This window comes from Gigantopelta aegis, chromosome 10, assembly GCF_016097555.1.
Source record: "Gigantopelta aegis isolate Gae_Host chromosome 10, Gae_host_genome, whole genome shotgun sequence".
Classification (NCBI taxonomy): Eukaryota; Metazoa; Mollusca; class Gastropoda; order Neomphalida; family Peltospiridae; genus Gigantopelta; species Gigantopelta aegis.
The window spans coordinates 10,209,371-10,353,549 of NC_054708.1; the positions used below are offsets into that span (position 1 = coordinate 10,209,371).

Sequence of the window (144,179 nt, forward strand, 5' to 3'; positions counted from 1 at the left end):
ATTTCACATAATTAGAATTGAATCATACCCATAACATGTTCATTAATATAGATATGGTTTTCCATCAAACTCCTGATGGACGTATCATGTACCTCACTGGTACTCTTGTTTTATTTGGCAGCTGGGGTCTTTGTGATAAATATATCTTGGTTATAACTATTAGTGTCACAACCTTGCCTTTAAATGTTATTTCGGGCAAGACACAGCCCAGTGGTAAAGCGCTCGCTTGATGTGTGGCAAGTTTGGGATCGATCCCTGTCAGTGGGCTCATTGGGTTTTTCTTGCTCTAGCCAGTGCACCACGACTCGTATATCAAAGGCTGTGGTATGTGCTATCCTGTCTATGGGATGCTGCATATAAAAGATCCATTGCGGCTAATCGAAACGAACAGCCCATGAAGTGGTGACATCAGGTTTCCTCCCTCAATATCTGTGTGGTCCTTAACCATATGTTCGACACCATATAACCGTAAATAAAATGTGTTGAGTGTGTCGCTAAATAAAACTTTTCCTTCCTTAAATGTTATTTGAATGTTTTCAAAAAGCTGCCCAGTAACAAATAGTTCTTTAAATCCATTTTTCCTGGGGAATTGAGAATAATACTAGTTCACACCCGTGAGATGTGAATGAATATTTTTGTCAAATGTCTTTGGAGAATGTACAAACAGATAGATTATGCGTCGAACAACATGCAGGTTCCAAACAGTACCTAAGCAGAAATATTATACACACTAGATGAAAAAGTTAAAGTTTGTTTTGTTTAATGACACCATTAGAGCACACTGATTTATTTATCATCGGCTGCTGGGTGTCAAACATTTAGTAATTTTGACACAGTCTTAGAGAAGAAAACCCAGGCCTTTGGATTTTGCATTAACAATAATTTCTGGTACTGTGTTGTTAAAATCAGGGAACCGATATTTCATTTCCCATGATTATTATATCGACTACGACTATTCAACAAAAATAATATAAACAGTTTCCGATGGATTCCTATGAGGCAAACAAATTTAAAAAATGTGTCTTTCAGGTTTCATCTCTGGAAAAAATAGGGTAGGTAGGTAGGAACTTTTTTTTTTTTTTTTTTTAAACCGAAGTGTTAAGAACCTAGTTACGGACTGCAAAAATCACGGTAGATGATGTTGTTGTTTTTTTTTTTTTTGTGTTTTTTTGGGGGGGGGGGTGTAGTCAAACTTTTTTATGGTCGAAGTGTAAAATTTGGGTCCGTCGGGAAACCGGAAACACACCTTTTTTTTTTTTTTTACAACTGATCACAAGGCATGTAATCAAAAAAGTATTTCCCATGAACTTTGAAACCCTATAGCCTGAAACCAGCTACACTTTTTCATAAGTAGCAAGAGATCGTTTGTATGTGCCATCCCACAAAGAGGATAGAACATACCACAACCTTACATACCAAGACGGATGGGGGTTGGGCGGGGGGGGGGGGGGAGGGCAGGATGTAGTCCAGTGGTAAAGTGATTGCCTGATGTGCGGTCTGTATTGGATCGATCCCAGTCGGTGGGCCCATTGGGCTATTTCTCATTCCATCTAGTGCACCATGACTGGTCTATCAAAGGCCATGGTATGTGTCTTCCTGTTGATGGGATGGTGCATATAAAAGATAATTTGCTGCTAATGGAAAAATCTAGCGGGTTTCCTCTAAGACTATATGTCAGAAAAACCAAATGTTTGACATTAGTCGATGATTGATAAATCAATGTGGTCTAGTTGTGTTGTTAAACAAAACAAAATTTAACATTTATACCAAGACAAGTCTTCCTAAAATGTTTTGCTGCAGGTCCTACATTACTGGGCATTCAAAAGCAGGAACCCGGGGGAGGATCTGTAACCCACCCCATTTGAGAATTTTATTTTTGTCTTGTATAAATAAGCTTTAAAATATGGCATGTGTCCCCCTCATCCTCCCAATATAGCCTGTGCCCCCTTCACTAGAGATTAGATTATCCCCCTCCACTCCAGAGCTTGACCATCATGGCATGTCATGTATAACTTCTGTCTTGTAACTAATTAATCCAACTGATTAAAGTGTGATTAATACACCGAGGAGAGTGAAGAACCTTCATATGCTATGGTCAAAGAGAAGGAAGAGCACTGAAGATGACCAGGGGTCAAAAACTTAATAGCGATAAACAGAATAGGAATTTATAATAAAAACGTCCAAAATATTTATGACTGGTACTTCCTGGTGGTTGATGTGTGGGTACATTAAATTAGTACTATATCGTTTTAGACATGAAAAAAAGTCAACTGGATGTTAACCTGATCTAAAAATGACAAAAATAACATTTAAACGCTTGGCGCAAGTCTTCAGTTTTGTTGTGGATTCTGGAGAAATACATTTAATCATCGATTACATTCTGGAAGGCACTATGGTGAATGGAACTATCTATGCAGATGAGATAAAAATGGTTTCGTAGTACGCATATAATTAAAAGAGTAAATGCAGAGTCATAATAAAGACGTAGGCATCACAATGTTCAATCTAATTAAAATTAGCTCCACTATTGCATGTAATGGAGCTAATTTTAATTAGATTACACAATGTTCTGAGTCGCATAGAATCTTTGGTAACATTTGGTAATTCTGAGATAGTCTAAGAGAGGAAACAAACAGGATAGCACATACCACGGTCTTTGATATACCAGTCGTGCATTGGTTAACCATGTCTAACGCCGTATAACCGTAAATAAAATGTGTTGAGTGCCTTGTTAAATAAAACATTTTTTTTCTTTTGGTGCATTGGCTGGAATGACAAATAGCCCAATGGACCCACCGATGAGGTACGATCCTAAACAAACCGCGCACAGGCGAGCGCTTTACCACTGAGGTACTTTCCGCCCTCGTAGCCATGTTGCATGAAAGGAAATGTTATTCAAATTGCTAAAAATAATTTACAAAAACCCCCAACAAAATGTGTATTAATGTATTGTTGTCCGAAGGGCCGTAGTAAGTGTGGTTGTTATGAAAAGTACTATAATTTTTGCATTAAAATTGCTCAATTGGGTAGACGGAATTAAGTAAGAACGCCAATCGAACAAAATTTAACAGAAGCTGTAAGTTTATCAAACATCTCGACGGTTGTTTTTAGAGCACTGGATACACCGGCATGCGTTAACATCCGCTATGAATGATTCTGCTCACACCACCTGTCTGAATGCAGATTGAACTATATTCTTCCGATTTCTAGAATTGCTAAACGAACGTGCCCATAAGGGAGATCATTATAGCACCGATTCATATTAAGGTCATATTTATCTCCCTTAAGAACTTCCGGGAAAAGAAACATGTGCTTGTGTTTTGGAATTTTGTTACAATATTTTTTTGCGTTTAGCTCATTTTAACTGACTGTATCAATAATGGCACATCGAAAGAAAAATTCCTTTCCAAAAGCTAATAAAGGAAAAGGTAGAAAATGGAAGAAAGGACAAAGCAGTAACAGCAATCCAGTAGAAAAACGTTTTAGGCAAGCAGCCAAAAACCGATTTTTTCATACTATTGAAGGTAAAGGAAATGAATTGACGTTCGGCAGGTCATTGTCATTCAATAATCATGATCGGCCAGACTGTTAATGTATCTGAATTTCCCCGAAGATAATGATTATGTTCAGGATTAGGATTAGCTAATAAGACGGGTACCAGACGTTTCGCACCCCTCCCCCCCCCCCCCCCCAGCCAGTTCGCCCCCAGTCAATTCGCCCCCAGTCAATTCGCCCCCAGGTCTGTTCGCCCCCAGTCAGTTCGCCCCCAAATAGGATGTCAGTTTGCCCCCACGTGCATAACCAGTTCGCCACTACAAAGGTACCAGTTCGCCCCCAGTTAGTTCGGGTCATGTTCCTGGCCTGGAAAGTCATGAAATTTTTATATTCATATAATATTGGTCATGGAATGGCCTGAGTGTAATAAAGTTCTGTTTTGATATATCCATACGTGTTTGTTCTCTGTTGAATATGAATGCCAGGCTAGGCAGGTCAGGTCAGGTCAAGTCATAGGGTTTTACGTGCACATTCAGAACAAGCTGTTGTAGCGCATGCCTGTCACGGGCACAAGAGCCGGCGTTGGCCGGCTCCTCCGTCCATGACAGGCCAGGCTAGTCTGGTCGTACGCGCTTTTATGGCCATTATCATGTGTTAACCATCTTTTTTGATGTTCATGGTTACTAATTAGTGGCCAAAAGAACCCCCGCAATAATCCCTATATTAGAATAATGCTCACCAGAAGAGGCCATATCGAATTGCTGTTCAAAGCCCTCTTAGGTGTTAGCCGAATATGCATAATCAGCATCACGGTTATGTAGCTGATTAACCATTGTTTTATTTCTTTCTTCTTAAAACAGATCATATCTGGCAGGAATGGATGTTTTAATAAATATTGATGATGTGGTTTGTGAATTTGTGAAAAAATGTCGGTGTCTGCGCTTATTCAGCACCCTACGTTTAATTACATCTGAAAAAAATATAACCCCGTATTACAATTCTCATGATTCATGATCAGTCCAAATTATGGAAGGACAACAACCCCTCCCCTCTAAGAAAAGAAACACACACAACACACACACACAAACAAACACACTTTAACATCCTCTAAAGAAACTACAATAATTGTTTTAAAGTAACAACTAATTGGGGGTGAACTGACAAATATTTGGGGGCGAACAGGCAAACAGTTGGAGGCGAACTAGTACATGGGGCGAACAGGTCAAACTGGGGGCGAACTGACCGGGGGCGAACTGGCTGGGGGTCGAAACGTCATGGATTCAATAAGACACACTACACCTAGTACAGGAAGAAACCCGACAGCATCCCCGTTCAATAATACATAGATGTTGACAGTTTTCTTCCTGTAGTGTGTATATTAGTGATTAATATGTAAAATATTTGTTATTGGTTAACTCTAAATTGATCGAAAGTAATGGTATTTAACAACAAACATATGGTTATTGTTGTATTTAGAGGCAACAATTCTGTGTTTTCGCTATGTCACTATGTGTTAACAATGGATGAGAGAGCGATCATAACCATCCAAATGTCGGTCTAGCTCCTTGACAGCAGAGTACTAGAGTTACGGGTTAGGGTGAAGATTTGATTAGAGTCGGGCATGGCATGGTAGATTAAACACTTGCTGGACCAAATGTCTGGAAAGAATTTCAGCAAATTTCAACCCTTGATAAATTTCCAAAACAGACAGAAGCACATATGCTTCTGATACCAATGGATATATATATATACACACACACCTTTTTGGGTGTTTTAGAATTAATAACTGAAAAAGGCTTGTTTAATCTCAGGGCAGCATGGCGCTGATTGAGGCAAGATGGTGCAAGACTGTTGAGGCATGGTGCTGCACCACTGCTAAAACAAGCTAGGGAAAACACGATATACATATACATGTATATATATATTTAAGTGTTTTGTTTTTGGTAATTATTAAAGGTCCCAGTAACCTAACTGTCGAAGCATTATCGCAGCACAATGAAGCTGAAGAGGAGAAACCCGAGGTGGTTGAGATGGACGTTCAGACGACGAGTGCGAAGACCTTCAACACGTGGGCCACCAACTGGACGGACTGCACCAACGCGACCTTCAGTCGGGTCCATCGCTACTGGAGATCTAATTCTGCCACACACAAGGAGGTGATTAAACCTGCTTTCATAGTCCATGTTAACAACATGTCAACTATATTTAATTTTTTTGTTTGTGTGTTTTGTTTAAAGACACCACTAGAGTAGAGCACATTGATTTATTAATCACCGGCTATTGGATGTCAAACATTTGATAATTTTGACGTGTAGTTTTAGGCAGGAAATCCAGGGCTAGCTCTGGGTAAGCAAAACCATTCACCAAATTATCTTTAAATATTCAAAATCCACCATTATTTTTCAACAAAATATCAATAAGTACATGAATTTTTTTCGCCAAATCAAAATAAAATTTGCAATTGGCAAATTTGGCGAGTGGCAGAGCTAGCCCTGGAAACCCACTATGTTTTCAGGGCTCAAACTTAACAATGGCACTGACAGCAATTGCTGTCATTGAGATATAAATTGCCATTGGTTTGGAGCATCACCAATGGCACAAAAACTCCTCAACGATTGCAGAATGTATATGCCTGGTGTTCATTATCTGCCAGTGTATAACATTTGTACATTTAAAGTTACATTCTCTGGTTACCATATTATAACATCATGTACAAATGTGAAATACAAGCTCAAATGCACTTTAAAAAAAGTCGTGTGTGTTTGCTATGAATGGATATTGTCAAACGTATACGCTTGATTCGTCGCCTGTGCTGCCATAGCTCGGCAAAGCACAAACGACAGCCTATTGTCAGTTTCAGTTAACACATGCGTTTGCCAATTTCAAATTGTAGGGTTTGTCTCAAAATATTAAAAGAGAAATCTTGCACTGTACGAAGAACGTTTGTTGAGGATACGGTACTAAAGTCTTTAGTTAAAACCGGTTTGATCTTGACAACGTATTATCGACAGTCGTACCTTCCTATTTCAGAATTGATATTTTATCAGGGATTTACCTTGTTTTTCTGAAATGGGGGTCCCTTGGACTCACCTCTTTCTTTTCTGGGGGTCCCAACCTGAAAACAAAGGGTCCCAAAACCACACAAATGACAGAGATCTGCAGACAACAAATCACGTGTACACTATATATGTTTCATTAAAGTAAATTTAACAAGCTGTGTTGTTGTTTTTCCTTTCGGGAAATCAATGTCGGTATTCATTATTTATTTTTCAAAATCAACATTTCACTTTGATCTGTATAATTATTTGAACCATTTCCTGCAAGCTAAATGACACTCACAATACCATGCGTTGTTTATGAATCGTGCTACTTGTTTGTTAATGCAAATCAGAACATTTAACCAATTTGTTTTATTCGCCCGGGAATTTCCGATTGTGTTCGGCCTGTTGACGAGAAGTTCCGAATGATCGCAAATCCGCGATCTCTTTCAGGAAATTACAACTTTACACAATTAAGCGCAGCAAAGGATAAAGACGCAGTGTTCCCAGAGATTAAAACTTTTTGTTTTCGATATGGGGAATCCCCATTTGAATACGCAGTTTATAGGTAGAAAAGAAATAGTATGTTACACAGAATGATCGATCTTTGATAGTGGACAGGGTTACTGAAAATGTCAGATATTTTATGCGTCCCACGGGACGCAGTAATTCTATTTTTGCGGGTCCAGTTAAGTTTTAGTGTGTCCTATACGCAAGTTTTTTGCGTCCGGTAAATCCCTGTTTTATAACGTGTTAGTAGAACTTTCAAAGTTTAGTTTGTATACTAGTAACACATTAATCATGTATATATTTTTAAAATAAAATATACTAAAGTAGACAATGAACGTTTTTACTTCTTAATTTTACATGTTAAAATCGACAAATTCAAATAAATATTATTTTGTTTGGAAAGGGTAAAGTTGGGGGGGGGGGGTTGTTTAACGACATCAAAAATAAAGCATATTGATTTAATAATCATCCAACCGTAAATAAAATGTGTTGAGTGCGTCGTTAAATAAAACATATCCTATCCTTCCTTCCATTTGACATATAATCTTAGAGAGGAATCGGGTGCATGTGCAGGGGGAGGGTATTGGAGGTCGAAACCCTTACTTGCCCAAGCTTTAAAAAAATTGAAATGTATTTTTTTGGGGAGCATGGCCCCATATAAACTTCACTCAACACAGTCTATAACCCCAACCCCGCTGAATTCCCTGCACACGCGCCTTGGAAACCCGCTACATTTTTTTTTAGCAAGGGATCGTTTATATGTACCATCCCACAGACAGAATTGCACATACCACAGCCTTTGATATACCAGTCATGGAGTACTGACAAGATGAGAAATAGGTCAGTGCTGCCCAATGAGAGAGTCTATCCTAAACTGACCGTGCATCAATTGAGCACTTTACCACTGGGCTAATTATATTTATATACATAATACAATAATTGGACTACTATAAACATTGGGCTATTTCATGTTCCAGCCAGTGCACCAGGACTGGTATATCTAATTATGTAGTATGTGCTATCCTATCTGTGGGATAGTGCATATAAAAGATCCCTTGCTACTAGTGGAAAAATGTAGCATGTTTCCTTCCTTAGACTATACGTCAAATTTACCTTTAGACTATACGTCAAATTTACCAAATCTACAATAGCCGATGATTAATAAATAGACGTGCTCTAGTGGTGTCGTTAAACAAAACAAACTTACCAAAACCACATTAATTATAAGGCATTAAATTGGAGCGAGCATTTTACCACTGTGCTATGTCCCATCACTACCAGTAAAGAAGGAAGGAAATGTTTTATTTAACGACGCACTCAACACATTTTATTTACGGTTATGTAGCCTAGGACATATGGTTAAGGACCACACAGATATTGAGAGAGGAAACCCGCTGTCACCACTTCATGGGCTACACTTTTTCGATTAACAGCAAAGGATCTTTTATATGCACCATCCCACAGACAAGATAACACATACCACGGCATTTGATATACCAGTCGTGGTGCACTGGCTAGAGCGAGAAATAGCCCAATGGGTCCACTGATGGGGATCGATCCCAGACCGACCGCACATCAAGCGAACGTTTTACCACTGGGCTACGTCCTGCCCCACTACCAATAAAGAAAGAAATGTTTTATTTAACGACGCACTCAACACATTTTATTTACGGTTATATGACGTCAGACATATGGTTAAGGACCACACAGATTTTTAGAGGAAACCCGCTGTCGCCACTACATGGTCTACCGGTACTCTTTCCGATTAGCAGCAAGGGATCTTTTATTTGCGCTTCCCACAGGCAGGATAGCACAAACCATGGCCTTTGTTGAACCAGTTATGGATCACTGGTCGGTGCACTGAGCCTTGCGGAGCACTCACTCAGGGTTTGGAGTCGGTATCTGGATTAAAAATCCCATGCCTCGACGGGGATCCGAACCCAGTACCTACCAGCCTGTAGACTGATGGCCTAACCACGACGCCACCAAGGCCGGTCCACTACTAGTACCAATAAGTACTTAATGCTAAACATAACTGTTATCCAATCATTTGAAATGACTACAATGTCCAAATGTACCTGTTGACGAGTAGCTGAGTTACAACAAACACATATTTGGATAAACATGACCTTCTTTTAGAAATTTATAGATATAATATTAGTTTATTTATATTGTTTTAAAGTGTAAAAATATTTTCTGGAGTAATGTTTTTAATATTTATATACTTTAGGTAAATTATTTTTGCTAAATTTATTTGTTTTAGATTTTGGCTGTGTTGGCAGCCATTACAGAGGTGATAAAGCAACAAGGAGGCAATGAAAATGAAACAGAATATTTTGCAGCATTGGTAATAGGAACTTTGTTTTGTCTGACATTCTTAATGATTTTATTTGCTTAATTAATGCCATCTAAATAGTTCCTTACTTGAGAAATACATTTTTGTAAAGAATTTATATCTAACATGCGACAAGCGTTAAGTGTGAACCATAGAGGTAATTTACTTTGTTTGTGATTTATGTAGTTAACTTATGACTACATGTTCATTCATTTTTGTATTATTAGCTTTGTTTTTGTTCCGATATTGTAAGTGTAAACTCTACCAAACTTCATGAAACCTTTATCATGTGTGCTTAACCTCCATAGTTCTTTGTTTCTCCATATAACAAAGGCCACGCTCATGTGATAAATATATGTGTAAACTAAGACGTATACAGAACTTCACATACATTGTTTTTGCTTCCTATTTATTGCACAAGTTTATAATTTTGTGCAAAATAAACGAATGTAATAAATAGGAAGTGAAAACAACGTATGTTGAAGTTCTGTATTATATAAATGCCTTCTTTTATGTTTTACAAAAACGGTTTTTAATTTAACGTCATAACAACACTTTGTTACGTCTATGATCAAAACTACTTTCATGGATTTGTTTAACATTAAGAATCATACTCTGCGGCAGCCTTGTGTAATGTTTCAAATATGATGTCAGTAACTAAAAGGCGCTAACTGCAGTAAACATAAAAAGGTACTTCCCCATTTAAAAATTCCGATACAAATTATCACACAGTTTCAAAATGTCTTTATCACTATAGTAAGATCGATAGGGATGTAATAAATAGTATACTAAATTATAAATGTCTTTAATTGTGCAAATTTGTAGTATATACATTTATTTAGAATGTCATTTACCAAATGATATAGTTTTTGGTTAAATACAGTGGTCCTTTTTTTTTTAATGTGTATATTGTTCATATTGACACATGAAGTAGGATATTTGTTTGTGGTGAATTTCAGATGACAGCCCTTGAAACAACAGAACCTGAAGAATCCTTGGCAGCGATTACTTACCTCCTGAGTCTAGTCATCAAAAGGTAAAATGAAGTATAATAATATACTGATGGAAAGAAATAAGGGAACACATCAAATTATAGACTAAATCAGGGCTTCTAGAATTTTTACAAAATCCACTAACCATGGGATCAGCGATTTTAACAATTTACTAGACACAATTAAATATTCACAAGCCCTACTTTACTTAATACAATCTTACTAATAGTAATAATCGGATATGCTACCTAAAGAGAAAGATAGAGATTAAAACACTAAGTTTGGGGGATGGGGGTGGAGGCAAGATATTCATACTTACAAAATACTTAAATGCAGCATTTGACTCAAAAAACAACTCCCTAGCCGTCGGGCATGACAATATTAGTTATTCACTAGCCCAACATTGAATATCACTAGCCATGGGAGTGGGGCTACCATAATCTAGAAGCCCGGACAAAATTTAATTCACAACTAGAGTAATAATGTCTGTATTTCATACCAAGTTGCAATGTGGGATTGAATGTCTGTAGTATTGAATGTGCTGCCTATATGTTCCCAGTCAACTTCTGACGATATCAATTGAATTTTGATGCAGTCATTATTTCTTGTTGCTATCTGTGTGATCCTTTATTTCTATCCATCTGTATATCTTATCACCTTCTCCAATTGGGCAAGGGTTTATAACATTGTAGAGTCTAGATTTGTTCTTAATCTTATTTGCTAAGCTCCCCTTCTCCAACACCTACTTTGTAATAGAAACACTTTCATGCCAGCAAACCCGTAACCACCATTGAAATCTTCTTACTTCCCACCCCACTCAGTTTAAACACAACAAAAGCATTTAATCTCACTTGAATGAAGTTTTTAAATTTGACTGTATAGTTTTAACACTCACCCCACCCCCCAAAACCCCCCCAACAACATGAAAGAAAAAAAAAAGCCCCAAATAAAACACCCCCCCCCCCCAAAAAAAACCCCCATTAAACCCCCAAAACAACACCCCCTGAACTAGATTGATAATTCCAAGCTTTTTATTTTTTTTTCAGAGTGCCAGCTCCTGTTCTGAAGAGTCGTTTTTCACAGGTTTCCAAGTTGTTTTTAGATATCCTCGCCAAACACAGTGATGGGAACTGCACCTCACTGCTGAAATCCGTAAGAGACCTTTGTTAAATCAAGACACACAGTTAAGATGGCATGTATTAATTTCTATGATCTTCTTGTGCTTCATGATTAGACAGTAACGGAAAACAGACACATATTGTATCCTCCACCCCACCCTCTAGAAAATATTTTTGCACAACTTAAGAGAAGGTAAGGGAAATAACTCTGCAGTTAGATATATTTGATGGGTTTCACTACTGTTTTATTTGTGATTACCACAGTGTTCAACATGGTTTCATCTGCTACTCTGCCATGCCTAAATTTTCTCACAACTTAGAAGGTAAGGTAGATAACTCTGCAATTAGAAATATTCGATGGGTCTCACTACTGTTTTATTTGTGATTACGACAATGTTCAACTTGGTTTCAGCTGCTGCTCTGTCTTGCCTCGGTACTGCGAGTACAGGAAGTTGCGGTTTGGAATAATTCATCAACACAGCAGATGTACAGTGGACTGCTAACCTTCGTAACACACAAAAAACCCAAGGTAGGACTACTTTAATAGGTAAAATCTTCAAGGTTTGGAACTTAGTAACTCAGAGTAGTTTTGAGGCTGCTAGTTCTGTTGATCCAGTATGGGGAAAACGCCCCACCTATACTGGTATATGGGCTATTTTATATTTTTTAAAATGCACTCCAATATAATATGTTTCCGTCAGGTGTTAATAATATATGCTACAATCCTTTGTGGGTTTTCTTACAAAGAAAACTAAGTGAGTGTGAAATTTCTGTTTGAGGTAATGATAATAACCACATATGATGATATTACTTGACTGCACATATGGTATACTGTAAACTCCTTTTTTGTGGGCTTCAATTTTCATGGTTTTACTGAACAAAATTCCACATTTTGTTGGATACTTAAATTCATGGATCAAGAAGGTAGTATCATAAATTTGTATTAAGTTACACATGTTATATTTTCATTGTGTTCTTAAATTCGTTGACTGCACTAGTCCATGACTTACACCATGAAGTGATTTTACAGTATGTTAAACTTGTTACAACCAAGCAAACGACTTACCTTTTGTAACCTTTACTTGACCAATGGGAAATTATGACATATTATTGTGATGACTTGCAGTTAAGTTGATTGTATCAAACATATAACATCCACACAAACTGTTATTAGCTAGAAACCAATGTTTGCATTTAATGTGTGATATCAATTATAGTACCTCTTGTTTCAACACAGGTTCGCAAAGCAGCCCATCAAGCTGTACAGATAATTCTGAAAGGAAGTTTGTTTATGTTGGAAGCTGATTCTCCGTTAAACCACCCAGCTGCCTCCCTGACGGCAAAATACTGTATCCAGCAGATAGAACAGTGTGGAGGTAAGTCTAGATTTTCCTGAGTTATCAAAATACTGTATCCAGCAGATAGAGCAGTCTGGAGGTAAGTCTAGATTTTCCTGAATTATCATACTACTATATCAGCAGATAGAACAGTCTGGAGGTAAGTCTAGATTTTCTATAGTTATCATAATACTGTATCCAGCAGATTGAACAGTCTAGAGGTAATTTTTTAAAAGTTAATAATAATTAGATTTTTAAAAATAAGCATTGATATGAACATATGGAACATATGTCTTTAATGCGTTGTTTTTGTTTTCAGGTACAGGAGAAGCTACAAACACATTATACTCGTTGGCCTTGCTGAGGGATGTGATGAGTTCCTTCTCTAAAAACAGCATCCAGTCGTGTTGTGAGACTGTCCTCCGTGTTATGACCATCAGTAACGTGGTGAGTAAAATACTCATGTCAGTACTGCTATTTCATATTAACAGTTATCATGAACAGTCAAGCCGTCTAGTGAGGGTGGGGGGCACAAGTTAGATTTTTATCTTTATATAGAGTAATACATTTTCATTCTCGAGTGTGGGGGATGGGGTATGGGGCACCTGCCCCATTTTGTCCTTAGTTCTGTCTGTTTTGGCCTTCAGTAATAATTTGCATTTCACTTTTTATTCTATGTTTTGATAATAAATTTAATTAATATGAAGTGTTCATACTGTGCTCCAAATTCATTCAGTGTACAGTTCTAGAACACAGATTTATGAATTATGTAACCATGCACCTTAAACAGCTTTATCCATCAATGATTGTATTCCTTCCACAGAAAGCTAATGTTGTACAAAGATGGAAAACCATCCTTCGTAATGACAAGTTGTCTTTTGTCTTTAAGAAATATGTATAATGTTTTTGTAGATAATAATCTGAAAGAAAAGAGAATTTTAAAATATATTTAATGGATCCTTAAGACATTAATTTCTGTTTTCCACCTTTAAACATTGTCAATTCTAGATTAAAATACAGAGCCAAATAGACAACACTGTTTGGTATTATCAGTGGGTATTATAAATCAGTATTATTTTGACATTATGACAATAATTTTATTTTTAATGCGATACATTATTTTCCTTTCAAATGTTTCCTAACTTCAGACCACTTTGTTTATCTTACAAATGTTTACTAACTTGAGAACACTGACATGTTGATTGTGTATTGTAAACAGATGGTCCGGGCCTGTGGAATGCAGACACTGCACGGTCTTTTCAGCTCAAAGCCCAAATCACAGAGCCTGCCAGCCGAACTTAATGCTCGGATTGTTGTGGTACGAGATTTGTTTGAAGTTTTAATGTAATTAGCTGTGATATTTATTTTTTTGCACTTTGTGTTGATGTTGATCGTAAGTTATTTTATATATTTATCATTGTTTGACACCCAATAACTGATATATCTTTGTTCTGAGGTGTCGTTATTCATTCATTCATTCATTCATTCATTCATTCATTCATTCATTCATTCATTCATTCATTCATATCTTGTATTTGCTGATTTTCATGTTAGTTTGTGGAGGACAAAACTGGTTGGTTAATACAGTTACCAATTTTAGCAGAATTTACCAAATTGCCAATGATATTTTTTTGTCCAACTTAAACTTCATTACTGATATTGCAGGCTCTGTATGACTACCAGCCATCAGAGAATGACAGCCAGCCCGTTCAGGCGTGGCTGGCAGTGATGGAGACTGCACACGTCACTCTGCACAGGTCAGTTCAGGGCTCACACTGGGGGAAAGCATGGTTATAACCAAATTTTGGTGCTATGTCTAGAGTATTTGTTTGAAAATTATTAAAAAGTTGCTAATTTAAACAAAATTTTATTATCCAAATACTAAATGATATAGCCACTTTGTATAAAAATTAGCAATTGGCTAATTTGGCAATGGACAGTGTGAATTTTGCAGTTTCGTTGAGTGCTTGTGAGTTATATCTTGAAAATAGGTTCTTTCAGTCTTTACTTAGACTTGGATTTAGTCATTAGCTTGTGCATGTATGTTGCATGTCAGAAAATGAATTTAAGTTGAAAAGAATATGGAAAGAAACGTTTATTAAATGACACCCCAAATTTTAGGTAACCGGAAATCAGTTCACGTGAGTTTTACTTAGGTAACCGATTGTTTGGTTATGTGAATATAGTTCTCGTGACCGATTAGTTAGGCCTACCTAATCCTAAAACACTTGAACTACGGTTAATTGTTACATAGTGGTTCAAATGTATTTAAAACAAACTAATTTTCACTTTCATGACTGATATATGGTACTTTTAATTTTAGAATGTAATCGTTCACCACATAACCGATTGGCGGTTCTTGTGATTTTAAGGTTGCGTAACCGACACACGAACAGAACAACGGTTCTCATGAAATATTGTGCCCTGAGTATGGTAATACTTAAATGGCTGTCCATAATCCACAAGTTACAGTCAAACCCGCTTATTTGCATACCCTCGGTGCTGCTCAATTTTGTGCAATTAACCGGGTTAGTCGATTAACCGATAGAGTACCGACTTTCACTTTGTAACAGCCATCCAACTACAAAGTGGCATGGGAGACAGTCTAGCATAATGCGGTACTTAATACCGGAACTATTACAGTTAACACATGTCACGTGCAGTTGGATATATATAAATGTAAAAAAATATATCGATCGATATATATATAATTAGCATGACGTTTTTGTTTTAATCTGCCAGACCAGGAATCATTTAAAAAAACAAAAAACAACAACGTCCGTCACTGGGCGTCGTTTTCTAAAAACACAAACTTTGTGCATTGAAAAAACCCCACTGACCATCCACTAGTGTACACAAAGTGTATTAGCCATGTAGTTAATGAGATAAACTTGAAACAACAGAATCATCAAAAAGTTCACGTTTCATCGGTGCACGTGTTTACAAAATGACGTCAGTTTCCGGAATTACCGGGCTGTTGATTGACCGAATGCACCTTACTATAGAATTACGTGAACTTGTATGAATTTGCTGGTATGGTGTTCTTTCCCTCCCAAAAGATATGGCAAGCTTTGGTATTATTTGTGATCCCCAAATAATGACTTTGCTATTGTTAAGCAATTAAAGTTAAGCTCGGCTAGTGAATCGTTATCAGTTCCAGCAGTCTGCATTGCATGCATGACCGGTCTAACACAATTGACTGACCTTCATGGTGCGGTCCGACTGATTGGTGTCTAACAATATAGCAGAAACTTAGGGACGATCCATAAATAACGGTCTTTGTTATGTTTGTTTTTTGACGACCTCCCCCACCAGTCTCTTTTTTTCCCGCCTTCATTTTCTGGGAAGCAAGTGATAAATCGTTTCTTTTGCATTTAACAGATATAGCGTACACTGCATCTAATGAATAAGTGAACAATAACCCTTTCTCGGTCACATTTATTAAAAACATAACCGCCTAGGACGATTGATCTGTAATCTTTTAATTACTAACGAGGCTTCTCAACATAACGTAACTGACACAGAACAATGATTGCACTGAACACGTCAATCGAATAGGGCCTAAATAGTTGAGTGCGCATGCGTACAAGCGCACAGGCGGTACTTCTAAAAATAATAGTCGGAGAGTTACCTGTTATTGAGATGGCCTCTGATTAACAGCAATATATTGCAAACAAAACATTAGGTCTTAGGTTTATTCAACTTATTTATGTCATTCTTAAATCTTGTAGTCGGGTATTGTGATTCACCAGTAGTAACGTGCACACCATCTCATTTGCATGTCACACGTCGACTCTGTAAACAGCGATTACAGTCGGCTTGCTACACAGTGAGCTCAAACAATCGGTGATTTATTTGAGTTTTTTTGCCAAAGTTTGATAGACTTTCTCAGTCATTTGTGACATTAATTTAGCACAAACAAAAAAAACAACGTTATTTATATGTGCAAATAACCGATATATAGCCTGTAGTTTGTGCAATTAACCGGATGTTTTGTAGTGTTATACGGGCAAATGGTTCCGTGTTGGGTGAAAATAGTCGATTAACCGAATTATGCTATAAACCGATGTGCAAATAAGTGGAGATGACTGTAATCACTCCCTCAATGTTTTCATCTTGAGGTCTATGTTTCAGATCTGATGCTAGACTGTGTACCAGTCATTTACCGAAACTCTTCTCTACAGCGATGACCTACTTACTATCAAGCAGACAGGAGGTGGCTCAAGCAGCCATCAAAACCATGAAGGTATGTTTAAGCTACAATAATTAAATTTCCCGTACAGTGTAAAGGCATCTTATTGCTTGGTCTGTAGCAACAGAGGTTTATTAATTTTTCTATCAATGTAAAAATTTTGTCAGTGAATGTCTCCTTAGATGACGGTATTTTATATTGGTAGTTTGTAGTGTTCGAGTGTTACTTTTTTAGAATCAAAAAAGAATTCAAAACGAAATCTTGTGACGAGAGACATAAACATGATGCAAAATAGAAGCTCATTTAATATCTTATAATATTTTAATTTCAATTAAATTTAAAGGGACAGACCCTAGTTTCAGCCCGTGAAAATGCACTCTAAGTTTAGTTAATCTACAAACCTTTAACACATTTGGATAAAGTTACAATTGAGTGAAACTTGAGTCTCTGACTTTGTAATGGTGAAATGCCCTCTAAAAATAGACTAAAAGTCAACTCCATAATTGTCTCAGATGCACATGCATTTTTAAAAATATGAGAAATGCATTTTGTGATATTGAAAACACCACGATGACCAAAAACACTTTGAATGTACGGAAATGGATAATCTAAACAATAAAATCTAAGTTAAGTATGATTTTAGTTAACATAAACGGCTCTAATAGTAAAAAAATATGCCTTAGTGTTTAAAACCTAGAGTATGTCCCTTTAATGCTAGTTTTCCCAGTACGGAAATTCACAAAGATATGACATTCTTGCACCGACCCATTGAGATGTCTGACTGTTGTGAGACAGCTGAACACTGTTGTTACTTGCAGGTGTTGCTCAGTGACTGTCTGACCCCCGATCTGGAGAGACTGACCTCTCTGCTGAGCTCGGCACCTGGAGGAACGCAGACTCCAGTACACAAGATCATCAAGGCTCTGGAGAGTGGGCTCAGCTACCAGTTCCACTCCTCCTGGGGTCTCGTGCTGCAACTCTGGGCAGCAGTCTTTCAGGTTAGAACTGAACTACATCGATCGTTTCTCAGGCATCCAAATAAACAAAGTGTGTGATAACCCGTGTACTGGTTACCAAAACTTATGGGACTGGTAAACCTATTGGTTACGACACATATATATATAAACTTTAAACATTATTTCTGTAAACTCCGTTCACAGACACAACTACATGTATTATTCATTTACATCAGTGTTCTTGCACTGATTCTTGTACATATATGTATATTTTATAGTTGAATAACACTCAAATATTTGTGATGTAGTTTTTGTTTAACAAGATTTTTTAAAGAATGAAATAACTTTCTTGACATGTGGCAACCTCAGGGCTTCAATAATTTTTATAAAATCCACTAGCCATGGGATCAGTGAATATTTTTTTTTACTAGCCACGATTAAAAATTCACTAGCCCTACTATTCTTTAAGTTAGTACAGTTTTACTAAATAATAGTAATAATCAGATATGTCACCTAAAGAGGGAGATAGAGATAGAACATTGGGGGGGGGGGGGGGGGGGTGGAGTGGGGGCAAGATATTCATATTTACAAAATAGACAACTGCAACATCTGACCAAAAATATTTCACTAGCTATCTGGCATGGCAATAGTAGTTATTTACTAGCCCAACATTGAATATCACTAGCCATGGGATTGGGACTACCATAATCTAGAAGCCCTGTCTGGCATGGCAATAGTAGTTATTTACTAGCCCTACACAGAATATCACAAGCCATGAGAGTGGTGCTACCATAATCTAGAAGCCCTGTCTGGCATGGCAATAGTAGATATTTACTAGCCCAACATTGAATATCACTAGCCATGAGAGTGGTGCTACCATAATCTAGAAGCCCTGTCTGGCATGGCAATAGTAGATATTTACTAGCCCAACACTGAATGTCACTAGCCATGAGAGTGGTGCTACCATAATCTAGAAGCCCTGTCTGGCATGGCAATAGTAGATATTTACTAGCCCAACATTGAATATCACTAGCCATGAGAGTGGTGCTACCATAATCTAGAAGCCCTGTCTGGCATGGCAATAGTAGATATTTACTAGCCCAACACTGAATATCACTAGCCATGAGAGTGGTGCTACCATAATCTAGAAGCCCTGTCTGGCATGGCAATAGTAGATATTTACTAGCCCAACACTGAATATCACTAGCCATGAGAGTGGTGCTACCATAATCTAGAAGCCCTGTCTGGCATGGCAATAGTAGATATTTACTAGCCCAACACTGAATATCACTAGCCATGAGAGTGGTGCTACCATAATCTAAAAGCCCTGTCTGGCATGGCAATAGTAGATATTTACTAGCCCAACACTGAATATCACAAGCCATGAGAGTGGTGCTACCATAATCTAGAAGCCCTGTCTGGCATGGCAATAGTAGATATTTACTAGCCCAACACTGAATATCACAAGCCATGAGAGTGGTGCTACCATAATCTAGAAGCCCTGTCTGGCATGGCAATAGTAGATATTTACTAGCCCAACACTGAATATCACTAGCCATGAGAGTGGTGCTACCATAATCTAGAAGCCCTGTCTGGCATGGCAATAGTAGATATTTACTAGCCCAACACTGAATATCACAAGCCATGAGAGTGGTGCTACCATAATCTAGAAGCCCTGTCTGGCATGGCAATAGTAGATATTTACTAGCCCAACACTGAATATCACAAGCCATGAGAGTGGTGCTACCATAATCTAGAAGCCCTGTCTGGCATGGCAATAGTAGATATTTACTAGCCCAACACTGAATGTCACTAGCCATGAGACTGGTGCTACCATAATCTAGAAGCCCTGTCTGGCATGGCAATAGTAGATATTTACTAGCCCAACACTGAATATCACAAGCCATGAGAGTGGTGCTACCATAATCTAGAAGCCCTGTAACCACCTGGTAACCTGAATGACCATTTTCCACTTATTTCGATGCCTGATTTCTTTTGATTCTGTAAGCTGACCTCAACCTATTTGCAAAGATGATGTGTAAAGAGTACAGAGGGATGGATGGCTTGGATTAAAGCAGAGCAAAAGAAAAGATTTCCAGACCTGAACCGTGTATCCGAAACTCTGTTGTGGGTCAGGAAATGTGTTCATAAATATTTTCAGAGGAGAGAACATGTTCATGAATGTGTTTCCACTCTCAAATCCCACACTACCTTGCAGTGTTATGATGAGAATGGGTTCTCAACTGTTTGCGAATACAGTTTCAAATACACAGTAAGAGGAAAAGAGAAAAAAAGAAAAGAGGTGATCGCATAACAGGAAACAGAATAACTCAGTCCTTGGTTTTTTGAAAATTATATGCGAGTGGAAAATCGCACACCTCAATATGCTAAGATCAGTGAGAAATAGCTCCAAAATAAATAAAATAGGCAGTGTAGCTCTGATTGGATTTTGACTGGTATGTCTACAAAATTGTCTATTAAACCAGTATTTCCCGATTTGTTCAACAAAGATAAATACCAGTTTAATGACTGCATGGAAGCTGCATGCCATGTTTTTAAGTTTTATTGTTTAATAAAAGGACCTTCCTATCAGCTAAATGAGCTATGAAAACTGTTGATATTTGTAAACAGTGGAAATAAATATACCCATCTGTTTTACCTGCGCCGTTTGTTGAGTGTAACTTGCACTGTTTTTCACACTCTTCAAATTGTAATTACGTGCGTTGTACGAGCGTGATCGCACCCGCACACCTTTAAAAGCAAGGTCTGATAACTAGGACGTGATTTTAGTCAATGGTTGGCTATTGGGGTATTGTAACTAATTTGTTGGAATGGGGGAAGTTCAAATTGAGAAAACACTTAACAGTTTTAGTTTTAAACTTATATTTCAGTGCCTTTTGGGATTAGAAAATGTTTTCCTGTAAAAGACTGTTGTCGTTCTGACAATGCAGATTTATTTATCTACAAATACACATAAAAAACCGGTTATAGTTTTAGAAATTTTATACTTTTTGTGGTTCTACCTAGTTATCTGTTTGTTAAGTATAGTTAAGCATTTCTGTATTTTATTTATCTGAGAGCTTTTTATCTCTAATTGTGTATTTCAGGTGTTTGGGAAATGTTGTCCAGGACTTCTAAAGAAGGTAGGTATATAGGCCATTATAAATGTCATACTAAATTTTTATCTCAGTTTATTTCATAACATAGACAGGAAGTGAAATTAAAAAATATGTATTACTTCAGCACACTGGAAATACCATGTATCGAGCAAAACTATATATTTGTTGGCCATTAAAAAATAATGGGCAGGCCTTTGTTCTCGGGGTGTGCATGAATGCAAATCTTTGGTATTATTTTATAATCACCATATGGTGAATATAGGGCAGGTGGTAATTGTGAACAGCAAAGAAGTAAAAATTACTGGTGCTATTGCAAACCTTTGTCATCTTTCTAACGAAGTTAAAAAACCAAAAATTCTTTGGCCATAATTTATTCCTGTTTCAAGAATTAATAATTAATTCATGCCTAGTAGTGAATTTATTGAGATATTCATGATTAATAGTAATTATTAATTTATTCAATATTGATGTTAGTAAATTTGTTTCTTATTTATGTGTCAAGTGTTAGTAATTCATTAATTTATACAATACTGATATTAGAAAAAAATTTGCTTATCTATTGATGTATCCTGAGTTAGTAATTTATGTAATGGTTTTTAATTCTAGTGCCTACTGTCCATGGCAGATTTACGAGAGACGCCACACTTCGCGTACCGCCGAGAACTGGACCAGGCGATTGGTTCAGCCATCCGATACATGGGCCCGAGACACGTACTGGATGCTGTCCCCTTGAACATGTCACCAGAGAGGTAAACTTTCACTGGATATAGAGAATAACAAATGAGCTATGAAGACTTATGAATTATCTGTAACTCATCGTAGCAAGTTGGTTATTGTCTTCCCTTTATGAAGTAAGACGGTGAAATATAGATATTACTTTTCCAGTGATGACGGTGTCAACTTTTGAGTTAAAGTTATAAGTTTCGATCCATTTCTCACAAACTATTAGTCTTAGATCAGTGAAACTTGGTTCATAGTTGCACCTGTGGATATTCACCACAGTGCACCAGGAAAGTTTGTGACATTTTATTCCACAGGATTTTTGTTATTACTCCTTGTCTCATTTAACTGTTTTTAATATAAAAATCTCTTTGCTGTCTAAAACAGTTCCATCAGCAATTAGATCATATATATTGATATGTGCACAGTTACTGTTGCATATCTGTATAACAGTTAAATAGTAAAAAAAGATTTGATTGACATGTAATATTTTCTACATTGTTTATTTTGGTGGCAAGTTCAGCTTTCTAAGAATTTTATTGGGACAATTTTTTTTACAAAAACAACATTGAAACAGAAAGCAAGACTTGATTAATGTGTAATATTTTAAAACATTTATTCCAGTGATGAGTTGGAGTTTCCAAGAAGTTGGTTGATTCCGGTTTTACGAGATAACATCAGAGAAACCGAACTTGGCTTCTTTACATCGTACTTCCTGCCACTTGCTGCAGCCTTCAGACAAAAAGGTTGGCATAAACAATGCTGTAGTTAACAAAGAAATGTGTTAACAGCAGTTGTATGTTATGCCATGATCAGATTTATTCTTTTTGTTTGCATCTGCACCCACTTCTACTCATTGTCTGTTGTCGATCAAGTTGTATTGTATTGAAATCAGTAGATGTGAACAGATCAGTCCACCCCCACAACCACACATTTACACCCAACTGCAGTGCAATCAAATTTGGTGGATGACAGATAACTTATGCAGAAGTGAGTGCAAATGAGAAAAAACATAAATCTGACCGCAGCCTAACAGATAATTCATTATGCTTTTTGTAAATTGGTTGACAACAGATATTGTTTACAATGTTAAATATCTTCAGGTACAAACACTAGAAACCAACCCCAACATACACCATCCTCAGGCATTTATGCACAGACACAGTACAAAATTATTATGAGGATTACATCTAATGAAGACAGTTTTCAAACTTATCCCAAGTCCGTAATGGTCCACTGCACTAATGTTTAGTCCACTATCAGTTTCATGACCTTATGCCTGAGTGTTTGTCCCACATACAGTTTTCCAGACATTTATTTCACAGTGCCTTCAGATACTGAGCTGAAATTTTGTATTCAGCTTTATCATGTACAGTTAGAAATGAGATTTGACTTTCATGGAGAGTTACCCATTTTGACAGAATATGGCCAGATCAAGTTTGAATCGGATGAGAATTTATTCAAGGGCCATAACTCAGTCAATAATGGAATTTATGACCTTTGGTCCTATGGAGTTATGACCTTTGATCCTATGGAGTTATGACCTTTGATCCTATGGAGTTATGGCCTTTGAACCTATGAATTTATTACTTTTGAACCTATGGGCTGAGTACATGTGTTGCTTTAGCAATACTCTCAGAATGATTGTTAATGGATTGTTTATTAGAACCATTATAATGAACAAATTTATATTTTAAAACTAAACTTTACAGAAATGTCACATCTGTCATGTTTATATGTTATGCAGCGCTGCAGTGTCCTGATGGTCAGAGTGTAGCGGCGAAGACATACGACACTTTACAACAGCAGATCTGGTCATTACTGTCAGGCTTCTGTCAGAACCCCACAGACATCACACAGGTAAGACATCACACTGGTAAGACATCACACAGGTAAGACATACGACATGTTGCAGCAGCAAATCTGGTCGTTACTGTCAGGTTTCTGTCAGAACCCCACAGACATCACACAGGTAAGACATCACACAGGTAAGACATCACACAGGTAAGACAAACGACACATTACAGCAGCAGATCTGGGGCCTAATTCACTAAACTTTCACAACTTTGCGATCTCGCAGTGCAATGCTAAAAGACTTGCAAAGAGGATGCTTTGTTGTCTAGAAGAGCCTAAGAGACCTTTGTGAAGTAGGCCCCAGGTCGTTACTGTCTGGTTTTTGTCAGAACCCCAATAGACATCACACAGGTAAGTTGTAGAACCACTGAGCCACATCCTGTTCCTGTCAAGAATGGACTCCATTTGAACACAATTTCAAATCTTTGATAAAAACAAAACATTGATAGAATTACGGCATGATATTCATAGAACATCATAGTTAACTCTTAATTGTACTAAAAAAATTGTCCCAACAGAAATTGGTCAGCACTGTATGTGGTACACCAGTGGTAACACAACATATATTACCTTTAAATATGAGTAGTCTCTAAAATTAAGTTTAATTTTATAATATAAAGAAAAACTAAGAGAGATTGTTGTTAAAATTGTATCACTTCTCTTTTGTATTTTCAGTCATTCAAAGGAATTGCTAAAATCCTTGGTTCTGCCATCACTGACCGGCCTGATTTACGCATGACTGTGATGTCGTCTCTCCGCGCTCTCATCAACAACAGCCTTTCAATCGGTACGGGTAAAGGCTTTGCTATTTTTACCAAATAATATAATTTAGTGATCACTAGGAGTTCAAGCTTATACTTGCCACCGAAACAAGTTTCTTTGCTTTTGGGGCAACATGAGACAAAAAGGAGACAAATGTATACACTTTCCTGTCCACTATCAATATCTAAATAACTTTACTAAACTAATATATTTTTCATTTTTTAATTAATTATATTTGTACATTGCTCCGAAAAATATAATACCATAATATTTTGTTTTAAAAATATTTAAAATCTGACCAATTTATTTTCAGAAAGTCACAGATCAGAGTTGTCAAGATTTAGTAAAAACTTTGTGCCGATTCTGCTAAACCTGTTTACCGCAGACCCAGAAAAGGAGCGTGACCCAACAAGACTTGCTGTTCTAGAAACATTGAAGACATACTTACAGATAGTAGACAAACAGGTTGTTATATCTATATTCTGAAACCAGTAATTTCCCTCTGTAGATAACATTGTTTTATAACCACAGTTAACTGTTTTACAAACATTGAAGACATACTTACAGATAGTAGACAAACAGGTTGTTATATCTATATTCTGAAACAGTAATTTCCCTCTGTAACTAACATCGTGTTTTATAGCTACAGTTAAGTGTGATACAAACAGGTTGTGGTTAAACTGGATAATCATTATTATGTTATTTAAGTCATGGAAAGTGATTGAAAAGTCAGGAGAAATCAACTTTTCAAAAGGTATTTGAACCCTGGAACAGATATATTCACAGAAATGAGTGCCTAGATGGGTAAGTAATGCTGGTGACATCAGTGGTGTAAAATATTGAGATTCCTAGTAGGCATGCTCTGGGTTTACATATGGAATTAAAACGAAAATAATAAGTGACTGTAATAAACTGAGAATTCATAAGCATTTACACTTTTGTTGTTTCATCTGCTACATGGTCCCATTGTATATTTATTTTTTGACACTGTAAACTTTTAGTCAGGGCTTCTGCCACAGCGTAAAACGGGTATGGTGCCATACCCAAATATTTTTGCAGATTTAATTTTTTAAAGTTAACTTTTTGTCAAAATTAATGACTCTTATCATTACTGTATGATTTTCTTAACCCTAACTCTAAACCTAACCCATTTTCTTTTTGGAGGAGGTCCCACATACCCTCTGTTGACTGTGATTGTATTTAATTCCATAGCGCCATACCCAAAAATTTCTTTCTAGCAGAAACAATGACAGTATATAAAAATTAACCACTTTATTATTGTACTGGGTGTCTCTACTTGCTGTGATAAACATGTACATAGGCATTGCAGTTTTTACATCAGTCAGTTGAATGCTCTCCTGAGGTGCTTGCGCCACAGGATCAAACCACCTCTGTGGATCCATTCAACTGATTGAGCTTTTTCATTCCAACCAGTGTGCCACAACTGGTGAAAGGCCATGGTATGTGCTTTCCTGTCTGTGGGAAATTGCATATAAAAGATCACTTGCTGTATTAGGAAACATGTAGCAGTTTTCCTCTGATGACTACCTGTCAGAATTACCAAATGTTTGACATCCAATAGCTGATGATTAATTAATTGATGTGCTCTAGTGGTGTCGTCAAACAAAACAAACTTTAACATTCGTTGGGTACAGAGAAATATGGAAGTATATACATGTATGTTTAAAAATATGTTTTGTTTACTTTGTATTTCTTTTTTGTTTCAGCTGGCATTATCCTTCTTTGATAAATGTGTTGAAAAAATGAATGCAAGTGATACAACACCTTTCAAAAGGTAAATATTATAATTATGATATTTAGTTTACGAACTTTAACTTCAGAGTATATTTAAAATGTATAACGATCTGTAATATACCAGGAACCATGTACTATGTTTTAACCTTAAGACTTGTGAAACATTTACCTTTAATAAGTTGAATATATGCTGTGGTGTGGTTTGTTTTTTGTCTAGTTTTTGTGAAGTAGGGAAAAAGTTTGTTTTGTTTAATGACAGCACTGGAGCACATTGATTAATTAATCACACTAGGCTATTAGATGTCAAATATTTGTTAATTCTGACTTGTAGTCATTAGAGGAAACCCGCTACATTTTTCCTAATGCAGCAAGTGATCTTTTATATGCACTTTCCCACAGACAGAATAACACATATCATGGCCTTTGTCCAGTTGTGGTGCACTGGTTGGAACGAGAAAAAACCCAATCAGCTGAATGGATCCACCTAGGTGGTTTGATCCTCAAGCGATTGTGAAGTAAGAAGATGAGATACAAGTATTACTTTACTCTCGGCGGTGGTGGCATCAACTTTTCATTAACGTTTAATGTTTAGATCAGTTTCTCACAAACTATAAGCCCTAGGTAAATGAAACGTGGTTTGTAGTTGCACCTATTGATGTTGGTCACAGTGCTCTGAAATTGTTTTTGGTTGGTGAGACATTTAATTCTGCAGAATGTTTTTTTTCCCCCCAAGTATCCACTATTTGTTTCTGACTGTCGCCAGTGCTTTATCTGCCAGATTTCATAGCCCTGTGCTTCTAAAAACTTTAGAGTCCCGACTCAATCTCTAATGACGTCACACACATACAGTTTGTATGGCGTTGTCATGATGTTCACATCTCAGACTCAATCTCTAATGACGTCACACACATACAGTTTGTATGGTGTTGTCATGATGTTCACATCTCAGACTCAATCTCTAATGACGTCACACACATACAGTTTGTATGGCATTGTCATGATGTTCACATCTCAGACTCAATCTCTAATGACGTCACACACATACAGTTTGTATGGCGTTGTCATGATGTTCACATCTCAGACTCTATTAGAGTCACGAGTCTAAAAGTTTTATAAGCACCAGGCTCCGTATTCATAAACGTACTTAAGTCAATGTATGATACCTAAATACATACTTAAAGTACATAAATAAGTATCATACACTGACTTAAGTATGTTTATGAATATGGAGCCTGGCCTGTAATGAGCTGCTTATTTTTCACAATTTAACATCTCTCTTGCATGTCTAACAGGTCATTAGGGTTTTTATAATGTTAACTTCAATGTTAACTGCTGTCGGTTCACAATCACCTGCTTTTATGTTTTCAAAACAAGAACCATTATGAAGCAGCCGTTCTAACCTTCATGTTCTCACCTTGTCAGTTAATCTCATTTTCATTTAAATTCAATGACTTGTTAATGAAAATGTAATTTTGAATTGCACACCACCTTCACCAAGTTCTGAAATGTGATGTATTTTATGTTTTATTAGTCGTCTGACCACAGCTTTTTATTTTCCAGGCATGCTCTAATAGATCTGAACATTGCGTTGTTGCCATACATAGATACAGATCGACTCAAGATCTCCTTCGATCTGGCTTCAGCAAACTTGTCAGTAAGTTCTTGATAGGGTCTTCTTTCCTGATCTCCATATTTATACATTTTTATGATTTTTTTTCCCTCAAGCCTAGCCTCTGTCAAGGAGAAACATTATTGCCATACAAAATATTTTAGCTTTTTACAAATTAAAGTTTCTCCATTAACTTAAGAGTTCTGCTAACTCTGCAATGTGTGAAACGACATCATCTAATTTGTTTTCTTGAAAAATAAAAAACAAAACAATGATTTTTTAAATGCAATATTAGCTGTTTATGATTTGCCTTTCAAGAAACTTATTACAGTGTCATATGAATCATGTGTTCTTCAAGTTTACATTATTTTGTAAAGATGCTGCTGGCACTAAGTCAGACTGGCATGGCTGAGTGCCAACCAGATTAAATTGAAGACCACTGCACTTGTATGATGTTGAAATGAAGATATTTTATATTATGTTATAAATAATCTAGGGCCTAATTCACGTAACGACTTTTGTGATCTCACAGTGTAATCCAAAATAGAGAATAACTCGTTAATGACGTCGGATATCTGCTTTATCCTGTGAAGGTAAGAATGGGCCTGAACAGGATAAAGCAGATATCCAATGTCATTAACTAGTTATTATCTTTATCCTACAGACCATAAAAATTAAGGGGAAAAGCTATTATTTCTGTTATTTCTGCCACATTGTAATATGACCTAGAGGTCAAATGATCAATTTTGTAATGTAGCTATGCGTGTGACGTCATATGAATGACGTCAAAAGTCATAATCTGCTAGTATATGTTTATGACTTTGCTTTAATTGGTCATCACAATCTGTCCGTAGAAACCGTGGTTGCAGGATAAAAGACTATATGATGTTGCGTAAGAGAGCCTAAGATAACTGAATTAAGCCCCCAGTCATTACCTTTGTAATGAAATACTGTTTGAATTGTCTTCCAGAGTCTTGACAGAACCCTTCAGAAGAAGTCCTACAGGATAATGGAGGAGATATGTGCGGGCAAGTCGGAGGATTGTCAGGAGTTTGCGCGGCGCTATCTGTCGCAGATTCAGAAGATGCTGCTGTCGTCTCTGTCCAAGTCCAGTCCTTCGTCTAAAGCAGTATGTATTACACACACGGAAATAATCATTCTTAAACAGACTGTCTGGAATTTGTTGCCATGGTAATATTTTCCTGACAAATAGAGCATATTCTGCAACTAAACTTACGTATTAAATACATTTTCTTATTTAGAACATTAATGTCTGTATTACTAATGTGTTTCTGGTTGTCCCATTTGGCTATTTCCCGTTAAAGCTAGTGAACCACGACTGGTATATCAAAGGCGATGGTATATGCTATCCTGTCTGTGTGATGATACATATAAAAGATCCCTTGCTACTAATGGAAAAATGTAGCGGGTTTCCTCTCTAAGACTATATGTCAAAATGTATACCAAATGTTTGTCATCCAATAGCCGATGATTAATAAATCAATGTGCTCTAGTGGTGTCGTTAAACAAAACAAACATTTACTTTTTCTTATTTAGAACATCAGTGTGTGTATAACTGATGTGTTTCTGGTAGTCACAAATGTCAAATATTTGGTAATTTTACACCATAGTCTTAGAGAAAACCTGGGATCTTGTTCACAGACAGGACAGCACATACCACTGGCTCGGATATAACACAATCCTACAGCAATCAATTCTTTGTCACTCTTTATTTTCAGCCACGGCTCCGCTGTCTGATTCACATTTTTGGACAACTGAAGGAGAAACAGATGGATTTCTTCATGGCTGTCGTACCGGAGGTATGTAACTGACAAACACTGGTACATACATTAAGTAATTTTGTTGGATGTCAGTGATTTGATAGACTGTGATTTATTAACCCTTTTGTAACGTGACAGCGAGCTGCTAATTAAATAATGCTATCTTGGTAAACATTCCCAATAGTATAATTTACACACACCCTGATATAATTAGTTCTATGTATGAAGTATTTATAGATGTACGTGACATGTAAGTGAGGAATTTACCACAAAAAATAACAATAAGAGTCTTTTTCAGCTAGATAATTTCGCTGACCAAGGTGTTGGTAGGTACTGTATCTAAAATACACACAGTATCATAATTGTGATATCATATACCTTTAGTTGGATCACGTTTTAGTGCTTATAAGATTAAACTTCCATGTCAATGACTAGTACAAATGCTACAAGAAGAAACCCGATACTCCTATTCGAAAGCAGGTCACAGTCTTTTAGATAGGCAGATCGGGTTTCTTCCTGTAGTGTTTGTACTAGTCAACATATAAGTTTTATACCATAAGTGAACTAAAACGTGATCCAATTAAAGATCTGTGGCATCAGATTTAGGAAACTCTAGTTTAGGCACAGTAGACCTACTTACCAACTCCTTGGTCAGCGAAATTGACAGTTTTAACATAAAATGTCCCGACTTTGAAATGTACACAGTGAAATTATAAATTGCTTATGAACACTAATTTCTTTGCTTTACTACATGCTGTAGTTTAAGGAAAAAACTAAAACTTTACATACATAATTTCACTCTCTTTATGAGCTGTAAAAAAATTATATGGAGGGGACTATAGGTTTCGTCTCCATCCTACTGTCCGTCCATCCGTCTGCCCCACATGGTTTCCTGGACATTTCTTCCACAATGCCTCAAGATATTGTAATTTATTATTGGATTGTTTAGGTAATTATGTGGAGGTCAACATGTCTTTTTTTTTTTAGGTAATTATATGGTAGACTAATTTGATGGGGGTTTTGTTAGGTAATTAAGTGTATATGATAAACTATGATGTTTGTTTTTTCTAGGTAATTATGTGTACTCGTGAGATTGGGGAGAAAGCCCGTGAGGCAGCGTACAATCTCCTCATTACCATGGCAGAAACCCTGACTCGCTGGAGCAGCTCGGTGTCAAAAGAAGGTGAGGTGGTTAACAACAGATTTTCATTAAAGGGACATTCCTGAGTTTGCACCATTGTAAGATGTTTCAGACTAATAAAATATTTCTACGATTAAACTTAATCCTAAATATATTTTCTTGTTTAGAATATCAGTGTCTGTATATTCAATGTGTTTCAATTCGTCTTAATATTTGTAAGAAGCTCAAATTGGATTTTGTCTTCAAATAATTTCGTATGTATGAAAAAATATATTTTAGGAAATAAAATTAAATTTAACCTAGTACAAATATTACAATGATCAGAAACACGTTTAATATACAGCCACTAATATTTTATGCAGAAAAACATATTTGATATGTAATTACAATCGTTAAAAAGTCTCTGTTAGTCGATAAGATCTTAAAAATTGCAGCAAACTCAGGAATGTCCCTTTAATAACACATTGCAATTTCAAGTTGTCCTTCAGTTAAAATAAAAAACACGGAGCCTTTGTCTCTGTTTATCCATATGTTGGTCTGTGGGTAGACATGTGATCTCTCTACCAGAATAAATGGTATTATTACCCATATGGTTAAAAATATCTTGGTACATATCAAAGTGATACGTTCCACTAGAACGTCAAGTGGGAGTTAATACTTCAAAGTCACACAGTGATGTCATCAATTGGCGCACTACAATCAAACGAGTTCAGTGATATAAACTAAGATCAATTATGGATAATAAATAGGATATTAAACTCGCTACCATTTCGTATCATGTTTATGTCCCTCGTGAAATAATTTTCATTTGTCACTCGCTAAAGTTGTGACAACTGAAAAGTATTTCACACGGGACATAAACATGATCAGCTTTATGAAATTTTAGGCAGGCTTGGGAAATTTAATGCCAAACTGATTTTTCTGGCAGGTTGAATCTAGATTTTGATTCTGCGGCTGGCTACTGACTTTAAATGAAAAGGATTCTGTTAACGTTTATTTCAGAGACGATAGACAGTTTCCTCAAGATGCTACTTGCCGGTCTGGCCGGCTCTCCGCAGATGATAAGTGGAACGCTGTTAGCCCTCACCAGAGTTCTCTTCCAGTACAAACGTAAGTTGGAGTATATACAGTGGTTTGTTCATGATGTCTAGTCAAACCTGCATGAAACGTATTGAAACTCTTGATGTTTCAGAGTTGGACGTCAGTTAAAGTACAGGTAAATATACTGACCAACAAAGGAAAGAAAGAAAGAAATGTTTTATTTAATGATGCACTCAACACATTTTATTTATGGTTATATGGCGTCAGACATAAGGTTAAGGACCACACAGATATTGAAAGAGGAAACCTGCTGTCGAGGATATTAAATAGGATATTAAACTCGCTACCATTTCGTATCATGTTTATGTCCCTCATGAAATAATTTTCATTTGTCACTCGCTAAAGGTTGTGAACATGATCAGCTTTATGAAATTTTAGACACTCAATGCACTCAACACATTTTATTTATGGTTATATTGTGTCAGAAATAAGGTTAAGGACCACACAGATATTGAAAGAGGAAACCCGCTGTCGCCACTTCATGGGCTACTCTTTTTCGATTAGCAGCAAGGGATCTTTTATATGCACCAACACACAAACAGTACATACCATGGCCTTTGTTATACCAGTCGTGGTGCACTGGCTGGAATGAGAAATAGCCCAATGGGCCCACCGACGGGGATCGATCCCAGACCGACTGCATATCGAGCAAATGCTTTACCACTGGGCTATGTCCCGCCCCGACCAACAAAGGAATGCAAATACTAATGTAATTTTCAATAATATATACAGTCAAACCTGTCTTAAGTGGTCACACAAGGCAGTAGATAAAAGTGGCCACTTAAGGCAGGTGGCCACTGAGTACAGGTGGATGCTGAGTACAGGTTGCCACATATATCTAGTCTTTAAAACATTTGTTGTTCTTTCTTGTTTTACCGTCTGTAATGCTAATCAACGGATGTGTGCTACACGGTTGACTATAAATCAACTTTTGACATGTCGTCTCCTTCAGAAATAATGCAAATAGAATGTATTAAATTAAGCAGTAGAGATGTCGGGACTGAATGGGTATTAGTATTCTTGAAGGTGTGAAAATCGGTTATTTGTTGCACCTTACCGATGTTGTTAAAATATCCCTTTTATAAAACTTTAGTAAAACTTTACTGTGGCTGCTACAGGTATTTTAACGATTTGGGATCCAATTTAGGTGACCTCTGGCCGTGTTAGACAGGTGACCGCTTATTACAGATGCATTTACATTATAAATCGTTTGGGTGGGGAAAAAGTGACTGCTTAAGGCAGGGACTGCTGAGTACAGGTGGCCGCTAGGACAGGTTTGACTGTATAAACATATTCAGTTTAAATCCCATGATATTAGTTTTTATGCTTATTAAAATTAGAAATATCTTGTGAACATTTTAGACCCATTTTGACAATCTGTTTACTGAACTAATTTTATCATGAAAAATATCTACATTAAAATACTCTGTTGTTGTTTGGTATATTTGTATTAGCCTTTCTTTTCAAGTTGGCTAGCAGTGAAATTAAATAGTTTTGTTGTTTATGCAGAGTTAGCAGGTAATGAAATTAAATAGTTTTGTTGCTTATACAGAGTTAGCAGGCAATGAAATTAAATAGTTTTGTTGCTTATGCAGAGTTAGCTGGCAATGAAATTAAATAGTTTTGTTGCTTATGCAGAGTTAGCTGCAATGAAATTAAATAGTTTTGGTGCTTATACAGAGTTAGCAGGTAATGAAATTAAATAGTTTTGTTGTTTATACAGAGTTAGCTGGCAATGAAATTAAGTAGTTTTGTTGCTTATACAGAGTTAGCTGGCAATGAAATTAAATAGTTTTGTTGCTAATACAGAGTTAGCTGGCAATGAAATTAAGTAGTTTTGTTGCTTATACAGAGTTAGCAGGCAATGAAATTAAATAGTTTTGTTGCTAATACAGAGTTAGCTGGCAATGAAATTAAGTAGTTTTGTTGCTTATACAGAGTTAGCTGGCAATGAAATTAAATAGTTTTGTTGCTTATACAGAGTTAGCTGGCAATGAAATTAAATAGTTGTGTTGCTTATACAGAGTTAGCTGGCAATGAAATTAAATAGTTTTGTTGCTAATACAGAGTTAGCTGGCAATGAAATTAAATAGTTTTGTTGCTAATACAGAGTTAGCAGGCAATGAAATTAAATAGTTTTGTTGCTTATGCAGAGTTAGCAGGCAATGAAATTAAATAGTTTTGTTGCTTATGCAGAGTTAGCAGGCAATGAAATTAAATAGTTTTGTTGTTTATGCAGAGTTAGCTGGCAATGAAATTAAATAGTTTTGGTGCTTATACAGAGTTAGCAGGCAATGAAATTAAATAGTTTTGTTGCTTATACAGAGTTAGCTGGCAATGAAATTAAGTAGTTTTGTTGCTAATACAGAGTTAGCTGGCAATGAAATTAAGTAGTTTTGTTGCTAATACAGAGTTAGCAGGCAATGAAATTAAATAGTTTTGTTGCTAATACAGAGTTAGCTGGCAATGAAATTAAATAGTTTTGTTGCTTATACAGAGTTAGCTGGCAATGAAATTAAATAGTTTTGTTGCTTATACAGAGTTAGCTGGCAATGAAATTAAATAGTTTTGTTGCTAATACAGAGTTAGCTGGCAATGAAATTAAATAGTTTTGTTGCTAATACAGAGTTAGCAGGCAATGAAATTAAATAGTTTTGTTGCTTATACAGAGTTAGCTGGTAATGAAATTAAATAGTTTTGTTGCTCATGCAGACTTAGTGGATGATAAAATATATTGTTGTTTATGTTTCAGAGCTCATTAGTAGTGACCTGCTGGAAATACTGGTGGAAAACACTTGTTTACTTCTTACGTCCAAACTGAGAGAAGTCGTCAAGTCTGCCCTGGGATTCATTAAAGTTCTCATTTCTGCATACCAAGACACACAGCTGGCGGGACAATTGAAGAGACTGGTGAGGGAGTAATCATTTAACAAAAATATGCTAAACATTTTAAGAAGGTGATATAGGAGTAATCATTAATTAAATTATGCAAAACATCTTGTAAGACCAGATAAAATATAAGCATTAAATAAAGTTATATAAATTAACAGTTGTAAAGACTGGTGAGGAAGTAATCCTTCATTAAAAAAGAACAAACAAACACTTTAAAAAAAGAAAATACTAACACTATTTAATGTCCTAGAAATATTAGAATGGCAAAAACACATAAAATGTCAATATATACGTACCAGAATCCGTATCAGTATCGTCATCTTTTAGTTCGATAAAAGTCATTAAGCAGAAAAGCGAAAAATAGTTAAACAGAGGAATATGTACCATTATTATCCATATGGTTCAACATAACCGAGTTAATAATAATCGTATGAAGCATATGTGTAATAACAAGTGTAATGACGTAATTTTGGGAAGTGACGTCATAACATGACATTGCTTCTCCAGTTCTAACTCGGACTGCATTTGAAATATGATGTCATCTCCTAGTTGTGGCTGAAACATTTTGAGTTTGGTCTTGTTATTCATAAAGAAAACAACAATAATAATGTGGATAATAAATAAATTATTACACTCGCGTGTGAGTCGTACTGATTTTATGAAACTCGTGTCAACATTCATGTATTGCCCTTGCTCTCGCTCGGGCAATACAAAAATCCTGACACTTGTTTCGTAAAATCAGTGTGACACACATGCTCGTATAATAATCTCTATTTATTTCACATCCTGTCTGTCTTACATTGCAGGTGACCGGTCTAGTCAGTATGAAAGATGATACTCGCCATCACTTTCACATCAAGATGAAACACATCTTTGCAAAACTGATTAAAAAATTTGGGTGAGTTTTAGATAACTTTCATAATATTTTCATCAATACTTATACAGACATCAGATGTTTTCTTTTATTTTCAAAACTGTTTCAACTTATCTGGCACCAGTGTATGAGATGGTTAAACAGGTAAATATTACATTGTAGGGCAAAACTATGTTTAATGACACAACATTTCATTAAGTGTGGTCTTGTCTTTAGTTGGAATGTTATTTTGTCTTAACCAACTTGTACACTTATGCTAAGTGTGATACGAGAGCTTTTTTGAAAAATACTTTTAGGAGTAATTTAACATTTTCCTAAAGTACAGATATGTTCTTAATATCGAAAATATGAATGGCTATTTAGGTCTTGCAATAATTTGTTTGTTTTCCCCCATAATGTAAATTTTGTACATTTGTGAATGAAGTAAAAACATTTTACCACCATTTTGTTTCTTTCAAAACCCAAATAATGGCTTTTTCATCGTATGTATTGCATTAACTAGCATCAAGACAGCTTTAGATTATTATATTATTTTCTTGATTATTTTACTTCTATTTTTTTTTTATCAGCTACGAGACGATTCGTGGCATGACTCCGGAGCGTTTACACAAAGTGCTTCACAACATCTACAAGACCCAGCAGAGAACAAAGAGACAGAAGAAGGAAGAGTTGAACCAGGAGGAATCTGAGGAGGAAGTGGAGGAGAAACCTCCCAAGATGGACAGGTGAGCCGTCTAAAGATAAAAGACTTCAGGATTTCTCCACAATTTTGGATTTCAGTCCTGTTAAAACAGTCGATTGCCGTCATTGCTGCCGTTAAGATTGAGCACTGCAGTGACTAAAAATACATGTAAAAAACCCATAAGGAATTGGAGAATACCCAACTCACTACTCAGCAATACCGTTTATCTTGCATGAGTGAATTGATGTTGTGTTTCCCTCGCCAAAGGCTCGGGAAGGACAACATCAATTCATGAGAGCAAGATAAACGGTATTGCTGAGTAGTGAGTTGGGTATTCTATTTATTACCCATTTTCAATATTTATCATTTTATGGAAGATTTTCAAACCATACTGTTGTTGATTACAAGTTTGTAAGTTGAGATCAAGGGACAGCATTGCGGCATAGCTGTTATGTATGTTACTTGTTGACACGACTGACACCATGGAAACTATTCTTACACACAATTAACTGCCTATTTAGAAGCACTGTTTATGAAGTCAAAATATATCTAGAGGAAAAAATGTTTTTTTCTTTCACTAGGGAAAGATCATTTTTCTTTCCACACTTCTCTCTGCCCATATGGGTAATAATGAAAGATATTTAATACACCAAAATCAATTTTAATTGGAAGCTAATAAATAGCACCGTACTTAAACCAATGTCCTCCATAAACCCCAGCTTTCACTGTTCTATGTCTGATACATGTGGATTGATCCCTGCTTAAGTAGGAAATACCCCTGTTTAATTGAGAAAATAATTTCTGTATATTGTGTTTTAATTCTGTTTTGATTTTCCAGCATTGACGACCTGCTGCGAGACACAGACTCTGAGCTGGAGAATGACGACGACACAATGAAGAAGAAACCTGTGAAGAAGCGGCGAGGAAGAGACGCCTGGCTGAAGGAGGGAGAGGAGGATCAGATCGTGGACTTCTTGGACCCCAACGCAGCCAAGAGGGTTCTCGGTAAAGTCTTCCATGTTATTATTGTTTTTGTTGTTGTCATCGTATGTTATGTAATATTATTATAACAAATGTAGAATATCATGTACATTGTTTAGCTTCTTATTTAGTGTCCAAGCATATTTTAAAACATTTTAATATACATTATAGAAATATAGTATAATATTATTATTTTTCACCTGGCATCCTTGTCCTCTGCTGCTAATAAAGCTGGTCTGACCCACGGCACTAACTAACGACCGCCTGTAGATGGGGAGTATAGTAGGTGGTTACAAGTGCCTCTTGACAATGCCATAATTAACTACTGAACACTCCCTGAAGTGGACACATTAAACCCACAGCTAAAGCCACAGGAGACAAACACGTTGTAGTTGGAGAGACAAGGACCAGGATGTGGAGGTGGACAGTGAAATAAATTGAAAGATGGGAGGAATTGCCGGATCGGGAAAATTTTTGATTGAATTCAAAGAAGAAAAAGGAAAGGGGGCAGTGGGATAAATCTTTTAATTTTTTTTTATTATTTTAATATAAAAAAAAAATTATATATATATACAGTCATCTCCACTTATTTGCACATCGGTTTATAGCATAATTCGGTTAATCGACTATTTTCACCCAACACGGAACCATTTGCCCTTATAACACTACAAAACATCCTGTTAATTGCACAGACTACAGGCTATATATCGGTTATTTGCACATATAACTGAGAATGTCTATCAAACTTTGGCAAAAAAACTCAAATAAATCACCGATTAATCTGTTTTGTTTGAACTGACTGTGTGGTAAGCCGACTGTAATCGCTGTTTACAGAGTCGACGTGTGACATGCAAATGAGATGGTGTGCACGTTACTACTGGTGAATCACAATACCCGACTACAAGATTTAAGATGACATAATTAAGTTGAATAAACCTAAGACCTAATGTTTTGTTTGCAATATATTGCTGTTAATCAGAGGCCATCTCAATAACAGGTAACTCTCCGACTATTATTTTTAGAAGTACCGCCTGTGCGCTTGTACGCATGCGCACTCAACTATTGAGGCCCTATTCGATTGACGTGTTCAGGGCAATTATTGTTCTGTATCAATTATTACGTTATGTTGAGAAGCCTTGTTAATAATTAAAAGATTACAGATCAATCGTCCTAGGTGGTTATGTTTTTAATAAATGTGACCAAGAAAGGGTTGTTGTTCACTTATTCATTAGATGCAGTGTACGCTATATCTGTTAAACGCAAAAGAAACGATTTATCACTTGCTTCAAGGAAAATGTAGCGGAAAAAAAAAGACTGGTGGGGGAGGTCGTCAAAAAAACAAACATAACAAAGACCGTTATTTATGGATCGTCCCTAAGTTTCTGCTATATTGTTAGACACCAATCAGTTGGACCGCACCATGAAGGTCAGTCAATTGTGTTAGACCGGTCATGCATGCAAAGCAGACTGCTGGAACTGATAACGACTCACTAGCCGAGCTTAACTTTAATTGCTTAACAATAGCAAAGTCATTATTTGGGGATCACAAATAATACCAAAGCTTGCCATATCTTTTGGGATGGAAAGAACACCATACCAGCAAATTCATACAAGTTCACGTAATTCTATGGTACGGCGCATTCGGTCAATCAACAGCCCGGTAATTCCGGAAACTGACGTCATTTTGTAAACACGTGCACCGATGAAACGTGAACTTTTTGATGGTTATGTTGTTTCAAGTTTATCTCATTAACTACATGGCTAATACACTTTGTTTACACTAGTGGATGGTCAGTGTTTGTTTTTTTAATGCACAAAGTTTGTGTTTTTAGAAAATGACGCCAGTTTGTGTTTTTAGAAAACGATGCCCAGTGACGGACGTTGTTGGTTTTAAAAAAAACGATTTCTGGTCTGGCAGATTAAAACAAAAACGTCATGCTAATTATATATATATATATCGATAGATATATTTTTTTACATTTATATATATCCAACTGCATGTGACATGTGTTAACTGTAATAGTTCCGGTATGAAGTACCGCATTATGCTAGACTGTCTCCCATGCCACTTTGTAGTTGGATGGCTGTTACAAAGTGAAAGTCGGTACTCTATCGGTTAATCGACTAACCTGGTTAATTGCACAAAATCGAGCAGCACCGAGGGTATGCAAATAAGCGGGTTTGACTGTATATGACTATACCTAATAGTGATATAAAGTTCACTTGGGATTAACGACCCTGGGCTGTTTGTTATTATCAGTGGTCCAAAATCTGTGGTATGTGCCATCCAGCTTGTGGAATGTGCCTATAAAATTCATCAGCAGTATTATACGAAATCTGTTTTATTTTAGCTACCAAGCCTGAGCAGAAGACCGATTCGAAACATAAGAAGGATTTACCTTTCAAGATGGCTCCCGATGGAAGACTGATAATAACGGAGGATGAACCTCAAGGTATGTGATACGGATACAGTCTTGCCTATAATTAACCAGGCATTCAAATAAAACCATATTAAGCGCAGACTGGACCCCTTGAATTTGTATCCAGAGCTCACCCTGGAATGGATTTTTGCTTAACCAATTTTTAGATATGAAGAATATTTCCCTAAATTGTTTTTATTAAAATGATTAATTTAAGAAATACTTTATTAGCCAAAACATGGCTTCTAGAATTTTTTATAAAATCCACTAGCCATGTGATCAGTGATTAAAAACATTTACTAGCCCTACTTACTTTAAGTTAATACAATTTAAGTAATAATCAGATATGTCACCTAAAGAGGGAGGTAGAGCTTAAAAGCACTAACATTGGGGGTTTGGGGTTGAGAAGGATATTCATATTTACAAAACAGACTTAACTGCAACATTTAATTCTTTTTTTATTCACTAGCCGTCGGGCATGGCAATAGTAGTTATTTACTAGCCCAACATTGAATATCACTAGCCATGGGAGTGAGGCTACCATAATCTAGGAACCCTGGCCAAAGACTGTAAATGTTGTAGCCATTTTGTATATAAATTAGCAATTGGTTAGTTTGGCAATGGACAAAGTGGACCCAGTGTCACATTTAGTGTAATTCCACTATAAAATGCACATACTTGTACAAGAATCAGTACAAGAACAGTGATGTGAATGAATAACATCATTTAGTGTAATTCAACTATAAAATGCACATACTTGTACAAGAATCAGTACAAGAACAGTGATGTGAATGAATAAAATCATTTAGTGTAATTCCACTATAAAATGCACATACTTGTACAAGAATCAGTACAAGAACAGTGATGTGAATGAATAACATCATTTAGTGTAATTCCACTATAAAATGCACATACTTGTACAAGACTCAGTACAAGAACAGTGATGTGAATGAATAACATCATTTAGTGTAATTCCACTATAAAATGCACATACTTGTACAAGAATCAGTACAAGAACAGTGATGTGAATGAATAACATCATTTAGCGTAATTCCACTATAAAATGCACATACTTGTACAAGAATCAGTACAAGAACAGTGATGTGAATGAATAACATCATTTAGCGTAATTCCACTATAAAATGCACATACTTGTACAAGAATCAGTACAAGAACAGTGATGTGAATGAATAACATCATTTAGCGTAATTCCACTATAAAATGCACATACTTGTACAAGAATCAGTACAAGAACAGTGATGTGAATGAATAACATCATTTAGCGTAATTCCACTATAAAATGCACATACTTGTACAAGAATCAGTACAAGAACAGTGATGTGAATGAATAACATCATTTAGCGTAATTCCACTATAAAATGCACATACTTGTACAAGAATCAGTACAAGAACAGTGATGTGAATGAATAACATCATTTAGCGTAATTCCACTATAAAATGCACATACTTGTACAAGAATCAGTACAAGAACAGTGATGTGAATGAATAACATCATTTAGCGTAATTCCACTATAAAATGCACATACTTGTACAAGAATCAGTACAAGAACAGTGATGTGAATGAATAACATCATTTAGCGTAATTCCACTATAAAATGCACATACTTGTACAAGATTCAGTACAAGAACAGTGATGTGAATGAATAACATCATTTAGCGTAATTCCACTATAAAATGCACATACTTGTACAAGAATCAGTACAAGAACAGTGATGTGAATGAATAACATCATTTAGTGTAATTCCACTATAAAATGCACATACTTGTACAAGAATCAGTACAAGAACAGTGATGTGAATGAATAACATCATTTAGTGTAATTCCACTATAAAATGCACATACTTGTACAAGAATCAGTACAAGAACAGTGATGTGAATGAATAACATCATTTAGTGTAATTCCACTATAAAATGCACATACTTGTACAAGAATCAGTACAAGAACAGTGATGTGAATGAATAACATCATTTAGTGTAATTCCACTATAAAATGCACATACTTGTACAAGACTCAGTACAAGAACAGTGATGTGAATGAATAACATCATTTAGTGTAATTCCACTATAAAATGCACATACTTGTACAAGAATCAGTACAAGAACAGTGATGTGAATGAATAACATCATTTAGTGTAATTCCACTATAAAATGCACATACTTGTACAAGAATCAGTACAAGAACAGTGATGTGAATGAATAACATCATTTAGTGTAATTCCACTATAAAATGCACATACTTGTACAAGAATCAGTACAAGAACAGTGATGTGAATGAATAACATCATTTAGTGTAATTCCACTATAAAATGCACATACTTGTACAAGAATCAGTACAAGAACAGTGATGTGAATGAATAACATCATTTAGCGTAATTCCACTATAAAATGCACATACTTGTACAAGAATCAGTACAAGAACAGTGATGTGAATGAATAACATCATTTAGCGTAATTCCACTATAAAATGCACATACTTGTACAAGAATCAGTACAAGAACAGTGATGTGAATGAATAACATCATTTAGCGTAATTCCACTATAAAATGCACATACTTGTACAAGAATCAGTACAAGAACAGTGATGTGAATGAATAACATCATTTAGCGTAATTCCACTATAAAATGCACATACTTGTACAAGATTCAGTACAAGAACAGTGATGTGAATGAATAACATCATTTAGCGTAATTCCACTATAAAATGCACATACTTGTACAAGATTCAGTACAAGAACAGTGATGTGAATGAATAACATCATTTAGCGTAATTCCACTATAAAATGCACATACTTGTACAAGAATCAGTACAAGAACAGTGATGTGAATGAATAACATCATTTAGTGTAATTCCACTATAAAATGCACATACTTGTACAAGAATCAGTACAAGAACAGTGATGTGAATGAATAACATCATTTAGTGTAATTCCACTATAAAATGCACATACTTGTACAAGAATCAGTACAAGAACAGTGATGTGAATGAATAACATCATTTAGTGTAATTCCACTATAAAATGCACATACTTGTACAAGACTCAGTACAAGAACAGTGATGTGAATGAATAACATCATTTAGTGTAATTCCACTATAAAATGCACATACTTGTACAAGACTCAGTACAAGAACAGTGATGTGAATGAATAACATCATTTAGTGTAATTCCACTATAAAATGCACATACTTGTACAAGACTCAGTACAAGAACAGTGATGTGAATGAATAACATCATTTAGTGTAATTCCACTATAAAATGCACATACTTGTACAAGACTCAGTACAAGAACAGTGATGTGAATGAATAACATCATTTAGTGTAATTCCACTATAAAATGCACATACTTGTACAAGACTCAGTACAAGAACAGTGATGTGAATGAATAACATCATTTAGTGTAATTCCACTATAAAATGCACATACTTGTACAAGACTCAGTACAAGAACAGTGATGTGAATGAATAACATCATTTAGTGTAATTCCACTATAAAATGCACATACTTGTACAAGACTCAGTACAAGAACAGTGATGTGAATGAATAACATCATTTAGTGTAATTCCACTATAAAATGCACATACTTGTACAAGAATCAGTACAAGAACAGTGATGTGAATGAATAACATCATTTAGTGTAATTCCACTATAAAATGCACATACTTGTACAAGAATCAGTACAAGAACAGTGATGTGAATGAATAACATCATTTAGTGTAATTCCACTATAAAATGCACATACTTGTACAAGAATCAGTACAAGAACAGTGATGTGAATGAATAACATCATTTAGTGTAATTCCACTATAAAATGCACATACTTGTACAAGAATCAGTACAAGAACAGTGATGTGAATGAATAACATCATTTAGTGTAATTCCACTATAAAATGCACATACTTGTACAAGAATCAGTACAAGAACAGTGATGTGAATGAATAACATCATTTAGTGTAATTCCACTATAAAATGCACATACTTGTACAAGACTCAGTACAAGAACAGTGATGTGAATGAATAACATCATTTAGTGTAATTCCACTATAAAATGCACATACTTGTACAAGACTCAGTACAAGAACAGTGATGTGAATGAATAACATCATTTAGTGTAATTCCACTATAAAATGCACATACTTGTACAAGACTCAGTACAAGAACAGTGATGTGAATGAATAACATCATTTAGTGTAATTCCACTATAAAATGCACATACTTGTACAAGAATCAGTACAAGAACAGTGATGTGAATGAATAACATCATTTAGTAATTCCACTATAAAATGCACATACTTGTACAAGAATCAGTACAAGAACAGTGATGTGAATGAATAACATCATTTAGTGTAATTCCACTATAAAATGCACATACTTGTACAAGACTCAGTACAAGAACAGTGATGTGAATGAATAACATCATTTAGTGTAATTCCACTATAAAATGCACATACTTGTACAAGACTCAGTACAAGAACAGTGATGTGAATGAATAACATCATTTAGTGTAATTCCACTATAAAATGCACATACTTGTACAAGAATCAGTACAAGAACAGTGATGTGAATGAATAACATCATTTAGTGTAATTCCACTATAAAATGCACATACTTGTACAAGACTCAGTACAAGAACAGTGATGTGAATGAATAACATCATTTAGTGTAATTCCACTATAAAATGCACATACTTGTACAAGAATCAGTACAAGAACAGTGATGTGAATGAATAACATCATTTAGTGTAATTCCACTATAAAATGCACATACTTGTACAAGAATCAGTACAAGAACAGTGATGTGAATGAATAACATCATTTAGCGTAATTCCACTATAAAATGCACATACTTGTACAAGAATCAGTACAAGAACAGTGATGTGAATGAATAACATCATTTAGCGTAATTCCACTATAAAATGCACATACTTGTACAAGAATCAGTACAAGAACAGTGATGTGAATGAATAACATCATTTAGCGTAATAACATCCGTAACTATAAAATGCACATACTTGTACAAGAATCAGTACAAGAACAGTGATGTGAATGAATAACATCATTTAGCGTAATTCCACTATAAAATGCACATACTTGTACAAGAATCAGTACAAGAACAGTGATGTGAATGAATAACATCATTTAGCGTAATTCCACTATAAAATGCACATACTTGTACAAGAATCAGTACAAGAACAGTGATGTGAATGAATAACATCATTTAGCGTAATTCCACTATAAAATGCACATACTTGTACAAGAATCAGTACAAGAACAGTGATGTGAATGAATAACATCATTTAGCGTAATTCCACTATAAAATGCACATACTTGTACAAGAATCAGTACAAGAACAGTGATGTGAATGAATAACATCATTTAGCGTAATTCCACTATAAAATGCACATACTTGTACAAGAATCAGTACAAGAACAGTGATGTGAATGAATAACATCATTTAGCGTAATTCCACTATAAAATGCACATACTTGTACAAGAATCAGTACAAGAACAGTGATGTGAATGAATAACATCATTTAGCGTAATTCCACTATAAAATGCACATACTTGTACAAGAATCAGTACAAGAATCAGTACAAGAATCAGTACAAGAACAGTGATGTGAATGAATAAAATCATTATTGCGTCTGTGAAGGGAGTTTATAGTGATAACAATGGGAATTGTAAACTTATTAATGTGTCGTCACCTATAGGTTACCAAGCTGCTAATTTTAGGTAACCTTTTACATGGGTTACCACAAGCTATTGCTTTTTTTGATGCCTGTTAAGTTGAAATTGGTTAATGGATTCATACCCCCACAGTGGTATGGCTAGTCTTAAAAAGTGATTTTAAAAAACATGTGTTAAGTAGATCCAATATGGCAGCAGTGTGTACATTCTTTGAATATTGCGACCAGTAACATCATTCGAAATAGTCTCATCGTCATCCTACAGGCAGTACAGGAAGAATGGGGTTGACTTGTGTCACGCTTGCATCTCTCATACATTTAAGAGGTGGGACGTAGTCCACTGGTAAATAGTCTCATCGTCATCCTACAGGCAGTACAGGAAGAATGGGGTTGACTTGTGTCACGCTTGCATCTCTCATACATTTAAGAGGTGGGACGTAGTCCACTAGTAAATAGTCTCATCGTCATCCTACAGTAGAGGGGATGATTTTCCGCGATCACGGAAAAACGGATGGAATCGCGGAATTTAGTAACTGAAACGGAATTTAGTAACTGAAACGGAATTTGCAATTTTTAAAAAATAACCTTCAAAAGTTGTATTTCTGGTTCAAGCACCATAATAAATATTTTTAGTAGTTTTAAGATTCAATATTGATAATATACGCATAGTGTTTTGGTATACGAACTTTCATGGAGTGTACTGTATGCCTAAATATTTTCAGAACCGTTAATTCTCGGAAGTTACGCTTAATTGCCGTAAGCTTGCAACAAAGCATGTGACTGTTTACCCGTGTCACTTTACATAGTGAAATTTAACTTGAAATATAAAAATAAACATTTACTAGACCCTAATACAATTTTAGAATGTTGATTATATAATAAGATTTCTAGTACGTTCAATTTCGATATTTTTCAATAATACTTATTACGATTCAAAAGCATAGCCAATGTACACGACGCTTTCGCCAGAAAACGTAATTTCGTAAAACTTCGGGCATATTCGTTAATTTGTACGGAAAGATTTCACATTTATAGTCCGTCCCACGGGGAACGCCTTTTTTTCATGCTACGGAATTTACTACATGTTATTTATTTCTGAACCGATTGTTTTCTGAATTGCACACAAAAATTGCATTTTACTTTTCTTCTCACCGGTTTATTATTGTAACACATGTAGCACGTGCTACAGACCCTGCGGTTCAGGGGGTTCCGCGGTGAGCCATTGTCATCATTGTGTACATTTCCCCCCTCTCCCCGAGGGGGTTGCAAAATATATATCTTGGAAATTGGGCTGTTATTTGTGCTACAGGCTCTGAATATATAATTCTAGGCAAATATATATATATATATTTAAAGTTATAAAATAATGTCGAAACTTTAAACGATCGACAGAACAGTGCTTAGTTTTGGTTCACTACCACTGGCCTATATCCAGATTGACCTGACCTCGTTTGAATATGTAATTTGTGCACACGGCACGCTAGTTAGGTTACAGAGAAACATACATATGTAATCGAGTGAGTACTAAAATAGTAATTCTTACGTGTGCCCCCCCCCCTCCTTTTTTTTTTTTTTTGGTTCACGCTTTGTAATCATACTAGAACTAATAAAATGTTCTCATGTATTTATTTATTTATACATATTTTTTGGCAACTAATGTAAGATTATGAACAATACATTACCAAAGTTCTTGTTCATATTTTCGTGAAAATAGCGGGGTTTACCAAAGTTCTTGTTCATATTTTCATGAAAATGGCGGGGTTTGTCAACGGTGTGTTTTGTTTATAAATGAAACTTACCCATAATCCATCAGATGAAATGAAACTGAAAGCCACACAATCAACAATTATTTATTGTTTGAATTTAAGGGAGAATGGATCTCTTTATTATTATTAAATACAAACAATAATTAACCGTAATTAAGTTCGTGGCTTTGTTTTAACCGCGGCTTATTTAAAGGTGCGGTTTATTTACGGATGAAGGTGGGAACCAAGTGGTGCGGTTTATTTCAAAAATAATTTTTACAGGTATTTAAAAAAATAGCAATAGCAAACCAGCTCAGAGCTGGAACAATATAACAAATTAATGTAGTTTATAACAATAAAACATGACACTAATTGAACACAAAAACGGAAAAAAACAGAATTTGCAAAAATCTGAAACGGAATGTGGCAAAATCTGAAACGGAAAATCATCCCCTCTACTACAGGCAGTACAGGAAGAATGGGGTTGACTTGTGTCACGCTTGCATCTCTCATACATTTAAGAGGTGGGACGTAGTCCACTGGTAAATAGTCTCATCGTCATCCTACAGGCAGTACAGGAAGAATGGGGTTGACTTGTGTCACGCTTGCATCTCTCATACATTTAAGAGGTGGGACTTAGTCCACTGGTAAATAGTCTCGTCGTCATCCTACAGGCAGTACAGGAAGAATGGGGTTGACTTGTGTCACGCTTGCATCTCTCATACATTTAAGAGGTGGGACTTAGTCCACTGGTAAATAGTCTCATCGTCATCCTACAGGCAGTACAGGAAGAATGGGGTTGACTTGTGTCACGCTTGCATCTATGTGGTCCTTAACCATATGTCTGACTCCATATAACCATAATGAAAAATGTGTTGAGGGCGTCATTAAATAAAACATTCCTTCCCTCTCCCCTTCCCTCCTGTCATACATTTAAGTGTCACAGTTAAAATATATTATGTTTGACGATAAACAGCCATTGATTAAACATTGTGCTAAGGTGCAGTATATCATGTATTCGGTTCTTTTAGATTTTGTTAAGTTAATCAGCAGTCTTGATGCTTTCAGACCGGCCTCAGTGGCATCATGGTTAGGCCATCGGTCTTCAGGCTGGTAGGTACTGGGTTTGGATCCCAGTCGAGGCATGGAATTTTTAATCCAGATACTGACTCCAAACCCTGAGTGAGTGCTCCGCAAGGCTCATTTGGTAGGTGTAAACCACTTGCACCGACTAGTGATCCATAACTGGTTCAACAAAGGCCATGGTTTGTGCTATCCTGCCTATGGGAAGTGCAAATAAAAGATCCCTTGCTGCTAATCGGAAAGAGTAGCTCATGTAGTGGCGACAGCAGGTTTCCTCTCAAACTCTGTGTGGTCCTTAACCATATGTCTGACGCCATATAACCGTAAATAAAATGTGTTGAGTGTGTCGTTAAATAAATCATTTTACTTTCTTTTTTTCTTGATGCTTTCAGGTGACAGAATAGATTCTGGAGAGGAAGATGACTTAGACGATTTGTTACAAGCTTTGGAAGGTGGAACCAGGAACAAGGTAATGTTTTCTTTAGTCATGCAGTGTCAGAATGTAGTGCTTGCCCATTCTACAGTCATTTTTTACCTAAAAAGAAAAAAATCCCTAGCTTTAGCAAAACATGTCAAATCACAAGTTAATAGTTTATTACTGTCAAATCACAAGTTAATAGTTTATTACTGTAACTGTTAATTAATTATTAATTAAAATCATTTATTACCAAAATAATTAATATCATATTATAAATATTATTGTCTCTTCTCAGTATGAGATTTTTAAAGTTCCATTGACATCCATCGAGAGTTAATTAATTTTTGACTCTTTACAAAGTAAAAAGGCAAGATATAGGTGTTACTTTTCTAACAGCGATGGCATCCAATTTTGCAGCCCATTGGGCTATTTCTCACTCCAGCTAGTGCACCACGACTGGTGTATCAAAGGCTGTGGTATGTGTTATCCTGTCTATGGGATGGTGCATATAAAAGATCCCGTGCTGCTAGTCGAAAAGAGTAGCCATTGAAGTAGCGACAGCGGGTTTTCTCTCTCAATATCTGTGTAGTCCTAAACCATATGTCCGACACTATATAACCATAAATAAAATGTGTTGAGTGCGTCATTAAAGAAACATTTCCTTTCTTCCAATTTTGCATTAAAGTTTTGCATTTAGATCCGTTTCTCACAAAGTATAAGACCTAGATCAATGAAACTTGGTTTGTAGTTGCACCTCTGGATGATCATCAAAAGTTTCTGGTAGGCAAAGACAATTAATTCTGTGCAATTCTTGTTATTTATGCCAGTTGTTTTATTGTTTATACAGTATATATACAATCATTTTATCTCCAAATTGTCAGTAGACAAAAAATAGGTAACAAAATTATTAATCTCTTTAACAGAAGAGTGCCAAGAAGAGAAAGCTTGAAGAAGACTCTGATGATGAAACTGGTCCAGCAAAATACAAAGGTTTGCCTGCTTACTGTTAATGTTTTCATGTTTATTTTTGTTGGATGTTGCTCTAACTTCAGTGTCTCAGGAGCAGTATATTCTAAAGTAAATGTTCAAAGGATGTGGTATGTGCTGTCCTGTTCATGGGAAAATGTGTTTGAAAGTCTGTTTTATGCCTTGTTGCAGTAACCAGTTTCTTTTCTAACACATTATACCAAATATCAGAATAGCCTTTGTCTGACACATAGTACTAACACACTGGGTTCCATATAATCATAATTATATTGACTGATATAATATCTAAATGTAAATTATAGTACAGTTGGGCAAATATATTTTATTACTTTGAAAATAAATGCAATTCTATGATGAACCTTAATTGTTTTTAATATTGGTTGGCTAAGTGAAACTTGAAGTTCGCTACATGTTTCTTGAACAAAAACACAAACTGCTAATATGTTGAGGGTCCAATTTAAACTTTGAATAGTTCAATGCCAGCTAATGACATGAGTACATTACAGAGACTAACAGACGCCATCATGTGTGGTCATGTAGGATAGAAAAAGTACACCGAGGTGGTGGAAATTTCAACCTGGGACGAGACTTGTCCCAGGGTCAAAATTTCCATCACCGAGGGTGTACTTTCTTTTTCTATCCCACATGGCCGCATATGATGGAGTCACTTTCTCCCATCCATTTGATAAATAAACCATTATTTTACATGAACAAACAAAAATGGCTGAAAAAGTAACTTCTTTATTTGACCATTTTATCATAAATAAACTACACTATCATATTTGCTGCGTCTCTTTCATGTGTTAAATAAAATTTAACACATCAAATTAACAAGATAGCTTTTATAATGAAGGTTTTAATAACAAAATATTGATCTAAAACTAACCAACTTGCATTAATATCATAGCCTTTGCAAGACAGATTTATTCCGTATGGGCTGGCGTCATGGAATGGGTCTGTCTTGCATAGCTAGGGATGGAAGAAATTTGGAGACTGTACCACCTGGAATCATATCATAACTGTTTATTTTCTTCACCACAGCTGGTGGCAGTGGAATTCACAGACCTCTGACTAAGTCGAAACACGGCAAGCCAGTACAGAAGGTTCAGATGGGGCAAGAGTACAGAGCAAAGGTTTGTATGTTTGTAAAGCACAGGTTGCTGTCATCATCAGTATAAAATGTCATGGACTGCAATGCTTTAATTTAATTTTTGTTTTGCTTAGAATATTAACTTGTACCACCTCAGTGGCGTCATGGTTAGGCCATCGGTCTACACGCTGGTAGGTACTGAGTTCAGATCCCAGTTAAGGCATGGAATTTTTAATCCAGATAGCGACTCCAAACCCTGAGTGAGTGCTCTGCAAGGCTCAATGGGTAGGTGTAAACCACTTGCACCGACCAGTGATCCATAATTGGTTCAACAAAGGCCATGGTTTGTGCTATCCTGCCTGTGGGAAGCACAAATAAAAGATCCCTTGCTGCCTGTCGTAAAAGAGTAGCCTATGTGGCGACAACAGGTTTCCTCTAAAAAACAGTGTCAGAATGACTCTATGTTTGACGTCCAATAGCCGATGATAAGATAAAAAATCAATGTGTCGTTAAATAAAACCAACTTTACATTTTTTAAGAATATTAACTTCTGCTCAGCCGGCATATGCTTAGCTTTTATGACACGTCAGAGAACTGCAAAACTGCCATTTTATTTAAGTTTAGTGAGTGAATGGCAGAAATTACAGTGGCTAGTTTTTTCTCTCCCCACTCCAACTGTATATCAAAGGCTATAGTATGTTCTTTCCTTTCTAGAGGAAATGCTTTTAAAAGAGTCCTTGTTGATTATGAAAAAGCCTGTTTGACAGAATCTGGTTTCTTCCTGAGTACTGTAAACCAAACGTCATTATCAACAATTTGTTGAAGTGTCCTGAAATAAGAATCCCTTCCTTTCACTTTCTGTCCTTTCCTTTGGTGGTCCTAATTTTCTGTACTATCTGATCTCCTGCCTATCAGCTTCTTCTTTCATTTGCTATTCAACTCAACATATCAATCCTTTTCTATCCAACTACATGTACTACTGTGTCATATTTTTGGAGATAAAAAACATCACGTGGGATATGATATAATTCATATGGAATTTGGGGAAACTATAATACTACTAACACTACTGAATAAGTATATTGTTTGAGAAACGTACTATGGAATGTTTTCTAATAATTGAACTTGTCATGTTGCAGAAGGCACGAGGTGATGTGAAAAAAGCTGGAAAGCCAGATCCTTTTGCATATGTTCCTCTCAACATGCAGTCGCTGAATAAAAGGTATCAGTTATACAGATTTGTCAAACATTGATATATTCATTAATAAATTCATTCATTTATTCATTCATTTATTCATTCATTCATTTATTCGGGGGCACTATGTAGCCCAGTGGTATAGTGGTCAATCTAGGGTTGATCCCCATCGGTGGGCCCATTTGACTATTTCTAGTCCCAGCCAGTGCAGCACAACTGGTGTAAGAAAAGCTGTGGTATGTACTATCTTGTTTGTGGGATGATGTATATAAAAGGTCCTTTGCTGCCAGTCGAAAAAAGTATGTAGGCTATTGAGTGTTGGCTGCAGGTTTTCTCTCTGTGTGGTCCTTAACCATATGTCTGATGCCATATAATCGTTAATAAAATGTGTTGAGTGCATTGTTAAGAAAGCCCATTTCTTTCATTCATACATTCATTCATTCATTCCATTGATGTATTCATTCATTTGTCTATGCTTTGATTCTTGATAACATAGCTGCTATCACATTGTACATTGGACCTAAAGTCCGAACCAAATTGTTAACAACTACAATAAATTACTCTCCTATCTTTGATTACAGTTACATTTCCCCCAAATTTTGTCCAGACACAAGTTATGAAATAACCATTACAGTGACACCGATTCCACATATGAGACTATAACGATGTCGTCAGTATTGACTTCGCTGAGATAGCATAGGGCATAATACATGCAGTTTTCTGCCCTCTGCCATTTTGTTTTTTTAAAAGAATACTCTTCAAGGGGGGTGAAAGCCTCTAAAGTATGTGACATAATTAATATAAATCAATGATCTCTAGTGGTATCATTAAAAACCCCCACAAAAAAACACTTAAAATTAATATGATGTCATCACGTGTGCTTTTATATCATAACATGTTGCGACGTTGTTAGATTAAGTCATATTCTTTCACCCCTCTTGGAGAATATTCCATAAAAAGTCAAAATGGCAGCTGGCACAAAATTACATGCTTTTTGCCCTATGCGAACTCAGCGAAGTCGATATAGGTGAAATGGTTATCATCTAGTATGTGGAATCTGTATCATTGTAATGGTTTTTTCAAGATTTCTGTCGACAAAATGTGGATAAAATCTAACGAAAAATAAAGGTAGAAGAGCAATTTTTCATAGTTGTCAACATTTTAGCTCGGACATAGGTCCAATTACATTATACACTGGACTTTATTGGTAACACACAATTTGTATCACATTTTACACAATGAATTAGATAATAAGTATAGATTTCCGAATAATTTGTTTTGTTTTAGATAAAAATATAAAAAATACTTTATTGACAAATATTTATGTTTTTGTTTTGTTTTTTTCCTTCAACAGAAAACGAGCGAAGATCCATGGTCAGTTCGGAAACCTGGTTAAAGGAGCGAAGAAAGGAGCTTTGAAAGGAATGCGGAACAAGAGAAATAAAAAATAAAATTTAAGAAGATATATTTATGAACTGTTTGTAAATTTGTATATTTATCAAAAATAAAATCCCTAATTACCTTGTTGCTCCGAGTTTTAACAAATTTATAAAGTGTGAACAGTTACCTCTGTGTTTAATAGAATAAGATGTAACTGTGGGTACAACATTCGTCGGTGTAGAAAATTTACCGTTATATTTTGGGTTTAAACAGTTAGTAAGATCGGTTGTGTGAATTGAATAGCACCAAAGGTAACATGTCTGAAAGTTAATGGGAGATAACTTGATATTTTTTTGAATTATTTAAAGATGGGAGACAACTCATGCTGATTTATATTAGAGGTGGGAGATGACCTATGACTATTCAGTTCACAAAATAGGTGATAAATTTGACTTGTATAATTGTGAGATTGCCTGGCAAATATGATTGCAAAGAGGTAATAAACTGTGACTTGTAGAATGTACCACGATTTTGTAGACATTTCTTCTTGATATATTTGCAGAGATCGATTTCAGCCAATATATTAATTTTTCATCTGTTACTTACAGTAAAGAATGTTCTTTTCCTTTTGGCAAATATTCATTTCATTTCCAAAAAGATATTTTTAAATTTCAGTTTATACATTTAGTTATAGTTACAAGGCACACAAGCATTAGAAAGCTGTAAGTTTAAAATCAGTAAAACGAAATTACGAACTCTGATGGTTCTTCTTTTATTCCTGTTTGTTCACAATAATTATATTCTTTATTCTAAAAAAGTTTGTTTTATTTAATGACACCACTAGGGCACATTGATTAATTAATTATCAGCTGTTGGATGTCAAACATTTGGTCATTCTGACATATAGTCTTAGAGAGGAAACCCACTACATTTTTCCATTAGTAGCAAGGAATCTTTTTATAAAATGTGTTCAGTGCGTCATTAAATAAAATATTTCATTCCTATTCTGGAAGTTGGATTCTGAATGCAAAATATAGTCCCCAGAAGTCAGGATGAACCATTTGTATGCAGATAAAGATTTTCAGGGATGTAGCTTGGTCTGGACCTGGGTGGGGTGGGGGTTGTTCAAATGTGAACCTAGCCGACCCTGTTTATATTGTACACATGTGAATAACCTTCTACTCCATTATAATATTTTTTTATCCTTTATTCTGATGGGCGAGTTAACAAATGTAACCAGCAGTCCCAACTGGTGATCTTTTCTAGGAAGACTCTATTTCCAGCCAGTGTGCCATGACTGGTATATCAAAGGTCGTGGTATGTGCTATCCTGTCTATGGGATGGTGCATATAAAAGATCCTTGCTACTAATGAAAAAATGTAGTGGGTTTCCTTTTTTAGACAACATGTCAAATTTACCAAATGTTTGACATCAAATAGCCGATTATTAATAAATCAATGTGCTCTAGTGTTGTTGTTAAAAAAAATAAACTTTTGTTGTGTATTTCCCCTCGACTGTTTGATGCTTGTCCAATACAGAATGAACGAATCTATGTCAACGGAATATAAATAATAGCTTTCACTTTCCTATTGCACTTTCCTATAGTGTGTAAAGATAAATTTTCTGTCTGACTATTCTGTATGGGAATTTAAGATATTCATTTCTGATTATTTATAAAACGTACGAGGTGTCATCACAGTAATGACACTGAGAATAAACCTCGTTAATTATTTAGTGCTAGCAACCACATCAACTATATCGATTTGATAACTGGATGCCTGTCAGACGTTTATTATTTCATGATAAATTAACTACGTTATAAAAAAACAAAACAAACCCAACAACACTCCACCCCAAACAAACAAACAGATTTATGGAAATAAAAAAAAAAGTTAGTTAACAAATTAAATTGTAGGCCTATAAATTAAAGTTCAATTTTAACTCGTGGGGGGGGGGGGGGGGGGGTATGCTGTTTCACCGAATACGTATGTAAGAGGCCGAGCGGTCGCGAACTAGTTGACTGGTACCATCGACTTCTATCATATTCATCTATATAACGTTAGGCTAAAAAAAAATAAAAAACCGTCTAGTGATCACTCACTCTCATGAACAGAGACTAATGGCAGAAATGTGGGCGTCTGACCGTGGCTGTTCTATCAGTTGCTGGAAAATCCGTGGTTTACGGTTTCGCCGATTACGTATATAAGCGGCCAAGCACTCGCGAATTATTTGACTGATTTCCATCATATAACGTAGGCTGGAAAAAACCCAGTCTAATGATTGCTTACTCTCCTGAACAGACTAAAAGCAGAATTGTGGGTGTCTCACCGTGGCTGTTCTATCAATTACCGCCATCCCTGAATTTTGTAAAAAGAGATCAACCTAAAATAAAGTCTAAGCTTTGTTTTGTTGAACGACACCATTAAAGAACATCGATTTCTTTATCATCGGTTATTGGATATGAAATATTAGGTAATTCTGAAATATAGTCCAAGGGGAAAGCCTCTACATTTTCCCGTCAGCAACAAGGGATCTTTCATAATGCACTTTCCCACATACCACGGACTTTGATATACCAGTCGTGGCGCACTGGTTGGGACAGGGAAGAAAACAAAGTTAAAGTTTTGTTTGTTTAACGACACCACTAGAGGACACTGGTTTATTAATCATCGAGAAATAGCCAAATGGGGCTACCGACGAGGATCGATCCTAGATCGACCGCGTATCCGGCAAGCGCTTTACGTCCCGCCCCTGTCAAAGACTGGGTCCTCTGAGGTGGTTCGGTTCTACGATGTAATCAGTTTGAACATAGGGATTGTGTTATCAGCGGCGGATCTAAGGGTGGGGGTGGTGTGGTGGCGACGTCGGGGGCCCAGGCTCCCCCATAATTTTGCGACAGTTGTATTTTTTTTTTTACGTTGGACAATCCGAAGAATCCGTTCGCCTCCCCCCCTTCCCTCCCCTCCCCCAAATGGATTTTCTGGTTATGGTTAGTTTTAGACGTAGAATAACATTCTGTTGTACCAGGATTCTTGAATATAACTTGACAACTGAAATTTTAATATAGTAATTGATAAATCTTCTAAATAATTTGACGCTCTCCCTAATGTTGATTATTTCAAAATTCATACTGTAACCGCTTTATAACAAATCTTCCATTTAAGTAGGCTCTATAGATCGTTCAATTCTTAATTAATTATCGTTCGATATTTTTTTCAGTTGATGTTCAGTTTTTTAAATTTTATAACTTTTTATCCTCATTTGATTCAGAAAATTAAAATTTATAAAACCGTATGTAAATCATTTATACTGAATGGGAGATATGACGAAAAAAAACAACGAATATAACTTTCTAAGGGAATTCCCTTATTTGTGTATTGATACAGTTGTAAATCATTGTGGAATAGATTTCGATTGTGTTTTTTAATATAGTTTTGTATAATGGCAATATTAATGCATTTGGAATTATAATAACGCGCTACGCCATTCATACAGTGTGTAAAACGGTTTTGGTGTTTATAATCGCATGAACGTCAAAAATATAATTGTTTTAACTTTCGCTTGGCCGTTGGAAAAAATGATAAATTCTAAATTATTTTACACAAAAGTCAACAATGATGTATTATAAATCATAATGATGTCCAAAAATGCATTGATTATAGAGATATTCATATTCTATACATGAAAATCGAAAGTAAATTGTGATTTTAAAATGTAAATATATTTTATTTGCCGAAAACCTTTTAAAATGGGTACAAATTCCGGACAGTAACTGTTCCTTGAATATACGATACCAAATGCACACGGACACTAGTACGGCTTGTATCACATCGATTTGTATGTGTACACAGCAACCATAATATTATATTGACTAAGGTATCGACCACTGACGCACCACCCGTGACGTCATTGAGGTTGGATAGAAAGGACATTTTTATTTAACGATGTACTCGACACATTTTATTTATGGTTATATGGATTCAGACACATGGTTAAGGACCACACAGATATTAAGAGAGGAAACCCGCTGTCGCCACTTCATGGGCTACTCTTTTCGATAAGCAGCAAGGGATCTTTTATATGAACCATCCCACAGACAGGGTAGCACATACCACAGCCGGGGTTATACCAGTCGTGGTGCACTGGCTGGAACGAGAAATATCCCACCGACCGCGCATCGAGCGAGCGCTGTACCACTGGGCTACGTCCCGCCCCTTGAGGTTGGATAGCTGCATGCGTCTCTGGTACAATCCCCACACTGTCAATCCCGCCAATGAAGACGAACACCCATTAAACTATTAGGAGATGTGTTCGTCGTGTTTGGTGCATGTTCCGTGGATCGTACCGTGGTCTAACCCGGGTCGGTGAATAACGAAACGACGAATGGCGGATACCATGAAAACAAGAGATACGTACTGTAGTTATTTGTTTTCACCAGGAACACGAGGTTCAATGTGTTTCCTGCAGTATTCCTCGAAGAACTAAGACGCTGTGTTATAATTTCAAATGAAGGGAGAAGAAATGTTTCATTTAACGACGCACAACCATAGGCGAATCTGGATAAAACATTTATTCATATTAGCGTTACTGCCAAACAGTTGTATAGGGATGCAAACGAATCACAACGCATTTTTACATGGACAAGTAATATTGTGGGTAGAATGAAAAAACAGCGTAAAAAGTTACAAGTGCCTCTTAACAATGCCAGAAGTAACTACTGAACACTCCCCAAAGTGGTCAGACTAAGCCCACAGCTAAAAGCTGATGGGGAATGGCAGGTGTGTGGCACAGATAGCCACAAGAGACAAGCACCTGTCGCGGTTGGAGACACAAGGACTAGGATGTGGAGGTGGACAGCAAAAGAAGTTGAAAGATAGGAGAAGTTGCCAGATCGGGAAGAAATGATATGGAATTCAAAGGACAGAAAGGAAAGGGGGCAGTGGGATAAAAAAAAAAGAGAGACTGCTTTGTGTGCGAAAATCTACCTCTTCTGCTATGATTTATTATCAACTTGGACGTTTCCCTCAACTGATTATAAGGAACATTGGTATTATTAAATATTGGATGTTGTTATTAAAAACCGATAATTGTATACTCCAAGCTTGTTACAAGGAACGTATTGATCTACTACGGAGTAAACCCAATTGTAAAATGAACTGGTTGTACCATGTGAACAAATTACTATGATAAAATGGTTTTTCTTATGTATGGGAATCTCAGTATGTCACAAGTGAAAATGCAACTTCATACAAAACACTGCTGCTGTACTTAATAATTCATCAAAATGTATACTATACAAACATATCACGGATATCTTTCAGAAACCTTCTTTAGCCAAATATAGATTTATTCTAACCAAATATCGAACACACTTTCACTCTTTCAATGTTGAAACTGGAAGATATTCTGGCCTGGACAGAAATGATCGCATATGTTCATTATGCAATATAAGAGAGCTAAAGGTATATTCCACTTCATACTGGTTTGTCCATTGTTTATTGAATTAGGTGTGAAATACATTAAGACATATTATTACATTAACCCTTCGGTTTTCAAACTTATTCAATTATTGCGCAACCCTAGCGTCAAAGTTATTAACAACATCTGTAAATTTCTTTATGCTGCTACAGCTAAGCGTAGAACTTTACTGTATCTATACTCTACTGAATGAATGAATGTTTAACGACACCCCAGCACGAAAAATACATCGGCTATTGGGTGTCAAACTATGGTAATGCAAACATGTGTTCCCCACTAGAATCAATCGTCCTATACATGTATCTCTACATGTATGTGCAAAAAGTATTTACTATTATATCTTATAATTATAGTACTGTATTGTAGTTACCGTTATTGTTATAATATTTACCATCTTGCCAAAATCTTGTTTCTGTTTCTGATTTAAATGTGTATTATTGTGTTCTTATGTGACGTAAGGCATACGAAAAATAAATAAATAAATTGAAATGAATTGGCATCGGACATATGATTAAGGATCACGCAGATGATGAGAGAGGAAACCCGCTGTCGCCACACAACGGGCTGCTCTTTCCGATTAGCAGTAAGGGATCTTTATCTGCAACATCTCATAGACAGGATAGTACATACCACAGTCTTTGTTACACTAGTTGTGGAGCAATGGCTGGAACTAGATATAGCCCAATGAGCCCATCGACCGCGCGCGCATCAGCTGAGTCGTCATCTTACACATGTTCAGTCGTACCTGGAGTATCGATCGCGGCCATTCAGGAAGACCACGTTGACTATTATTAACTGGAATCGAGATGACAATCAGGAACTAAAACGTCTTCCTGAACCCACCACGGTACCACCCACACTGCCAAACGATTGGTCATTTCAAACAGGTAGTTTTACCAATACATCCAAATGTACATTTAAAACCAATTTGCTTTCAGTATATCCAAATTTATACCAAATTTAGCTTTTCTGTTTCGTTAAGTATTGTTTCGTGATATGTGGTGGGGTTTTCATAAAATGGGTTTTGGAGAGTTATTATTGTAATGAAACGTATTTTCAGTGATGTCATTTTCAGAATATTTGGGAAAATTGGTGTTGTAAAATTAACTGAGCAACGCTTATTTAAGTAATTGGCAATCTCATTTACTGCAGTCAAAATGAAGATTTTCACGACCCATTTGATTTCTTGTATGTAGCTTACTTAAATTTACGTTTTTATTTATACGTTTAGGCTCAGTTTTGTTTTAGTTTAGATATTTCAAAAGAAAACCTTATGTAAAACTGACAATTTGAACACCACTAAACAACACAATTAACTTGATTTTGTGCCAATTCTCCAAGTTGTGTGTTACAAACGTTTTGCGTTATTAAACTTCAAGAAAGTTGACTTTAAAAAACAAAACAACACCCAATATATGTTTTTGGGGTAATTAATTAAATCATTTATTCATAATGTAGTACTAAGTGTTGTAATTTATTAATTTTTTTTAGGTACATTTATGTGTCTACTGATAGTTGTAAAGAAGAGTCATCAGGAAGCGAACCCAGAATAGTCGGTGTGGCATAAAGCACGCTTCTCAGACCTCATTGCTGATATAGTGGCGAGTTCCAGAGAAGGCTGCGAGCTAGGAGCAGAACTTGCCAAGAAACTAGTAAGTCTTAAATATTTAACGCAGTTTAATCTGAACGGAACTACTGAATGTACCCTTGATATAGAGGTGGGCCTGTTATGGAGGTAAAACACACGCGCTTGTGGAATGCATGTCTGAAAAACCATTACCGTCCAGGATATTAAAATAATTATTAAGAAGTTATAAAATTAATCCATGAACCCGAATCTGGATAACATTTATTCATAATAGCATAACTACCAAACACCTATACAGGGTTGCAAACGAATTGTTTTAGGGTACAATGATGAAAATACTTGGTAAAAAGGCATCAGGTTAGCACATTTTCCCCGAATATTTCTATATTGTTTGCTCCAGCACTAGAGGGACAAGGTAGCCCCCTCCCCGCCCCCTGCCTCGTACGCTTATGTAACTGATTGATTCAACAACGTTTAACGGGCTTACAACTTAAGACACAATTTTTTTTTTTATATAGGACGTACGTTTACAACTATGTGTGAGACTGTTGTAGTAGTGTGTATGATTAACACTATGTTACACGTTTCAGCTCAAAACTCGTGTGTTGAGGTCCAAGCGTCTACAGAAGCTAGTAAAACGTCAGGCAAGACTGGGGAATTTAACCGTTCTAGACAAAACACTCAACACGTCCAGCATCGAACTTTCTCTCAACGAGGTTAGTACGAGTATATACCAGTGGCGGGTCTAACAGGGGAGGGCCCCCTAATTATTATTAATTTTTAAATTTGACTTTGGAGAATCCATGCGAAACGTTTGTGTCCTTTGGCCACATGCCATTACCCTCCCACCCAAATGAATTTTCTGGATCCGCCACTGTTTACAATGCTGTTGGTACAGCTTGAATGTTTTTTTTTTTGCTCCCATTTTGAGAGGGAAGGATCCCTAACCATTCTGACAAATGCAACTAGTGTGAATGCCAAGGGAAAGGAAAATGGGGGGGGGGGGGGGGGGCTGGGGTGTGTGTGTGTGTGTGTGCGCGCGCCTGGAAGGTATATATTATACATTGTTTGCATTATAAAAGCAATTCCCGCCATCTCAATTCAGATTTCAACGACATCTTTCAATTCCAACGAGTTCTATCCTGTGCTAGTTTTGATCGAGTAAACTAGTGGAGTGGCAGTCCTCTTTGAGTGGTGCAGAAAGGGTGTATTGTACGCTAAAGGATCTCCTCGGGAGTGGGTGTCCTCCTTTAGACGAGACACTAGATGGAAATTCACGGAATCGAGCACTATTTTGCCAAACTCTATATTCAGCAGAGATACGGTTTTGATTATGGATAATGGTTTTATCGTTCCAAAATGACCCTGAAATCTTAAATCTCGGGATGGTGGTGGTGTGTGTGTGTGGTCGGGGGGGGGGGGGGTGTGTCAATTCGATGGTCTGGGTGATAAAGATACATACCTGTATTTGATAGCCCAAACCTGTCGCGGGGGTGTGCGGGAAATGCTCTCCCCAGAACATTTTGAATTCCAGATATTAAAATACGTCAGTTCCAGCCTTCAGAACAGAATAACAGGGGAAAGTGGTGGAGGGCCATGGCCATGTTGGCCATGTGTATACACAGTTTAGAAAGTATATATAAAAAAATCTTTTGTCGTCTGCGTTTCAGAATCTTCAGTTGGATTACGAGGCTATACAGAAGTACAGCCAGCTGTTGATTACGGTCAGGAGGCACGCGAGAACCGCAAGACGGACGATGCGTCATACGAAGAACAAAATGAGAAACCTGGCAGCTCAGCTTCGTCAAGCTATGACGTATCGCGGAGAACGTCCTTTGAGGATCCAAGGAGTGCCAGGAGACGTGAGGAGTGCACGGGATCGCCGACGAACCATGAACGAAGTCGAGAAGGCCATAAACGACTACGCAATAATCCAGGAGATCGCGGGGTATTTGAACAAAATGAGCGTTCTCTATCCCATGTACAACGAGTATGTTCAGAGACTGGCGTCCGCAGAAACTGAATGTTGATAGTTTTACAAACATCTGCTATTTTGAAAGTTGTTATTTCAAACTTGAAACTCTCTCCAGTTAGGAGACATAATGTGTAACGGTTGTGGGAATACATACTGTATCAGTCTAGAGGTGTGGTAATACAGACGGTATCAATCTACAGTTCTGGTATTACATGTACAGACTGCATCAGTCTACCGTTGTGGTAATACTAACTGCATCAGTCTACATTAATTTTGTGGTAATACAAATTGTATCAGTCTACAGTTGCCCAGTAGCAATGGTTAAGTTGCGTTAATATGCAATATATTATTACTTACAGCATCCCTGGTAATTAAGCACGGGAATCGGCAATGCCGTAAATACTGCCGCGGTGTTTTAATATTTCCGCGGCATTTATTTTACTGTGGAACATTCAATTTTCTGTCACTTTTCTTAGCTATTTAATTATTGTAATACTGACAAATTAAACTCCTCGGTTTTTTTTCGTTTTTTTTTTACATAAACTGCAAAACTATAATTCCAACGGCATTTACCACGGCATATTTGGTTTGCCGAAGCCAATTTCTAAATTAATTGCCAGGGTTGCCTACTTGAACATCTTTAATTTTTACATTTTTAATTACATTAAATGGACCTACAGCATATGCCTCAGTGGGAATGTGGTTATTATATCGAGGTAGAATACATGTACGATTCCGAAATGTCCGTTGTAGATAGGTGGTTTTATACAATGTGCTTTTAAAGCAGATTCTGCTGTACATATATTTAATAATTTTAATTATAGGAATTTTATATGCAGTTATCTAAGCATTGTTTTATGTATTTCACAAATCATTTGTGTTACTACATAAGTATTTAAAGTTTACATTTGCAATTTTAGCGTGTGTACATAAACACACTAATCAATGATGAAACAGTGAATGGAATTCCAATCGATGAGTGAATAGTGACACACACACGCACGCACGCACACAGGCACACATACACACACGTACGTTGTAAATATTTGTATATCTTACAGCCATGTTACACAATGTTTTAATTCATTGTATTTTCTCAACCAGTGATTGTATTTGGATTATTTGTATTTTGATTAGTTGTAGAAATACATTTTTTAATAAATAAGAAAATTGCACTTGTTTTTCTTTTTCACTAAAATTAAACAAAATGCTCGTGCCACTAACAGATAAAGAGTAGAGATAAAGAGTAGTTCATGACTGTGTTCACGTGTTTTCGCCAATATCTTCAGACACATAGGGACGACATCCGGGGTGGGACAGGGTCTCAATCTCTAGTGGAGGGGGAGGGGGCACAGTGTATAAACCAGAGTTGTATCTTTATTTATAAAGAGTAGGACAAAAATATTTCTGAGTACAGTTTCTGGCCTTGGTCAGAAATTGTGCTCGCAACGAGCGAGCTTAAACATTAGGTTGATATCAGCACGTTAGTTCTCGACCTCTGACCTGACAGTCATTTGTGGGCATACGTACGTACATACATACATACATACATACATACATACATACATACATTTTTTCCTCGAGTTGGGTGGAGGTGTAGGGTGAACTGACTGAATGAAACAAAAATAGTTGATTACACAATCTGAATAACACGCTTGTTGTCATTAATATATAATTATGATATATATGTACTTGCTGTTGTCACTGACAAATCAGTTGATTGGATTCATATATGCTTTATTTTGTGAGGAATTATTTGAATAGATCCCAGCATCTAGCCTGGTGCTTATAAAACTTTTATTATCTCGCCTTCATGTGAAATACTCGAATTTCATTGGTTATTTAGCCTTGCAAAAAAACACCTTATACCTCGCGTGGGCGGAGTTAAATATCTTATACCCCACCTGTAACATCGAACTGCTGTTATTGTATTAATGCGCCATACAAATATTCGTCTGTTACCAACGTAAATAAAACATGGCTGTCCAACGATTTGCCAACCACTTGGAAAATTAAATTGAAGAAAAGCGAGCATTTTAATGTGGCGAAGCATTGTAATAATACAGCTAATTTTAAATTTGAATGACGTCAATATTCCAAGATAAATTCGTTGTAGAAGGAACACTAGGGGTTTATGGATTTTTATATTTTGTCAATAGGAAGACAGCCACTCCCGAGAAGATCCTTTACTGGAGATTTCATCCATTTTGTATCGCCACAAAGAAGACTGCCACTCCCAGACTAGGTTACTAAATCTAAACTAGCACCGGATATAGCTCATTAGAATAAGTACAGCTGCGATAACATGCACTCATGAATCACTGTCATTGCAGTGATAATAATAATATGGTGTTCGCGAAATAATAGTTTTCACTTTTCTATTGCTGTAGATGTCCTTTAATTGTTCAGGGGGTTCTTAATTTCTCTGTGTATATACTACTACTACTACTACTACTACTACTACTACTACTACTACTACTACTACTACTACTACTACTACTACTACTAGTCATATTAATCATAATCATAATATTATATTGTGTGTGTGGCGGGGAGAGAGAATTGTGTTGTTGTTGTTTTTTGTTTTTGGGTTTTTAATGTGTGTGTAAAGATGCATTTTCTGTATGACTATTCTGTATGATAATTTAAGATATTCAGTTCTGATTATTTATAAAAAGTACGATGCGTCATCACAGTAATGACATTGAGAATAAGCCTCATTACTTATTTAGTGCTAACAACCACATCAACTATATCGATTTGGAAATTGTATGTCTTTCGGACGTTTCTTATTTTCTGATAAATTAACTACGTTTTAGAAAACAAAACAAGCCCAACCCCAAACAAAACAAAAATAAACCTATGAAAATAAAAAAAGTTTGTTAACAAATTACTATTAAATTGTAGGCCTATACAGAGCCGTAGCTGGAGGACGGGGGTGGGGGTGGGGGTGGGGGGAGGGGAGGGGGTCAAGGGGGGGGGGCCCTCAGAAAAAATCCAGAAAAAATTATAGAAACTTAAAGAAAATTCTTTTCTTAAATGTTTAAGTTTTAGACTATTAACTACTCAGTTGCCCCCCCCCCCCCCCACAAAAAAAAAAAAAAAAAAAAAAAATCCTAGCTACCGCCCTGCTATAGATTAAAAGTTAATTTGTAACTCAAGGGTGAAGACAAAATGCTGGAACAGCTAGGGTTTGCTGTTTCACCGATTACGTATGTAAGAGGCCGAGCGCTCGAGAACTATTAGACTGGTACCATCGATTTCCATCATATTCATCTATATAACGTCAGTCTCAAAAACGGTCTAGCGATCGCACACTATCCTGAACAGAGACTAAAGGCAGAATTGCGGGTGTTGTTCCATTAGTTACTGCTACCTCTGCAATTCAATCTGATTAAAATTAGCTCTACTGGTCTCGCCAGTAGATCTAACAGCATTGCGTGGACTCCCATGTCCAGGTGACATTTCATCTATACATAACAATTTAAATATCGACCAATTACACTTCGCCTTTTATAACGTTATTCGGGAGCATACAAATTATAAAAATATCGGTCGAGACTATTTATGCAATAGGCGAACTTGTTGATCTATTGCAACATTGAAAAAACAGGGGTAAAAGTGCAGTAATAAACTCTGGATTGTATACTAGTATAAACAGATTTTATGGTCATACCATCACGGTTTTTTTTCCGTCTTGAAACGAATTTTATATAACATTTTATATTGAAATTAGTTTCCGGCATACTTCGTAATTCACCCGAATCATTTTGTATATCCTTGGCATAAACCCGGATGTTTTCAAAAAAATTTCAAATCACTGGCATGATTTTGCAAGTAAGGTTTTGATTGGTCGAATGAAAGGTCAACTGGACATGAACTCCAACGGGCTGCTGTTAGATCCACATGTAATAGTAGAGCTAATTTTAATTAGATTGCTCTGCAATTTTAAAAGAAATCAACCAAAAATATATGTTAAGCTTTGTTTTCTTTAACGATACCATTAAAGACCATTTCATTTATTTCATTTCAATTTATCTTTTTGTGCTTATATCTAATTAAGGTTCAAGCACGCTGTCCTGGGCACACACACCTCAGATATCTGGGCTGTCTGTCCAGGACAGTGGGTTAGTTGTTAGTGGTTAGTGAGAGAGAAGAGGGTGTAGTTGTCTTACATCTACCCATTGAGTCGTTAAAACGTATAGTCTTAGAAAGGAAACCCGCTACATTTTTCCATTAGTATATGCATCATCCCACAGACAGGATAGCACATACCACGGCCTTTGATATACCAGTCGTGGTGCACTGGCTAAAACGAGAAATAGCCAAATGGGGCCACCGACGAGGATCGATCCTAGAGCGACCGCGCATCAGACAAGCGCTTTACCACTGGGTTACGTCCCGCCCCTGTCAAAGACTGGGCCCACTGAGGTGGTTCGATTCTACGATGTAATCAGTTTGAACATTGGGATTATGTTATCAGCGGCTGTCACGGGGATTCTATAATACCCGTAACTGAATAAAACACGATTATCAAAATATCTCTCCTAACTGTATATCTATTAGATCTCTCTGTAACAGGCTGTTAAACCCTAGTATGGCTCGTCTCTAGGTATGATCAGAGATACGATCTTATATAAAGTATATATTATTATAGCACGTTAGTTCTCTAGAAACACAACAAAACACAATACACTTTGGAATCTATATTAATCTACGCTGACAAATGTACAGCCGTAGTAGTTAATTAATAACAGCAATAATAACAACCCAGAACTGATCACTTAATTAGTTAATCTCTAGGTGTCTAGTTACACAATATGCGAATCACTTCACCGTTACACCACACCCACACGTGTGATAATTGAGAAACGCCTCCAGGAGAAGTTAATTAATAAAGGAATTACAACACCATTCCTAACTGGTTAATTTTTAATTAACCCTTACTACTCGTTCAGTAACGTGTGATAATTTAGGAACGCTTCCAGGGGAACTTAATTAATAAAGGAATTACAGCTCTATTCCTAACGGGTTAATTTTTAATTACCCCTAACTACTCATTCAGTAACCTTGTAACACAGAATTAATACTGGTACCGATCACAATAAAGACAATAACCTACAGTGTACCTAGGTCCGCTAGGATGACTGGCTAAGCTTTATATTACCAAATACTCATATAATGTTAGAACAAAAAGTCTACGATTTACTTCGTCAGATGACCGAAGACACTGTCTAAAGAATATTGGTATAATACAGTATTAAAATATTTAAAGTCACATCAATCACATCAAGGTTATACACAGAGCAGAAATGATATTTACCAAAGTCCAAACGGACTAACGTTCCCAGGAAGCTTCCTTTTCCGTTTCTGTCTCGATATCTCTAAAACTAGCTATTTATTATAAATCAGAATTCGCCTGGGGATACAAGGCGGTACCTCACGTATCATCTCATATTCCAACTCTACTAGAGTCGATATATTTCTCTCTGATCGTCAGACTTACTGACGCCATCGTCGCCAAATCACGGTTGTAAAAACCGCACTCGCAGAGGTATTACGTAACTACTCGCCACGTGGCCTCCACAGCTGGACTAAGTGCATATTGGAATGCCCGATCGCGCGAAGTATTACGTAACAAGTTGCCCAGCTATCTAAGTGCATTGAAACTGCACACGGCCCTCTAACACAATTAAAATCGCCACAGGCGAAACAAATTTAAGAGCATGTACCGTCACACACCCCCACCTCAAAAAGGATATTTCCTCTACTCTAGGAATAGGGAAATATACTACATTAAAACAAAGGGGTGCGTTAACCGACGCATACGGGCATTTATAACACATGTAATAATAAGGTGACTACCAGTAATCACACTGAGTCTCTGAGTCCCTGGTATACAAATAAAATATATATAATCAAAACAGAAATAAAGAATGTCAACACATTATCATAACGTTCAACTTCGGGACAGGGCATCAGCGATTACATTGGATGTGCCCTTGATATGTCCAATGGTAATTGGGTATTCTTGCAGAAGAAGACTCCACCTCAAAACTCTCTGGTAGGAGGCTTTCATTAGGATGGTCCAGTCCGTCTTCGTCTTCTTGGAACAGCACAGCTCCAGCACCCACGTCACTGGCACCCACAGCTAGCTTGAACGGCATTCGGTAGTCTGGTGCTGCCATCACGGGAGACGAGTAGCGCCTCTGCTTGAGACGGTTGAATGACTTCTCGCATTCACCTGACCAATGTAACTTCGTTTCCTTCTTTTTTAGCGTCGCACGTTTTCCAGGATTTCTCCGATAGGCATGCTGTCGAATCGGTGTAGCGTTGGGTTCCAAGCGCACATCTTGGTTTAAGGTGTTGGTAACCGTTGGAAGGTTCTGACAAATGGAAACATTGTCTTGTTTCAACGTAGTCAATTTTGCTTGCTGGGGGTTCAAGTCTGCTAGAATCTGGCCGTTGGCCAACTTGACCTCTGCAGTCTTGACGTCATCACAGGAAATTGAGTGTCTCTCTGGAACTATCGGCAGTCTGTCAAAATAACCTTTTAGCAAATTGATGTGACAATACCTACTTTTCCTAACCCTATCAGGAGTGTTTATCACATACCCTGTCTCATTAACTCGTTTGAGCACAACATAGGGCCCGAAATACCTGTTCTGCACAGAACCCCGTTTAATGGGAAGGTACAGCAGCACTTTATCCCCTGGTTTAAATTCCCGACTCCTAGTCTTCCTATCAAACACTGATTTTATTTTGCTCGGAGCATGGCTCAGTTGCTTCCTAGCCTTCCTATCAAACTCTGATTTTATTTTGTTCTGAGCATGGCTCAGTTGCGTCCTAGCTAGTTCGGTCGCCGGCAACCTCCGATCTCTAACTCTCTTATTTATTAATACTCCCTTGTCCACAGTTAACAAAGTAGTGCGAACTGCCAACAGTTTTGGATCAGCCCCCTGCTCTAGAATTAACTCTTGTCTATTACAAGGTAAATCCCCTCTATCAAACACAACTGGTTCAATTCCTCTCTGCGGGAGATCAACGGGTTCCACCACATTTAATTTGTCAGTTGACTTATCTACCATTTTACTGATAACCTCATCCACTCCAATTTCATGGCTCACACACGTATCAGACAAATCACAAATATCCTCTGCGTCTTGTGCTAACCTACTGGCCATAGCCCTAGTCATTACACACTCAGGATATCTAATCTCATCAACCTCACTCTCTTCTACTGGTAAAGGGCTGTCTTTAATTAACAATTGGTCACATGTCGGCTGACAACACTGACTAGTCAAATCATTACCCAACAAAACTCCTATGTTTTCAACAGGCAAGTCCTTCACAACACCCATAATGACTGGTCCCGTCACAAACTTCGAACACAAGAAAACCTTATGTAACCTGACAACCATATTTTCTCCAGTAACCGAGGTTAAAACCAAACTACGTCCTATGTCTGAATTTTCAATACCAGCTAAACTCTCTTGCGTGATCAAACTCTGACTATACCCGGTATCTCTATAGATTGATATAGCCTTAGGACTCAATTCTTGTTTCACATCACAAACCATACCAGTGGACACATACGGGTTTACTTTCTCTGCCATGGGACTAACCATTAACTCACTCGCTAACGGAGCTGACCTCACTAAACCGACCACTTGCGCATTATCGCGTTTCCTTTTAAAACAGTCTCCGATAAGATGGTTATCCTTTTTACAGTAACTGCAATGTGGACGAAAAGTTCGTGCATTGGCTGATAATGCAGGCCTATCCTTACTTTGCCCACCAGATGCATTCCTTGCCTGACTAGCTGACCAACTAGATGACTCTCCCCGATAGTTACTTTCCCGGGAAAAACCTGGCTGAAATTTCTTCTTATCACCCTGTTGTAAAGAGCTACCCGGTACTGCCTGAGCTTTGTGTATTAACACGTAATCATCTGCCACTATGCCTGCCTCCTCTATCTTTTTGACATCACGATCCTCTAAATGAATACGTAAGCTAACTGGTAATCCATTTTTAATGTCCTGTAAGATCAACAACTCCCGTAACTCGGTATATGACTCTACCTGATGAGAAACAACCCATTTATCAAACATCCCTGCCTTCTTAGCCACAAACTCACTATAAGACTGACCCTGCGTTTTTCTCAACTCGCTATACCGTAAACGATAATCCTCAGGTCGTAATTCATAAGCCCTCAACACTGCAGCCTTAACTAAGTCGTACTGACTTGCTCGCTCATCACTCATTGAATTATAAGCTATACTAGCCTTCCCCTTAAACTTAGACACGGCTAACAATGTCCACTTAGACTCCGGCAAATTTAGCTGCTTAGCGGCCCGTTCAAAAAGTTGGAAGAACATGTCTACCTCCTGATCGTCAAATACAGGCACTGATCTATAAGTCTCCGACATGTTAAAACCATTTCCTGCCTCACGTCTAACTTCTTCAGTATTCAACTTTAACTCATGTTCCACTTTTAATTTTTCTAACTGGAATTCTCTATTCCTTTCTTCTTTCTCTCTATCCCTATCTTCTCTTTCTCTCTCTCTCTCTCTATCCCTCTCTTCTCTCTCTCTATCCCTCTCTTCTCTCTCTCTCTCCCTTTCTCTATCCCTATCTTCTCTATCTCTATCTTCTTTCTCTCTATCTCTATGTCTATCTTCTCTATCTCTCTCTTCTCTTTCTCTCTCTCTATCCCTCTCTCTATCTTCACTATCCCTATCTTCTTTCTCTATCTTCTCTTTCTCTCTCTCTCTATCTAATGCACGTTCTTCTCTTTCGTACTCAAGCTTTTTAAAAGCTAACTGTTGTTCCATACTCAAGTCACTTATCTCTATCTCTGGAACAATCTCACTGTCTTCCATAACAGGCCTATCACCAAAAACTTCCTGGATAATAATTGTCTTTATATCACCTAAGGTTTTAGCTGATGTTAAATCAATTTCTCGCTCACCCGCGATTTCAACTAACTCGGCCTTACGTGCTCGCTTAATCTCCACTACACTGAGCGTAGGCCTATCCAGCAAATTCTTATCCATGTTTAGATATGACGCACTTATTATTAATTAATTTTCTAGTGAACAACGTGCTACTTCGAGTAAATTTGTAAAATTAATTTATAAAGCCCCCATTTACAAACAATACTTTTTTAAATATGCATGTCCCGTTTCAGATCCGGGACGAGCGCCCCAAGTTTCTACTCCTGTCACGAGGATTCTATAATACCCGTAACTGAATAAAACACGATTATCAAAATATCTCTCCTAACTGTATATCTATTAGATCTCTCTGTAACAGGCTGTTAAACCCTAGTATGGCTCGTCTCTAGGTATGATCAGAGATACGATCTTATATAAAGTATATATTATTATAGCACGTTAGTTCTCTAGAAACACAACAAAACACAATACACTTTGGAATCTGTATTAATCTACGCTGACAAATGTACAGCCGTAGTAGTTAATTAATAACAGCAATAATAACAACGCAGAACTGATCACTTAATTAGTCAATATCTAGGTGTCTAGTTACACAATATGCGAATCACTTCACCGTTACACCACACCCACACGTGTGATAATTGAGAAACGCTTCCAGGAGAAGTTAATTAATAAAGGAATTACAACACCATTCCTAACTGGTTAATTTTTAATTAACCCTTACTACTTGTTCAGTAACGTGTGATAATTTAGGAACGCTTCCAGGGGAACTTAATTAATAAAGGAATTACAGCTCTATTCCTAACGGGTTAATTTTTAATTACCCCTAACTACTCATTCAGTAACCTTGTAACACAGAATTAATACTGGTACCGATCACAATAAAGACAATAACCTACAGTGTACCTAGGTCCGCTAGGATGACTGGCTAAGCTTTATATTACCAAATACTCATATAATGTTAGAACAAAAAGTCTACGATTTACTTCGTCAGATGACCGAAGACACTGTCTAAAGAATATTGGTATAATACAGTATTAAAATATTTAAAGTCACATCAATCACATCAAGGTTATACACAGAGCAGAAATGATATTTACCAAAGTCCAAACGGACTAACGTTCCCAGGAAGCTTCCTTTTCCGTTTCTGTCTCGATATCTCTAAAACTAGCTATTTATTATAAATCAGAATTCGCCTGGGGATACAAGGCGGTACCTCACGTATCATCTCATATTCCAACTCTACTAGAGTCGGTATATTTCTCTCTGATCGTCAGACTTACTGACGCCATCGTCGCCAAATCACGGTTGTAAAAACCGCACTCACAGAGGTATTACGTAACTACTCGCCACATGGCCTCCACAGCTGGACTAAGTGCATATTGGAATGCCCGATCGCGCGAAGTATTACGTAACAAGTTGCCCAGCTATCTAAGTGCATTGAAACTGCACACGGCCCTCTAACACAATTAAAATCGCCACAGGCGAAACAAATTTAAGAGCATGTACCGTCACAGCGGCGGATCTAAGAATGGGTGGGTGGGGAAGCAGGGCCCAGGCCCTCCCTAAATTTTGCGACCCCCGTAAATGGATTTACTGGATCCGCCACTGATTATGGTTAGTTTTAGACGTAGAAAAACATTCTGTAGTACCCTGGATTCTTGGATATAACGAGCAGCGCAACATATTGTCAGTCGGACTTAACGGGATATCAAGAGTTTTCTGCTCTAGCAAGAGTTCCGTTTGTACCCTCCTGTGACGGAGACAGCCGTCTGCACATTAACGTTTGACCAGGGTCTGAAACAACTGGAGTAGCACTTTAATGATTCGATCATAGAAAGCCGTTGCATGGAGTAATTAACCCAAGAAGAAGCCCCCTTTTAGTTAGATGGTATCTGTATTGTTGGTAGTTTTAGAGAATTAGTGTGGCCATTATTTCGCAGAAAACTGCCAAAGATAAGGGACCCATCTGCAACAAGCAAAAGAGGGGATAGAAGCCTGGAGTTCTTTCTGTATAGGGACTTGGGTGGCAACCACGTACAGGGAACTATATTAGTCCAGTTGACATAGGTAACTATGTTTTACTGCTCTGTTGTGGCATTCAATTATAATTATGTGTATTCTTGTTATGCTCAGTGTGGAAAGGAAAGCTGGTAATTTAAGTCAGGCCGACTAAAATAAACTGTAGGCGTCGCTTTCCCCAAAAAACTAGATAGAAAGAAATGTTTTATTTAACGACGCACTCAGCACATTTTATTTACGGTTATATGGCGTCAGACATATGGTTAAGGACCATACAGATATTGAGAGAGGAAACCCACTGTCGCCACTTCATGGGCTACTCTTTTCGATTAGCAGCAAAGGATCTTTTATATGCACCATCCCACATACAGGGTAGCACATACCACGGCCTTTGATATACCAGTCGTGGTGCACTAGCTTAAGCGAAAAACAGCCCAATGGGCCCACCAACGGGGATCGATCTCACACCGACGCGCATCGAGCGAGCGCCGTACCACTGGGCTACGTCTGAACCCCCACCAAAAAAACCCCAAAACCCAAACAACAACAACAAAAACAAACAAAAACAAACAAAAAACTAGATAGAGGTTTATAATATCGATAACTGGTAGTCCTAGTTCGATGACTTAGTAAGCTGTAGGTTATCAGAATATAAGAGGCGTGGGAAAGACAGCTAGTAATCTGAAGTCAGGACGACTAAAGTAAACTGTAGGCGTCTCTTACCCAAAAGTTACGAATAGTTATAATATCTATCACATGTAATCCTAGTATCCTCTGAATATTGGATGTAGGGAAAACTGAAGAGAGTAATTAGTTATTCTACGGTTGGTTGATGTTTTAACTGTGAGGGGTAACTATATCCCTGATTGCCAAGTGATTAAGTTTACGTGTGGTGCTCAGCCTAGAGGTGGTGTGACACCGATTGTAACAGGCCACGCACATGCTGTAACACTTACCTGGTATTATATAATACATATTTGAAACTAAACTTGTGTTGTTGTCTTTCTAGTGAATTTAACGTTGGTTAATAGTAAATGTATGTATACGATCTTGTTCCCTGAATACCCCTAGAGCGAAGCCACTCGGGTAGAAAAGTACCCGATACAGGGAGATCTATATGTATTACTACTCAAAAGAATTTAAGGGTCAGACGATATTTTCGACATTATTTTCTGAATGTCAATTATATTAGCTAGACCATAATGTCACGCATGGTATTGTTCCATTTTGACGAAAGTGGGTCTAAGCAACCCATAAATGAATTAAAATCCACTGTCATTGACACTGTCGACTAGTTCTAATGGCGAAAACATGCTTACATTTGCACGTAAATTAGGGCGAAAGCGAAAGGTCTGCTAAGTCCCCATAACTAGCTTTTTCACAAAGCGCTTCATTTGCACGCTTTGCATGTGTATTCCATGTTCCCAATGCTGAATTTCCGTATAATTGGAGCTTGCATTCGTGTACGGTGCACACTCCAAATTCGACAATGGTACGACGTCAACTGACTATCGAAGATCGAGGAAGGGCCATTGCTTGGTTTCAGGATGGCAATACGCAAAGAAATGTTGCTCTGAGACCTGGTGTCAGTCAGAGTGTCGTTGGCCGACTGTGGCAACGGTACCAAGCAACGAATTCTGTTCGAAATCGTCCACGTTCGGGAAGACCCCGAAGCACTACAAATAGAGAGGACCGCTACATCACCAATATGGCTCTACGTCAACGCACAACCACTGCACGCCGATTACATGACAATCTGCGGACTGCGACTGGAACTCGAGTGTCTGATCAAACCATACGCAATCGTCTGAGAGCCAATAATCTACGCTGCCGTCACCAGGCTGTTCGACCACCACTCCTACCACGTCACAGAACGGCCAGACGTCACTGGTGCACACTTCATCTGCGGTGGCAACGTGTTCAGTGGGGTCGAGTGATGTTCACTGATGAGTCCAGGTTTAGTCTCCAGTTCAACGACGGTCGGGTTCGTGTCTACAGACGTCCTGGGGAGCGCTTCGCTGACGTTAACGTTAGACAACGTCACCGGTTCGGTGGTGGCAGCGTCATGGTGTGGGGCGGCATCTCTATCCACCACAGGACCCCCCTCTATGTGGTGGATGGCAATCTGAATGGAATCCGCTATCTGAATGAGATTATCCGGCCGTTGGTTCTCCCAGGCCTTCAGCAGATTGGCGGCGGGGCAGTTCTGCAGGATGACAATGCCAGACCCCACCGCGCCAGGGTGGTAACGGACTTTCTCAGACAACAAGGTATCGCCAGGATGGATTGGCCAGCATATTCGCCTGACTTGGCCCCAATAGAGCACGCCTGGGACGAATTAGGCAGGAGAGTTCGGGATAACCATGCCCCTCCGGCCAACCTTCATGATCTGGGTCAACTTCTTATTGTAGAGTGGCAGGCCATTCCCCAAGAGTTCTTCAGACGTCTGATCAATAGCATGAGGCAACGATGTGTCGAGTGTATTCGCGCCAGGTGTGGATTCACACACTATTAAACGAATGTTCTAATGTGTAAAATCCATGTTTGACAACCTTCAACTTTGACAGCATGTCATGTGACTTTCTTGTACACAGTGACGTTTATTTGTGTTTTTTTGTAAATATGGAACAATAAATAAAAAAATTGGTGTAGTTTACATCATCAATCTAATACACTCTGAAACTTATTTGGTTATAAATTTTTGACCCTTAAATTCTTTTGAGTAGTATATATGTTGGGATATTTGGAGAAATAATGTTACACCCATTGCGGGTTTCTGATTCTGTTGCCTTTTAAAATGGCTACAAACTGTTCCTTGAATATACGATACCAAATGCATACGGACACTAGTCCGGCTTGTATCACATCGATTTGTATGTGTACACCATAATATTATATCGACCAAGATATCGATCACTGACACACCACCTGTGTCGTCACTGAGGTTGGATAGAAGGACATTTTTATTTAACGACGCACTCAACACATTTTATTTACGGTTATATGGATTCAGACATATGGTTAAGTACCACACATATATTAAGAGAGGAAACCCGCTGTCGATACTTCATAAGCTACTCTTTTCGATAAGCAGCAATGGATCTTTTATATGCACCATCCCACAGACAGGGTAGCACATACCATACATGCCTTTGATATACCAATCGTGGTGCACTGGCTGGAACGAGAAATATCCCAATGGGCCCACCGACGAGTCGTCGAGCGAGCGCTGTACCACTGGGCTACGTCCCGCCCCTTGAGGTTGGATAGCTGCATGCGTCTCTGGTACAATCACGCCATTGAAGACGGACAACCACCCTTCTACCATTAAACTATCAGGAGATATGTTTGTCGTGTTTGGTGCATGTTCCGTGGATCTTACCGTGGTCTAACCCAGGTCGGTGAATCTGGATAACAACGTTTATTCATATTAGCGTTACTGCCAAACAGTTGTATATGGATGCAAACGAATCACAACGCATTTTTACATGGACAACTAATATTGTGGGTAGAATGATGGAAAAAACATGGTGAAAAGATTTCAGTTCAGCTCATTTTGCCCGAATTTCTTCATCGGAATTGCTGTATCTTGTATCTCCTACAATGGTAAATTTACGGACTCTCAAAAGTTACTTGCCAATCAAAGTTATTAACAATATCTATAAATTTCTTTATGCTGCTACAGCTAAGCGTAGAACTTTACTGTAACTATACTCTACTGTGTCCCCCACTAGAATCAACCGTCCTATACATATATCTCTAAATGTATGTACAAAAATTATTTACTGTTATGTCTTATAATTATAGTACTGTATTGTAGTTAACATTATTGTTATAATATATATATTTAAAAAAAAAAAAAATCCCCCCACTGCCCCCTTTCCTTTCATCTCATTTCTTCCCGATCTGGCAACTCCTCCTATCTTTCAACTTCTTTCGCTGTCCACCTCCACATCCCAGTCCTTGTCTCTCCAACCGCGACAGGTGCTTGTCTCTTGTGGCTATCTGTACCACACACCTGCCATTCCCCATCAGGTTTTAGCTGTGGGCTTAGTCTGACCACTTCGGGGAGTGTTCAGTAGTTACTTTTGGCATTGTTAAGAGGCACTTGTAACCACCTACTATGCACCCCTACTACCGGCTGTCGTTAGTTAGTGACGTGGGTCAGACCAGCTTTATTAGCGGCAGAGGACGAGGATGCCAGGTGGGTGCAGGGAAATACACAGAGACTGCACCCGTGGAGGAAGTTGAGACAGGTAGGTGATGGTGTGGACAGCTCAGAAGACAGAATCGGAGGAAACTGGCAGAAAGTGTCGAAACAGATGTTTTATAATTCAGATTGTTATAATATTTACCATCTTGCCAAAATCTTGTTTCTGTTTCTGATTTAAATGTGTATTACTTTGTTCTTATGTGCCATAAAGCATACGAAAAATAAATAAATGAATTGAAATGAATTGGCGTCGGACATATGATTAAGGATCACGCAGATGATGAGAGAGGAAACCCGCTGTCGCCACACAACGGGCTACTCTTTCCGATTAGCAGTAAGGGATCTTTATCTGCAGCATCTCATAGACAGGATAGTACATACCACGGCCTTTGTTACACTAGCTGTGGAGCAATGGCTGGAACTAAATATAGCCCAATGAGCCCATCGACCGACCGCTCATCTTACACATGTTCAGTCGTACCTGGAGTATCGATCGCTGCCATTCAGGAAGACCACGTTGGCTATTATTAACTGGAATCGAGATGACAATCAGGAACTAAAACGTCTTCCTGAAACCACCACGGTACCACTCACACTGCCAAACGATTGGTTATTTCAAACAGGTAATTTTACCAATACATCCAAATGTACATTTTTTTATTTTTTTATTTTTTTTATTGTCCCCAGGTCATTTTGACGATGCCAGGGTTGGGGTGCCCTGATTCATCGCCTCACAGAATATGAATTAGATTATACACGCTAAATACTGGAAGTACATACACTTTGTGGTAGTATGCTGATTATAGTAATCGTAATACTTATACAAATAATGTACATGGTGATATATTTAATATTAATGCATATGTACATGTAGATAGTAGTATTATAAATGACTAGTTAATAGAAATATATTTAAATAGGCTGGTTGATGTAATGGGGACATAAAATAAATATATAAGTTTATAAAGAAAGAATGTTAAAAAGAGAAGTTATAGTAGGTAATTATAGTGATAAGTGATAATGTCAAAATTCACGTCAAGCGCTCGCTTGATAATTGTTTCTATTATCTTCCATCAAATTACTTTCTTGACTGAAGAGTCGTTTCCATGGTGCCCAGATTGTATTATACTCTTCATATTTACAGTTTTTAAAAAGAATATATTTTTCTATTTCGTATTTATTTTTTAAAAAGTTTTGAGCAGCTATTATATTTATTTAATTTTTTTCCATTTTTGTCTTGTATATATAATATTTAATGTTTATTAACAGCCAGAAATAAATATGTCTTTTATATCGCCTATTTGTCCAAATAAAATAATTGTTTTATTTAATTTTATTCGAATTCCTTTTTTGTTTAAAATCCAATTTACAACAGCATGCCACAGATCAATCACTTTATTACAATAGTAAAATAAATGTGTTAATGTTTCTGGTGAACTGCCACAGAACGTACATTCATTAGTATCTATGTATTTAATTTTATGTAAAAAAGTATTAGTTGTTAGTATCTGGTGTATAATTCTGTATTGAAACCATATCAAAGTTGTATCTTTGAGACTTATAAAAGGCACTCTATAATAGTTTCCCCATTCTTTTGAGTCAAACGCAAAACCTTGGTTTCTACATCTTATTTGTGATGTTGGTGTAATAATTTCGTGATTTAATGTCTTTAATACCTGTTTGACTTTTAAGAATAATATTAAATTTTACCGGAAATACAGGATTAGTTAGCAATGTAAAGTGGCCATTTCTAACGTTGTCTGCTTTATTTATAAATGCCTTAATGCTGTTTATAAGCGATGAATATTCTAAAAAGTGTGAATTTACGTTATATATATTTTTTAATTTCTCAAATGTAAAGAAATTTCCATCTTCATCAAGTAGATCGTTTATAAATATTATTCCCTTTTATAAATAATTTTTATAACAGAATGGTTTTGTATTTATTGTTATATTGCTGGTGTACCAAATATTTGAGCTTAAAATGTCTTCTATTTATTCAAAAATTAGTTTTTGTTGAATTAACTCCCAACTGTATAAGACATCTTTCCAAAACATGTTTTTTAATTTCTTTCTTTTTATATTCAAATAATAATCTCCATTTATTACAAGATCTCTATTGGATAAGTTAGTAGTAGATTCAAACAGTTTAATCCATTTTGAGTTACCTAAATATAGTCTCCTGAGCCATGAAGCTTCCAAATGTACATTTAAAACCAATTTGTTTTCAGTATATCCAAATTTATACCAAATTTAGCTTTTCTGTTTCGTTAAGTATTGTTCCGTGATATGTGGTGGGGTTTTCAAAAATGAACTGCTCTTTGACATAAATGGATTTTGGGGAGTTATTATTGTAATGAAACGTATTTTCAGTGATATCATTTTCAGAATATTTGGGAAAATTGGTGTTGTAAAATTAACTGAGCAACGCTTATTTAAGTAATTGGCAATCTCATTTACTGCAGTCAAAATGAAGATTTTCACGATCCATTTGATTTCTGGTATGTAGCTTACTTAAATTTACGTTTTTATTTATACGTTTAGGCTCAGTTTTGTTTTACTTTAGATGTTCGGCTGCGCTATGACGTTCGTCAGCAGAACTTTTTTTAATACGATTTGTCCGGCGTCCGTCCGTCAGTCCGTCAACTTTCCCTTTGACGTCTAACTTCTCCTATAAGTATTGATTGAATTGTCATTAAACGTGGTAGAATAACCATCACTTTTCACAAATAAATATTTAGGAAGTTTTTAGTTTTTATTAAATGTCTTTAAAATTTAAATTGATAAAGCGAATGTCTATCTTCTAAAGTTTTGATCGGATAGTTCTGAAATGTGGTATTCTCATTCTTTGGGGCAGTCTTCGCAAACTAGTGGAGAGATATTTTGGAAACTTTGAATTTGAGAACTGTTATTAAATTTAAATACAAATTTAGCATGCATCATTTTAAAAGAAAATCTTATATAAAACTGACAATTTGAACACCGATAAACAACACAATTAACTTGATTTTGTGCCAATTCTCTGAGTTGTCTGTTACATACGTTTTGCGTTATTAAACTTCAAAAAGGTTGACTTTAAAAACAACGAATCACCCAATATACAAAACAATATGATACCTTTTTATTAGAATTTATATTAGACGATTCTGCATGTATTATAGTATTAAAACATTTTAATTTTTATAGAAAATTTAAAATATACTTAACTTGATATCTGTATTTTTTACTCTTTGTTTTATTTAATAATATTTTTATTTTGAATGGAAATAATAATATTCATATACTTTACCTTTGTTTGACACCCAATTACAAATCCGTATGTTTGTTTTTAGTGATGTTTTTGGGGTAATTAATTAATTCAGTCATTCGTAATGTAGTACTAAGTGTTGTACTTTATTATTTTTGTTTAGGTACATTTATGTGTCTACTGATAGTTGTAAAGAAGAGTCATCAGGAAGCGAACCCAGAACAGTCGGTGTGGCATGAAGCACACTTCTCAGACCTCATTGCTGATATAGTGGCGAGATCCAGAGAAGGCTGCGAGCTAGGAGCAGAACTTGCCAAGAAACTAGTAAGTCTTAAATATTTAACGCAATTTAATCTGAACGGAACTACTGAATGTACCCTTGATATAGAGGTGGGCCTTTTATGGAAGTAAAACACACGTGCTTGTGGAATGCATGTGTGAAAAACCATTACCATCCAGGATATTAAAATTTTTATTAAGAAGTTATAAAATTAATCCATGAACCTGAAACTGGATAACATTTATTCATAATAGCATAACTAACAAACACCTATACAGGGTTGCACACGAACAACTACGCATTTTTACTTGGATTACAACTAATTTTGAGGGTAGAATGATGGAAATACTTGGTTATAAGGTATCAAGTTAGAACATTTTAACATTAATAATATTGATGTTTATGTCGCGCCTATAGCCAGGATGGCTTTGGATAATAAAGATGAGCCCGAATATTTCTATATTGTTTGCTCCATCACTAGAGGGACAAAGTACCCCGTTCCCCGCCCCCTGCCTCGTACGATTATGTAATTAATTGATTCAACAACGTTTAACGCGCTTACAACTTAAGACACAATTTAAAAAAGAAATAATTATATAGGAAGTACGTTTACAACTATGTGTGAGACTGTTGTAGTAGAGTGTATGATTAACACTATGTTACATGTTTCAGCTCAGAACTCGTGTGTTGAGGTCCAAGCGACTACAGAAGCTAGTAAAACGTCAGGCCAGACTGGGGAATTTAACCGTTCTAGACAAAACACTCAACAAGTCCAGCATCGAACTTTCTCTCAACGAGGTTAGTACGAGATTATACCAGTGGCGGGTCTAACAGGGGACGGGTTGGGGAGGGCCCCCCAATTATTATTATTTTTTTAATTTTACTTTGGAGAATCCATTCGAAACGTTTGTGTCCTTTGATCACATGTCATTACAGAGGATTTGATGGCCCAAACATGTCGCGAGGGAAGGTGGGTAGTGGGCGTGTTTGGGAAATGCTCTCCCGAGAACATTTTGAATTCCAGGTATTAAAACAGGCATTTCCAGCCGTCAGAACAGAGTAACAGGGGAAAGTGGTGGAGGGCCATGGCCCACACCCCGCCCCTTTGTCTGTAGGCACTGTGTATACACAGTTTAGAAAGTATAAAAACTAATCTTTTGTCGTCTGTGTTTCAGAATCTTCACTTGGGTTACGAGACTATACAGAAGTACAGCCAGCTGTTGATCAAGGTCAGGAGGAACGCAAGAATCGCAAGACAGACGATGCGTCAAACGAAGAACAAACTGAGAAACCTGGCAGATCAGCTGCGTCAGGATATGACGTATCGCGGAGAACGTCCTTTGAGGAGCCAAGGAGTCCCAGGCGACGCGAGGAGTGCACGGGATCGCCGACGAGCCATGGACGAAGTCGAGAAGGCCATAAACGACTACGCAATAATCCGGGAGATCGCGGGGTATTTGAACAAAATGAGCGTTCTCTATCCCATGTACAACGAGTATGTTCAGAAACTGGCGTCCGGAGAAACTGAATGTTGACAGTTTTACAAACATCTGCTATTTAATTTTTGTAATACTGACAAATTAAACTCCGCTTTTTTTTTTTTTTTTTTTTTACATAAACTGCAAAACTATAGTTCCCACGGCATTTTTCACGGCATATTTGGTTTGCCGACGCCAATTTCTAAATTAATTGCCAGGGTTGCCTACTTGAACGTCTTTAGTTTTTACATTTTTAATTACATTAAATGGACCTACAGCACATACCTCAGTGGGAATGTGGTTATTATATCGAGGTAGAATACATGTACGATTCCGAAATGTCCGTTGTAGATAGGTGGTTTTATACAATGTGCTTTTAAAGCAGATTCTGCTGTACATATATTTAATAATTGTAATTATAGGAATTTTATATGCAGTTATCTAAGCATTGGTTTATGTATTTTACAAATCAGTTGTGTTACTACATAAGTATTTACATTTTACATTTGCAATTTTAATAATGTACATAAACACACTAATCAATGATGAAACGAGTGAATGGAATTCCAATAGACGAGTGAATAGTGACACACACACGCACGCACACAGTCACGCATACACACACGTACGTTGTAAATATTTGTATATCTTATAGCCATGTTACACAATGTTTTAATTCATTGTATTTTCTCAACCAGTGATTGTATTTGGATTATTTGTATTTTGATTAGTTGTAGAAATACATTTTTTAATAAATAAGAAAATTGCACTTGTTTTTCTTTTTCACTAAAATTAAACAAAACGCTCGTGCCACTAACAGATAAAGAGTAGTTCATGACTGTGTTCACGTGTTTTCGCCAATATCTTCAGACACATAGAGACGACATCTAGGGTGGGGCAGGGTCTCAATCTCTAGTGGAGGGGGAGGGGGCACAGTGTATAAACCAGATTTGTATCTTTATTTATAAAGAGTAGGACAAGAAATTTTCTGAGTACAGTTTCTGGCCTTGGTCAGAAATTGTGCTCGCAACGAGCGAGCTTGAACATTAGGTTGATATCAGCACGTTAAATCTCGACCTCTGACCTGACAGTCATTTGTGGGCATACATACATACGTACATACATACATACATACATACATACATACATACATACATTTTTTCCTCGAGTTGGGTGGAGGTGTAGGGTGAACTGACTGAGTGAAACAAAAATAGTAGATTACACAATCTGAATGACACGCTTGTTGTCATTAATATATAATTATGATATATATACTTGCTGTTGTACATGACAAATCAGTTGATTGGATTCATATATGCTTTATTTGTGAGGAATTATTTGAATAGATCCAAGCATCTGGCCTGGTGCTTATAAAACTTTTATTATCTCGCCTTCATGTAAAATACTCGAATTTCATTGGTTATTTAGCCTTGGAATAAAACACCTTATACCCCGCGTGGGCGGAGTTAAATATCTTATACCCCACCTGTAACATCGAAATGCTGTTATTGTATTAATGCGCCATACAAATACTCGTCTGTTACCAACGTAAATAAAACATGGCTGTCCAACGATTTGCCAACCACTCGGAAAATTAAATTGAAGAAAAGCGAGCATTTTAATGTGGCGAAGCATTGTAATAATACAGCTAATTTTAAATTTGAATGACGTCAATATTCCAAGATAAATTCGTTGTAGAAGGAACACTAGGGGTTTATGGATTTTTATACCATAAACCCCTCGTGATGCTTCTACAACGTATAGAGTCTAGACTCGAGACTAAGCTTAATAGAGTCTGAAACAGCGCCATACAAATTGTATGCGTGTGACGTCATTCAAGATTGAGTCTGGACTCAAAAAGTTTTATAAGCACGGGCCCTGGTACATGACTGTGGTGTACAAGACTCCGGTATTGAGTGAAAATAAAGTCTTTTAACGATCTTAGAAAATTCAGGATAGTCCCTTTAAAGGCATTTTGTTCTCAAAATAATTTGAGGAATATTTCTGTAATATTATTCTGTGTGAGCATTAAAGGGATATTCCTGAGTTTGATGCATTGTAAGACGCTTCCGACTAATATTTTCTTGTTTAGAATATCAGTGTCTCTATATTCAATGTGTTTCTGGTCGTCTTAATATTTGTAAGAAGCCCAAACTGGATTCTGTCTTCAAATAATTTCGTACGTACAATTTTAATTTTCTTTTAGGAAATAAAATGAAATTTAACCTAGTAAAAATATTAAAACGATCAGAAACACGTTTAATATACAGCCACTAATATTTTATGCAGAAAAATATATTTGATATGTAATTCGAATCGTTAAAAAGGCTCTGTTAGTGGATAACATATTAAAAGTTGCAGCAAACTCAGGAATGTCCTTTTAAATCTGAACGACAAAATCGCAAAACGTGATCAAGACCGTATCTCTGCACAATACAGAGTCGTATGGGTACTTGGCAAAATAGTGGATGATTCAACAAATCTCTATCTAGTGCCTCGTCAATAGGAAGACAGCCACTCCCGAGGAGATCCTTTACTGGAGATTTCATCCATTTTATATCGCCACAAAGAAGACTGCCACTCCCAAACTAGGTTACTAAATCTAAACTAGCACCGGATATAGCTCATTAGAATGAGTACAGCTGCGATAACATGCACTCATGAATCACTGTCATAGCAGTGATAATAATAATATGGTGTTCGCGAAATAATAGTTTTCACTTTTCTATTGCTGTAGATGTCCTTTAAGTTTTCAGGGGTTCTTAATTTCTCTGTGTATATACTACTACTACTACTACTACTACAGCTCCAACCACCACCACCACTACTACTACTACTACTACTACTACTACTACTACTACTACTACTACTACTACCTACTACTACCTACTACTACTACAGGTACCACCACTACTACTACTACTACTACTACTGCTACTACTACTACTACTACTACTACTACTACTACAGCTAGTAATCCTAGTATCCTCTGAATATTGGATGTAGGGAAGACTGAGGAGAGTAATTCCTTATTCTACAGTTGGTTGATGTTTTAACTGTGAGGGGTAGCTATACCCCTAATTGCCAAGTGATTAGGTTTACGTGTGGTGCTCAGCCTAGAGGTGATGTGACACCGATTGTAACAGGCCATGTACATGCTGTAACACTTACCTGGTATTATATAATACATATTTGAAATTAAACTTGTTTATACTGTTACACCCATTGCGGGTTTCTGATTTTGTACCTGGGGGACTGAGTGGTGGGAGCAGTTGCCGGTAACGGGGTTAGAAGCTCCGTGACATCCTCCTTACCTTAATATGTCTTAAATATAAAACGTACGGATAAACACATCTGAAATGAACTTTGGTCGAATTGTTTTAAATTTCGCTTTGCCATTAGACAAAAATCAACATTGAGGTATTACAAATCATTATGATGTCCAAAAATGCATTGGCTATAGAGATATTCATATTCTAAACATGAAAATCGAAAGTAAATTGTGATTTTAAAATGTAAAAATATTTTATTTGCAAAAAACCTTTTAAAATGGCTACAAATTGAGGACAGAAAGAAATGTTTTATTTAACGACGCACTCAACCCATTTTATTTTACGGTTATATGGCGTCAGACATATGGTTAAGGACCACACAGTGTTTGATAAGAAACCCGCTGTCGCCACTACATGGGCTAGTCTTTCCGATTAGCAGCAAGGGATCTTTTATTTGCGCTTCCCACAGGCAGGATAGCACAAACCATGGCCTTTGTTGAACCAGTTATGGATCACTGGTCGGTGTATGTGGTTTACACTTACCCATTGAGCCTTGCAGAGCACTCACTCAGGGTTTGGAGTCGGTATCTGGATTAAACATCCCATGCCTCGACTGGGATCCGAACCCAGTACCTACCAGCCTGTAGACCGATGGCCTAACCACGACGCCACCGAGGCCGGTTAAATTGAGTACAGTAACTGTTCTTTGAATATACGATACCAAATGCATACGGAGACTAGTACGGCTTGTATCATATCGATTTGTATGTGTAGACAGCAAGCATAATATTATATCGACTAAGGTATCGACCACTGACGCACCACCCGTGAGGTCATTAAGGTTGGGTAGCTGCATGCGTCTCTGGTACCATCCCCACACTGTCAATTCCGCCATTGAAGACGGACAACCACCCTTCTACCATTAAACTATCAAGAGATGTGTTCGTCGTGTTTGGTGCATGTTCCATGGATCTTACCGTGGTCTAACCCGGGTCGGTGAATAACGAAACGACGAATGGCGGATACCCTAAGAACAAGAGATACGTACTGTAGTTGTTTGTTTTCGCCAGGAACACTAGATTCAATGTGTTTCCTGCAGTATTCCTCGATATTACGAAGAACTAAGACGCCGTGTTAAAACCTCTTGAAATGAAAGAAGAAGAAGAAATGTTTCAGTTAACGACGCACAACCATAGGTGAATCTGGATAACAACATTTATTCATATTAGCATTACTGCCAAACAGTTATATAGGGATGCAAACGAACATGGACAACAACTAGTATTGTGGGTAGAATGATGAAAAAACATGGTGAAAAGATTTCAGTCAGGATAATTTTGCCCGAATATCTATCGGATTTGCTGTAGCATTGTGGGGGGGGGGGGGGGGGGGGGCAAAACGTCACGTTTTAAGTCGTAATATAAAGATGGATTACAGAGGATAGAAATAAGGTGGGGTGGAGTGGGTGACGGGGGTGGATGGTGTTGTGGACATTTTCATTCGGGTGCCGAGTTTCGGAGGCTTCATGTGAACCACCACTTACTAGACCAGTAGTTGTCTTTCAAAGCCCAGGTAATTATATATAACAACATGGATATGCTATGTGAGGTTGGTAAGCAGACTGAGTATGAAGGTTTGTGTTAGAAATGTTTTCTGTGGAGGTGGATGGATCAGGGATTGGGTGAGTGGCATCAACTTTTGTTTTGTTCAAACTTCAACTGTGCTTAGTCGTCATCGTACAAACGTGTGTTTTCTCTTTTTTTTCCTTCACAATAATTAGCCCTTGTACTCTGATGGTAAGAGAGCAAGACGGACATTTGAACAGTTATGCATTTAGATAGCTATAATTATAACGTTTAAATATCCGTCTCGTTCTCTTACCATCAGAGGGCGAGGCGTAGCCCAATGGTAGAGCACTCGCCTGGTGCGCTGTCGGTCTACAATCGATCCCCGTCGGTGGACTCATTGGGCTATTTCTCGTTCCAGTCAGTGTTCCACAACTGTCATATCAAAGACAGTGGTATGTGCTATCCTGTCTGTGGAATAGTGCATATAAAAGATTCCTTGCTACTAATGGGACATTTTTTAGCGGGTTTCTTCTCTAAGACTATATATCAAAATTACCAAATGTTTGACATCCAACAGCTGATGATTAATAAATCAATGTGCTCTAGTGGTGTCGTTATACAAAGCAAACTTTGATTCTTACCGTCAGACTACACAACAATTTACTACATCTATTTGATCCACGCCTGAAATGTAGCGCAAGTTCACACACGTTTACACATCTTCAATCGCACCTGAGTATCGATCGCTGCCATTCACAAAGACCATGTTGATTATTATTAACTGGAATCGAGATGACACACCGAAACCAAAACTTCTTCCTGAATTCACCACGGTGCCACCCTCACTGCCAAATGATTGGTCATTTCAAACAGGTAATTTAAAACCAATTGGTTTTTAGTATATCCAAATTTATACAAAATTTAGCTTTTCTGTTTCGTTAAGTATTGTTACGTAATATGTGGTGGGGTTTTAAAAAAAATGAATTGTTCTTTGGGAAAAATGGGTTTTGGAGAGTTATTATTGTAATGAAACGCATTTTCAGGGATGTCATTTTCAGAATATTTGGGAAAATTGGTGTTCTAAAATTAACTGAGCAAAGCTTATTTAAGTAATTGGCAATCTCATTTACTGCAGTCAAAATGAAGACTTTGATGATCCATTTGATTACTGGTATGTAGCCTACTTAAATTTACGTTTTTATTTATACGTTTAGGCTCAGTTTTGATGTTTTGTTTTACTTTAGATGTTTGGCTCCGCTATGACGTTCGTCAGCAGAACTTTTTAATACCGATTTGTCCGGCGTCAGTCCGTCAGTCCGTCAACTTTCCCTATAAGTATTGATTGAATTGTCCTTAAACGCGGTAGAATAACCATCACTTTCCATAAATTAATATTTAGTAAATTTTGAGTTTTTATTAAATGTCTTTAAAATTTAAATTGGTAAAGCGAATGTCTATCTTCTTCTAAAGTTTTGATCGGATAGTTCTGCGAACAATATATTGCCGATTCAGGACTTGTAATCACTATCTACCAGTTGAAACTGGCCGATGGTAAAACATCGATAGACAAGAACGAAAATGTCCTCTCTGTAACACCACTTTAGGTTATGGATATCATTATTTATTTCAATGTACATATTTCGAAAATGAGAGATTCATATATCTAAAACATATTATTATGACAGACCCAATACTTATAAATTCGGTCAATTGTTTAATTCGAAAAAGCTATCAACGACAAAGAAATTATGTATGTTCCTAAATGTGATTTTTAAAAAAGAATCACCCAATATAAACAACAATATGATATCCTTTTTATTAGAATTTATATAAGACGATTCTGCATGTAATATAGTATTAAAACATTTTAATTTTTATACAAAATTTTAAAATATCCTTAACTTGATATCTGTATTCTTTACGCTGTGTTTTACTTAATAATATAATTTTTAATTTTAATGATAATAATATTATTCATATACTTTACCTTTGTTTGACACCCAATTACAAAGCCGTAGGCCTATGTACGTTCTTTTAGTGATGTTTTTTTGTGTAATTAATTAATTAATTCATTCATTCATTCATTCATTCATTCATAATGTAGTACTAAATGTTGTAATTTATTATTTTTGTTTAGGTACATTTATGTGTCTACTGATAGTTGTAAAGAAGAGTCATCAGGAAGCGAACCCAGAACAGTCGGTGTGGCATGAAGCACGCTTCTCAGACCTCATTGCTGATATAGTGGCGAGTTCCAGAGAAGGCTGCGAGCTAGGAGCAGAACTTGCCAAGAAACTAGTAAGTCTTAAATATTTAACGCAGTTTAATCTGAACGGAACTACTGAATGTACCCTTGATATAGAGGTTGGCCTTTTATGCTTGTGGAATGCATGTCTGAAAAACCATTACCATCCAGGATATTAAAATAATTATTAAGAAGTTATAAAATTAATCCATGAACCCGAATCTGGATAACATTTATTCATAATAGCATAACTACCAAACACCTATTCAGGGTTGCACACGAACCACTACGCATTTTTACATGGATTACAACTAATTTTGAGGGTAGAATGATGGAAATACTTGGTTAAAAGGTATCAGGTTAGCACATTTTGCCCGAATATTTCTATATTGTTTGCTCCATCACTAGAGGGACAAAGTACCCCCTCCCCCGCCCCCTGCCTCGTACGTTTATGTAATTGATTGATTCAACAACGTTTAAGTCACAATTTAAAAAAGAAATAATTATATAGGTAGTACGTTTACAACTATGTGTGAGACTGTTGTAGTAGAATGTATGATTAACACTATGTTACATGTTTCAGCTCAGAACTCGTGTGTTGAGGTCCAAGCGACTACAGAAGCTTGTAAAACGTCAGGCCAGACTGGGGAATATAACCGTTCTAGACAAAACACTCAACACGTCCAGCATCGAACTTTCTCTCAACGAGGTTAGTACGAGTATATACCAGTGGCGGGTCTAACAGGGGACGGGTTGGGGAGGGCCCCCTAATTATTATTATTTTTTAAATTTTACTTTGGAAAATCCATTCGAAACGTTGTGTCCTTTGATCACATGTCATTACAGAGGATTTGATGGCCCAAACCTGTCGCGAGGGAGGGTGGGTAGTGGGCGTGTTTGGGAAATGCTCTCACGAGAACATTTTGAATTCCAGGTATTAAAACAGGGCATTTCCAGCCGTCAGAACAGAGTAACAGGGGAAAGTGGTGGAGGGCCATGGCCCACACCCCGCCACTTTGTCTGTAGGCCATGTGTATACACAGTTTAGAAAGTATAAAAACTAATCTTTTGTCGTCTGTGTTTCAGAATCTTCACTTGGATTACGAGGCTATACAGAAGTACAGCCAGCTGTTGATAACGGTCAGGAGGAACGCAAGAATCGCAAGACGGACGATGCGTCAAACGAAGAACAAACTGAGAAACCTGGCAGATCAGCTGCGTCAGGCTATGACGTATCGCGGAGAACGTCCTTTGAGGATCCAAGGAGTCCCAGGCGACGTGAGGAGTGCACGGGATCGCCGACGAGCCATGGACGAAGTCGAGAAGGCCATAAACGACTACGCAATAATCCGGGAGATCGCGGGGTATTTGAACAAAATGAGCGTTCTCTATCCCATGTACAACGAGTATGTTCAGAGACTGGAGTCCGGAGAAACTGAATGTTGACAGTTTTACAAACATCTGCTATTTTGAAAGTAGTTATTTCAAACTTGAAAATCTCTCCAGTTAGGAGACATAATGTGTAACGGTTGTGGTAATACATACCGTATCAGTCTAGAGGTGAGGTAATACAGACGGTATCAATCTACAGTTCTGGTATTACATGTACAGACTGCATCAGTCTACAGTTATGGTACTACAGACTGCATCAATCTACAGTTCTTTTAATACAGACTGCATCAGTCTACAGTTGTGGTAATACTAACTGCATCAATCTACATTTGTGGTAATACAAACTGTATCAGTCTACAGTTGCCCAGTAGCAACGGTTAAGTTGCGTTAATATACAATATAGTATTATTTACAGCATCCCTGGTAATTAAGCACGGGAATCGGCAATGCCGTAAATACTGCCGCGGTGTTTTGAATATTTCCGCGGCATTTATTTTATTGTGGAGCATTCAATTTTCTGTCACTTTTTTACTTATTTAATTATTGTAATACTGACAAATTAAACTCCGCGGATTTTTTTCCCACATAAACTGCAAAACTATAGTCCCCACGGTATTTTCCACGGCATATATGGTTTGCCAAAGCTAATTTCTAAATTAATTGCCAGGGTTGCCTACTTGAACATCTTTAATTTTTACATTTTTAATTACATTAAATGGACCTACAGCATATGCCTCAGTGGGAATGTGGTTATTATATCGAGGTAGAATACATGTACGATTCCGAAATGTCCGTTGTAGATAGGTGGTTTTATACAATGTGCTTTTAAAGCAGATTCTGCTGTACATATATTTAATAATTGTAATTATAGGAATTTTATATGCAGTTATCTAAGCATTGGTTTATGTATTTCACAAATCAGTTGTGTTACTACATAAGTATTTTATATTTTACATTTGCAATTTTAGCGAATGTACATAAACACACTAATCAATGATGAAACGAGTGAATGGAATTCTAATCGATGAGTGAATAGTGACACACACACGCACGCACACACGCACACAGGCACGCATACATACACGTACGTTGTAAATATTTGTATATCTTATAGCCATGTTACACAATGTTTTAATTCATTGTATTTTCTCAACCAGTGATTGTATTTGGATTATTTGTATTTTGATTAGTTGTAGAAATACATTTTTTAATAAATAAGAAAATTGCACTTGTTTTTCTTTTTCACTAAAATTAAACAAAACGCTCGTGCCACTAACAGATAAAGAGTAGTTCATGACTGTGTTCACGTGTTTTCGCCAATATCTTCAGACACATAGAGACGACATCTAGGGTGGGGCAGGGTCTCAATCTCTAGTGGAGGGGGAGGGGGCACAGTGTATAAACCAGATTTGTATCTTTATTTATAAAGAGTAGGACAAGAAATTTTCTGAGTACAGTTTCTGGCCTTGGTCAGAAATTGTGCTCGCAACGAGCGAGCTTGAACATTAGGTTGATATCAGCACGTTAAATCTCGACCTCTGACCTGACAGTCATTTGTGGGCATACATACATACGTACATACATACATACATACATACATACATACATACATACATACATTTTTTCCTCGAGTTGGGTGGAGGTGTAGGGTGAACTGACTGAGTGAAACAAAAATAGTAGATTACACAATCTGAATGACACGCTTGTTGTCATTAATATATAATTATGATATATATACTTGCTGTTGTACATGACAAATCAGTTGATTGGATTCATATATGCTTTATTTGTGAGGAATTATTTGAATAGATCCAAGCATCTGGCCTGGTGCTTATAAAACTTTTATTATCTCGCCTTCATGTAAAATACTCGAATTTCATTGGTTATTTAGCCTTGGAAAAAAACACCTTATACCCCGCGTGGGCGGAGTTAAATATCTTATACCCCACCTGTAACATCGAACTGCTGTTATTGTATTAATGCGCCATACAAATATTCGTCTGTTACCAACGTAAATAAAACATGGCTGTCCAACGATTTGCCAACCACTCGGAAAATTAAATTGAAGAAAAGCGAGCATTTTAATGTGGCGAAGCATTGTAATAATACAGCTAATTTTAAATTTGAATGACGTCAATATTCCAAGATAAATTCGTTGTAGAAGGAACACTAGGGGTTTATGGATTTTTATACCATAAACCCCTCGTGATGCTTCTACAACGTATAGAGTCTAGACTCGAGACTAAGCTTAATAGAGTCTGAAACAGCGCCATACAAATTGTATGCGTGTGACGTCTGTTGAGGCCCATTTTGTAATAAACGACCAATTTTGTAATATGTACCCATTTAGTAATAAAAAACGACCCATTTTGTAATAAGTACCCGTTTTGTAATAAAAAACGACCCATTCTGTAATAAACGTAGGTACCCATTTTGTAATAAAATCGGACCCATTTTGTAATAAAAAATAGGTACCCATTTTGTAATTTAAAAAATGCCCATTCTGTAATAAAGGCTTAAAACGTCAGAATACGACATAGATGTTAAATATATACAAATTGAAATAATTTTAAACTTTTTGTTTAGATTTTTTTTCAGTGGTTGGGAGTTCGTCAGGGGTACGAATATGTCTTAAGGTTGATTCTGTAAGTGAACCTATTCAGTTTTTCCGTTCATCCATTACTCCAGACCGCTCGCTTGAGGTGCTTGTGTCGCAGGATCGAACTTCTGTGGACACACAAATTGGGGTTTTTGTCATTCCAACCAGTACCCTAAAACTGGTATACTAAAAGCCCTGGTATGTACTATCCTGACTATGGAAAAGTGCATATAAAATATCCTTGCCGTTTTTCGTAACCCATCGTGTGGTATTATCTATCATGATCGGGGCGGGATCTAGCTTAATCGGTTGAACGTTCGCCTGGGGGACTTGGGTAACAGGATAGAACCTCCTCGGTGAACACATCAATTGGGCTTTTTGCCGTTCCAACCAGTTCCTTCTCCCCCCCCCCCCCCCCATTACGCCACGACTGTTACATTATAATCTAAGTGTAGATATGTGTAAGAGAAAGTAACCTACATGAATGTGTTGTAAAATCCGTAGCAGCTGATTAAAAACAGTGGGTTTAATCAACAACTACTTAAGCTGAAATACACTTAAACTAGTATCCGTCAAAAGTGATTTCCCACTGACACTCCCTCCCACTGACACTCCCTCCCCACCCTACCCCATCCCCCACCCACCACGAGAAAGTGAACAATACACATAAAACACATGTGATCATTCAGCCGATGGTTGTGGAAGTTAATTCTACAATTATTGTGTACAGGTACTGTCCATTAACCGATTTACCGCTTACACTGTACTTTAGTTTGCCGCCTGACTATGTGCTCATATGCGGTCTTGAATGCATATATATATATATATATATATATATATATATATATATATATATATATATATACTCTTCAAAAAAAGAAACGCAAAAGGGTACAAATGGGTTATAACTCCGATTTTATGTTTCCTACCGGTTCATGCTTTGTGAATATAAGGTCATTGCATGTCCCAAACACATTCCCACGGTTACATTCGATAAAACGCAGCTACTGTACAATAAAGTTCCAAAATGTGAATATTCGCAAAAACGCAGCCACGTGCAAACCATGTCACCACTGCACGTGCGTTGTCTGCACGTGCAACATGAACACCGACAGTATAAAAGTGCAGGGTGTTCGCTTGCCTGGCCTCTGTATCTGGCCGACAGTTGACAATCCAGGACATGCCACGTCTCAGTGAACCGCAGAGAAACAATGCCATCGGCCGACTAGACGCAGGCGAATCCAGAACGGCCGTTGCCAGGGCATTCCATGTGTCCCCAAGCACCATCTCCAGACTGTGGGACCGTTACCAGCAACATGGATCAACACGTGACCTCCCTAGATCCGGTCGACCACGGGTCACTACCCCCGGGCAGGACCGCTACATCCGGGTACGCCACCTTCGGGAACGATTGACTACTGCCACCTCCACAGCCGCAGCAATACCAGGTTTGCGCAGGATATCCGACCAGACCGTACGGAACCGCCTACGTGAGGTAGGAATTCGTGCCAGACGTCCAGTTCGAGGTGTCATCTTAACACCACAACACCGTCGACTCCGACTGCAGTGGTGCCAGATTCATCGACAATGGCCTCAACTGCGATGGAGACAGGTGTGGTTCAGTGACGAGTCCCGATTTCTGCTCCGACGTCATGATGGAAGATGTCGCGTGTATAGGCGTCGTGGTGAACGTTATGCGGCAAACTGCGTGCAGGAAGTGGACAGATTCGGCGGGGGTAGTGTCATGGTGTGGGCAGCCATCTCACACACTGGCAGAACTGACCTGGTCCACGTGCAGGGCAACCTGAATGCACAGGGCTACATTGACCAGATCCTCCGGCCACACATCGTTCCAGTTATGGCCAACGCCAACGCAGTGTTCCAACATGACAACGCCAGGCCTCACACAGCACGTCTCACAACGGCTTTCCTACAGAACAACAACATTAATGTCCTTCCTTGGCCATCGACATCACCGGATTTGAACCCAATTGAGCATCTATGGGACGAGTTGGACCGACGCCTCCGACAGCGACAACCACAGCCCCAGACCCTGCCCGAGCTGGCAGCAGCCTTGCAGGCCGAGTGGGCCACCATCCCCCGGGACGTCATCCGTACTCTGGTTGCTTCAATGGGCAGGCGGTGCCAGGCAGTTGTCAACACACGCGGAGGCCACACCCGGTATTGACTCCAGATGACCGTGACCTTGGTGGTGTGTCCTATCACTTACTCACAATGGACTAGAGTGAATTGTGAACAATCCTGCAACATTTGGTAATTATCGGACTCACCATTCAATAATTAAATCAATTCTCCAAATGTTACGACAATGTGGTTTTGCGTTTCTTCTTTTGAAGAGTATATATACCCACACTTGCCTTTCTTATTCTTATTCTTCTTTTGTTATGGTTACCGGCAATATTAGGTATATATATATATATTTCTTTCTAAACTTCTATGTACATTTGCTAATAATCCCATAAATATGAACATTTTAAATATATACAGTGTAATAATATTACAGAATTTTGAATAAGATTTGATGTATTTGAATAAATTGCTGCACAACTAATTGAACGATCCCATAGATTAAACATATACCATGTGAGACACTAGAAGTGTCAGGAAATGTTAAATCGTAGTAACTGAACATGAACTATGCATGACTATAGAAACTATTTAAGTTAATTCATAAATGTGCTAATAATATTTCGATAAGGAACATTGTGTATCAAAACCGGTTTATTTTTTACATAAATTATAAGCATGTACAGGTACTTCCTCCTGAAGTCAACACAAAATATTATTATAAATGTATGAATTCACTGAAAAATAAACGTATGTTTTGAAAAGAACTGAAAGTCTCCTTGAATAATGAACCTTTTCAAGGAGAAAAACCCCTTGTTTTCAAAACTATATATTCACAGAGACACACACAGATAAATACAAAGATGGACACACAGACACATAGAGAGAGAGAGAGAGAGAGAGAGAGAGAGAGACAGACAGACAGACAGACAGACAGACAGACAGACAGACAGACAGACATACTGACAGACAGACAGACAGACAAGCAGAGAGAAAAACAGACAGATAAGCAGAGAGAAACAGAGACCGAGATACAGATATAATGAGACATACAGAGAAACAGCGAGGGAGAGAGAGAAACAGACAGACAGACCTGTATTGCAAAAAGAACTGAAAGTTGTTAGCCAAACTGTCATCGTTTCTAACAAAGGAAAGTTCTCCTTGAATAATGAAAATTTTCATGAAAAAAAAACCGTTATCAAAACTATATATTCACAGAGACACACACAGATAAATACAAAGATGGACACACAGACACACACACACACACACACACACACAGAGAGAGAGAGAGAGAGAGAGAGAGAGAGAGAGAGAGAGAGAGAGAGAGAGAGAGAGAGAGAGAGAGAGAGAGAGAGAGAGAGAGACTGACAGACAGAGAGACAGATACAGCGAGAGACAGAGACAGAGACAGAAACGGAGACAGAGAGAGAGAGAGAGAGAGAGCGTCCGTTTGGTTGCGTCAAATTTATAATTTTATTTTCCCAATACAACTTATTCTAACATTATTATTATGCAGAAGCAGGATGTGAAGGATCTGAAAAAAGAAAATTGATGTGTAATCTATAGTACGAATAAACAACATTTAGTTAAAAGTAAACTGATGCAAATTAAGGAGAATTCAAGGGCTGGGGTAGAAAAATGTGCAGCTTACATTTGCATTCATTGGATTGTGTATATGTATTCATTCACCTTTGTATTATTTTAGCTAGGATCCAAATTTTCATCCATACGGAGAGTATAATCAATGCACGACAAAATAATCATCTCCTGTTTTAAATGTATATGTGTTTCAATTCAATTATTTTATTGCTTTACGCTGTAAGCTTATCAGCACAGCATATATACACAGTATGTATAAACGCACAAGAGAATTCAATTATTATATTCATCAATTACACGCTTTTGGTTTTCATGTTAGGTAGTAATACAATGAAATATATAAACTAAATGTTACCTACATGCATAAAAGTATTACATTCACAAACAGTATAAAAGAAAAGTGACAACTAGTATGCTTTTAGACAAGAGAGTGCCTTAACTTATAATTTTTATGCCAAACTAATATACTTATCAATATTAATTAAATCTTTAATGTATGCTTCTTTAACATCACAAAGTATTTTAATCAGCTGTTGCTGTTCCGATAATTATGATACAGACTACCCACACAAGCTACTATTTTTGATACACAGCTGTAGAACATACTTGGTTCTTCATACCCCAACCGAATAGCACTGGTTGGAACAAGAAAACAATGTATATTTAGGGGGTTAGCGTTAGAAATTTCGTATCCCAGGCGAACCATCGACCATCGAAATAAATCTAAACACAAAGTTTAATATTATTTCACTTTGTATATATTAAACAAAGGCCTATACCTATGTTGTAATCTGACGTTTTAAGCCTTTATTACTGAATGGGCATTTTTTTATTACAAAATGGGCACCTGTTTATTATTACAAAATGGGTCCGATTTTATTACAAAATGGGTACCTACGTTTATTACAGAATGGGTCGGTTTTTATTACAAAATGGGTACATATTACAAAATGGGTCGTTTTTTATTACAAAATGGGTACATATTACAAAATGGGTCGTTTATTACAAAATGGGCCTCAACAGACGTCATTCAAGATTGAGTCTGGACTCAAAAAGTTTTATAAGCACGGGCCCTGGTACATGACTGTGGTGTACAAGACTCCGGTATTGAGTGAAAATAAAGTCTTTTAACGATCTTAGAAAATTCAGGATAGTCCCTTTAAAGGCATTTTGTTCTCAAAATAATTTGAGGAATATTTCTGTAATATTATTCTGTGTGAGCATTAAAGGGATATTCCTGAGTTTGATGCATTGTAAGACGCTTCCGACTAATATTTTCTTGTTTAGAATATCAGTGTCTCTATATTCAATGTGTTTCTGGTCGTCTTAATATTTGTAAGAAGCCCAAACTGGATTCTGTCTTCAAATAATTTCGTACGTACAATTTTAATTTTTTTTTAGGAAATAAAATGTAATTTAACCTAGTAAAAATATTAAAACGATCAGAAACACGTTTAATATACAGCCACTAATATTTTATGCAGAAAAATATATTTGATATGTAATTCGAATCGTTAAAAAGGCTCTGTTAGTGGATAACATATTAAAAGTTGCAGCAAACTCAGGAATGTCCTTTTAAATCTGAACGACAAAATCGCAAAACGTGATCAAGACCGTATCTCTGCACAATACAGAGTCGTATGGGTACTTGGCAAAATAGTGGATGATTCAACAAATCTCTATCTAGTGCCTCGTCAATAGGAAGACAGCCACTCCCGAGGAGATCCTTTACTGGAGATTTCATCCATTTTATATCGCCACAAAGAAGACTGCCACTCCCAAACTAGGTTACTAAATCTAAACTAGCACCGGATATAGCTCATTAGAATAAGTACAGCTGCGATAACATGCACTCATGAATCACTGTCATTGCAGTGATAATAATAATATGGTGTTCGCGAAATAATAGTTTTCACTTTTCTATTGCTGTAGATGTCCTTTAAGTTTTCAGGGGTTCTTAATTTCTCTGTGTATATACTACTACTACTACTACTACTACAGCTCCAACCACCACCACCACTACTACTACTACTACTACTACTACTACTACTACTACCTACTACTACCTACTACTACTACAGGTACCACCACTACTACTACTACTACTACTGCTACTACTACTACTACTACTACTACTACAGCTAGTAATCCTAGTATCCTCTGAATATTGGATGTAGGGAAGACTGAGGAGAGTAATTCCTTATTCTACAGTTGGTTGATGTTTTAACTGTGAGGGGTAGCTATACCCCTAATTGCCAAGTGATTAGGTTTACGTGTGGTGCTCAGCCTAGAGGTGATGTGACACCGATTGTAACAGGCCATGTACATGCTGTAACACTTACCTGGTATTATATAATACATATTTGAAATTAAACTTGTTTATACTGTTACACCCATTGCGGGTTTCTGATTTTGTACCTGGGGGACTGAGTGGTGGGAGCAGTTGCCGGTAACGGGGTTAGAAGCTCCGTGACATCCTCCTTACCTTAATATGTCTTAAATATAAAACGTACGGATAAACACATCTGAAATGAACTTTGGTCGAATTGTTTTAAATTTCGCTTTGCCATTAGACAAAAATCAACATTGAGGTATTACAAATCATTATGATGTCCAAAAATGCATTGGCTATAGAGATATTCATATTCTAAACATGAAAATCGAAAGTAAATTGTGATTTTAAAATGTAAAAATATTTTATTTGCAAAAAACCTTTTAAAATGGCTACAAATTGAGGACAGAAAGAAATGTTTTATTTAACGACGCACTCAACCCATTTTATTTTACGGTTATATGGCGTCAGACATATGGTTAAGGACCACACAGTGTTTGATAAGAAACCCGCTGTCGCCACTACATGGGCTAGTCTTTCCGATTAGCAGCAAGGGATCTTTTATTTGCGCTTCCCACAGGCAGGATAGCACAAACCATGGCCTTTGTTGAACCAGTTATGGATCACTGGTCGGTGTATGTGGTTTACACTTACCCATTGAGCCTTGCAGATCACTCACTCAGGGTTTGGAGTCGGTATCTGGATTAAACATCCCATGCCTCGACTGGGATCCGAACCCAGTACCTACCAGCCTGTAGACCGATGGCCTAACCACGACGCCACCGAGGCCGGTTAAATTGAGTACAGTAACTGTTCTTTGAATATACGATACCAAATGCATACGGAGACTAGTACGGCTTGTATCATATCGATTTGTATGTGTACACAGCAAGCATAATATTATATCGACTAAGGTATCGACCACTGACGCACCACCCGTGAGGTCATTAAGGTTGGGTAGCTGCATGCGTCTCTGGTACCATCCCCACACTGTCAATCCCGCCATTGAAGACGGACAACCACCCTTCTACCATTAAACTATCAAGAGATGTGTTCGTCGTGTTTGGTGCATGTTCCATGGATCTTACCGTGGTCTAACCCGGGTCGGTGAATAACGAAACGACGAATGGCGGATACCCTAAGAACAAGAGATACGTACTGTAGTTGTTTGTTTTCGCCAGGAACACTAGATTCAATGTGTTTCCTGCAGTATTCCTCGATATTACGAAGAACTAAGACGCCGTGTTAAAACCTCTTGAAATGAAAGAAGAAGAAGAAATGTTTCAGTTAACGACGCACAACCATAGGTGAATCTGGATAACAACATTTATTCATATTAGCATTACTGCCAAACAGTTATATAGGGATGCAAACGAACATGGACAACAACTAGTATTGTGGGTAGAATGATGAAAAAACATGGTGAAAAGATTTCAGTCAGGATAATTTTGCCCGAATATCTCTATCGGATTTGCTGTAGCATTGTGTGTGTGGGGGGGGGGGGGAGGGGGGCAAAACGTCACGTTTTAAGTCGTAATATAAAGAGGGATTACAGAGGATAGAGATAAGGTGGGGTGGAGTGGGTGGCGGGGGTGGATGGTGTTGTGGACATTTTCATTCGGGTGCCGAGTTTCGGAGGCTTCATGTGAACCACCACTTACTAGACCAGTAGTTGTCTTTCAAAGCCCAGGTAATTATATATAACAACATGGATATGCTATGTGAGGTTGGTAAGCAGACTGAGTATGAAGGTTTGTGTTAGAAATGTTTTCTGTGGAGGTGGATGGATCAGGGATTGGGTGAGTGGCATCAACTTTTGTTTTGTTCAAACTTCAACTGTGCTTAGTCGTCATCGTACAAACGTGTGTTTTCTCTTTTTTTTCCTTCACAATAATTAGCCCTTGTACTCTGATGGTAAGAGAGCAAGACGGACATTTGAACAGTTATGCATTTAGATAGCTATAATTATAACGTTTAAATATCCGTCTCGTTCTCTTACCATCAGAGGGCGAGGCGTAGCCCAATGGTAGAGCACTCGCCTGGTGCGCTGTCGGTCTACAATCGATACCCGTCGGTGGACTCATTGGGCTATTTCTCGTTCCAGTCAGTGTTCCACAACTGTTATATCAAAGACAGTGGTATGTGCTATCCTGTCTGTGGAATAGTGCATATAAAAGATTCCTTGCTACTAATGGGACATTTTTTAGCGGGTTTCTTCTCTAAGACTATATATCAAAATTACCAAATGTTTGACATCCAACAGCTGATGATTAATAAATCAATGTGCTCTAGTGGTGTCGTTATACAAAGCAAACTTTGATTCTTACCGTCAGACTACACAACAATTTACTACATCTATTTGATCCACGCCTGAAATGTAGCGCAAGTTCACACACGTTTACACATCTTCAGTCGCACCTGAGTATCGATCGCTGCCATTCACAAAGACCATGTTGATTATTATTAACTGGAATCGAGATGACACACCGAAACCAAAACTTCTTCCTGAATTCACCACGGTGCCACCCTCACTGCCAAATGATTGGTCATTTCAAACAGGTAATTTAAAACCAATTGGTTTTTAGTATATCCAAATTTATACAAAATTTAGCTTTTCTGTTTCGTTAAGTATTGTTACGTAATATGTGGTGGGGTTTTAAAAAAATGAATTGTTCTTTGGGAAAAATGGGTTTTGGAGAGTTATTATTGTAATGAAACGCATTTTCAGGGATGTCATTTTCAGAATATTTGGGAAAATTGGTGTTCTAAAATTAACTGAGCAAAGCTTATTTAAGTAATTGGCAATCTCATTTACTGCAGTCAAAATGAAGACTTTGATGATCCATTTGATTACTGGTATGTAGCCTACTTAAATTTACGTTTTTATTTATACGTTTAGGCTCAGTTTTGATGTTTTGTTTTACTTTAGATGTTTGGCTCCGCTATGACGTTCGTCAGCAGAACTTTTTAATACCGATTTGTCCGGCGTCAGTCCGTCAGTCCGTCAACTTTCCCTATAAGTATTGATTGAATTGTCCTTAAACGCGGTAGAATAACCATCACTTTCCATAAATTAATATTTAGTAAATTTTGAGTTTTTATTAAATGTCTTTAAAATTTAAATTGGTAAAGCGAATGTCTATCTTCTTCTAAAGTTTTGATCGGATAGTTCTGCGAACAATATATTGCCGATTCAGGACTTGTAATCACTATCTACCAGTTGAAACTGGCCGATGGTAAAACATCGATAGACAAGAACGAAAATGTCCTCTCTGTAACACCACTTTAGGTTATGGATATCATTATTTATTTCAATGTACATATTTCGAAAATGAGAGATTCATATATCTAAAACATATTATTATGACAGACCCAATACTTATAAATTCGGTCAATTGTTTAATTCGAAAAAGCTATCAACGACAAAGAAATTATGTATGTTCCTAAATGTGATTTTTAAAAAAGAATCACCCAATATAAACAACAATATGATATCCTTTTTATTAGAATTTATATAAGACGATTCTGCATGTAATATAGTATTAAAACATTTTAATTTTTATACAAAATTTTAAAATATCCTTAACTTGATATCTGTATTCTTTACGCTGTGTTTTACTTAATAATATAATTTTTAATTTTAATGATAATAATATTATTCATATACTTTACCTTTGTTTGACACCCAATTACAAAGCCGTAGGCCTATGTACGTTCTTTTAGTGATGTTTTTTTGTGTAATTAATTAATTAATTAATTCATTCATTCATTCATTCATTCATTCATAATGTAGTACTAAATGTTGTAATTTATTATTTTTGTTTAGGTACATTTATGTGTCTACTGATAGTTGTAAAGAAGAGTCATCAGGAAGCGAACCCAGAACAGTCGGTGTGGCATGAAGCACGCTTCTCAGACCTCATTGCTGATATAGTGGCGAGTTCCAGAGAAGGCTGCGAGCTAGGAGCAGAACTTGCCAAGAAACTAGTAAGTCTTAAATATTTAACGCAGTTTAATCTGAACGGAACTACTGAATGTACCCTTGATATAGAGGTTGGCCTTTTATGCTTGTGGAATGCATGTCTGAAAAACCATTACCATCCAGGATATTAAAATAATTATTAAGAAGTTATAAAATTAATCCATGAACCCGAATCTGGATAACATTTATTCATAATAGCATAACTACCAAACACCTATTCAGGGTTGCACACGAACCACTACGCATTTTTACATGGATTACAACTAATTTTGAGGGTAGAATGATGGAAATACTTGGTTAAAAGGTATCAGGTTAGCACATTTTGCCCGAATATTTCTATATTGTTTGCTCCATCACTAGAGGGACAAAGTACCCCCTCCCCCGCCCCCTGCCTCGTACGTTTATGTAATTGATTGATTCAACAACGTTTAAGTCACAATTTAAAAAAGAAATAATTATATAGGTAGTACGTTTACAACTATGTGTGAGACTGTTGTAGTAGAATGTATGATTAACACTATGTTACATGTTTCAGCTCAGAACTCGTGTGTTGAGGTCCAAGCGACTACAGAAGCTTGTAAAACGTCAGGCCAGACTGGGGAATATAACCGTTCTAGACAAAACACTCAACACGTCCAGCATCGAACTTTCTCTCAACGAGGTTAGTACGAGTATATACCAGTGGCGGGTCTAACAGGGGACGGGTTGGGGAGGGCCCCCTAATTATTATTATTTTTTAAATTTTACTTTGGAAAATCCATTCGAAACGTTGTGTCCTTTGATCACATGTCATTACAGAGGATTTGATGGCCCAAACCTGTCGCGAGGGAGGGTGGGTAGTGGGCGTGTTTGGGAAATGCTCTCACGAGAACATTTTGAATTCCAGGTATTAAAACAGGGCATTTCCAGCCGTCAGAACAGAGTAACAGGGGAAAGTGGTGGAGGGCCATGGCCCACACCCCGCCACTTTGTCTGTAGGCCATGTGTATACACAGTTTAGAAAGTATAAAAACTAATCTTTTGTCGTCTGTGTTTTCAGAATCTTCACTTGGATTACGAGGCTATACAGAAGTACAGCCAGCTGTTGATAACGGTCAGGAGGAACGCAAGAATCGCAAGACGGACGATGCGTCAAACGAAGAACAAACTGAGAAACCTGGCAGATCAGCTGCGTCAGGCTATGACGTATCGCGGAGAACGTCCTTTGAGGATCCAAGGAGTCCCAGGCGACGTGAGGAGTGCACGGGATCGCCGACGAGCCATGGACGAAGTCGAGAAGGCCATAAACGACTACGCAATAATCCGGGAGATCGCGGGGTATTTGAACAAAATGAGCGTTCTCTATCCCATGTACAACGAGTATGTTCAGAGACTGGAGTCCGGAGAAACTGAATGTTGACAGTTTTACAAACATCTGCTATTTTGAAAGTAGTTATTTCAAACTTGAAAATCTCTCCAGTTAGGAGACATAATGTGTAACGGTTGTGGTAATACATACCGTATCAGTCTAGAGGTGAGGTAATACAGACGGTATCAATCTACAGTTCTGGTATTACATGTACAGACTGCATCAGTCTACAGTTATGGTACTACAGACTGCATCAATCTACAGTTCTTTTAATACAGACTGCATCAGTCTACAGTTGTGGTAATACTAACTGCATCAATCTACATTTGTGGTAATACAAACTGTATCAGTCTACAGTTGCCCAGTAGCAACGGTTAAGTTGCGTTAATATACAATATAGTATTATTTACAGCATCCCTGGTAATTAAGCACGGGAATCGGCAATGCCGTAAATACTGCCGCGGTGTTTTGAATATTTCCGCGGCATTTATTTTATTGTGGAGCATTCAATTTTCTGTCACTTTTTTACTTATTTAATTATTGTAATACTGACAAATTAAACTCCGCGGATTTTTTTCCCACATAAACTGCAAAACTATAGTCCCCACGGTATTTTCCACGGCATATATGGTTTGCCAAAGCTAATTTCTAAATTAATTGCCAGGGTTGCCTACTTGAACATCTTTAATTTTTACATTTTTAATTACATTAAATGGACCTACAGCATATGCCTCAGTGGGAATGTGGTTATTATATCGAGGTAGAATACATGTACGATTCCGAAATGTCCGTTGTAGATAGGTGGTTTTATACAATGTGCTTTTAAAGCAGATTCTGCTGTACATATATTTAATAATTGTAATTATAGGAATTTTATATGCAGTTATCTAAGCATTGGTTTATGTATTTCACAAATCAGTTGTGTTACTACATAAGTATTTTATATTTTACATTTGCAATTTTAGCGAATGTACATAAACACACTAATCAATGATGAAACGAGTGAATGGAATTCTAATCGATGAGTGAATAGTGACACACACACGCACGCACACACGCACACAGGCACGCATACATACACGTACGTTGTAAATATTTGTATATCTTATAGCCATGTTACACAATGTTTTAATTCATTGTATTTTCTCAACCAGTGATTGTATTTGGATTATTTGTATTTTGATTAGTTGTAGAAATAAACATTTTTAATAAATAAGAAAATTGCACTTGTTTTTCTTTTTCACTAAAATTAAACAAAACGCTCGTGCCACTAACAGATAAAGAGTAGTTCATGACTGTGTTCACGTGTTTTCGCCAATATCTTCAGACACATAGGGACGACATCCGGGGTGGGGCAGGGTCTCAATCTCTAATGGAGGGGAAGGGGGCACAGTGTATAGTGCAGGCGGCATAAACCAGATTTTTATCTTTATTTGTAAAGAGTAGGACAAAAAACGTTCTGAGTACAATTTCTGGCAAAGAGCGAGCTTGAAAATTAGATTGATATCAGCACGTTAATTTTCGACCTCTGACCTGACAGTCATTTGTGGGCATACATACATAAATACATACATAATTGTTTCCTCGAGTTGGGTGGGGGTGAATGAAACAAAAATAGTAGATTACACAATCGGAATGACATGCTTGTTGTCATTAATATATAATTATGATACATGTGCTTGCTAGTGTGACTGACAAATCAGATGATTGGATTCATATATGCTTGAGGAATTATTTGAATAGATCCAAGCATCTGGCCTGGTGCTTATAAAACCTTTATTATCTCGCCTTCTTGTAAAATACTCGAATTTCATTGGTTATTTAGCCTTGGAAAAAAAAACCTTATACCCCGCGTGGGCGGAGTCAAATCTCTTATACACCACCTGTAACATCGGACTGCTGTTATTGTATTAATGCGCCATACAAAAATCGTTTGTTACCAACGTAAATAAAAAATGGCTGTCCAACGATTTGCCAACCACTTGGAAAATGAAATTGAAGAAAAGCGAGCATTTTAATGTTGCGAAGCATTGTAATAATACAGCTAATTTTGAATTTGAATAACGTCAGTATTCCAATGACATCACTTTACATCTTACAATAACACTAAACTGGGTACATGACGTTGCTATTGAAATTATACCGACTCCAAACTCTCAAGGCTCAATGGGTAGGTGTAAACCACTTGCACCGACCAGTGATCCATAACTGGTTCAACAAAGGCCATGGTTTGTGCTATCCTGCCTGTGGGAAGCGCAAATAAAAGATCTCTTGCTGCTAATCGGAAAGAGTAGCCCATGTAGTGGCGACAGCGGGTTTCCTCTTAAAATCTGTGTGGTTCTTAACCATATGTCTGACGCCATATAACCGTAAATAAAATGTGTTGAGTGCGTATTTAAATAAAACATTTATTTCTTTTTTGCTATTGAAATTGTTTTATGTTTGGACATTATTAATGCACTTGGATGTGTTTGAAGAAAATATTGTAATTAAACATGTCGGCAAGATAAATTCGTTGTAGAAGCAACACTAGGGGTTTACGGATATTTATACCATAAACCCCTTGTGATGCTTTTACAACGCATAGAGTCTAGACTCGAGACTTTAAACGTAATAGAGTCTGAGACAGCGCCATGCAAATTGTATGCGTGGTGACGTCTTTCGAGATTGAATGAATGAATGAATGTTTAACGACACCCCAGCACGAAAAATACATCGGCTATTGGGTGTCAAACTATGGTAAATGGACATTCGAGTCTGGACTCTAAACGTTTTATAAGCACGGGCCCTGGTACATGACTGTGGTGTACAAGACTCCGGTATGGAGTGAAAATACAATGTGTAAGAGTTGAAGGCTGCTGTATTTAAAGTTTTATAAGCACGGGCCCTGGTACATGACTGTGGTGTACAAGACTCCGGTATGGAGTAAAAATACAATGTGTAAGAGTTGAAGGCTGCTGTATTTAAAGTTTTATAAGCACGGGCCCTGGTACATGACTGTGGTGTACAAGACTCCGGTATTGAGTGAAAATACAATGTGTAAGAGTTGAAGGCTGCTGTATTTAAAGTTTTATAAGCACGGGCCCTGGTACATGACTGTGGTGTACAAGACTCCGGTATTGAGTGAAAATACAATGTGTAAGAGTTGAAGGCTGCTGTATTTAAAGTTTTATAAGCACGGGCCCTGGTACATGACTGTGGTGTACAAGACTCCGGTATTGAGTGAAAATACAATGTGTAAGAGTTGAAGGCTGCTGTATTTAAAGTTTTACCCATTGTAAGATGTTTTCGACTAATAAAAAACCTGTAACGAAACATATTAAAGGGACATTCCTGAGTTTGCTGCAATTTTTAAGATGTTATCGACTAACAGAGACTTTTTAACGATTATAATTACATAACAAATATATTTTCCTGTATAAAATATTAGTGGTTGTATATTAAACGTGTTTCTGATCGTTCGAATATTTTTACTAGGTTAAATTTCATTTTATTTCCTAAAATATAATTTTTTCGTTCATACGAAATTATTTGAAGATAGAATCCAGTTTGGGCTTCTTAAAAATGTTAGGACGACCAGAAACACATTGAATATACAGACACTGATATTCAAAACAAGAAAATATATTTAATATGTTTAATCGTAGACATATTTTATTAGTCGGAAACGTCTTACAATGCAACAAACTCAGGAATGTTGCTTTAAATATATTTTGTTATATAGAATAGCAGTGTCTGTTTATTCGAGGTGTTTCCAGATTGTCCTATTCGTAAGTATCCCAAACTGAATTTGGTATCCCAATTATGTCCTATGTACGAAAATATATATATTGGGAAATAAAATGATCTATGACAATCTGAAACACGTTTAATATTTTAATACGTTTAAGTACTGATATTTTATTTATAAAAATATATTTAATATGTTTAATCGTAGACATATTTTATTAGTCGGAAACGTCTTACAATGCAACAAACTCAGGAATGTTGCTTTAAATATATTTTGTTATATAGAATAGCAGTGTCTGTTTATTCGAGGTGTTTCCAGATTGTCCTATTCGTAAGTATCCCAAACTGAATTTGGTATCCCAATTATGTCCTATGTACGAAAATATATATATTGGGAAATAAAATGATCTATGACAATCTGAAACACGTTTAATATTTTAATACGTTTAAGTACTGATATTTTATTTATAAAAATATATTTAATATGTATTTACAGTCGTTAAAAAGTCTCTTAACAATCTCAGAAAACTCAGGATAGTCCCTTTAAAGGCATTTTGTTCTCAAAATAATTTGAGGAATATTTCTGTAATATCATTCTGTTTGAGCATTAAATTTGAACGACAAAATCGCAAAACGTGATCAAGACTGTATCTCTACACAATGCAGAGTCGAATGGGCATTTGGCAAAATAGTTGATAAGTTAACAAATCTCTATCTAGTGCCTTTGTAAGCAAAGCACCCGACTGTCTGTCATAGCTGGATACCCAAGCGACTATATCATAACACCTTTTGGAATCTAAAGTTTGTTTTGGTTAACGACACCACTAGAACACATTGATTTATCAAATACCGGTATTGACTGTTGGATGTCAAACATTTGATGTGCATAGAATAATGTTTCAAGAAATATTGCTCAGGGATTTTTCTCAATCTGATTAAAATTAGCTCTACTGGTCTACTACCAGTAGATCTAACAGCACTGCGTGGCCTCTCATGTCCAGGTGACATTTCATCTATAAATAACAATTTAAATATCGACCAATTACACTTCGCCTTTTATAGCGTTATTCGGGAGCATACAAATTCTAAAAATATCGGTCGAGACTATTTATGCAATAGGCGAACTTGTTGGTCTATTTCAACATTGAAAAAACCCAGTGGGAAAAGTGCAGTAATAAACTCTGGATTCTATACTAGTATAAACAGATTTTATGGCATAACGGATTTAATTTCGTCTTGAAACAAATTTTATATAAAAATTTTATATTGACATTAGTTTTCGGCATAATTCGTAATTCACCCGAATCATTTCGTATACCCTCGGCATAATCCCGAATGTTTTCAAATTCTTTTCAAATCACTGGCATGATTTTGCAAGTAAGGTTTTGATTGGTCGAATGAAAAGTCAACTGGACATGAACTCCAACGGGATGCTGTTAGATCCGTATGTAATAGTGGAGCTAATTTTAATTAGATTGGGATTTTGCTTTGACGTCAAAATATATTTAAAGGCATATTGTCACAGATTTAAAGACCTTATTTCTCTAAAAATGGATAATGAATAAAAATTACATTAATTACCAAATCTAGCGATCTCATCACCTTAACTGAACCAAGATGGGGGTGAAATCCATGTCATCCCTCTCGGCAATTTTAGGTTTTGAATTATGGACCATTGCCATAATTCAATTATTTTTACAAAATGTCATTAATAAATGGAGTATGGTGGTTATGAAGATGGTTGAATAAAGTAAATTTAGGGACAAATCAAATTATATTTGTTCAGGTAATACTTTGTTAGACCATTAAATAGGTCAGTGGTCTGTGACAATATGCCGTTAATACTTCCTGTAGATACCAACATATGTTGCTATATTGTCTGTGGAATTGTGCATATAAAGTATCACTTGCTACTAATGGAAAAGTGTAACGGGTATCACCTTGTGACGAAACATGCTCTTAATTTTGTTTTCGCCTGTGGCGATATTAATTGTTTTAGAGGGCCGTGTGCAGTCTCAATATGCACTTAAGCGCAGGTGGACCTTGTTACGTAATACCTCCAATACACACCCAGCCCAGGTGCGGAGGCCATGTGGCCAGTAGTTACGTAATACCTCCGCGCGACCATGGAATCTCTAGCGAACTGGCGACAGTAAGTCTGACCATCTAAGAAAAATATGCCGGCGTGGTCTCTGTGGAAATATCACTTGATAAGGGGAGGGCCGCAATGTACCCCCAGGCGATATTCGGTTTTATGATAAATAGCTAGGGTTTTAGAGATATCGGGGAGAAACATATTGGAAGGCTTCCAGGGAGCGCGTCCGTTTGGACTTGGTAATTATATATTTTCTGCTCTGTTGTATAACCTTGATGTGATTGATGTGACTTTAAATATTTTAATACTGTATTATACCAATATTATTTAGACGGTGCTGCCGGTCATCTGACGCAGTAAACTGTAGGCTCACTGTTCTATATATATAAGGCTTAGCCAGTCATCATAGAGGACCTAGGTAAACTGTAGGTTATTGTCTTTATTGTGATAGGTACCAGTATTAATTCTGTGTTACAAGGTTACTGAATGAGTAGTAAGGGTTAATTAAAAATTAACCAGTTAGGAATAGAGTTGTAATTCCTTTATTAATTAAGTTCCCCTGGAAGCGTTTCTCAATTATCACACGTTACTGAACGAGTAGTAAGGGTTAATTAAAAATTAACCAGTTAGGAATAGAGTTGTAATTCCTTTATTAATTAAGTTCCCCTGGAAGCGTTTCTCAATTATCACACGTTACTGAATGAGTAGTAAGGGTTAATTAAAAATTAACCAGTTAGGAATAGAGTTGTAATTACTTTATTAATTAAGTTCCCCTGGAAGCGTTTCTCAATTATCACACGTGTGGGTGTTGTGTCACGGTGAAGAAATTAGAATATTGTGTAAACTAGACACCTAGAGATTAACTAATTAAGTGATCAGTTCTGGGTTGTTATTATTTTTTGTTGTTAATTAACTACTGCGGCAGTACATTTGTCAGCGTAGGTTAATACAGATTCCAAAGTGTATTGTGTTTTTGTTGTGTTTTCTAGTGAACTAAACGTGCTATATTACATATACTTTATATAAGATCGTATCTCTGATCATACCTAGACGAGCCACACTAGGGTATAACCGCCCGTTACAGAGAGATCTAATGGATATACAGTTAGGAGAGATATTTGGATAATCGTGTTTCATTCAGTTACGAGTATTATAGGATCCCCGTGACACCCCTCTAAGACTATATGTCAAAATTACCAAATGTTGGACATCCAATAGCTGATGATTAATAAATCAATATGCTCTAGTGGTGTCGTTAAACAAAATACACTTTAATTTTTCTTACTTTTCGATTAACAACCAGGGAATTGTTTTATATGTATCGTCCCACAAATATGATAGTTCATACCACGACACTTGTTACACCAGTTGTGGAGCACTGGTTGAAACGAGAAATAGTCAAATTGGCTCACCGACGAGGGATCGATCGATCACGCATCAGGCTAGCCATGGGCGTATGGGGACTCTTTGATTTAGGGGGGCTGGAGGGGTTGATTTTTCCGAAATTTTACCCAGATAAAAACTGCCCGAATTTCCCCCACTGTTTTGCCCGAATTTGAGAGGGGGGGGGGGGGCAATTGCACCCCCCCCCCCCACCCGGGTCGTACGCCCATGAGGCTAGCCCTTTTACCATTGAACAAGATCCCGATCACATCGCATTGGCAAAAAGGCCATATTCATAAACGAGAATTTATCGATTGTTTTACCTGTAAATCCCACATGTAGGCTATAATTATGACGCCAATATCGATCTCTTGAAGACGTCACCCAAGACGTGTACCCGTTAATAATAAAACCGATAGTGCTTGAATTCCCAATACTTTATATTGCTATTAATTCACGAACGAAAAGAGAGTGAAGAAATCTTTGTAAAAACCCATGGCACATAATTAATTATCACAATGAAAGTGTTGACTGCGTAACACGGAATCTAGAACAAAAACCTGAAGACATGACCATGCCATACAGAAGTGAAACGGATGGAAACCTTCTATTAACACAAAGTATAGTTACATTATTCCTGGACTGGAACCATTACGAAAGTGACAAGAGGTTTAACAAACATTTCCCAACATATATTATTCATGCATGTATTATTCATGCATCTGTAAAGAAAACCCCACAACTAAAGTAGTGTTGGAAGTAGAATAAAACTGATTTTCGTCGATTATGTCTTTCATATTAAATTGACAAGTAAATATTTTGTAAATATCTATTTAATGATACTCTACCTAATTTAGCTTTTACTTGTTTGGGTTTTCATTGATGCTCAAGGTGGTGTTTACTCTTGAAATTAAAAGAAAGATGTCAGTAAACAGGTGATTTGTGTACTTTTTTGGAATAGACTAACAAATTTTGATCGACAGGTGTCAATTTCATTAACCCTTAAACAAACCTTTAATTTAAAAGTGCAAGTTAACTGAGTATTTTGAATTGCAGCATACATTATTAATTATGATCAGCATATTTAGTGAATATAAATTCAATATAAGTACATTAGAAATTTACACAATCTTGCAACCACTTAAAGGTGCTATATCCTAGTTATATGTAAGCATCTGTTTGTGATAAAGATTCTCCAATAAAAATGTATTTTCTACTAGTAGATAAAATTATATTGTTAGAATCATATGTGGGCATATAGTAGGTGTAGTCTTTAAATTTTAAAGCAAAATTTAATTTTAAAAAAATATTTGCAATAGCTGTGATTATGCAATCTTTAGATAACACCTTTAATATATGTACATGTACAGGTATAATAGATCACACACCCAGAATGGTTCTTGACAGTTTTGCTCAAAAGTTACTTAGAAATGTCTACACATATTTTGTTTTGGAGAGGGATAGGGATAAACCGTCATCAGAGACGGTCCCTCACAAACGGCAACAACAATGAAATTAACACGTCGATCATTTTTCTTTTTATAGTCTGTTCCAATAAAGAGCACAACTCACTCGGTTTACTGACATCTTTCTTTTAAACCGGCCTCGGTGGCGTCGTGGCATGCCATCGGTCTACAGGCTGGTAGGTACTGGGTTCGGATCCCAGTCGAGGCATGGGATTTTTAATCGAGATACCGACTCCAAACCCTGAGTGAGTGCTCCGCAAGGCTCAATGGGTAGGTGTAAACCACTTGCACCGACCAGTGATCCATAACTGGTTCAACAAAGGCCATGGTTTGTGCTATCCTGCCTGTGGGAAGCGCAAATAAAAGATCCCTTGCTGCCTGTCGTAAAAAGAGTAGCCTATGTGGCGACAGCGGGTTTCCTCTGAAAACAGTGTCAGAATGACCATATGTTTGACGTCCAATAGCCGATGATAAGATAAAAAATCAATGTGTCGTTAAATAAAACAAACTTTACTTTACTTTCTTTTAATTTCAAGAGTAAACACCACCTTGTACATCAATGAAAACTCAAACAAGTAAATGCTAAATTAGGTAGAGTATTATTAAATAGATATTTACAAAATAGTTTATTATGAAAGACAAAATCGACGAAAATCAGTTTTATACTAGTTTTATACTACGTATTTCCGACACTACCGTACTTCCGACAAAGCTACTTTACGTATTCAGATACACGAATCAAAGATCACTGCCATTAGATGTTAAAAAACAAGAAAGAAATGTTTTATTTAACGACGCACTCAAAACATTTTAATTACGGTTATATGGCGTCAGACATATGGTTAAGGACCACACAGATATTGAGAGAGGAAACCCGCTGTCGCCACTTCATGGTCTACTCTTTTCGATTAGCAGCAAGGTATCTTTTATATGCACCATCCCACAGACAAGGTAGTACATACCGCGGCCTTTGATATACCAGTCGTGGTGCACTGGCTGGAACGAGAAATAGCCCAATGGTCCCACTGAAGAGGATCGATCCCACACCGACCACGCATGGAGCGAGCGCTGTACCACTGGCTACGTCCCGCCCCTAAAGATGTTGAAAAGACATTGTCTAGTATCCCAGGCGCGGATTCTGGTTAGGGTTTTTTGTGGGGTTTCGACCCCCGCTTATGACATGTTTTGGAATAAAAACAAAATTAGCATTATTTTATTATTTGTACTAATATATAAGTAATATAAACAGTTTTGAACTCAACTGGACCCACTGCAAAACATCCCTTGTGTGTATTCGTTATGAAATAAATGTGAAACGTATGTATGTGTATGGTATATACCGGTGCGGTGTAACGACATTAATACAGTTGTCTAGGGGCAGGACGTAGTCCAGTGGTACAGCGCTTGCCTGATACGCGGTCTGTTTAGAATGGATCTCCATCGGTGGGCCCATTGGGCTATTTCTCGTTCCAACCAGTGCACCACGACTGGTATATCAAATGCTGTGATATGTGCTATCCTGTCTGTGGGATGGTGCATATAAAAGACCCTTTGCTATTAATGGAAAAATGTAGGTGGTTTTCTCTCTGAGATTAAAATATCAAAATATAAAAATTTCCAATTGCTTGACATCCAATAGCCGATGACTAATAAATCAATGTGCTCTAGTGGTGTCGTTAAACAAAACAAATAAACAAACAAAGTAACGACATTAATACAGTTTTCTCGGGCGAGACGTAGCCCAGTAGTAAAGCGTTCGTCGGTCTAGGATCGATCCCCATCGGTGGGCCCATTGGGCTATTTGTCGTTCCAGCCACAGCATCACGACTGGATATCAAGGGTCTTGGTATGTGGTATTCTGTCTATTGTGTGACGCATAAAAAAGCCCTTGCTGCTAATGGAAAAATGTAGCGGGTTTCCCTCTAAGACTATACGTCAAAAAGTACCAAATGTTTGATATCCAAAAGCCGATAATTAATATAAATTAATGTGTTCTGGTGGTGTCGTTAAAGAAAACAAACGTGGTTTTTTTCTCCACAGGCGTTGTGGTCCTGTTGGGAATTTCTGTGTTGTGGTTTTTTTTCTCCACGGGCGTTGTGGTCCTGTTGGGAATTTCTGTGTTGTGGGTTTTTTTCTCCACGGGCGTTGTGGTCCTGTTGGGAATTTCTGTGTTGTGGGTTTTTTTCTCCACGGGCGTTGTGATCCTGTTGGGAATTTCTGTGTTGTGGGTTTTTTTCTCCACGGGCGTTGTGGTCCTGTTGGGAATTTCTGTGTTGTGGGTGTTTTTCTCCACGGGCGTTGTGGTCCTGTTGGGAATTTCTGTGTTGTGGGTTTTTTTTCTCCACGGGCGTTGTGGTCCTGTTGGGAATTTCTGTGTTGTGGGGGTTTTTCTCCACGGGCGTTGTGGTCCTGTTGGGAATTTCTGTGTTGTGGTTTTTTTTCTCCACGGGCGTTGTGGTCCTGTTGGAAATTTCTGTGTTGTGGGGTTTTTTCTCCACGGGCGTTGTGGTCCTGTTGGGAATTTCTGTGTTGTGGGTTGTTTTTTTATTACCAATCGATGGAACAGTCATGCGCGCTTTGCTGTATTGTGTCGCCTCTGTGTAGTCTATACTTAATATAGACAACACAAAGACGACAGGCAATACACCTGTTCCTTCTCGTACAAATTAAACAGCTAGAAACTCCAACCAGAAACCGAACGTTCGTGCTTACTGTCTAAATGTCCACCACTGCTTGAAAGCTCGTTCCATATATATATATATATATATATATATATATATATATATATATATATATATATACTCTGTCAAAAAAGAAACGCATAGGCGAAATATTCATGGATTTATCTCTTTAATACAAAGTAGCATAATTTCGTCATTTATGATCGTATCACAGTAAAATTTGATATGAGTATTTGATAATGGTCTTACTATGGACTGACGACAGTGGAGGCGTTTTCGTCACCAAACAGCGTCACACGAGGGCGCTGAAATCAGTACCTTGTGTGGCCACCAGCAGCAGCAATCACTGCGCGACATCTCCTTGGCATAGACTGAATGAGTGAAAAAATGCACAAATGTAGAAGGGGATGGGATACAAAACGGAGAAAGATTTTCGGTTTGATCAATCTAGTGTCCAAAATGGCGACTTAGTCATTCTTAGGTGACGAAACCGGTTGAAATTGAATGGTATGCTCAAGTATTTGTGATTTTGTTGTGGAAATGGTTCTAAATGGGTAAAAGAAAGAAGAAGAAGGAAAACAGCAGTTCGGACAGTAGTGACAATAGCCAGCCCAAGTTGGTGAGTAGTGTTCTCAATGAAACAAACAGTGTATTACACGGCGCTACTCCAAACGAATACGCACAGCAGCCAATGACATCTACACCAACGATGAACAGCCAGCAATATATGCATTTGTTAAATTCGCCCATGATGTCCGCACCAACAGGCCAGATCGATTTGTCACCCCCACCCTAGACAATTACGCTAACAAACGCTATTCACGCGTTAGATCAAAAAGTGGATGTGGTTGCAAAGAAGTTAGAAAAACTAGAGTGTGTTGAAGCTAAACTGACTGAATTTAAAAAAGAACTTTCTAAAGTAAGAGCTGATATTAATAAATGTCAGTTAAAAACGGAAGAGATATTAGAAAAACTGAACGACAGGGCTGACAGTTTTGAGTTTCAGTTCGGTGATTTAGCGGACCGTGTAACCGGTGTAGAAGCCGAGAACAAAAGCCTCAAGAGTGAAATTGTCGATTTAAAGTCACGCTCCATGCGAAACAATCTAATCTTTGCCAACATACCCGGGAAAGACAACGAGACGCCTGACATGACAGAAAACGTCCTTCGCGAATTCCTTGAAGTCAGTCTCAAAATGGACAAAGCAGAAACCGCCAACGTGAAGTTCGAAAGAGTTCACAGGATGGGTGGCCGATTCAAACCCCGAGCGATTGTTGCAAAGTTTAGCGACTTCAAACAACGACAACACGTAAAAGGTAGATCGCGGGAATTGAAAGGTACAAACTTTTATATCAATGATCATTTTCCACCTGAAATAAACAATCAGCGTAAAGAACTGCGCAAAGTCATGAAAGAAAAGCGACAGCAAGGACACGACACACGACTTGTGTATAACAAACTTTATATTGACAATGTTTTGTATAAATCCCCTACTCAACCGTCAGTATCAACTGCGTAGGAAAACACGGAGGTAGGACAACTTCGGGTCTTATCGTGGAACATAAACAGGAACGTTGGAAATAAATTTTATGATAAGCAATTTGTTGAACTATTAATGCAATATGACATTATATTTCTATGTGAATGTTGGATCAAAAGCGATACCGAACTAGATCTAGAGTTATTCAATAAGGAATATGAATGCAAGTGTTTTCCTAGAAGTAAAGGTAAAGGTGGGGGTCTTGCCGTGTTGTACAAGCAAGTTTTATCACATGTAGTTTCGATTGTAAAATATGTGGAAGATTCATTAATTTGGTTTAAAATCGAACAACTATTTTCGTCTAATGTGTATATATGCTTCTCGAACATACCCCATGAAAACAACGTGTTTTATAAGATATACAACAGCGATATATTTGATTGTATTTTGAATGATGTTTGCGAGTTCTGTGAACTCGGTACAGTTATTGTTGCTGGTGACCTTAACAGTCGTGTGGGCAATCAGGTTGACTATATAGAAACAGATGTTGCAGGTAAACCAGTATTAGATATTTTATCGGAATTTATGATGTATGACGCTGACAGAGCGATGAAGAAACGTGTAACCGAAGACGCCACCGTTAATTCTTTTGGTAGAAAATTAATAACGTTGTGTAAAACTACAGGTTTACGCATAAGCATTGGTCGTTTGCCAGGTGACGAATGTGGCCGTTTTACTTTTTACAACCATTTAGGTTCAAGTGTAATAGATTACGTTCTTGAACACAAAGATAACGTGGATACAATTTTTGAACTGCATGTGTGCGATTTTAATGAGTGGTCAGATCATGCACCTATAGCGTTTACTATGAACTGTAAACAACTTCATGACTGCGGTCCTATTGTTGATGACGTATCAGTTTCTACATCTTACGTATGACAAATTAGAGGAAATGAAGCGAAAACTGTATGAGAAATCCAGTGACATGCATGAGTGTACTGACAACATGCAGTCATCCGAAACGTCTGTCAGCGAAGGGCTTGTGGACTTTACATCTACTTAGATATGGTAGTAAACAGTAAATAAAATAAATAAATATATATTTTGTATATACAGAAAATATATGTATATTTCGGACAATACTCAACAGAATATATATAAATATATATATATATATATATATATATATATATATATATATATATATATATATATATATATGAACTTTTAATGTTATTATTACTCAGTGTGTTTCAAATTTAATTATAAGTATTGTCTGTTATTACTTTTACGTTCATCTAGATATGAACAAAAAAATCATCCGCAAACTTATGTGAGAACGGCTTCGCCGATTCACACAATTTACGGATGATTTATTTTGTTCATACCCCGATGAACGTAAAAGAAATAACAGACACTCCTTAAATAATAATAATAATAATAATGATATATGAATATATATAGAGTGATGACGGCTGTGTACAGGACGTTCCTACACAGGTCCGTCTAGTATTTTATATACTTAGATATGGTGGAAAACACATTAACAGTAAATAAAATAAATATATTTTGTATAATACCCAATGCGTTCATGTTGACACTGTATAAAAATGTGTGTATGGGTAAACAGAACGGCGCCTACCTTCAACCCCCCCCCCTCAAATCCCCCTTTTTTTAAATTCCCACTTTATGGATATACATGTAACAGCATAAAATCAATTCCTTTTTTTAACTTTTCCCAATTAGATAGACACTAAGAAAAATGCAACAAAACACCTTCTGAGATATATATATATATATATATATATATATATATATATATATATATATATATATATATATATATATATATATATATATATATATATATATATATACAGTCAAACCTGTCCTAGCGGCCACCTGTACTCAGCGGTCACCTGCCTTAAGCGGCCACTTTTTTCCTCCCAAACGATTTATAATGTAAATGCACCTCTAATAAGCGGTCACCTGTCTAACGCGGCCAGCGGCCACCTAAATCGGATCCCAAATCGCTAAAATACCTACATTAAGCGGCCACAGTAAAGTTTTACTCTTATATAAAAGGGATATTTTAACAACAGCGATAAGGTGCAGCAAATAACTGATCTTCACACCTTCAGGAATACTAGTACCCATTCAGTCCCGACATCTCCACTGTGTATCAATTAAGGAAGTATGAATCTGACATGCATCTAATTGCCTCTGGGCAGGCTACGCTTGACATTTGTAGATTCACTTACTATAACAATACATCGCATGAAGTCGGAATTAAATAATTAAATGGAAAAAGAAAACAAAATTGTGGAGAACGGTTAATTTAATATATTCTATTTGCATTATTTCTGAAGGAGACAACATGTCAAAAGTTGATTTATAGTCAACTATGAAGCACAAATCCGTTAATTAACAGTACAGACGGTAAAACAAGAAACAACAACAAATGTTTTAAAGACTATATATGTGGCAACCTGTACTCAGCGGCCACCTGTCTTAATCGGCCACGTTTATCTACTCCCTTGTGTGGCCGCTTAAGACAGGTTTGATTGTATGTATGTATATATATATATATATATATATATATATATATATATATATATATATATATATATGTGTGTGTGTGTGTGTGTGTGTGTGTGTGTCTCTCTCTGTCTCTCTCTCTCTACTCTCTCTCTCTCTCTCTCTCTCTCTCTCTCTCTCTCTCTCTCTCTCTCTCTCTCTCTCTCTCTCTCTCTCAAATATATATATCGATCGATGCCATAACCTGTCGATGCCATAACCTATGGAATCTGTCAACTGTTTTGTTTATACTTTTTACGAGATAGTCTTTTAATCTGGCGTTATCAAAACCCTCGGGTACGAGTCGCAGAGACTTTGTCCAAGTTGTTGCACTGCTTTTTAAAGGGACATTCCCGAGTTTGCTGCAATTTTTAAGATGTTATCGACTAACAGAGACTTTTTAACGATTGTAATTACATATCAAATATATTTTTCTGCATAAAATATCAGTGGCTGTATATTAAACGTGTTTCTGATCGTTCTAATATTTGTACTATGTTAAATTTCATCTTATTTCCTAAAATATTGTTTTTTCTTATGTACGAAGTTATTTGAAGACAAAATCCAGTCTGGGCTTCTTACAAATATTAAGACGATCAGAAACACATTGAATATACAGACACTGGTATTCTAAACAAGAAAATATATTTAATATGTAAATTTAATCGTAGAAATATTTTATTAGTCGGAAACATCTTACAATGCAGCAAACTCAGGAATGTCCCTTTAGTTTGAACCATTCCGCTGTAAATTTCAGCGGACCGTTTTCTACGGCCATTATACCATCTAATTCGAAATATGTACATGTTAGTTGCCAAAGTTTAAAAGTCTCCTACGAAGCTACTCAAGTCACCCATAACAACCTGTCTGTCACGCCCCCCCAATTTGTAAATAGACTAGTTTCAGTCTATTTTGTCATGGGACGTTACTCTTCGCGCAATAGGAATGTGAAAAACCTCTATTAATGACATTTTTGAGCCATACTGTTTGAAAACATCCAAGCTGTTCCATAGCCATACACACGTGAAATCTGTTCACACTAATAAGCCATGGTTTGATGATAGATGCAGAACATTACACAATGGTTATCGAAATTCTTTGCATGTTTTTAATACTGAACGTAATGTAAACAATAGGCAAGCGTTAGTTTTAGCTAAACGTATATACAAGACTTATGAGCGTAGAGTTAAAAGAAATTACTTGAGATTTGAAGGCAATAGGATTGGTTTCCTAAGAAAATGTAATCCTCGGCAGTTCTTTAGTTTATTTAAAAAGCGCAAACGTGAACCGAAAACAGATTTATCTCTGGATGATTTTTTAAAACATTTTAAAGATTTAGCCAGTAACACAGACGACCCTCCAGATGCTGCAGAAGAACACGACGAGGGCACTTACGCAGAGCTCGACTGCCCAATCACTGAAGAAGAGGTTCACACAGTAATACGACATTTAAAATCACGAAAATCACCAGGAAAAGACCATTTACTTAATGAATATTTTATTACGTTCCAAGATGTATTTGTTCCTTTTTTGACTCGAATTTTTAATGTTATATTTGATAGTGGGATATTTCCTTCAAGTTGGTAGGAAGGTATTGTAATTCCTCTATATAAGAAAGGTAACGTAAATGATACAAATAATTACAGAGGTATTACACTTGTCAGCTCTCTGGAAAAAAATTTCACTGCAATTTTAAATAATAGATTGTTAAAGTGGTGAGACGAAAACAATGTTATTACAGATACCCAGTTTGGTTTTAAACCAGGCTACGGCACAACTGATGCGATTTTTGCACTCCATGCTGTTATTATGAAAATGTTGGCGAGTAAAAAGAAATTGTATTGCTGTTTTGTAGACTATAAAAAAGCGTTTGATAGTGTAAATCGATGTAAATTATTATTTAAGTTAGCACGTTCCGGTATTACCGGCAAACTCTATAATATTATAAAATCGATGTATGACGGTAGACATGTGTTAAGTATCAGTCTCAGTTTTCAGACTATTTTAATTGTAATACTGGACTAATGCAATGTGAAGCGTTATCACCATTTTTGTTTTCTATGTATATTAATGATTTTGAAAATGAGCTAATTAGTGGTTTATGTGAGCCAATGTATTTACACGATATTTCGTTGTTTCTTGTAATGTATGCTGATGACACTGTGCTTTTATCAGAGACAGTAGAAGGTCTTCAGAAGATGCTTGATGTGCTCTATGCATATAGTACAAAATGGAACATCAGTGTTAATATAGATAAAACAAAAAATTGTTGTATTCAGAAATAGAGGTAAAATAACTGTTAAAGAATCATGGATATATAATGATGACCTAATGGAAATTGTTGATTGGTTTAATTACCTTGGATTGACATTGAATTTTAATGGAAAGTTTACTATATCACAATGGGTAATTGCTTCACAGGGCAGAAAATGTATGAATCACATTTCAAGAATATGTAATAATCTATGCCTTAATAAGGACACGAAGTTACACGTTTTCGATACCTATGTTTCTAGTGTTTTAAATTATGGATGCGAAATATGGGGTTTTCATCCTGCTCATGATATTGAACATGTACATATGGATTTTTGTAAACGAATTTTGAATGTTAAGAAATGCACCACAAATGTAGTCGTTTTGACAGAACAATCCCCAACACCCCCATACCCCACCCACGCCAAAACAAAACAAAATAAAATAACAAACAAAACAACAAACAACAGGCCCCTATACTACTCTTATACGAGATCGAACATCGTTGTCCCGAAATTCTGTTAGCATTTTCAGTAGCTTATAGCTGTATCGAATTGTTCCTGTCTTAATTAATGTGTAAAACTAAAGATCTAGGACCCTTGTATAAGAGTATGGACTATGGTATTATTTTTAAATTTCGTTTCTCATTCAAACTTCAAAAAAATGAATACAAAACTTTGAATTACACATCGATAATTTCCGTACATTACGGACGTCGCCGGGAACATAATTATTGCGTCAACAGTACGATGACGTTCAATATGATTATGGACGTCAACGCTGCTCTACGCGTATTCGTCTGAATTTAATTTTAATTCAGAAATATGTGGAAAGTATCGCTTTTTGACGTATATGAGCATATTTAACGTGTATAGGAAAACATTAAATTACTTGGTATGCATTTACAATATATTAAAGATGGCGAAGCTGTTATAACGGTTAGCTGGTATTTCAATAATGTTTTACAGTATGGATATCATCAAGACAGGTCAGCGTATTTATATTATCTTGTTGCTAAGTTATCATAGTAAAATATCTAAAAAAAATATTAAAAAATCCGAATCGATAAAATCATGGAATTGATTATTTCGTGGAAAATAAGTGTCCTCTAGCCCTCCCTTGTTTATACGTTGTTAGGTCAGAGACGACTGTATGCACTGGTAAGCTACATTATTTAAAATACAATTATTTTCCTAAATCTGATGCCACAGCCCTTTGGTTTCATTGTTCTCGAGTCGAATCCGGACATTAAACTTACATACTGTTAACCAGTACCAACGCCACACGAAGAAACCCGCCCCCCCCCCCCCCCTAAACGAAACAAAACCGAGCTGTACTTTATTGTGGTGATGTTGTTAACGTCCGAGAAATCATCTTTTCGGCTTCGTTAACAATAAATATCAGATATGGGCTAAAATAATGTATGTATGTGTGTGTGTGTGTGTGTGTGTGTGCGTGCGTGCGTGCGCGCGCGCATCATACCTTAACCAAATTGTTAACAACTACAATAAATTACTCTCCTACCCTTAATTACTGTTACATTTCCCCAAAATTTTGTCCAGACACAAACTGGCGTCTACCATTTTACCTTTTTTTGGAATAGTATTCAAGAGGGGTGAAAGCCTCCGAAGTATGTCACGTAATTAATATGAAATCAATGTGATCTAGTGGAGTTTTAAGCAAAACAAACTTTAAATACTTTTTTTTTTTTAAATGACGTCATCACGTTTGCTTTTATATCATAATAACACGTTATGATGTTGTTAGATTAAGTCATACCCTTTCACCCCTCTTGGAGAGTATTCCATAAAAAGGCACAATGGCAGCCGACACACACTGATATGCTTTTTGCCCTATGCGATCTCAAAGAAGTCGATATAGGTGACATAGTTATCATGTAGTATGTTGAATCTGTATCATTGTAATGGGTTTTTCAAGATTTCTGTCTGGACAAAATGTGGGTAAAATCTAACGAAAAATAAAGATAGGAGAGCAATTCATCGTAGTTAACAATTTGGTTCATTTTTGAAATATAAAGCATTATACCAATATATACATTCTGGATTCATGTCGGGATTTCGTTTCACCCAGTTACTTAAAATTTCGTAAATACCAGATGTTTTAAATGATGTTGTATGTGTCTATAAATGACACGAAGAGTAAATAAATAAAGAAAGAAAGAAAGAAAGAAAGAGAAAGAAAGAAAAAAGAAACATATTTAAAAAAAGAAAAAAACCTGAAGTTGTATGTAACTGATATAAATGATAGTGAAGAGTAAATAAATAAATAAATAAATAAAAGAAATAATGAATTAAATAATAAATAAATAAATAATTATAGTATACATTATTTAATTTTGCGTTTTTCGCATCCATTACACCATCCAACATAAAAGATACATTTATAATTCGTCAATTTCATATTTTCCTAATAGTCATGTCGCATGTCACAGCTGTCCTAGTAGCCCCTCAAAGTGTTATTATTAGATATCCGTGAAGTGGCTTGATTCGACAAGGGACGTTAATATTGATATGTTCGTAAAGTATGCCAAGTATGCGTGCTTTGCGACACCTCAGTCTGATTACACATTTTGAGTGACTTAAATGATTATTTTTTCATAAATTGGCGATATACGGTAAACCACTGGCGTAGTGAGATGGGATGGGAGTGGAGGTGGGGGAAAAGGGTGGAGTTGGGATGTGGAAACCATGCCCCCAGTTTCACACCTTTTTCATCCCAACCACCTTTTATATTTGCCTGTCACCCCATACCAATGGATCAATGTAGGTGCCCCCACCCCAATATAAAATCCTGGCTATGCCAATGAAGCAAGTATCGCTTAGGGTGAATGAGGGAAAGAAAGAAATGTTTTATTTAACGACGCACTCAACACATTTTATTTACGGTTATATGGCGTCAGACATATGGTTAAGGACCACACAAATTGAGAGAGGAAACCCGCTGTCGCCACTTCATGGGCTACTCTTTTTTGATTAGCAGCAAGAGATCTTTTATATGCACCATCCCACAGACAGGATAACACATACCACGGCCTTTGTTACACCAGTTGTGGAGCACTGGCTGGAACGAGAAATACGTCCCGCCCCCTGGGTGAATGAGGGAAAGAAAGAAATGTTTTATTTAACGACGCACTCAACACATTTTATTTACGGTTATATGGCGTCAGACATATGGTTAAGGACCACACAGATTTTAAGAGGAAACCCGCTGTCGCTACTACATGGGCTACTCTTTCCGATTAGCAGCAAGGGATCTTTTATTTGCGCTTCCCACAGGCAGGATAGCACAAACCATAGCCTTTGTTGAACCAGTTATGGATCACTGGTCGGTGCAAGTGGTTTACACCTACCCACTGAGCCTTGTGGAGCACTCACTCAGGGTTTGGAGTCGGTATCTGGATTAAAAATCCCATGCCTCGACTGGGATCCGAACCCAGTACCTACCAGCCTGTAGACCGATGACCTAACCACGACGCCACCGAGGCCGGAGACACGTTTAGTTCAATGTAGGACGCTCGCCTTAAAGGAACACTCCTGAGTTTACAACCATTGTAAAATGTTTCCGACCAATAGAGCCTTTTTGATGACGTAACATAAATTAAATACATTTTCTTATTTAAAATATTAGTTTCTGTATTTACAAGATGTTTGTTGTCCTAATGCTTGTAGTAGCCCAAACCGGATTTTACCTCCCACTATTTTCGTACGTACAATATATATTAAAAGTAAACACAGAGTGCTACAAACATTAATATACGACTGCAAAGACATTCGATATACAGACACTGGTATTCTAAACAAGAAAATGTATTTAGTATGAAATAGTAGTTGCCAACAAGGCTCTGTTATCACAAACATCTTACAATGGCTGCAAACTCAGGACAATCCCTTTAAGTGCAAACGGAGTCAATTTATCCCCCTCCCAGAATCCACTACTGATTGCTCTCACTCTTTACCAAGTGTTAAAATAACCATATGTCAAAGACACCAAAATAGCTGAGGTTTAAAATATGCTGACGTGTATTACGCAAATATTCCTGTTCTTTTAAATGTGATAGATGGATGGATAACTCAGATTTGAAGAAACGCGTTTTAGCATACACGCATGTGAAGGCTCAATCTGATTGGACTTTTAGCTACTCATGTTTCTGCGATAACTGGTTAGAATATTTGAGTTACTCTGGTCTTGTTCAGTCATTTAACAGGCACAGCGAAACAATAATTCTGAATAAAAATATTGTTGGTAGTAAATCTTAAGGCAGAGATCAATTTTTCTTGTAGAATACAGGAAATTGCATTTCAGGACATCTAGTTTTCAAAATGTTACGGGGAGCATACCCCGGAAACCCCTAAAAACGTTGCTTTGCGCCCCCAATCTCTGTCACCACCCCAAATGTCTACATGGTTCCGCCTTGCCTGTTTAAAGCTTACTCCTTTTTTTCATTTTTGATTTTACTAATGTTACATTCAATTCCTACTGAACAATAGTTTTCTGTACATATGTATCAAAACAACCCAAACCTCAACGAATTTCATATAATTATATAATTCATAATCTAAAATGTTGGTTCAATTTAAAATGAGGGCGGGATGTAGCCCAGTAGTAAAGCGGTCGCTTGATGCGCGGTCAGTCTGGGATCGATGCCCATCAGTGGGCCCATTGTGCTATTTCTCGCTCCAGCCAGTGCACCACGACTGGTATATCCAAGGCCGTGGTACGTGTTATCCTGTCTGTGGGATGGTGCATATAAAAGATCCCATGCTGCTGATCAAAAACGAGTAGCCCATGAAGTGGCGACAGCGGGTTTCCTCTCTTAATATCTGTGTGGGCCTTAACCACATGTCCGACGCCATATAAACGTAAATTAAAAAAAAGAGTAAAAAATGTGTCGAGTTCGTTGTTAAATAAAACATTTCTTTGCATCAAATCGACTAAGAAGTCATTGCCGCGGCCTGAAGCTTGCTTAACCACTACACTGCGTCAATGAGTTCGGTGTTCTATTACGGATATACTTCACTGAATTGTTTCTTCTGCGATCTTCCAGGCCTGCTTTTAGTACAACATCGGTACGCCCCCTAACACGTAATTGATAAGGTTCTGTTTCATTTGCATTTAAATGGATATTGTTTAATCCGGCGGATGGTTCCAGTTTCCGTTAAAAACTGTGATTTGTTTCTTCATTTGCATAATGCACTTAAGAATATTAGTGAAATCTGATGTATTTCTTTCTCAAGTGTTGCTTAAAGGGTGCATACTGAGTTTGTAGCCATTTTAAAAGGTTTCGACAAACACAATTTTAGTTTTTACATTAGTAAAATTATAATTTTCTTACATTCTCATGCTTAGAATATGAATCTCTCTATAAGCAATAAATTTCTCGACATCGTAAAGTTATGTAGTATCTCGATATCAACGTTTTGTGGAAAATAATTTCGTACGTACTAATGTATTATTTCTTCCAAAGGTCAAATGAATTTTGAAATAATGAGGCCAAACGTTATATTTAAACATGTTAAGGTATGATACTATTTTTTACCCCCCCCCCCCCAGGAAAAAACAGAATACTAGTATGTGTTTATTTTGTTGTGTGTGTGGGGTGGGGGGGGGGTGGGGGGTGGGGGGGGGTGTCAAATAGGGCTAAAAATTCCTTTAAAGTAGAATGACACAAATAAATGGTAACAGAACAAAAATGTATTCTCCAACAGCAATATAATTCTAAGAACTATAGAGAACATGATAGAAAACGTTTAACCATTCCAAACCTTAAACAAATTGTAACATAAATGTACCTAATGCATCAAACCGCGAAATTAGTGTACAACATGAAATGTACGGTGCACGGATGTTAAGAGGAGGTGGGCAATATAAAGAGACCATGCGGGGTGTTTTTATAGACAGGCATAAGCGTACGAGACATTGGGGGGGGGGGGGGGGGAAGAGAGGATTGGCAACTGCCTTCCATTGATGGAGCAAATCCTCAAATTCAGGCAAACACGACAGAAATATTCGGATGAAATGAGCTGCCTGAAACCTTTTCACCATGTATTTCCATCATTCTACCCACAATATTTGTGGTAATGCAGGTAAAAATGCGTAGTTATTCATTTGCAACCCTATATAGCTATTTGCAAGTAATTTTTTTTTTTTTTTTTTAATTATTATTAATTTTTTATTTCTTAATACTTCATTATTTTGCTATTTGGCAGTAATGCTAATATGAATAAATGTTGTTATTCAGATTCGAGCATTTTCGTTTACTTCGGGTAAAAATCATCCTGCCCCACCCAACTCCCTACGAAAAAATGGGAGTTCGTTCGCCTAATATGTTGACAGGTGTTTGCTATGCAAAATATTGATGGCATATTCGACTGTTCTTTATTTTTAATACTTTACGAAGATAAGAAATTATCAATAAAACTGTTACCACTAACATTCTTATAAAACAAAGAACCTCTTAAATGAACAAAATTGTACCTAATCATTTTGTAATAAAATATGTTTTCAAGGAAAAAGAAGACAAAAAGAATACAGACAAAAACCATTTGATTCCACGGGACTTCCAATATCGTCACGTGGGTGTGAACACCCACACTATTGATTTATCGTTAATTCCACAAGAAGATGTTCCCCTAAAAAAGTACACCTTTTTTATATTGCGCCGAGAAAGGATCAAAGTCACTCAAGCTAATTGCATATGAAACTAATATAAATGTGTGGGTTCAAATCATATTTGGCTGACAAAGTGTGAAATAAAACAAAAGTACGCAAATTAAACCGAGAGAAAAAAAAAAAAAAATCGCGTACGTTAGAATTTCGTTGGAGTCGCGAAATTTATACGCACGGATTATTTTCACATGCATTATTATTTTATTTTTTTACAGATGCCAACGGTCATTCGCGAAATGTAAACGTTGCGAACATGCGCTAAGGTGCAAATTCACGAACTCCCCCCCCCCCCCCCCCCCACACACACACACACGTTGCAATATTAATGCGGTTTACAGTAATGAGATGTGATATAAACTACTGTGATGCGGGGTAATATAATTTAACAAAATGTAACCGGAAAGTTTACATGGGGTGTGGTCGCCATACACTGCCCACCCCCCCCCCCACCCCCCCAAAAAGAAAAACAAAAAAACAAACAAAAACGCCGCGATATTATGTAGTAATTGGGAAATAATTAAAACGATTAGTATTTTTCAATAGTAAGCCCTCTGGCTGGATTTTGCGCATATAATTTTGCAACAAGAAAAAACCCGAGACGTAAATGTTCTCAATTTGGGAGTGAAAATAAATGCTTATATAATATATGTTTACAATGATATATGTTGTTAGTACCAAAGAGAACCCGTTCTGTTAGCAATCTCTATTTCCACATGGATTTCAATGGCAGATGCCATCTGTGCAGTATAAACAAGAATTAAAACAAAACCTCTACGATCAATTTATTCAACAGTGGTTCTCGGACATTACAAACTCTTCTAGGGGTCAATTTTATACATTATTTAAAACAGAATTTTATTTGGAAACCTATTTGTCGAGATTATTGTACCAAAATAGATGCTGGATGATTAAATTGCGTACGTCAAATTTAAGATTACCAATCGAAATTGGCAGATGGTTTAAAGTTCCTAAAGAAAATAGAATATGCAAACTTTGTAATACCGATATTGGAGATGAATACCATTAGTTATTGAATTGTAAAAATGATAATATTGAAAACATTAGAAGAAAATATATAAAACAATATTACAGAATGAAAGGTATGCTGTCATTATGTAATGCACCATTATTAAAAAACCTAACTATATTTATTAAAAGATTATCTTGTCTTGTGAACTGACGTTTCTCCACATATTTTAGCTATTTTGTTTGCATATTTAGTGTTCTATGTTAATTAAAGATAATTCTATGTTGACGCCTGTTCTTGTCATGGTTGGTAATTATGTATTTGAAAATGTCCTCTTGTTACACATTGTAATGTGTCTGAGTGTTGTTTAATAAATCTTGAAATCTTGCAGTAAGACCTGAAGGTAGAATATAAAGCACCACATGTTAATCGAAGACAGTCACCTATTGTAGCAGGGCGAGACGTAGCCCAGTGGTAAAGCCCTCGCTTGATGCGCGGTTGGTTTGGAATCGATTCCCGTCAGTGGGCCCATTGGACTATTTCTCGCTCAAGCCAGTGCACCACGACTGGTACATCAAAGACCGTGATATGTGCTATCCTGTCTATGGGATGATGCATGTAAAAGATACCTCGCTGCTTATCGAAAACGAGTAGCCCATTAAGTGGCGACAGCGGGTTTCCTTCCTCAATATTTGTGTGGTCCTTAACCATATGCCCGACGCCATATAAGCGTAAATAAAATGTGTTGAGTGCGTCGTTAAATAAACCATTTCCTTCCTATTGTAGCAACAGCGTTTTTTACACACTCTCTCTCGTTTTTCTTCTAGATCATGTAGTTTTATTGTCACTTACTGTCTTACAACCGGCCGCAGGGCGTAGCCCAATGGCAAAGCGCTTGATGCGTGGTGGGTCTGGGATCGATCCCCGTCAGTGAACCCACGATTGGTATATAAAGGCATTGGTATGTGCTATGCTGTCTGTGAAATGGTGCATATAAGAGATCCCTTGCTATTAATAAAAAAATGTAGCGGATTTCTTCTCTAAGACTATATGTCAAAATTATCAAACGTTTGCTATCCAATAGCCGATGATTCACAAATCAATGCGCTCTAATGGTGTCGATAAATAAAACAAACCTTTTTTTTTGGTCTTGCAACCAATTATTGCCATTTTCCTTCATCTTTCCTAAAAACTGATGATTGTAACTGCCAAGTAAGCTACTGCTATTTACGAGGGGGCACAACAAGGGGTCCGTCAGATGCATTCTTTCGCGGACAAGGCATGGCATATAAAACGCACTGAACGCTTGAAGCAGTAAAGCCTAAAACATAACGTTCAGTATAACGTTACGAGTGTAATGGCTTAAACGCGTTTACCATAATTGCCTTGAAAGCTTTAACGATTTGTTTAGTGATATTATCTTTATCACTGTTCGAGCTTCCAGTGTTTGTAGCTGGATTGGTTCTGTTTTTACTTTTTATCTTTTTTTGTCTTCTTATTTTTTGTTGTTTTCAAACCGATATGTTGAACGTTATAGAACGAATACAAGGTTTTTTTTTTTTTCATTTACTAAAGCCCCGGTCGCACTGTCAAGGATCGTCTGGTCGGATCCACGACGGATGAAAACGGATTGTGACGAATGGTGCCGGATCGTATCCGTGGCTAACCCGGCGTTCTGATCATTGACAGTGTGACCGGGGCTTAACACCACTAGAGCACATTGATTTATTAACCATCGGCTATTTCAATTCAAACATTCCATAATTCTGATACACATACAGGAAATCCGCAACATTTATTCCGTTAACAGCAAGGGATCTTTTATATGCACCCTCCCACCACCCAAAAAAACCCATCCCTGTAGGTAGTACTAAACCAAATAACTTCCGGCTGGGTCAAAGTTCGATAGAGAAGTGAACACCACAAGTCCTGTGATTGGTTATAAATGTGAGCGTGTTGGTTGTAAAAAATAATAATTTCATCTGGGTAAAAAAAAATATGCAATTTTATTTCATCTAGTACCAATGTGTCAAGTAGCCTTGTGCTTGAAACATCTATGGGGTACCTGTAAAAAAAAGTACTCGAATTTTGTGCGGAACTAGGGTAGTCATAGACGCTACCCGTTATCTCAGAAACGAGCAGCTTGACCCCCATTTTTTTCTGATTCACTTTAAGTGTGAGAGGTGGTAGTATTTATATCCGTGGCGTTTATGTCGGTTGATACGTTGCAGGTAGGAGTTTTAGCCACATATGTTACTATTGTCGTCTATGGGATTTGATTTGGTAGTATACACCCTATAGCACATATTCAGTGCATAATAAAAAGTATTATGATTTTGTCATTTTATTTAATTAAACTATACTGGTTGATTAATTAGCCATCACTCGACCATGCAAGTTCACAATGACCTTGACCTTGACAATAATCTCTGTACATGGCTCTGAATGGAGTTTGAATCAAAGTTAGCACTGAAGAAAAGTTGGTTTTGGCCTATAATTCATACTGTAAAGATTTCAATAATTTCTTTTTACATGGTATTTGACTTTCCATATACAACTGCTCTTAAATATGGTATTATATATAGGCAACCTGAACAAAGATTTTAATAGCAATTTATTTTTATATTAAAAATAGCATGTGCCAGTAGTGGGTTAATGTCTTTAGTTTCCATTAACATTGTTAATTGTTTAGGTATGAAATTCTGAAAACTCAAATTTGTAAAGAACTTGATTTTTATTGTCATTTTGACATATTTATAGGGTACTAAGTTATATTTTAGACAAATTTGTAGTTTTATGCAAAATTTAAAGTAAATTTGAAGAAAAACTTTACCAAAAACAGAATTAAATTTGTTGTCACTATTGTGCCTTCTGTTCTTATTTGTACATAACAATAAGGTTGTTAAACATATACTTAGATCTCCAGATAATTTTTTTTTCTTAATAATCACTTAGTTAGCTCTCATGAAAAGCATTTTGAGTTTATACTAGATTCAGAACCAATTTTTTTAGATTTGATTATCTGCCTTGGATTAAGTTGATAATTTATTTTATTGTTAAAGCTGTATTACCTAATGTTACTAGCTAAATAAAATGCTGGATTACAGATTGTAGGAATACATCTAATATACATATTGTATTCATCCGGATTAGAAAATAATGCAAGAAAATAGATGTTTGGGTAATTTTGTCATTTAAAAATAGTTTTTTTCAGTAATTAATCAAAAATAAATGTGTGAAAGCTGTATGATAATTCCAGATATCACAACTATTAAAACCTCCAACTACAGTAGGCTATAAATAAAACATAGTCAGGAATATTGGTGGCTGCCAATGGTTTTGATGGTTCATTATGAAAATCAGCATGGCCGATGGATTTGAAATTCCCACACCTGGTAACTTGAAGACACCCACACCCAGCATACAGGATTTCCTCCCAACACTAATGTTCAGGACATTAAGTCATTACTTCATACATGTACAGTCATGTTTGTGTTTCCTTCCTCAGACAGTGTACTTTTTTAACACTGATATTTCTTTGATGTGCCTGTTAAGGTCTTCATAATCTAGGGGTCAATCAAGTGCATGTGTTTTAATGGAATTCTTTAAAGGGGTATAGGTACTCTGACTATCTTTGTTGTCTCTACATATATACCTGAGTACACACACCCAACTGAAAGTAAATATCTTCAGAAGTTTTATTTTAAAACATTTTGTTGTTTAATATGACATATTGCATTTGTACAAAACTATATGCCATATATATGCTTTTTGAGGTGTACATTATATCAGGTTGCACTGTAGAAACAACAGTTTCAGTGAGATTGTCAGTTTTTGTCAGAATATACCAGATCCTGGTTGTCATAAAGACACATAGCTGGACACTTTTTGAAAAATGTATGTTATCAGTATAGGTAGTACTAAACCAAATAACTTCCGGCTGGGTCAAAGTTCACTTTAAAGGTGACGATAGGAGCAATTTAGACGTGAAAACTAGCTCCAATAGTAAAACATACGTTGTAGTGTTTGCGAACTAGGCTCTGTCACTTTAAAGGTGACGATAGGAGCAATTTAGACGTGAAAATTAGCTCCAATAGTAAAACATACGTTGTAGTGTTTGCGAACTAGGCTCTGTCACTTTAAAGGTGACGATAGGAGCAATTTAGACGTGAAAACTAGCTCCAATAGTAAAACATACGTTGTAGTGTTTGCGAACTAGGCTCTGTCACTTTAAAGGTGACGATAGGAGCAATTTAGACGTGAAAACTAACTCCAATAGTAAAACATACGTTGTAGTGTTTGCGAACTAGGCTCTGTCACTTTTTAGGTGACGATAGGAGCAATTTAGACGTGAAAACCAGCTCCAATAGTAAAACATACCTTGTAGTGTTTGCGAACTAGGCTCTGTCACTTTAAAGGTGACGATAGGAGCAATTTAGACGTGAAAACCAGCTCCAGTAGTAAAACATACATTGTAGTGTTTGCGAACTATGCTCTGTCAGTTTAAAGGTGACGATAGGAGCAATTTAGACAGGCTGCCAAAATACACCTAAAGGGTATTATTAACCCGTGAAGTGGACTCGCGCGAAGTGTACTCATAAACACACATATTCCCTATACATAATGCACGCTGGAAAAACACACGACAGGAAATCACAGTTTTATAAACACGGCACAGGTGGAATAGACTTCAACAAACTTGTCACACAATATATCGTGGGAGTTTGTTTTTTGTTTTCAATTAGTAATTTAGTAATTAGTTTAATCAATGAACTGAAATTCACCTACGTTTATAAGAAACAGTCAGTAAATCAATTTGGCCCTTCCTTGCAAATCGGATGTTTTGTAATCCCTTCTCCTCAGAAATGGCCGTCCGCCCAATGTATTGTCGTGATTGGCGACAGTCGAAAACGGATATGGTTAAAGAAATTAACCACTGGCAACTAATGGGCAAATTACCCTCTCAGGCTTGCAATGGAAATAATACCAAATTGAGACTAATTTTATTCATGAAACGTGCACGTCAAGCCGACAAAAAGTCCAAGGACAGCAAAGGTAATTAAGGTGGAAAACAATTTTAAAATATTAAAGCACCGTCCCTGGACACCACGAAAACACGTTAACGGACAACACAATGTGTGCAGAGTGAGCCCTAGCGGAAAAATGATTAGTCGCATTGTCGTAAACATCTTACTATTGGCGTAAAGACGTTGCAATTGTCACAAATACCGTGCGATTGTCGTAAAAATCTAGAATGATACGCGTAGAAACATACTTGTATTTCGGCTTGCGTCATTAACCATGTATAGAATAGACAATAGTATATAATGATTATGTTGTGTTGTTGCCGCTTCCACCTTCCTTTTAACATTTGTAGAATGTTCCAACGTCCTGTGATTGTGAAATAGCTAACATATATTCCTCAAAAAGGCACGACAGAAGCAGCTGAGGTACATATTGAGGTACATATATTGGGAAGTGAACTGGGCCGTAGGAACTTGAAGGTCATAATGCGTACGGGTTCCCATTTGTGTATGGGGGCGAGAGACCGATTTTTACTGAAATTAAACAAAAGTGCCCGAATCTGGATTACAACCTTTACTGCCAAACAGCTATAATATAGGGCTGTGAACGAATCGCCAGGCATTTTTACATGTATTGAAACTAATATTGTGGATAGAATAATGAAAATATATGGTGAAAGGTTTTATGGCCAACTCATTTTGCTCAAATTCGAATTTCTCTATTGTTTTTTTGCCCTAATTTCTTAATTTCTCTATTGTTTTTTGCCCTAATTTCTCTATTGTTTTTTGCTCTAATTTCTCTATTGATTTTGCCCTAATTTGAGGATTGCTTTCCAGGACGGGGGAGGGGGGAGTTCGTTGTCATACCCTGCCCCTGTCTCATACACTTATTATGGTGGGGGTGAAGACATCGATTTTAAATATATGTATTATGTATATATTAAAACAAAAGTGGGGGTGAGTTGGAGAGAGGGGAACACACCCTGAGCCTGTTCCTTGGGCGTTGATGAAAGATAAATGAGTGCATAACCATCGATCTCAAATATTATTCTGTTATTATTATTATTATTATAAACAAGAACCCCCCCCCCCCCCACAATTAAATGTACATTATTATTTATTTATTTATTCAATTATTTACTTATTTCATTATTAGTTTTTAAAATTATTTTGTTTAGTAGGCCTACCCATCAACGACTTCAGTAGACAAACACACACACACACATACGCCTGCATGTGTTCGTAAAACCATTGATTTCCCTATTAATATAATTCCCAGCAAATGAATTTTCCATCAATATCTCGAACGTCTTATCGAGTTTGCGAAATATAAGTAGAAACGCCGAACAGAGTCAAAAGCTCGCTTAATTGGTCCTTGCACCGAGCTGGCGAGATTTGGGTGAAATTACCATACCGTCGGTTGAGCTGGGGACTTTGCAAAGGCTGATTAACGTCCACTGTATGGATATGATCAATGAGGGGACCCGGGACGATAAGTAAATTGGGCAATTCATCTCGTTATTAACATCGTATTTCTGTCATAAATCATTTAGGCAAGAACGCTGATAGCGTAATCCCAGATCTGTAGAAGGTGTGACGGACCCGACAGACAATCGCGGCTAAGAGCACGCGATGGACACGGGCACTCATGCTTAAAGTGTGGCGATATCGGCGGACACTCGTGTTTAAAGTGTGGCGATATCGGCCGACACTCGTGTTTAAAGTGCGATGTTATTGGTGGACACTCGTGTTTAAAGTGCGATGTTATTGGTGGACACTCGTGTTTAAAGTGTGATGTTATTGGTGGACACTCGTGTTTAAAGTGCGATGTTATTGGTGGACACTCGTGTTTAAAGTGCGATGTTATTGGCGGGCACTCGTGTTTAAAGTATGATGGTATTGTTCTCGTGTTTAAAATGTGATGTTATTGGGGGACACTCGTGTTTAAAGTGTGATGGTATTGGTGGACACTCGTGTTTAAAGTGTGTTGTTATTGGTGGACACTCGTGTTTAAAGTGTGATGGTATTGGTGGACACTCGTGTTTAAAGTGTGTTGTTATTGGCGGACACTCGTGTTTAAAGTGAGAAGGTATCGGCGGAAACTCGTGTTTAAATTGTGATGGTATCGGCAGACACTCGTGTTTAAAGTATGATATTATTGGCGGACGCTCGTGTTTAAAATGTGATGTTATTGGGGGACACTCGTGTTTAAAGTGTGATGGTATTGGTGGACACTCGTGTTTAAAGTGTGATGTTATTGGTGGACACTCGTGTTTAAAGTGTGATGTTATTGGCGGGAACTCGTGTTTAAAGTGTGATGGTATTGGAGGACACTCGTGTTTAAAATGTGACGATATCGGCGGACACTCGTGTTTAAAGTGTGTGACGAAATCGCCGGTTCGTGTTTAAAGTGTATGACGATATCGGCGTATATATTTTTAAAGTGTTTGACGGTATTGGAGGACACTTGTGTTTAAAATGTGACGATATCGGCGGACACTCGTGTTTAAAGTGTGGCGATATCGGCGAACACTCGTGTTTAAAGTGTGATGTTATTGGGGGACACTCGTGTTTAAAGTGTGATGGTATTGGTGGACACTCGTGTTTAAAGTGTGATGTTATTGGTGGACACTCGTGTTTAAAGTGCTATGTTATTGGTGGACACTCGTGTTTAAAGTGTGATGTTATTGGTGGACACTCGTGTTTAAAGTGCGATGTTATTGGTGGACACTCGTGTTTAAAGTGCGATGTTATTGGCGGGCACTCGTGTTTAAAGTGCGATGGTATTGTTCTCGTGTTTAAAATGTGATGTTATTGGGGGACACTCGTGTTTAAAGTGTGATGGTATTGGTGGACACTCGTGTTTAAAGTGTGTTGTTATTGGTGGACACTCGTGTTTAAAGTGTGATGGTATTGGTGGACACTCGTGTTTAAAGTGTGTTGTTATTGGCGGACACTCGTGTTTAAAGTGTGAAGGTATCGGCGGACACTCGTGTTTAAATTGTGATGGTATCGGCAGACACTCGTGTTTAAAGTATGATATTATTGGCGGACGCTCGTGTTTAAAATGTGATGTTATTGGGGGACACTCGTGTTTAAAGCGCGATGGTATTGTTGAACACTCGTGTTTAAAGTATGATGTTGTTGGCGGACACTCGTGTTTAAAGTGTGATATTATTGGCGGACGCTCGTGTTTAAAGTGTAATGTTATTGGTACACACTCGTGTTTAAAGTGCGATGGTATTGTTCTCGTGTTTAAAGTGTGATGTTATTGGGGGACACTCGTGTTTAAAGTGTGATGTTATTGGTGGACACTCGTGTTTAAAGTGCTATGTTATTGGTGGACACTCGTGTTTAAAGTGTGATGTTATTGGTGGACACTCGTGTTTAAAGTGCGATGTTATTGGTGGACACTCGTGTTTAAAGTGCGATGTTATTGGCGGGCACTCGTGTTTAAAGTGCGATGGTATTGTTCTCGTGTTTAAAATGTGATGTTATTGGGGGACACTCGTGTTTAAAGTGTGATGGTATTGGTGGACACTCGTGTTTAAAGTGTGTTGTTATTGGTGGACACTCGTGTTTAAAGTGTGATGGTATTGGTGGACACTCGTGTTTAAAGTGTGTTGTTATTGGCGGACACTCGTGTTTAAAGTGTGAAGGTATCGGCGGACACTCGTGTTTAAATTGTGATGGTATCGGCAGACACTCGTGTTTAAAGTATGATATTATTGGCGGACGCTCGTGTTTAAAATGTGATGTTATTGGGGGACACTCGTGTTTAAAGTGTGATGGTATTGGTGGACACTCGTGTTTAAAGTGTGTTGTTATTGGTGGACACTCGTGTTTAAAGTGTGATGTTATTGGTGGACACTCGTGTTTAAAGTGTGATGTTATTGGCGGGAACTCGTGTTTAAAGTGTGATGGTATTGGAGGACACTCGTGTTTAAAATGTGACGATATCGGCGGACACTCGTGTTTAAAGTGTGTGACGTAATCGCCGGTTCGTGTTTAAAGTGTATGACGATATCGGCGTATATATTTTTAAAGTGTTTGACGGTATTGGAGGACACTTGTGTTTAAAATGTGATGTTATTGGGGGACACTCGTGTTTAAAGTGTGACGTTATTGGTGGACACTCGTGTTTAAAGTGCGATGGTATTGGTGGACACTCGTGTTTAAAGTGTGATGTTTTTGGTGGACACTCGTGTTTAAAGTGCCATGCTATTGGTGAACACTCGTGTTTAAATTGTGTTGTTTTTGGTGGACACTCGTGTTTAAAGTGCGATGGTATTGTTGAACACTCGTGTTTAAAGTATGATGTTGTTGGCGGACACTCGTGTTTAAAGTGTGATGGTATTGGAGGAGACTCGTGTTTAAAATGTGACGATATCGGCGGACACTCGTGTTTAAAGTGTGTGACGAAATCGCCGGTTCGTGTTTAAAGTGTATGACGATATCGGCGTATATATTTTTAAAGTGTTTGACGGTATTGGAGGACACTTGTGTTTAAAATGTGACGATATCGGCGGACACTCGTGTTTAAAGTGTGATGTTATTGGGGGACACTCGTGTTTAAAGTGTGACGTTATTGGTGGACACTCGTGTTTAAAGTGCGATGGTATTGGTGGACACTCGTGTTTAAAGTGTGATGTTTTTGGTGGACACTCGTGTTTAAAGTGCCATGCTATTGGTGAACACTCGTGTTTAAAGTGTGTTGTTTTTGGTGGACACTCGTGTTTAAAGTGCGATGGTATTGTTGAACACTCGTGTTTAAAGTATGATGTTGTTGGCGGACACTCGTGTTTAAAGTATGATGTTATTGGTGAACACTCGTGTTTAAAGTGTGACGTTATTGGTGGACACTCGTGTTTAAAGTGCGATGGTATTGTTGAACACTCGTGTTTAAAGTATGATGTTGTTGGCGGACACTCGTGTTTAAAGTGTGATATTATTGGCGGACGCTCGTGTTTAAAGTGTAATGTTATTGGTACACACTCGTGTTTAAAGTGCGATGGTATTGTTCTCGTGTTTAAAGTGTGATGTTATTGGGGGACACTCGTGTTTAAAGTGTGATGTTATTGGTGGACACTCGTGTTTAAAGTGCGATGGTATTGTTCTCGTGTTTAAAGTGTGATGTTGTTGGCGGACACTCGTGTTTAAAGTATGATGTTATTGGTGAACACTCGTGTTTAAAGTGTGACGTTATTGGTGGACACTCGTGTTTAAAGTGCGATGGTATTGTTGAACACTCGTGTTTAAAGTATGATGTTGTTGGCGGACACTCGTGTTTAAAGTGTGATATTATTGGGGGACACTCGTGTTTAAAGTGTGATGTTATTGGTGGACACTCGTGTTTAAAGTGTAATTTATTGGTGGACACTCGTGTTTAAAGTGTAATGTTATTGGTGGACACTCGTGTTTAAAGTGTGTTGTTATTGGTGGACACTCGTGTTTAAAGTGTGATGGTATTGGTGGACACTCGTGTTTAAAGTGTGTTGTTATTGGCGGACACTCGTGTTTAAAGTGTGAAGGTATCGGCGGACACTCGTGTTTAAATTGTGATGGTATCGGCAGACACTCGTGTTTAAAGTATGATATTATTGGCGGACGCTCGTGTTTAAAATGTGATGTTATTGGGGGACACTCGTGTTTAAAGTGTGATGGTATTGGTGGACACTCGTGTTTAAAGTGTGTTGTTATTGGTGGACACTCGTGTTTAAAGTGTGATGTTATTGGTGGACACTCGTGTTTAAAGTGTGATGTTATTGGCGGGAACTCGTGTTTAAAGTGTGATGGTATTGGAGGACACTCGTGTTTAAAATGTGACGATATCGGCGGACACTCGTGTTTAAAGTGTGTGACGTAATCGCCGGTTCGTGTTTAAAGTGTATGACGATATCGGCGTATATATTTTTAAAGTGTTTGACGGTATTGGAGGACACTTGTGTTTAAAATGTGATGTTATTGGGGGACACTCGTGTTTAAAGTGTGACGTTATTGGTGGACACTCGTGTTTAAAGTGCGATGGTATTGGTGGACACTCGTGTTTAAAGTGTGATGTTTTTGGTGGACACTCGTGTTTAAAGTGCCATGCTATTGGTGAACACTCGTGTTTAAAGTGTGTTGTTTTTGGTGGACACTCGTGTTTAAAGTGCGATGGTATTGTTGAACACTCGTGTTTAAAGTATGATGTTGTTGGCGGACACTCGTGTTTAAAGTGTGATGGTATTGGAGGAGACTCGTGTTTAAAATGTGACGATATCGGCGGACACTCGTGTTTAAAGTGTATGACGATATCGGCGTATATATTTTTAAAGTGTTTGACGGTATTGGAGGACACTTGTGTTTAAAATGTGACGATATCGGCGGACACTCGTGTTTAAAGTGTGATGTTATTGGGGGACACTCGTGTTTAAAGTGTGACGTTATTGGTGGACACTCGTGTTTAAAGTGCGATGGTATTGGTGGACACTCGTGTTTAAAGTGTGATGTTTTTGGTGGACACTCGTGTTTAAAGTGCCATGCTATTGGTGAACACTCGTGTTTAAAGTGTGTTGTTTTTGGTGGACACTCGTGTTTAAAGTGCGATGGTATTGTTGAACACTCGTGTTTAAAGTATGATGTTGTTGGCGGACACTCGTGTTTAAAGTATGATGTTATTGGTGAACACTCGTGTTTAAAGTGTGACGTTATTGGTGGACACTCGTGTTTAAAGTTCGATGGTATTGTTGAACACTCGTGTTTAAAGTATGATGTTGTTGGCGGACACTCGTGTTTAAAGTGTGATATTATTGGCGGACGCTCGTGTTTAAAGTGTAATGTTATTGGTACACACTCGTGTTTAAAGTGCGATGGTATTGTTCTCGTGTTTAAAGTGTGATGTTATTGGGGGACACTCGTGTTTAAAGTGTGATGTTATTGGTGGACACTCGTGTTTAAAGTGCGATGGTATTGTTCTCTTGTTTAAAGTGCGATGTTATTGGCGGGAACTCGTGTTTAAAGTGTGATGTTATTGGGGGACACTCGTGTTTAAAGTGTGATGTTATTGGTGGACACTCGTGTTTAAAGTGTAATGTTATTGGTGGACACTCGTGTTTAAAGTGTAATGTTATTGGTGGACACTCGTGTTTAAAGTGTGATGTTATTGGTGGACACTCGTGTTTAAAGTGTAATGTTATTGGTGGACAATCGTGTTTAAAGTGCGATGGTATTGGTGGACACTCGTGTTTAAAGTGTGTTGTTATTGGTGGACACTCGTGTTTAAAGTGCGATGGTATTGGTGGACACTCGTGTTTAAAGTGTGATGTTTTTGGTGGACACTCGTGTTTAAAGTGCCATGCTATTGGTGAACACTCGTGTTTAAAGTATGATGTTGTTGGCGGACACTCGTGTTTAAAGTGTGATGTTATTGGTGGACACTCGTGTTTAAAGTGTAATGTTATTGGTGGACACTCGTGTTTAAAGTGTAATGTTATTGGTGGACACTCGTGTTTAAAGTGCGATGGTATTGGTGGACACTCGTGTTTAAAGTGTGTTGTTATTGGGGGACACTCGTGTTTAAAGTGCGATGGTATTGGTGGACACTCGTGTTTAAAGTGTGATGTTTTTGGTGGACACTCGTGTTTAAAGTGCCATGCTATTGGTGAACACTCGTGTTTAAAGTGTGTTGTTTTTGGTGGACACTCGTGTTTAAAGTGCGATGGTATTGTTGAACACTCATGTTTAAAGTATGATTTTGTTGGCGGACACTCGTGTTTAAAGTATGATGTTATTGGTGAACACTCGTATTTAAAGTGTGACGTTATTGGTGGACACTCGTGTTTAAAGTGCGATGGTATTGGTGGACACTCGTGTTTAAAGTGTGGTGTTTTTGGTGGACACTCGTGTTTAAAGTGCCATGCTATTGGTGAACACTCGTTTTTAAAGTGTGTTGTTTTTGGTGGACACTCGTGTTTAAAGTGCGATGGTATTGTTGAACACTCGTGTTTAAAGTATGATGTTGTTGGCGGACACTCGTGTTTAAAGTGTGATATTATTGGCGGACGCTCGTGTTTAAAGTGTAATGTTATTGGTACACACTCGTGTTTAAAGTGCGATGGTATTGTTCTCGTGTTTAAAGTGTGATGTTATTGGGGGACACTCGTGTTTAAAGTGTGATGTTATTGGTGGACACTCGTGTTTAAAGTGTAATGTTATTGGTGGACACTCGTGTTTAAAGTGCGATGGTATTGGTGGACACTCGTGTTTAAAGTGTGATGTTATTGGGGGACACTCGTGTTTAAAGTATGGGACGATATCGCCGGCTCGTATTTCAAGTGTGTGATGAAGAACAGCTTTGTTAAACGCGTTTGTTACCGCTGTCAATGGTTATTGTTAATGGTATGTGAACACTATTGTTTTTAAATTGCTGGGCAATTAAACCAGAAAATCAATGTTACCTTTCCGCGTTAGAAGAAGAGATTAACCCCTGTGACGTCATTCTACTAAAATGTTTTTAACAAGTTCACCATCTGGAGTTTAAAATACTTCCACTCTTTACTTAGAGGGGTCCAAAAAGGGAAGCAACTTTCATTAAACCACAGTAGACATACAACACACTACATGATATGACATTCGGTTTAAAAAAAAAGTTTATTTTGTTTAACGACACCACTAGAGCACATTGATTTATTAATCATCGGCTACTGGATGTCAAACATTCGGTAATTGAGACATATAGTCTTAGAGAGGAAACCCGCTACATTTTTCCATTAGTAGCAAAGGATCTTTTATATGCACCATCAAACATACAGGGTAGCACACATCACGGACTTTGATGTACCAGTCGTAATGCATTGGCTGGAACGAAAAACAGCCCAATGGGCCCATCGACGGGGATCGATCCCAAATCGACCGCGCATCAAGCG

The 144,179-nt window shown here is 37.2% G+C and overlaps 4 protein-coding genes across 6 annotated transcripts; all 4 read left to right on the forward strand.

Annotated features, from left to right (window-relative positions):
* The first annotated feature begins 1,638 nt into the window (after positions 1-1,638).
* On the forward strand, positions 1,639-53,781 carry LOC121383400 (RRP12-like protein). Its single transcript, XM_041513405.1, has 34 exons — positions 1,639-3,524; positions 5,452-5,651; positions 9,307-9,390; positions 10,338-10,414; positions 11,417-11,522; positions 11,901-12,017; positions 12,726-12,864; positions 13,145-13,272; positions 14,045-14,143; positions 14,491-14,582; positions 16,960-17,071; positions 17,836-18,015; positions 21,081-21,116; positions 21,699-21,841; positions 22,437-22,558; positions 23,560-23,672; positions 24,342-24,453; positions 24,742-24,893; positions 26,156-26,223; positions 27,744-27,837; positions 28,763-28,921; positions 29,532-29,612; positions 30,645-30,756; positions 31,717-31,824; positions 34,568-34,725; positions 35,514-35,605; positions 36,151-36,306; positions 37,102-37,268; positions 39,596-39,697; positions 48,588-48,664; positions 49,537-49,603; positions 50,642-50,733; positions 51,830-51,912; positions 53,240-53,781. The coding sequence occupies exons 1-34, from the start codon at positions 3,380-3,382 to the stop codon at positions 53,334-53,336; spliced, it is 3,870 nt and encodes a 1,289-aa protein (XP_041369339.1). The 5' UTR covers positions 1,639-3,379; the 3' UTR covers positions 53,337-53,781.
* A 6,691-nt stretch (positions 53,782-60,472) lies between these two features.
* Positions 60,473-83,215, forward strand: LOC121382962. The gene is made up of 3 exons (XM_041512654.1): positions 60,473-60,478; positions 60,922-61,047; positions 82,201-83,215. The coding sequence occupies exons 1-3, from the start codon at positions 60,473-60,475 to the stop codon at positions 82,558-82,560; spliced, it is 492 nt and encodes a 163-aa protein (XP_041368588.1). The 3' UTR covers positions 82,561-83,215.
* Positions 83,216-87,888: 4,673 nt separating this feature from the next.
* LOC121384475 lies at positions 87,889-92,124 on the forward strand. 2 transcript variants are annotated; one of them, XM_041514883.1, is made up of 5 exons: positions 87,889-88,216; positions 88,588-88,678; positions 89,481-89,641; positions 90,172-90,297; positions 90,675-92,124. In XM_041514883.1, exons 3-5 carry the CDS (start codon positions 89,489-89,491, stop codon positions 91,032-91,034), a joined length of 639 nt encoding a protein of 212 aa, XP_041370817.1. In that variant the 5' UTR covers positions 87,889-88,216; positions 88,588-88,678; positions 89,481-89,488; the 3' UTR covers positions 91,035-92,124. The 2 variants fall into 2 exon arrangements, with proteins under 2 accessions (XP_041370817.1, XP_041370816.1); XM_041514882.1 differs by lacking the exon at positions 88,588-88,678.
* A 9,708-nt stretch (positions 92,125-101,832) lies between these two features.
* On the forward strand, positions 101,833-106,072 carry LOC121384471. Of its 2 annotated transcripts, XM_041514878.1 has the most exons (5): positions 102,019-102,160; positions 102,531-102,621; positions 103,428-103,588; positions 104,119-104,244; positions 104,623-106,072. In XM_041514878.1, the coding sequence occupies exons 3-5, from the start codon at positions 103,436-103,438 to the stop codon at positions 104,980-104,982; spliced, it is 639 nt and encodes a 212-aa protein (XP_041370812.1). In that variant the 5' UTR covers positions 102,019-102,160; positions 102,531-102,621; positions 103,428-103,435; the 3' UTR covers positions 104,983-106,072. The 2 variants fall into 2 exon arrangements, with proteins under 2 accessions (XP_041370811.1, XP_041370812.1); XM_041514877.1 differs by lacking the exon at positions 102,531-102,621 and having other exon boundaries at positions 101,833-102,160.
* The last annotated feature ends 38,107 nt before the right edge of the window (positions 106,073-144,179 follow it).

Bases quoted from the DNA above. Each gene is read 5' to 3' on its own strand.
- LOC121382962 (XM_041512654.1), top strand. The intron at 61,048-82,200 runs GTTAGTACGAGT...TCTGTGTTTCAG, and splicing joins TCGAACTTTCTCTCAACGAG to AATCTTCACTTGGGTTACGA.
- LOC121384475 (XM_041514882.1), top strand. From the start codon at position 88,108: ATGTTGATTATTATTAACTGGAATCGAGATGACACACCGAAACCAAAA. The intron at 89,642-90,171 runs GTAAGTCTTAAA...TACATGTTTCAG, and splicing joins CAGAACTTGCCAAGAAACTA to CTCAGAACTCGTGTGTTGAG. The intron at 90,298-90,674 runs GTTAGTACGAGT...TCTGTGTTTCAG, and splicing joins TCGAACTTTCTCTCAACGAG to AATCTTCACTTGGATTACGA.
- LOC121384471 (XM_041514877.1), top strand. From the start codon at position 102,052: ATGTTGATTATTATTAACTGGAATCGAGATGACACACCGAAACCAAAA. The intron at 102,161-103,427 runs GTAATTTAAAAC...ATTTTTGTTTAG, and splicing joins TGATTGGTCATTTCAAACAG to GTACATTTATGTGTCTACTG. The intron at 103,589-104,118 runs GTAAGTCTTAAA...TACATGTTTCAG, and splicing joins CAGAACTTGCCAAGAAACTA to CTCAGAACTCGTGTGTTGAG.
- LOC121383400 (XM_041513405.1), top strand. From the start codon at position 3,380: ATGGCACATCGAAAGAAAAATTCCTTTCCAAAAGCTAATAAAGGAAAA. The intron at 10,415-11,416 runs GTAAAATGAAGT...TTTTTTTTTCAG, and splicing joins CTGAGTCTAGTCATCAAAAG to AGTGCCAGCTCCTGTTCTGA. The intron at 22,559-23,559 runs GTTGGCATAAAC...TATGTTATGCAG, and splicing joins TGCAGCCTTCAGACAAAAAG to CGCTGCAGTGTCCTGATGGT.